At 39.6% G+C, this 121896-nt stretch overlaps 2 protein-coding genes and 1 long non-coding RNA gene across 3 annotated transcripts; 2 read left to right on the top strand and 1 right to left on the bottom strand.

The window, feature by feature from the left end:
- The first annotated feature begins 215 nt into the window (after nt 1–215).
- LOC143845351 (protein SEMI-ROLLED LEAF 2-like) lies at nt 216–39862 on the top strand. The gene is made up of 19 exons (XM_077353660.1): nt 216–990; nt 9082–9156; nt 12012–12127; nt 14290–14404; nt 14682–14810; nt 17476–17523; nt 19568–19764; nt 19857–20053; nt 20200–20492; nt 21406–21555; nt 21658–22083; nt 22213–22362; nt 25014–25089; nt 30638–30765; nt 36508–36708; nt 36822–36962; nt 37041–37166; nt 38395–38619; nt 39170–39862. The coding sequence occupies exons 1-19, from the start codon at nt 856–858 to the stop codon at nt 39332–39334; spliced, it is 3093 nt and encodes a 1030-aa protein (XP_077209775.1). The 5' UTR covers nt 216–855; the 3' UTR covers nt 39335–39862.
- Nucleotides 39863–42195: 2333 nt separating this feature from the next.
- Nucleotides 42196–73527, top strand: LOC143845551 (peptidyl-prolyl cis-trans isomerase FKBP42-like). The gene is made up of 9 exons (XM_077353930.1): nt 42196–42279; nt 47388–47461; nt 56247–56429; nt 64076–64165; nt 64327–64511; nt 64886–65008; nt 65116–65268; nt 69189–69531; nt 73268–73527. Exons 2-8 carry the CDS (start codon nt 47428–47430, stop codon nt 69507–69509), a joined length of 1089 nt encoding a protein of 362 aa, XP_077210045.1. The 5' UTR covers nt 42196–42279; nt 47388–47427; the 3' UTR covers nt 69510–69531; nt 73268–73527.
- A 2717-nt stretch (nt 73528–76244) lies between these two features.
- On the bottom strand, nt 76245–85409 carry LOC143845461 (uncharacterized). Its single transcript, XR_013234417.1, has 3 exons — nt 85251–85409; nt 76675–76787; nt 76245–76585 (listed from the first exon to the last, which is right to left on the bottom strand). It is a non-coding gene; the product is annotated as an uncharacterized LOC143845461 (long non-coding RNA).
- Between the last annotated feature and the right edge of the window lie 36487 nt (nt 85410–121896).

Below are 121896 nucleotides of genomic sequence, written 5' to 3'. Positions count from 1 at the left end.
CCATCTTATAGACGGTTTGGATCATCCTACGGTGTGGGCCATGGAGTTTTGAAGGGTATAATAGTCATTACAGACACGGCCAACCGTTTCTACAGAACAAGAAAAAATTGATGGCAGCAGTCGTAATTACTTACCAAATCCAATGCTAATCTAATAACAACAAAAAAAAAAACATTCCAAAAATGGGTATTTTCTACCTTTAGGTGGGAGAGCATAAACAGGGAGAAAGAGGGAGAAAAAATAAACAGGGGAGGGCATCCTCAAAACATTTTCGCGGAGGAGGATGTCGGAGATCTGGTGCCTTCCTGTCTAGCCTTTTTCCACTCTCCTTTCTACTCCTCCAAAACAACAAAATTCCAATTCTAATTCGCTCTCGATTTTTTCTATTCACGTTATAATTTGTTCATCACGATCGTAACATTCTCGTGTGATTTAAATCCTGATTTGTGGAATTAGGGTTCTAAGGTTTACTATTTTAGGTTTTGATCGTTGGCTGATTTGTCCCCTGATATTATGAGCTACTTGCTCAATTTATTCTATTGCTGATTTTGAGATTCCGATCTGAATTTGTGGAATTAGGGTTTGAAGATCGATGTATTTGGGGGTTTATTATTTAGGTTTTGATCTTTGGATATTAAAAGCTACTGATCGAAACCTCTTTCTATCTTTCCTCTTTCGTCTCGTTCCATTTGGATAATTGAGTTTTATCGAGAGGGAGAGGGAAGAAAATTTTTAAAAAGGGAATTAGGGTATTGTATTTTGGATAATTGAGTTTGATCGAGAGGAAGAGGGAAGAAAAAAAAGGGGGAATTTGGGTATTGTATAGTTTGAATTTATTTTATTTTTCGGGTAAAGATGGGGGTAATGTCGAGGAAGGTTTTACCTGTTTGCGGGAGCCTTTGTTTCTTTTGCCCTTCAATGCGAGCCAGATCTAGGCAGCCCGTGAAGCGGTACAAGAAGCTGCTTGCAGAGATTTTCCCTCGATCACAGGTTAGCTATTTCAAAATTTTGTTTCCTTTTATGGATTTTTATTCTTATATTTTTCCTTTGATTCATTTTTGTTTTTTGAAATTGTTATCATAAGTTCTATAACTCTCCAGTATTTGTTTTTATGGTTGATCCGTTAATAAAAGTGGTATGAAAAAATTGCTCATCATTTCTACCACATTCTAGTCTTTTTGCGGATTAAACGAAAATGTAGAAACCCAAATTTTTTAGTGAAGCATAAAATCCCATGGACCGTGTTCTCTTGTATAACCTTAGCACCTACATACATCTTTTGGGAGGGAACCATTAGAATCTAGCTCCATAGGCAGCAAAGCATAAAAAATCCATGGACCTAGTTCTTGTGAAGAATTTGAAGATCTGCATACGAAAACAGGAGCTCATAAACCTACTAATTTCATGCTTGATGCACTTTCTGTTAGTCTGCTATTTAATTGAGAGTTAGCATTTCCTTAAAAGTTTAAAGTGCTTGGCTATAATAGATTTTCAGTTGTCATTGCATTCAGTTGATGCAATAGTGCAATACAAACCAATAGAGGGGAGAGTGGTTATGGAGGTGCTACAACCAAACCCGGAAAAAGAAGAAGTGCTGCAACCAAATTGTTGAAGGCTAGTGCTCCTTGTAGAACTAATTAATGGATTTCACATTCACTGTTTGATTTGAACCTCTAAGTAAACGGAGATTACTATGAGACAAATTGCTTCTGTCTTCGGGGTGTCACCTTGTCACTACTTCCTTAGTATGTCAACCTTGACCGAGGGAAAGTTCTTTCTTAATTGGATCCCAGTTCTCATTTATACTATGATTCGAGTTTGTGAAATTGTCCAGAGAGTAGTAGGTGATTGAATTTGCATCGCCAATTGTCATGCATAATCTACTTAGAGAGTAGCTTATTTGTGGACAATTGCCTATCCATTTGTTGACTGATCTTGTAATGGCCAATAAATCATCATTGACTCATTGAGTCACTGACTGACTTGGTATCAGGTGCTTTTATTGTGCTAATTGGGCAAGTCCTCTTTGGGGATGATTTGACAGCATAACATTTGCCAAATTCATTAATGATATTTGTCCACGTAACATGTCGATAAAGGCTGTTATCACCAAAATAGTTTTCCATTTAGCCAAATTGACAGCAGAAGGGATTCTTTATAGAGGACTGAGGGTGACCCAAGTTCTTCCTTTCTTCCCACCTTAATGACAGAGTTGCTAAGAAGATTTGTGCAAAAGCTTATTAGGCTGGGCTTATTTAATTCTATAGGGCGAATCAACATAATATCTTGGCCCCGTTTAAAGAAAAGGGATGGGTGACAAGACAAAGAAATCCCCGACCACATCCATCACAACTACCATGATGGCCACCAAAATTTTAAGAGCTTCTCACACTGTATGATGGTGTATTTAACTTTCAATAGATGCTGTACTTGTAAAAAGAGAGCGCTTGACATACCTGTGGGAAGAGGTAAGTTAAGTATTTATTAATTTATCTGTTGAGAAATCTGCGAGGCAAATTCGGTTCGATTGTGTACAAACAAACGGGAAAGTAGAAATAAAAGCAAACCACAAGATAAACACCGAGATGTACATGGTTTGGCCAAGATGCCTACGTCCATGGGTGAGACCACGATCTTCACTATGGGAAAGCAAAATTACAAGGATTACAATTGGATTAACTTGCATACCCGTAAACCGCATCCCTCTTCCTTTGTCCTCTCAAAGCAACCCAAGAAACAACTCAATAGAAAAACACGAATAACCCGAGAAAAAGCTCGAGAGAAAAAACTAAAAAACTCTCTCTTTCTCTCTCTCTTTTTCTCACTCTCTTGTTCTCATGCCCCACCAAGAGAAAACTCTCCGGTTTGCCTCCATCACTTTGATTGTGTGATGAATAATGGTTTTTATACCTATTTTTTGTAAAACCTAAAAAAGAGCCTTCGCCATTTTGGTTTCCCACTTATTGCGAGAAACAAGACACTTTCGCAACAATCTCCAGCTTGGCTTTTTTCCTAGCCATGTATAGTTTTTCTATTGGTGTTACCATCGGTTTGCTGTCGCCTGCAAACCACTATTGGTCTTCTGAAGTACCAGTTACACACCATCAATCGTCCTAGTTCCGACTACACTTGACTCGAGAAACATTGCTAATGCACATGTTTAGCTGTCAACCAGTTGACTCATTCAGTCAACCCTAGAGAAGGATCCCAATTCATCATCTCTACCGCAGGAGCTGTCATCTCCTCACCATCGTCTGCAACCTGGAAACCCATCCCGCACCAACTACAAAAGAGACCTTATGCGTGCACACACCGTTCTGCTTCCAACTATCCATTGAGATCTGCGGAACACTAGTCACAGTGTCCCCAACCAAACGATATAATCCGCCATAGTTTGTATTGGTCATCTTCTCATGCTTTCCATCATTTCCCTTCAACGTCTTAGCGAGGCCCTGTTGTACAAGGATGTCCGTCACCTTCATCTGCCATAGTGTGAAACTACACTTTCCGTCAAACCTATCAATGTTGAATTGGGTAGAATCCAATTTTACCATCATATGAGATCACCCTTGGTGCGGAGTTCCACTTTAAATGAGAATCTATCGAACAATCTTTCTACCCTCGATGATCGCTCTAACCGCGATCCAACCACACCACCGAGGATTGCTCCAATCGAGGTTCAACCAATGATTTCTCCAATTACAGCCCCGATACCACTTGTTGTGAAATCCGCCGGGCAAATCGTCTCTTTCTCTCTTTCTCACTCTCTCGTTCTCTTACACCACCCAGGATCGCTCTAACCGCGATCCAACCACACCACCCAGGATTGCTCCAATCGAGGTTCAACCAATGATTTCTCCAATTACAGCCCCGATACCACTTGTTGTGAAATCCGCCGGGCAAACCGTCTCTTTCTCACTCTCTCGTTCTCTTGCCCCACCAAGAAAAAACCCTCTCTTGTTTGCTGCCACACTTAGATCATGTGATGAAGAGTGCTTTTTTGTGCATATGTCTTGTATTCTTGCATTTATACAAGACCCTGGGGACTAATGTGTGCGATGCATGTTAGGGTTGCGTTGATATATAAGCCACATGTTAGGGTTGCGGGAGTATGTTTTTATTTTTTTGTGTATTCTTGGCCAAGAAGAAGAGATAACCCTAGACTTGAAATCAAGGTTGCCAAAGCGGGAATCGAAGGATCCCGGGATGGTCGGAAGCGGGAATCGTGAAGTCGCCGGAGAGTCACTAGAGAGTCGTCGAGGAATTGTTGGGGAATCACTGGGGAGTTGGGCATTGCCAGGGAATCTTCGGGGAATCGCCGGGAAATCGCATTTCACATAACATTAAACCGCGGTTCCCAAAAGTAGGAATCGAGTTTCCGGGGAATCATAAACTGTGATTTCCAAAAGTGGGAATCGGGTTTCCGGCGAATCCGAACCAGGATTCCCAGTTTTTGGGAGTTCGAGAAGATTCCCGTTTCGGATTCGAGAACCTGGGAATCGAGGTTCCCCACTCCCAGTGAAGAATCCTTTTTCCTTGCTTGAAATAGTGAAAATCTTCCCCAGTAGACGTAGTCAGTGCCGAACCACATAATATCTTGTGTTTCTTGCGTGATTGTGTTTCTCTGCATCGTTCTTTTGGTATTTTGTTGCACATCGTGTTCGATCCGTGTTGAGAAGTATTTCTCGGATTTTCTACAAACTGGTATCAGAGCGATCAGGTTTTTTTGGGCGATTGCAGCGATGACGAGCGCCAAGTTTGAGGTGGAGAAATTCAATGGGGCAGGCAACTTCAGTCTGTGGCAAACATGAGTGAGAGATCTCTTGGTTCAACAAGGTCTCGTGAAGGCCTTGTCAGTCAAAACTCAAAAGCAAGAAACCAGAAAAGATGAGCGCCGACGATTGGGAAGAGTTGGATATGAAGGCGGTTAGCGTGATTCGTCTGTGTTTGGCGGATGAAGTCGTTTATAATGTAATCGTCGAAGAGACTGCAACCGGAATTTGGAACAAACTCGAGGGTCTCTACAGGAAGAAATCGCTAACCAACAAGTTGTTTCTCAAAAAGCAACTATATGCTCTTAGGATGGAAGAAAACTCAAGTCTGTTGGGGCATCTCAATACTTTCAATATGATGGTCTCGGAACTGTTGGACGTTGGAGGCAAGTTGGAAGAGGAGGATAAGGCCCTACTTCTATTGGCGTCCTTTCCTGGATCTTACGACCACTTAGTTACCACTCTTCTCTTTGGGAAGGAAACCTTGGTCACAACAGAGGTAACGTCAGCCCTCCTTGCAAATGAAAAGCTAAAGAAGACTATTGGGGAAGAACCCAAGGCAGATGGCCTTGTGGTGAATGCTAACAATAGGCGGGGGCATGGTCGATCACGTGAGAAGAAGCCAGAAGGGAGTAAATTTTGATCCAAATCAAGAGGAGGAAGCACGATTGAATGTTACTGGTGCCATAAAAAGGGGCACATTAGAAGAGATTGTAAGAAGCGCTAGCAAGATTTGGAATAGAAGAAACAAAGAAGTTCAAATCAAGCTAGTACTGCAGCGGAAAGTTCTAGCGAAGCTGAAGTAGATGTTTTATCAGTTTCTTCAGATAAGGGCTATTTCCGACACATGATGTAGATGCGGATGAAAAACATGATGCAACACAGTTTGATATAGATGACTCAGGAGTATTTGATAATGCTAAGGACATGATACAGCCTTCTAGGACAGAACCATCAGGTAACAGTCATGATGAGCAGCAAGAAGAGCCATAGAACATAGCAATGTTAAAGCCAAAGCAGAATACAAAGCAACCAATCAAGTATGGGTTTGATGATTTTGTTTCTTTTGCATTGATTGCTACCAGTGGAGAACCTATGGGTTTGAGGGTTTCCAGGATGCTGAGTGGTGGGGAAAGCCATAAATGAGTTATGGCTATGGTAGATAAGTTGGAGTCATTCCACCAAAATCAAACTTGGGATCTTGTGAAGCTCCCCAAGGGAAAGAAAGCAATTGGCTGCAAGTGGATATACATGAAGAATGAGGCATCTTTCGATACAGGTGGAGAAAGGTACAAAGCCCGTCTAGTTGCAAAGGGGTACGCCCAGAAAGAGGGCGTGGATTACAACGAGATATTCTCACCTGTGTTAAAACATACCTCAATCCGTGTGTTGTTGAGTCTGGTCACATGGCATAATCTAAAGCTAGACCAGATGGATGTTAAAACAGTGTTCCTTCATGGTGACTTGGAGGAACAAATTTACACGGAGCAGCCAGAGGGATTTGTTGAAAAGGGTAAAGAGGATCATGTATGCTTGCTGAAACGGCCTCTCTACGGTTTGAAACAGTCACCTAGGACCTCTGCGGTTCGATTCATTCACGACGAGGAATGGGTACACATGTAGTAGCTATGATTGTTGTGTTTATTATCTTGTTATTGATGATAATTAATATGTATATTTGTTACTGTATGTTGATGATACGGTAGTTGCTGCTAACACCAGGCAGGAAGTCGATAGGCTGAAATTGATGTTAAGCCAGGAATTCGACATGAAGGATCTAAGCGCTGCTAAGAAGATCCTTGTGATGGAAATTAGACGGGAAAGGAAAAGGGGAGTACTTTGGCTTTCATAGGCCAAGTACATTGAATAGGTGTTGCAAAGGTTCAACATGGAAAATGCAAAACCAGTTAGCACTCCTTTGGCAGGCCACTTCAAACTGGGTAAGCACTTATGCCCGTCCACTGATGAGGAACGAGCAAGTATGCCTAACATCCCTTATGCTAGTGCCATTGATTGTCTCATGTATGCGATGGTCTGTACGAGATCAGATATGGCTCATGCAGTGAGCATGGTAAGTAGATACATGGCGAATCCAAAAAAAGAGCATTGGAATGCAGTGAAGTGAATTCTCAGGTACTTACGAGGCACTACAAATTTGGGCTTGATGTATGGCATGGGCAAAATTAAAGATGGGTTAATAGGATATCTGGACTCAGACTTTGTAGGAGACTTGATGAGAGGAGATCCACCACAGGTTATGTGTTCACACTAGCAGGTGGGCCTGTCTCTTGGAAGGCTTCTCTTCAGTCGACGATCGCCTTGTCTACAACAGAGGCAGAATATATGGCAGCATGTGAGGCTGGTAAGGAGGCCATTTGGATGGCTGGATTGGTTCGTGATATGGGGCTGAAGCAGGAAGAAGTCTTGTTGCACTGTGTGTGACAGTCAAAGTGCAATTTATTTGGCGAAGAATCAAGTATATAATGCCAGGACTAAACATACACATTTGAGACATCATAAGATAAGAGAATGGTTAGCGGATAGAAGCATCAACTTGAAGAAAATGCATACAGATGACAATGTAGCAGATATGTTGACAAAGTCAGTTGCAGCGACCAAGTTCAAGCATTGCTCGGACTTGGCCAGTATCAGCCGTTGTTGATGATTGGCGATGCACCCCATGGAGTGGGGTGCAGAGCTGTGTTTCAGAGAACACATTGATGAGTATGATCTTCAAGTGGTTGCAGAATCCAAGCCAAGGTGGAGATTGTTGTGCAAATGTCTTGTATTCCGGCATCTATATAGGACCCTGACGGAGTAATGTGCACAATGCACACACGGGTATTTCGGTAAATTTCTCCATGTAGTGGCGTTGATATATAAGCCACATGTTAGGGTTGCGGGATTAGGTTTTTATTCTTTTGTGTATTCTTGGCCAAGAAGAATAGACTTTGTAACCCTAGACCTAAATAGTGAAAATCTCCCCTCGTGGACGTAGGCAGTGCTGAACCATGTAAAATCTTGTGTTTCTTGTGTGATTGTGTTTCTCTGCATCGTTCTTTTGGTATTTTGTTGCACATCGTGTTCTCTCCGTGTTGAGAAGTATTTCTCGGATTTTCTACACTTTTCATGCCTAGTGTTAAAGTCTCGAGTTTAAACCTGATAGCAAAAATCCACATGCAATGGCCAAACCCAAAAAAGAGGCCACATGCACACGGGGAGGCCAACCCAAAGAAAGAGGGGCCACACGGGAGGGGGAGTGTTAAAGTATAAAAGATTAATTAACGCCATTCTCCAATAGCTTAAGCTTTTGGAGTAACTGGTTGTTTTCACACCTAGGTTTTTCTGAAACCTAAAGAAGAGCCCTTTCCATTTTGGTTTCCCACTTGCTGTGAGAAACAAGACACTTTCCCAACAATATCTTCATCTTTTATTATTTCTAAAGGCCAGTTTAATTCTTTTTTACATTATTTATGTACTTATAGAGGATTTTTTTATTCAGTCATCACTAATTTGAAATATATTTCTTAAGTTTGTACCTCATGGCTCTCATTACATGGATTCTTCTGAATGGGCGGAGAATCCGTGTTGGACACTTCTCGGATTCCAATACTTTAGGATTCACGAAGACACTTCTAGGCCTTTTTTAATTGTTTTTTTTTTTCTGAATATATATTATTTATTATAATTAAAATTTCAAAGTTAATTAAAATATTTTGGCGAATCCACGAATCTTTCTTTTTGAGGTTTTGCCGAATCCAGCACTCGATAACGTATCTGTACTGATGCCACGTAGCTCATGGCGAATTTCTCTCTTATTTGTCCTCTCCTAGATCTTTTTGTGCCAATGCATGTACTAGTATCGCTGTTCCAATGCCATTATTAGGCCATGAGAATTATGCTCGAGACTTGTAGTTTCAAGAACCAGCATGGGTTTCCACTTCTGTTCCTTTCTTTTTGAAAACTTGCCATTATTAGGAAAGGTGGGACTTCTGATACGTATTCGTGTGGTGTTACTTATTATAGGTTGATATATCAGCTTATGTGGTAATCTGTATCCCAGCATTACATCTTTTAGACCCTTTTTTCAAGCATTATGAGTACTGAGAAATGATTGATTATTTTCTTGAATAAGCATGATTAACTTGTGTCTATAAATGCCATTCAGAAAAAAAAAACTTGTGTCTATAAATAAAAGTCTATTTTTTTGAATAATCATGATTAACATGTGTCTATGCATAAAATCCTTGGATCCTAGTTGTTCTCATGATTATCCGATGACTAATAGTTATATCTTATCTCTTGGTAGGATGAAGAGCCAAATGACCGGAAGATTAGCAAGCTGTGTGAATATGCTTCAAGAAACCCTTTGCGCATCCCAAAGGTATCCTTATCTTCTTTGAATGCAAAATTGAAAGAAATTTAAACGGTACCGTGTATGCATCTTGTCTTATCATTTGTTTTGGTTGAGGCAGCTTTAGACTTTTACAGGCTGGTTGAGGCATCAGTTGTGTCATGAAGTTAATTTGTGTCACCTTCATTTAATTTGTTTTGATTTTTTTTTTCCCAACATCTTAGAGCTAAATTGTGATTTTATATTCAGTGTTTTTGTTTCTTAATTTATTCACTCACTGATCCTAGTTAACCATAGAATAAGAGCAGGTTGGTTGAAGTGAAAGCTTGCCTCATGAGTTCTGTGCGACAGTAAAATTCCTACCAAGTTGAAGGGAAAGTTTTATAAAACAGCTGCGAGGCCAGCCATGCTGTACGGCTCAGAATGTTGGGCCACCAAGAAGCAGCATGTGCATAAGATGAGTGTAGCGGAGATGCGAATGCTTAGATGGATGTGCTGCCACACAAGGTTAGATAGAATTAAAAATGAAGACATTCGTAAAAAGGTGGGGATGGCACCAATTGAGGAGAAGATATGAGAGCACCGCTTAAGATGGTTTGGACATATCCAATGTAGGCCTTTGGATGCTCCGGTGAGAAGAGGCGACTTGTGCCAAATTGATGGAGTAAGAAGAGGTAGGGGCAGCCTGAAAACAACTTGCGTAGAAACAGTGAGGAAAGACTTGATAGCTAGAAACATAACAGAGAACATGACCCTGGATATGATTGAATGGAAGAAAATGATCCACATAGAAGAACCGAACTAGAACCAGGATTAGAGTTGGGTAGATTCCTTTTAGCCGACCCCAACTAGTTTGGGACAAAGGCTTCGTTGAGTTGAGTTGAGTATTCACTCACTAATCCTACTGTTAGACAACAAGTAATAATTCTGCATGCAATTGGGAGGGAGGGAGAGTGGGACAAGAACTGTCTTATGCATACTGTCCTGTAGATTTCGAGAGCCACTTCTAGTGAAGCGGTGCTATGGAAAGGACATGGATCCATGCTCTGCAAAATGATTTTGTGGGTAAGAAAAATTGGTCAATATAAAGTAACATGAATGAAGTGGGTGCGCAGCACCTAGGGCTTAAAGAATTAGAGTGATGGGATCGGCATTGACAGGAACTGTAATTGGCAGTAGTTTGAATTGATCATGGTCTGCATGTTTGTGTGAGCGATTATTATTGAGCTAACTAACTATACACTTGACCTTGTTCAATTTTCTTGAATTTTTTTCAACATCTTATGTCCATTATGCAATTTCATGTTTCACTTTTTATTTGTTAACTAATTTTATCCAATTGTCAATCATGCTTCTTATCCTCAAGGTTGTTTACATGCACTGCAAGTTAAAGGTCTCCAATGCATATGGAGACCATCCTAATTATTCTTTCCTCGTGGAGTGGTGGATTCCTTGTTGGGCATCTACATATTCTTCGAATTTTGATATCATTAACCATGCACATATCGTATTTAATATATATAATTTTCTTTGATTAAATCTTTTTATCAATTGGCACTGGATCCAGATTCCTTAAGTCCAATGCATATGGAGACCATCTTAATTATTCTCTCTTATTGGAATGTTTGGTATCTACATATTCTATGCTCTGTTCATATAACCCAACTGATTTGTATATAGCCTCTTATTAGGGGTCATTGTTTGGTATAATCAAACTTATGTAATCATTACATAAAATATGACACGAACCCCCTCAGGTCTGGGGGGCTAAACAAAACTGCCCAACAACAGAAAATGATTTCATCCTTTGGCTGTTCTAGAAATCAATGATGTACGGAGTGAGTCTCGGGCATGAGTAGCACGCATTTGGTTTTACGGAGCGGGCCCCCCCGGGACCAGACCCACAAGGGACCGAAACAAGCAATTCCGTGGTTAGAGTTGTCAACGATCTTTTCCCTTGATTGAACTTACAGCCAAGAAAAGGGACCACACCAACCAACTCTGAAAAGTAGAGCACCAACGCTCATCCGAGACAAGAGAGAGATCTCGCTTTTATTGCTTCCTACTTCTTGTGCTTAAGGCGATACTAAATCAACAGAAATGGAGTGGTTCGCAGCTCTAGTGTTGAAGTCGTTAAATGTAACTCAGCCTTCGCGTAGACTTCAATCGGCCGGGTAGGGAACTGAAGTCACAGTAGTTGTTGTTCTCCAGAGTGGAACTGGCATTCAAGATAGGGCCAAAGCCAAGTAGTAGCTGTTGTTAGAGAGCTGTAGTTTCGGGTTTCCCTACCTGGCTAGTTAATCTTTTAAACGATACATTACTTGATAAAGGTCATTTATTAATTTATTATTTCAGTTCTACGCGAAATGATGAGTATTGTAGGATTTCCCATAAAATATGTTTGTATAGATTAATTTTATACACTTACATGTCTTTTCTGTATAAAAGGGATGATTGAGAATAGAAAAATTGCAGATTATTGTATTAAAATTGCAGAATATTGTATTGAAGCAATGCAGGGTTACCATTAATTTGTAGATGCTTAAATCTGAAGTGATACATGTCGGGCTAAGATCTGTTTCTGCTTCCAACTATTGATTGGGGCTGTCTTGTTGTGTCTACTTGTATTTTATACTCATAGTCAAGTAAATGGATTTTTGGGCTCATCCAGAAACCGACAGACTACCTCTTATGTTGATTTTTTGAGTCATTTCATTATATTGATTATATCCATGTGTCTACTGATATTTTATACTCGTAGTCAAGTAAATGTATTTTTTTGAGCTCATCCAGAAATCGACAGACTAGCTCTTCTGCTGAGTTTCTGAGTTATTTCATTATATTGATTATATCCATGCTAATGAAGTTCCCATCATGATTAACAGATAACAAATTATCTCGAGCAAAGATGTTACAAGGAATTGAGAAGCGAGCACTTTGGGTTAGCAAAAGTCGTCATGTGTATTTACGGGAAATTATTAATTTCGTGTAAGGAGCAAATGTGAGTTCTTTCTTCATAAGGCTGCTCTTATTTGTGCTCTTTGATTTTGAGTTTTTATACGCATCTTGGATTATTTGACTTATGCGACATGCGTGCTCGCAGGGGTTTTGTAAGTTGCTGAAAGGCATGTGCTAAAATATTAATGCTTTAGTATTTATTTGGCTTTTCTAATGGATATCCTCCAAAGACATCATACTTTCTAAGCCGAAAGGCATGTGCTTTATCAATCCTTTGTACTTGTTTGGATTTGCTAATGGAGATTTCTCCAAGGCAATGCTTTCCAAGCTATCACAGTTTCAATCTACGGCTTTAAACTTTCTGTACGTGTCTTGGTTATTAGGAATTGGATTTATGCATGTGCAACTGGGTTATTAAGTTGATGATAGGTATGCAATATTGATGCTTTTGTATTTATCTGGATTTTCTTATGGAGATTTCTTCTCGAAGTACTAGTTTCCATACTACCACGGTTTCAATGGATTTATTTTTGTCTTTCTTTTTCTTTTTATAAATTTATAGTCTCGAACATGCACGTAGTTCAGTTTCTGGCTGTAACATTAACCGATTTTGTCATTGTGAATTAATGGCATAGTTCTGAGCACAATAAATATATTAGGTGATATTGGCAAGATGAGTCAACAAGAAGGATTGCTGGATTTGTTCAGCATTCAAAATGCTGGCAGTGCTGGTTCTTGCAATGTAACTGATGCTGATCCTAACTTGGTCCCACTATAGTGAGATTAGTCTTGCTCTTGCTTTTAGTTTTTTCTGTTTGTATATTAGGGTAGCATGGGGTGGGGTATAATTGGAGGATCTCTGGGCACTAAATCTAATGTTACTTTGGCATCCCCACATCTATCCGAACTAAAACATTTAGGCCCTGTTTGTTTTAGATTATGACAGCCAATTGTGGAGTCCCCAACCGATTGTTGGACCGAAAATTGCACTAAATTTGAGTCCAATAATCGGTTGGGGACTCCACAATCAGTTGTCATAATCTAAAACAAACAGGCCCTTAATGCATTATGCAAGTGGCATTCAAAAGGATGTTTGGACAAGGTGATTGGCTGTTTCTTGGGCAGAGTACAGAACTTCTGATCGAAATTTGGACATTAAGTAGTTGGGCTGGTCCTTGTCTAGTATGTTGACCGCAAGAAAGAATGTCAGAGACCTATTTATACAGGTTTGCGACGAAAATTTTGTTGTTTGAAAATTTATTCCTCTTTTTTAATTAGTACCTCTTTTATGGTATCCCATACATGGATATCCTTCATTGAACGAATATAGGTGTCCTTTGATTAATAAAGTTTAATGTATTGTTTTACTCCTTCGAAGATACTTTACCATTCTGCTGTTTCTTGATAGGAGAATAGTGAGAAATTCATTTCTTAAACACATAATTCTGAAAATTGAAAATCAGAAACAATGTTATAACCATTCAAAAAAAAAAAAATGTTAAAACTTCTAACTAAATGATATTTTATGATTGACACAGCGACGGAATTATCTTCAGGTCACATAGCTGAATGATTAGTTTGAAGTAGCTTCTCATTGAGTAAATAAGTAGGCCTTTTAATATACTTCCTGAGACTTTCAGATTTGTGTTTTGCAAGAAATGTTTTTAAGGACTTGTTAGCTCATTCTGGAATTTGATGATCTCTGTTTGATGGCTTATCAATGGCATATAATTCTAAACATCCATTTCTATTTAAGATTTCTTATTCTTATAATTGAAGTATTTTTTGGATCAAATTTTGTTGGTATAATCCCTTTTAATTATTTTTGAATCACATGTACCTTAATTTTTCCGTGACTAATTCATTCCTGTGACAATGACATGATATTTTTTGGTGGTTGCTTCTAGGTTGTGATCGTTTTTTTTTTCAACTTGTATCATTGTTTCTCAATTGTAGTCGAGAATTGATTGTTTTTTATTTTGAAAGGTGAAAATTGATTGTTTTCTCACTAAATACTCATCATTCCTGCCATTGATTAGGATTTTTTTCTAGTGAACTAATCCTTGTTCTCGTGAATCACCAATAATATCTTATCATGTTTGCATGCTTTGCTTACTAAGCCCTTTCTTATAAATATTTAAATTTTTGAATTTTGTTTTTTTTTAATGGAAGATTCTTGAATTTTGTTGTAAACATATAATACAGGCCGCTGTTCGCAAGTAGCTTACTGAGCATTATATACACTCTGCTGGATCAAACACGGCAGGATGAAATGCGCATTATAGGTTGCCAAACTCTTTTTGACTTCGTCAATAGTCAGGTGGGTGTTATTGGTTTATTCGCTTGGGTTATTATTTCTTATTGTGGAACTTCTATAACGGTTTTGAGAATTAAACACTAGGAACACCTGCATGCCTTTACCATTTCAAAAAAAAATAAAAATTGCTTGCCTGCCTTTTTATTGGTTTATGCCAGTCTTGAGAATTAAACACTAGGAACACTTGCATGCCTTTTTATTGGTTGCAAATCTCAACCAGCTTGCTACTTTTTTTCCTCAAGAAACATTAGATCCATGTCTTGTTTCTGAATTATGCCAGATGGATGGTACTTACATGTTCAACCTAGAAGGCTTGATTCCAAAACTCTGTCAGCTAGCTCAAGAAATGGGTGAGGATGAGAGTACACACCATCTGCGGGCAGCGGGCCTGCAAGCACTTTCTTCAATGGTATCTTCTATCTAGTCATTCTAAATGTATCATTCATGCATCAATGTCACAAATGCCTTTTCATGCGTATATCATTGTAATCTCTAGAAGCTGAGTGGTAAAGTCTCGGTAAGATGATGCAATATTTATTTTTAAATCAACTATTTCTATTAAATAATTCCATTCATTCCCTCTTCTCGGTAAGGTGGTGCGATATTTTTTTAAAATCAACTGTTTCTATTTAATAATTCCATTCATTGCCTTTCTGAATAGTAAGTTACTTCCCCCCTCAATGATTGTAGTTACAGTTTGAGATGTTAGGCATAGTGTATGATGCCATTTTATCATTCATGTTACATGACATTATAATTTCCAATGCCATTTTGAGTTGCTTAGAAAAGTGATTACATGCTGAGCATGTAAAATCTATTGTAAATATGATATATAGAGAGGAAGACACTAGATTTCGATTCTGTCTACCACCGTAGACCACAAGGAGGTAGTTGGAGCCCCAATCCCTAACGGAAGGCCCAAATATGTAATCAGAAGAGAATCCATCCTTCATCTAAAATCTTCAACCATAGGCCCATAGCACAAGATCTGTGTTACATCCAAGGGAAGAAGAAGAAGAAGAAGAAGAAGAAGAATAGAGTCCCTCTTGGGGAGCTCTCATGTAATAGGAACTATATATATATATATATATATATATATATATAGGGTTACATGTTCAATGTCCAAAATACCCTTCTAGCACTTCCCCTCTAAGCTGGAGTGTATATGTCATACATTCCCAGCTTGTTACAAATATCGGTCAACTTTGCTTGCCCCAATGGTTTAGTAAACATATCCACTAGCTGATCTCATGATCGTGTAAACACAACGCATATCTCACCCTTCTGAATCCTTCGACGAATGAAGTGACAGTCCACTTCGATGTGTTTAGTCTGGTCATGAAAGACTGGGTTAGTAGCGATTTGGATTGCATCTTTATTGTCACAATATAATTGTGCCGGAGACGAAGATGAAATACCCATTTCCGATAAAAGAGAGCGCAACCAAATCAGCTCTCAACATGTTTCACCTTTAGCACTTGACCTAGCCACGGCATCTTGTTTCTTGCTTCGCCATGGCACCAAGTTACTTCCAACAAATGTGCAATATCTAATACTTGATCTCAAATCTCCTGGAAATCCTGCCCAATCTGCGTCAAAGAACTCTTCTAGTCTTACGTGACTATGTTTCTTGAACAACAGACCTTTCCCTAGAGAGCTATTCAAGTACCTAATAATCTGAGTCACAGTTGCCCAATGGGAAGTGTGTGACGAGCTCATGAACTGGCTGATCACTCCTGCAAACAAAATGTCAGGACGAGTGACAGTCAGATAGATCAACTTCCCAACCAACCTCCTGTACTTGCCAGGGTTGTCTAATAAGTCTCCCTGATCTGGAAGAAGCTTTACATTTGGGTCCATAGGCGTGGTAGCATGTTTCACTCCCATGGAACCCGTCTCCTCTAATATATCCAACACATATTTCCTTTGAGACAACGAGAGTCCACCACAAGAATAGGCTACCTCAATTCCAAGAAAGTATTTAAGACGACCAAGATCTTTAGTGCAAAATTCTTTTTGAAGGAATGCCTTTGGATTTTGAATACCTTCCTTCTTATCACTTTCAGTGATGACAATATCATCAACATAGACAATCAAGAAGTTGCACCCAATAGTTGACTGAGAGCTAAGCACCGAATGATCAACTGCACACTGCCTCATGCCAAATATTAGCACAGCCTCACCGAATCTCCCAAACCATGCTATAGGTGACTGTTTTAGCCCATAGATGGCTCTGTGCAGTGGACACAACAATAGCCGGTCCTCCCTCCGAGCAACATACCATGGAGTTTGCTCCATATAAACTTCCTCGTCTAGATCACCATGCAGGAAGGCTTTTTTAACATTGAGCTGATAAAGTGGCCAGCCCTTATTCACAGCGAGTGAGATGAGAACCCGCATAGAAGGAATCTTAGCAATGGGAGAAAATGTCTAACTATAATCAATTCCAAAGGTTTGAGCGTAACACTTGGCAATCAACTGTGCCTTTAATCTTTCAACGGTACCATTGAGCAAGTATTTGATAGTATACGCCCATTGGCAACTAACTGTCTGAGCACCAGATGGTAAGGAAACCAAGTCCCAAGTAGGAAGTTTGTTTTAGGTTTACATATATGATGCAGCTGCAATATAGGATCCTTGAAATTGATGGTGGAACTTTCCACATGACTAATATCTTGTTTCAAAGATCTTTTTGAGGTCTTAAACGACTACTTCTGTAGATCAGAGTTCAATGTTGAGAGTGGGAGTCTTGTTGGTGGTTTTATACTTCTTTTAATGGAGGATATATGTATGTTATTATTTCCATTTTCTTCTATTTAGTGAATTATTGAGGTTTGTCTCTTGTTTCATTTTGCTTCTTTCCTTTTTTTTGGAGCTCCAATTGTTAAAATATCTAATAAAACTGTTAGTGTTTAAAGAATTATCGGGGCCCTGTTTCATCTATTTCAAGAAACTTATTGATCAATTTGCTTGGTTTGCAGGTTAACATTGTGTTTTGCACCATTTTATGCATATTGAGACTATGATACCAATTACCCACTTGATATTGTCTCATGCTTTAATTTCATTTGCAGGTTTGGTTCATGGGCGAATACTCCCATATTTCAGCAGAATTTGATAATGTAAGCCAACATAAATATTTTTTGTTCTTCTTATTGGAGTCAATTGCTAATATAATTTATTCTTATCCCTGCAATCTTTTAGTGTCGTTCCTTCTTCATGTATCTTTGTATCTCTATTGTGACAGTCATCTATTGCCCCATTTAATGGCAACTGAAATGTCCTGCAATCACAATTATGATATATTTGATGGACTGGCAATTTAAAATGTGAACTTTAAAAAATACTCGACAATTCAAGTTCCTTTTTACAATTTGGGCACTATTTCTCATTATTTAATGAGCTTTGCAGGTCTTTTTTCTGGTATAAACTTTTTTTTTTGGTCAAGTTTCCATCTTTTTAGTGAGCAACCACCACAGGAAGAGGCATCATTGACTGCCACGATATATTTTTCTTTTTATAAGAATAGTATTTGGATATGGAAGTCTCACAATTCTCCTGCGTATGGCCTTCTTTTCAATTATGGTTTTAAATCTCCACCAAAACTGACACAAAACGATCAAAATGTTTCGATTTCCATCCCCACCAAAATCGAAACTGAAACGGCCGAAATGCATAAACCAAATCGTTAGTGTAATAGTGGGACACTATATCATTATGTGTTACACAATTATATTTCTATGAATTGTATGTGAAATGCAGTGCATGTATTATCTATCTATCTAGCTATCTATAATATATACTAAGCATGTTTCTTTCCATTGTCATTCGCTTTTTTTTCAAGAAATTATTTTATTGGAAAACCTATTTCTTTATACCACATGTTTGATTTGATAGGGTGGGGCCCAACATTTTATACGCAGGCAATAGCATGGGTGCGGGCTACCATTTTACACTTGATCTGGTGGGCCCACCATCTCTCTCAAAACACATGCATATGGTGGGTGAGGCCCACTATTTTACACCTCATGTTATGCTAGGTGGGGCCCAAGGTTTGAAATTTCGGTTTCGGTTTCGGCCTCAGCTGGAAATTTCCGAAATTTCGGTTGCAATTTAGGTTTTGGTGGAAATTTCGGCTGAAAATTTTAAATTCCGGTTTTGGTTTTAAATTCGGTCCCTGCCGAATTCCGAGATTTCGGATGAAATTTTGGTATTTCGGCCGAAATTTAAAACCATGGTGGGGCCCACCATTTTACCCCTCATTTTTTAATAGGATGGGGCCTACCATTTAACACCTAAGCTTAGTGGGCCCCACCATTTTACACCTCATGTTATTAATGGAATGGGGCCAAATTTACACCTCATGTTTTTTTTTATAGGATGAGGCCTACCATTTTACAACTAAGCTTTTGATGGCGGTGGGGCCCACCGTTTATAAATTATACCCAAACCTATGCTTAGGATGGGACATACCATTTTACTCCTAATGTTATTATGAGATGGGGTCCACCTTCTCTACCCGAACCTATGAATTAGTGTGGGCCCCATCATTTTACACCTCATGTTTGGTGCTCTGGGTCACACCATTTTACACCCATGCATAGCATGGGACCAGAAATACTAGTCTATAAATATTTATTTGAATTACATGTGAAATTTGGTATGTGCTAAATTATCAGACATGTGGGGCATTGCATGTCACTGGGGCATTGCATGTCACTAGGTGTTCGATGTTTTTAAACCATATAGATTGGTTGTCTTGCTTATATGATGGTTTCTAAGTGTGTATTTGTTCTTATTCTACCATTTCTTGAAGTTATGTCTTTAAATTCTATCATATGTATGTGTTTCCTTAAATTTACAGGATTTCCAAAAATTTCTAACTGGAATCGAAACGTTTCTGTTTCCACGGTGACCGAAATCGAAATTTAAAAACTTGTTTTCAATAATTGACCCATCTAAAAGGTAACCACTCTCGATTGTAAAGTAGCAAATTTTATCTCCCTTCACTCTTTTTTGTGATTGAAACTCTGAACTAAAAATATTCTTGAATTCTGTTTCGTAGTATAGATATCTACCATCAATGACACCATTTTATTGTCGCTTATGTAAACTGCTAATGCTTGTCATCATCCTTCCACATTATATCTTTCTTCATATGAATAGGTTGTCTCAATAGTCTTGGAAAATTATGGAGGCCCTAACAAGTGCTCAGAGGATCTTAACCATGAAAAACAAGTCCCTCAAAACCGATGGGTGCAAGAAGTTCTTAAAGTTGAGGGGCATGTCCCTCCTCCTCCCCATGTCATGACAAAGGTCCCTTCTTGGAAAAGCATTGTGAATGACAAACAAGTTTTGACTGCGTAAGACATCATGGTCCATTATTCTCTGAACGAAGTTTACGATTTTCTTCCACTTAATCATGTCTTCAATATCTGTTGTTATCTTTTAACAGGGAAGATGGCAAAAACCCCAACTTTTGGGCTAGGGTTTGTGTGCATAACATGGCCAAGCTAGCCAAGGAGGCTACAACTGTACGTCGTGTCTTGGAATCTTTGTTCCGCTATTTTGATGATGGCAAGCTTTGGTCACCTCAACACGGGCTTGCTCTTTCTGTCTTGTTGGATATGCAGACGTTAATGGACAAATCTGGTATTTTTTCCCTATTTACTTACGTTTATAATCTATTATTTGGTTTAACCATTTCCTGGGAACTGACAGATCTTTCATGCACAGTTTTCTTGTTATTCAATTGTGTTTTGTATCTTCATTTGATTGGTTTTTTGTATAACTTGCAGGGCAAAACACACACTTATTGTTATCTATCTTAGTCAAGCATCTTGATCACAAGAATGTTGTTAAGCAACCCGAGATGCAGCTCAACATTGTTGAAGTGACCACACGCATTGCTCAACACTCAAAAGTTCAGCCTTCTGTAGCAATAATTGGGGCAATAAGTGACCTAATGAGGCATTTGCGGAAAAGCATACATTGCTCACTTGATAGTGCAAATCTGGGAGCTGACATAATCAATTGGAACACAAAATTTCAAACATCAGTAGATGATTGCCTTGTGCAGTTATCAAATAAGGTAGCATTTTGTGGCTATTAGAGACTTCTAGGAACTACTACTACTGCTGTTTATGTATGGCTTCAGTCTATGATTTGTGGACATGGACACTGAGTGTCAGACATGGCAAACCCCGAAAATTTAGAAATAGGGACATGGCTAAAATAGAAAGTATATAATCATAATTTTTGGATGCGGATTCGTATGCCTAGTTTCGACATGGATACGAGTTGTTTGACGTGGCAACATCTAAAAGTCTAGAAATGGTGACACGTACATACATATAAAATTACTAATTACTATCATAATTTGTAACACTATAAATATGATATTCATTTAACAAACAAATAAATCTTAGAATTAATCAGCTGTAATCTAAAAAAAAAACATGAGATAATCAAATAACAATGCATTCATCAATTTAATCTAGTTCTCTTCGGTCTCCAATATACAACGAAAAAGGGAGACCAATATAATACAATGAATATAGCATTGGAATAAAAGTTTGTTTAACGTTTTAAGTTTAGGGGAAGGGATATAACAGCAAATATCAGTTAAACAAGAGTTTATAATAAAAGAAGAGTAAATACTAAATAATAAAAGAGGTGAACACAATATTCTATAATAAAATAGAATGTCATACTTGACACGGTAAAAAAGAGAGTTCACACGCCCACATTAAGTCTAACAATTATAGCAGTATATTTAAAAGTGCCCAAAGGAATGTCGACTCGGGTCGACACACGTGTCGTGTCGTACAATAAATTCAAAGTGTTGGCTAAATCATAGGTTTCAGTTTTAGGTAACATGTGTTTCAAGTAATTGAACAGGCACATTTAAAATACATTTAAGCTAGGATTCTGCAGACTGAGTAGGTGCTTTCTATCTTTGACAACTACAAAAGAATGTAATATACAGTGCCTTTTGAAAACAGGTTGGAGATGCAGGTCCTGTTCTTGACATGATGGCTGTTATGTTGGAGAACATCTCAAGTGTTACAGTTATAGCTAGAGCAACCATTTCTGCTGTTTATCGTACTGCACAAATAGTTGCATCAATACCAAATTTGTCTTATCAAAACAAGGCAAGTTAATTAGTTACAATTTTTTACTGTTTTTTAAAACTTCGATTTGGTTTTTCGTACTATGTTTCCACAGTAGCATGTGATATCCATTTTGTCTGGCAGACATTCCCCGAGGCACTATTTCACCAGCTACTCCTAGCAATGGTCTACCCAGACCATGAAACACGGGTTGGTGCTCACCGCATCTTTTCTGTTGTTCTTGTGCCATCGTCTGTTTGTCCCTATCCTACTCCAGACTCGCCAAAGGCATTTGATCTCCGAAGGACACTCTCAAGAACTGTCTCTGTCTTTTCATCCTCAGCTGCTCTCTTTGAGAAGCTAAGAAGGGAGAAAAGTTCCGTACGAGAAAGTGTTTGTCAAGACAGTGTGGACAAAATTGTCATTAAGCATGATGAACAACAAAAGAGCAACAGTGATGTGAAGGTCTTTACTCTGCCATCATCTAACAGTCGAGTTTATAGCTCGAGAATTTCTTCTTTTTCTTCAACTGCAGATGGGAAATCTATGAGAAATTCATATAAGGAATTGGTATGTATTAATGTGATCTATTCTATTTAAGTGTGTATTACACTAGTCAAACTAAACATGTTTCAATTCCTTAAAAGTTTTTTCAATTATCACAGTCACTTAACTTTTCTTTCATGTACTAAACTTCAGGACCCAATTTCCCTTAGGTTGAGCAGCCGTCAGATTACACTTATTCTTTCAACCATATGGGCTGAGGCCATCTCCCCTGAAAATCGTCCTGAAAATTATGAAGCGATTGCTCATACTTACAGTTTGGTATTGTTGTTCTCTCGAATAAAGGTAAGACTTGGTAATTTCGTGCTGCATGGATTTGTTTAGTATGGCATATTATTTAAGAGTTTTTATATGGTGGCCGACCGTCTGACATAAATGGCAGAGAGAGAAAAAACTCTCTCCCTTGATTTTTGATCCAGTCAAACTCCCCTTTTTTGACTTTCCCCTTGATAAAAAATAAAGGGGGCTGATATTTTCTCTCTCCGCCCTTTATGTCAGACAGTCGGCCATCATATAATTTCTCGATTATTTAATATGACATTATTGTTTTCCTTTACTGAGCTTCATCTTCGAGCATGCTTATGTTGTAATTGTTTCTTTTTTCAGTTTTGTTCTCATATTTATGTGCTTCTGTTGTTTCTGTAAGCTTCCTATGGCTTATGACTTAAATGTCAGGGAAGCATATTAGTGGTGTATTTATTGGCCTGAAACATGTGATAAGCCAATTGGATCTCGACTTCTCTTTTATATTGGATTAACCATCAACATTAGTATGACTTATTCGGCGTAAAGGAGAATACATGCAGGAGATTGGTAAGCATGAGGGCATGGCCGGGCCGTATTTTTGCCCCCAGTCAACTACTTGATGCAGTGTACTGCATCCACACATTTTTTTTCTAGTTGAAATCTTATGAGGCACTCACGAGAACTGGTTCACCGCTTGAAGCCCCATAAGATCTAGTTATGGTAGTTCAGGTTTTATGTTGATGGCTGCAACCCTTGCATTACTTAATATATTAGTTTTATCAAAAGTCTGTGTCCAGGAAGGGATGATATATGTCCATCTAAGATTGTGAAGAGATGATCAAGTTCCCATGGAGGTTTCAATCCTTTTTGAGCCCTTGCCACAGCCTTCTGCAACTTATATCAAATTTTCCTACTACTGATGTAACTGTGCCACATAATAAAGCTTCAAGCTATGCCTCGACACCTTCCTTGGTAGCTTCTGGAGTCCTTACAAAGAAAATTGTTGAAATTGACACGCATAGCTAGTCTCTTATCTTTAGGACCCTTCTGTGGATCCAGCCATGTTGCCTCAAATATCGGCATTAAAATTGAGCCTCAAGTTGTTGGTTGGCTGTCAGTGGGTGCTCTTTGAAGAGTGCAAGGTTGGACTTAAGTCTGGGATTGCCTCATGCCAATTTAGCATAGAATTTGAAAGTCCTATCATTTTGAAAGGGAAACAAATGTGGAAATTTTTACCTATGTTTTTAAAGGCGGGGACCTGATGCGAGGTCTTGAACCCTCTTTCGAGGCTAGAACACTGTTTGGTTTCTTGTTTAATGGAAGGCCTGCTATTGATAGCGCTTGGGTGACAGAGGAGGAAACACATCATAAGGACATTTAGTTGTTCAACGAGTAGGAAGAAGACAACAATTTGTGGGAGAATTCTTTCCAACCTAGTGAGAATGATGCATAAAACGACACCCGAAAACCATCATAACATTTTACATGAGGAAAATAAAGTGAATAAAGGCCCAAATGCACCCATTTTGATGACATCAACACGTCCTCATCCTGTATCATGCTGTTGCCTACAGAGGATATACATGAGGCCAAAAGTATTCAAGACCCTCCCAAATTCATCTGTTTTTGTCTGGAGAAAATTTTGAGTATTTTTAAAATTTGAAAATATTTTTGATAGATTTTAGAGGTTTCCTATTTGTTTTTTGAAATGAATTTTGGAGGCTTCTTATTTGGGAAGAAATCCTACTTCTGTGCCTTTATATACAACCAAGATGTGGAAATGACCAACCCTTCATTTACTATTTTTAAAATTTGGTATTTTAAGGTTACTTGTTTAGTACCTGGTATTTAGTATACTTGGTCATTACCACCAAAAGCCACCATGAGGCAACACCGCCTAAAACCTCAGTGTCACTAAAATGAACATGTTAAACATATGTACATATTTGTTTGCCACTAATTTCGAATAGCTGAACCATTGTACAATAATTCTTTGTGCTTGTACCCTTGGTGACTTGGACACAACTAAACATGCAAAAATGAAGTATTTGGCCTGTCACTTTTCTTAAAATTCCAGGCTTGCCCCATGGGCTTTCACGCTCGGTGCCTAGGCGATTTACCTTGTTAGGTTGGGTGATCCCCTGAGCTTTTTAAAGCACCTTAGATCACGGTGCTACAAAGTTAGTTATTTCCACAAAACAAAAAGAATCTTTAAATTTTGTTTGGTTTTTTTTTCTTAGGGAATCATATACTCATGTTAGTTTGAATATGATTTATTCCTCCTTTATGGGATTAACTTCATCCCTCTCTTCAATGGTGATGGGAAGTTACATTTTATAGGAGCCAGTAGGCTTTATTTTACCACCTCTATTTTCCAGGGAATACTCGTTTCTGGAAAGATTGTGTATTCTTAGTGCTTAGTGATCCTTGTATAGCAGGCTTAGTATCTTTTCTTTATCTTTCTTGCGTGCTTATCTATTCCTGTTCTCAATCTCTTAGTTCCCTTCCTGTGTACTTCCTAAACTGCTTCACTTTGTTAGGATTTCACTTATATGTGTGCATGGATGAAATGCTTTTGTTTGTTATATATTCTAACCAGTTAATTCCATTCTTGTTGTGTGGCTATGTTTTGATAAGTTTCTTCTACACTTGTCTGGAATCTCTATCTCATAGTTCTCTGTATCTTGCAGACCTCAAGTCATGAGGCTCTAATTCGGAGTTTTCAGCTGGCATTTTCTGTAAGGAGCATTTCTCTGAGGGAAGGAGGTGAGTTGTTGAAATTTTGAATTTAATTCCAGATCATATTTCTGGGTAAGGACTCATTAAATTCTATTAATGTGTTATTGGCTTTTATCTTGTTGCTCATTCTGTGAAATCATCAAATATATCTTGATTGAAAACCTTACATGCTAGTACTTCACCCAGTTTGTTACGAAGAAAATTAATCTAAAATGTGAAAGGAATTAGAGGAAGGAGGAAGATGGTTGGAGACCATCCTTGATCTGTGTTCAGAATATGACTGCACTTTTTTGAAGTACAACTTAAATAGGTGGAAAATTGTTAGACGAAGCTGGATCCCTAGAGCTCCTGTGATTCATCTTTCCTGGTCAGTCTAATGGATTTAACTTCTTGTTATCCAAAAAGTACCGCTGCTCATGGTTCTTCTGCGAGAAACACGATTCACTGTAATGTGCATGCACTTTGTAACCAGAGGACATGATTAGAGGCTTATTTGAGAGAAAAATCAGATAGTTCCCAATTGAAATAGAAAGAAAATTACCATCCAAAAAAATAAAAAAATAAAAAAATAAAAAGAAAGAAAATGAAGAATGGCCCGTGTCCCAAAATAGAACATTTGTTGGATGAGTTGGTTGGCATTGTGGAAAGAGAAGTGGTTGGTTCCATGCCCCATGCTTGCCTGCTCTTGATATTTCATCGTTACCTAAAAATGTACAGTGATCAGTGGACACTAGTGGACACTTTTTTGTCAGTTTTGAAGCCTGCCATAGTCGATGACTGCATGGCCTGTTACTTGAAAGGGTCCTGTTGAATAATGTACAAGGGTAGTTTAGTCATTAGTCTTAGGATAGAGGGTATTGTAGTCATTGTACATCACTTGCGCTATTTGGGCCTATATATACATCATATTCATGATGAACTCCCTAGTGGAGACTCTCCAACCGTCACTCCTCTTCTTCTTCCTCTCTATCTCTAACCCTAGTTCATTCTAACATGGTATCAGAGCAAAGATCCTACGGAAGGTTTAAAGAAGAAGAAGAGTGACTCTATCATTCACGCCATCTCATTCTCGCGCTTCTATTTCTCTCCCTCCTTTTTTAGTTTGGGTTTCTCGGCAAGCCCTTCTCTTCTTTTGTCAAAATCCCTAAAATCTCTCCCTTCTCTCTCAGTGATCTTCTCTCTCCCCTATTTATTGTGTGGAAAACCCATTTGGGTTTGCCGTAAACCCCAAACCTCCTTGGAATCTCTCCCTATCACTCACTCTCTCTCTTTTGGGTTGCCGTATGGAGTGTTTTCTTGTTGTCCTTCATCCTTATCTTTGTTTTTCTCCTTCTATATTGTTGAATTTCATGTCTTTTGTGTTCCTCTTCTAGGTGCCCACCAAGTGTTCGATGAAATGTCCGAAAGAGATTTGGTGCCTTGGACGTCTTCTTTTCATTTCAAGTTGAAAGCCTTCTGCTTTAACTTGAGGGGGAGTGTTGTCATCTCTTTCTTTTCATTGTTTTCTACGTCTTTTGTGTTGATTTCATCTCTTTCTTTACATTGTCTAGTTATGTCTTCTATGTCATCTATGTCTTTTGTGTTGATGTCAAAGGTGCCTACCAAGTGTTTGATAAAATGTTTGAGAGAGGTGTGGTGCCTTGTTTATCCTCGTTCCTTTGTCTTCTTCTCCATGGTGCACACCAAGTGTTTGATCAAATGTCTGAAAGAGGTATAGTGCCATGTTTGTCTTCGTTTTTCGTTGCAAGTTGAAGGTATTCGGAACTTCAACTTGAGGGGGAGTGTTGTCATTGTTTTTTCCTTCGTATTGTCTTGGGGTTGCCCTTTTCGTGGTGTATCATCTTTATGCTGTCTTTTCTTTAAGGAGTGTTGCTTTCTTGCCTTCTTGTTTTCTTTTCTTCTCATGTCTTGTTGTTATCTCCTGGCTCATGGATCTCACCCGAGGGGGAGTGTTGTTGTGCTTCCTTTATATTCTTGTTTGGTGTTCTCCCTAGTCAGTCTTGATGTCTTCTCGGCTTTATACCTTATCCTCTCTTTTCCGGACAATGGTTTCCATATCCATCGTTGGTCGGCTCTCTTATAAGCGACGGTTTTTTCCTGTTGACCTCTCTTTTCCTGGCGATGGTTTCCATATCCATCGTTGGTCGGCTCTTTTTCAGACGACGATATTCATGCCGTCAATCTTCTCTCCAGACGATGATTTTCCCATCTTTGGTTGGTTATCTTCTCCCTCATTTTCCGGGCGATGGCTTTCATATCTATCGTTGGTCAGCTCTCTTACAAGCGACAGTCTTTTCCCGTTGACTTCTCTTTTTCCGGGCGATGGTGTCCCCATCGTTGGTCGGCTCCTTTTCAGGCGACGATGTTCATGCCGTCGACCTTATCTCCAGACGATGGTGTCCCCATCGTTTGTTGGTTATCTTCTCATTCCTTTTCTTCCTATCTTCAAGCGACGATGTTCATGCCGTCGACTTTGTCACCAGACGATGGTTTCCCCATCGTTGGTTGGTTCTCTTCTTCTTATCTTCAGGCGACGGTTTCCTCGTCGACCTTGTCTCCTATGGTTTCCCCATCAGTGGTTCTCTTCTATTGGCGTGGTGTTGCTTAGGTAGTGTTCTTGCTCGTGGTTCTACGCCATTGCTCATATGCACACCTTGGGTGTGCCTTTTTGCTCGATGGATCGTTGCTATTCCCCTGCCGAGGTGCACAGTTTGATCCTTCGTGGTTCTGGACTTATTTGCCGGGTTCTCATTTAGGGGGAGTTCCGGTTGTGACTGCTCTCGCCGTAGTGCTACTTCAGAGGGAGTTGTTTCTTTTTGGTGGCTGCTGATCTCGACAACCATACTATCATGGTGGCCGTTATCTTTAGTTATGCTTTCCTTATGTATTCACCACACCAGCTTGAGGATGAGTGTTATACCAAGCTGGATGTGTGTATGAGCTTCTTGTACCTTTTGTTATGTGGTCCCTTTTTGTTGTATTTTTTAGTGTTTGTTGTAGTTCTTTGTAGCAAGCTGGAGTTTCATAGTATATACACTCTAACTTGAGGGGGAGTGTTGAATAATGTACAAGGGTCGTTTAGTCATTAGTTTTAGGATAGAGGGTATTGTAGTCACTGTAAATCACTTGCGCTATTTGGGCCTATATATATATCATATTCATGAGGGGCTCCATAGTGGAGACTCTCCAACCTTCACTCCTCTTCTTCTTCCTCTCTATCTCTAACCCTAGCTCATTCTAACAGGTTCCTTAGAAGATACCTCTATTGACTTCCTGAACAAGATATCACATGTCTTAAACATCACTTGTGCCCATCCAGGTGTTGTTTATGTGGTTTCTGCATGAACCTGCTGTGATCTCTTTCAATTGCATTGTTCGTTGATGTTCTTATATTTGGGGTAGTCCTTTGCATTATGCAAAGGTGCAGGGTGCTCAAATTTCTTGGAAAATTGTTGTAGATCTTTTTTTTTTCATGATTTACATATTTGTTGTTTTTTTTTAATGTTAAATATTTGATTTTTTATTTTATTTAATAAAAATTGTTGAATCCACGAACCTACCTTTTAAGGTTTGCCGAATTCGATACCTTGAAAGCCTTGTCAGATGCCGACACATGAATCTGATTCCATGCAACACAGACACAACCATTTTGGAAGCAAACTTGGCATGCTTATGCCTCTAAATAGAAATAGATGCCATGTGCATTCAATTGAAGATAAACCCTCAGCCGTAACAGCTGTATGCTATGAGTGAAAACACCCCACCTTTTTTTTTGGTTACCCCCACTTTCTTCACAAAAAAGAAAGAATAAAGGGGGCGAAAAATGAGAAGAAAAGGAAATAAGTTGAGAAAGAGAAGATATGCCTGGATTCACCGTAATACACAAACCGCATGACATTCATGTCTAATTGTAGATGGCCATAGTTCATGGCATTATACAACGAGGATTTTCAATCACATGGGGTGTTCAGTCGCAAAGGGGATAAATTGAGGATAGATTGGGTTTGTTTTGTTTTTAACTTTAATTGTAACATCCAGGGAATACGTTTCCAAACTTCAGAAATGTGGTTCCCAAAAACTATAAACCACTTTTTCTGTAAATCCAGAAACCTGTTTCCTTCCCTGTTTCTCGTTTCCCCTTTTATTTTTTTAACCACGTCTATCGCTTTTTTTTTATCATGTTTCACTTTCCGAAATCATTTCCCGACTTGGTAACTATGATATGAGTGTAAGTTTTCAACATCAATAACTTGTAGTCATGGATAGGATGAATATATCTATATACTATATAGCATAAGAGAAATTGGAGAATTATTGTTCATTTAACACGTCAGTGTGAATGATTTTTACCGTTTTTTGCCTTCCCCAAATATCTAACATCTATCTCTATGAGAAATTATTTGAGGGTAAAATCGTAATCTACATACGAAAAGTACCGACACAGGGTATCTGTCTATGACAATTACGGGAAAAAACTACCAAGAAGAGGTAAAGACATATGACAATGATGAAAGAACTACTTTATATTACTCATGCAGAATACTTGCAAAATATTGACGGATTCCGGGCACCTGAAGAGGAACAACAATTATGGAAACCTCTATCGATTGGAGGGCTAGGATCAACCTATGGAAATGATTTTACGGGCACAACCGATTGATGTTGTGTTCCATCCATAGTTGTAAATTTCGTTTCGGTGGAGATTTCGTTTTGGCCACTGAAATGAAATTTCGGAAAATTTCGGACAATTTCGTTCGAAACTTTTCGGTAAATTTCGTCAAATTTCTTTAAATTTCAGTCAATTCCGGTCAATTTCGGCCGAAACGAAATTTTCGTCATTTCGTTCCGGTTTTCGGCCAAAACCGAAATGTTTCGTCCTTTCGGATGAAACGAAACGAAATTTACAACTGTGGTTCCATCACATGGACGGTTTGGAGCAACCTATAACCCTCTATAGATCGGAGGGTATGGATCAACCGATGAAAATTATTTTTGGGGCACAACCTATGTAGGCAGTGGCCCATCTAATGGACGGTTTGGATCATCCTATGGTACGGGCCTTACCGTACATTTTAATAAAGTGAGGAGTGTGATCATCAAAATACGGTGAGTAGTGCCATTATAAAATATGGTAGTGAGGACATTAGCACTATATATAATTTGAAACCAACGTTGTTACTTGGATGTTCCCGCGTGGGTCGGGTTAAACCCGAACCCGACGGGTTCAACCCTAATTTGGGTTGGGTCGGGTTAAGCTTTTTCGCAAATCGGGTTGGGTTGGGTTGGGAAAAATCAACCCAAATTGGAAATCGGGTCGGGTCGGGTTGGGCTTTCGGGCAACCCGACCCAACCCGAAACCCGAATTTGGGTTCCATCACATGGACGGTTTGGATCAACCTATGATGTGGTCCGTTTAGTTCTTTGTCGGCTCGTGCATCGCACGGGGTTTTTTACTAGTATATATATATATATGCATCAACCTGCCAAGGACAAACCTGCTGTAGCATGCTTTCTTTGGAGGATTTTGTTGGACACCAGCTATTCCAATCTCTGATCACATTCCTGTTTTCTACAGGTCAATTGCAGCCATCACGTCGTCGCTCCCTCTTTACATTGGCAACATCTATGATTGTCTTTTCATCAAAAGCCTACAATATTCTACCTCTTATCTACTGTGTTAAGGCATCTCTCACAGAAAAAACGGTATACACTTCACTGTTGGTTGATAGAGTTACCATATTTCAAGTAGTTCCATTGTTCTATTATTGCCAGTTAGATGTGTTTGTCCCTTTTTTTTTTTTTGGATGGCTAGATATGTTTGTTCCTGACACTCTGCTTATGCATGTTCAACTGAGAACATGTCAAAATTTGGCAATATTTTATGTCGGTATATTTGTCTCTCTCTCTCTCTCTCTCTCTCTCTCTCTCTCTCTCTCTCGTGCAATATCTTATCTGCGCTCAAGTGCAAAAAAAAATTGTGGGCCCACTGTTTTGAGGTGATCCAAAGCATTCATTTGGAAGGCCCTTCCATAGATAGGGAGTGTATCAAAAATCAGATCCATAGGATCATCCTAACCCATCCAAAAGTGGAGGGAGAATGGGCAGATTTGTGGACAAACAGTGTTTGTCCATTTTTCCCTCCACTGTTGGATGGGTTAGGATCATCCTATGGGTCTGACTTTTTGTGGACACCCTATCTAGGTAAGGGACTTTCAAATGAATGGTTTGGATCACCCAAACAATGTGGGCCCCCTCTGTTTTTAACCCGACTGAGTAGATAAGCTTAGCTACAAGACCGAGTAGAAACACTTTTCCCATATATATCTATATACTATATAGCAGAAGAGAAAATGAATGATTATTTTGAATTATTTCGTAAAATCCCACATTTTGACGCGTGTGTTTTCAAGCCTTATTGCCCGTCGACACTAGGTTTAAATTCCTAAATTCCTCCGTTATCCCTCCCTCTTTATCTCTCTACGTGTACACATCTCTTTCTCTCTTACACGCTTTCTTCGGCGTGTCCTCTCTAAACGTGCTCTCTCTCTCTCTCTCTCTCTCTCTCTCTCTCTCTCTCTACGTGTACGCAGCACCACCACATCCCCACTCTATGAAAAGGCTTATTTGTTTTCTTTTTTCCCTCTCTCTGTAAAAGTATGTGAGAACGAAGCTTCCCTCTCTCTCTCTGTAGATGTCTTTGCAACATCCGCCAGCACCACCCACAAAGAGGTCGCCAAAGTTCTCAAGGTTTTCCGGCACCAAACTCCTCTCGCTTTCCCATTGAGAAAATTCTCTGTAAGATCTTCACCTTTCCCTTCCCTGCATTCCCTTTTGGCTTTGTTTTCTATGGGTTTCAGCCTGGAAACCCTTAAAATATCATCAGGGTTTTGTTTGGATTTCAGCCTGGAAAGCCTAAAAATATTATTACGGTTTGAATCATTCATCTTCTAAAATCAATTCTAGGGTTCCACACATGAAACATTTGTGCCTCTTTTGATTTTAGGGTTTCTTTTGTTGGGCATTCATGTGATCTTTACACAGAGCAGGTATCTTTGTTACTTATCCCAACAGTAATAACAATCTATATATCGATAATAGCTTCGGAAGCTAGCCCTAAAACTAAAATTCCCATTGACGGAAATGGAACTGAAGGAAGAGCCTAAAGAGGGAAAAGAGAAAATAAAAACAGATGCATTCAAATCCCTAGCTGTTGGAAGCCCATAATATAAGTACATAACAGAGTATGTTTTGTATAATCTGAGGAGCCAGACAATTCCAAGCTGTCCATGTGGTCGGCGGGCTTCATCTTCTTCTACATTGGAGCCACCTCTGCTTCTAAGTTGCTCTGTTTTCTCTTCATCCGTTTTGGTCATTTTGTTAAAATGTCATTTTCCATGTCCTATTGTCCTATGCATTACAAGGCCTAATAGATAAATGGTTTAGATTGAACAAGTGGGCTGTATTTATACTTTTAGCTGGTCATATATTTTCATATTTTCAGATAAATATATGAGTATGCATCATATAACAACTCATATTTACAAGTTTCTAGAAGCTTTTACTTATTATTTTCTCTGTTTTCATTTATCAAAACATTTGTATGATCATATTATCTCCCCCAAAAAATTCACATAAGAGTACACTTCCTGCTTTCAACAATATGTATGCATATACCAACAGTGACAACAAATAGACATTTGCTTAAAAATGAATGGTGCTGAGATTAAAAAGAGTTGCCATCAACCATAAAGTCATAAACATCGCTGCCCGTTTAGATGCATACGGCCATCATTACCCAGTCCATTGACAGGCCTACAAAGTTGTGGCTCATTTGCAAATAAAATTACTTTTATTTAATCATAGTTACAAATGAGATTTTATCTCTTTGGAAACCATTTACTATATCATTTCTAGGACTATAATAATCAGTGTTGGCAAATAATCATATATAGGCCCTGTTCGTTTGCTTACTAGATCTGAGAATCTGGAGAGAATGACATTCATGGATTTTAGGTTTTACAGTTCTTGATTGGTTCTCAAGGGACATACAATTTTGTAAGAGAAATGAAAGATATATTGGGTACTTTCTCTCATGTTTCTTGCTTTACATTCAGTGTTTTCCCTCTCTTCAAGACTTATATTTCCAGTATTTGAACTTCTGATATCTTTGCCAACAATTTTTATGGATTACAAAATCAGGTGTGTGCACCGAAGGAACATCTTCAATTATTCTCATTATTTTTTCTAAAAGAGTGGTCTCTTCATACAATTGGTGTCCAAGTAGTTCGTTTTATTGAGTTAGGGAAGTTCTGCTGGCAGTTATGTGGCATATTGTTCTTATTGTATTATTTAGTTATTACGAATTAGAAATTTTAAATGCCTATTTCGAGAGCAAAAATTCTAATGATTAAATCCCGACCAATTTTGAGTTTTAGTGCCTCATTGGATACCACAAAAATAAGTCTTTATTTGCAAATGTTTGTAATAGAAATTTTGAAAAACAGCCTCATCAAATCTATCTAGCACCAAAGATTTGTAGGTTAAATTGTTTTAATTTGATGATTTGAGATGATTGCTTTAAATCTATTTGTCGCTCCCGTGCATTGCACGGGAATGCACGGGTTTTTTTACTAGTGTGTGTGTCTATATATATATATATATATATATATAGAGAGAGAGAGAGAGAGAGAGAGAGAGAGAGAGAGAGAGAGAGAGAGAGAGAGAGAGAGAGAGAATTGTTCCTCCACGATTGTGTAGATAAGTTATCTACTCCTTCGGCTTAAAACACAGTGGGCCACTTTGTTTGGGTGATCCAAACCATTCATTTGATAGGTCCTCACATAGATAGGGTGTGCCCAAAAATCAGCTCCATAGGATCATCCTAACCCTTCAAACTGTGGAGGTAAAAAATGGACAGATTTGTGAAGGTTTTATACCCGTCCATTTTAACATCAACAAATTGAAGGGTTGAGATGATCCTATGGAGCTGATTTTTTGGTTACACCCTATCTATGTGAGGGCCCAACAAATGAATGGTTTGCATCACCCAAACAATGTGGGCCCCACTGTATTTTAAGCCGACAGAGTAGATAACTTATCTACACGTCTCTCTCTCTCTCTCTATATATATATATATATATATATATATATATATATATATATATAGAGAGAGAGAGAGAGAGAGAGAGAGAGAGAGAGAGAGAGAGAGAGGGCGTACGGGGGGAGATACAGAATACCTTCTGATTCGGAGGGACGCTATTGAAAGTCATAAGTTAAGGAAGTCAGTCAAGCGATCTATCTCTTCTCCTTTAAAGCGAGAAGTACTAAAGGTAAACTCGGACCTTAAACTAGAGCCAGGAGAGAGATCCGAATACTGAATACCCACACTCGAGGAAGAGACCAACGTAGGTTACGGGGAAGGGGATCAGAAAGACTAAACCGGGAGTGCAGTATCTATTTAGTGATCAGTCTGCTAGTTTCGTGAGGAAAGGTTCTTAGGCCACTTGCAGGTTCCGTCTTGAAAGTGAAAGCGGGAAGATAGGGGATAAATAAAAGAAGTGAGTCTTTCAAGCAAGCTTTCGATTGTGACGAGTACAGCGGTTTCAGTAAGCTGTTCCCTCGGATAGTTGAGGAGGGAGGGGCGTACTGGGCTCGCAACTTGATTAGCTAGGGCAGTTTTTTAGTTCCGCTTATTGATTACGGCCAACTATATATATGGCTTTGTTGTCGCTTTGAACTCCGGTTATATGGGGGGGGGGGGCGGGGGCGCAAGTGCTAGTGGTTTTGCTCAGTCCCTCAACTAAACAACTAAACTCCTGATCTTCAGCTTCAATTACAGAACAGAGTATTCTGCTTTATTTTATGAAAAACTTGCACAAAGCCACTTTTGGATCTGTTTCGGGCAGATGATCTGAAGGTTCAACGCCGGCTCCGTGAGAAGGGCGGTGGAGATCAAAACTTAGATTACGGTTAGCGATGAAATTCCATCTTCGCCCTGAAGGTTGCTTCGAATAAAAAGATCGATAGCATTTCACAGACCTCAGTTGAATTAAATGAACAAGACAAAATCTGTTGAAAAGTGCTAGTGGTTTTGCTCAGTCCCGCAACTAAACTCCTGATCTTCAGCTTCAATTACAGAACAGAGTATTCTGCTTTATTTTATGAGAAACTTGCACAAAGCCACTTTTGGATATGTTTCGGGCAGATGATCTGAAGGTTCAATGCCGGCTCCGTGAGAAGGGCGGTGGAGATCAAAACTTAGATTACGGTTAGCGGTGAAATTCCATCTTCGCCCTGAAGGTTGCTTCGAATAAAAAGATCGATATGGCCTTCTTATGCCTCTTCCCCCTTCTATATTGTTGGCTTGCTTGTGATGTACTGGTTTCGGTTGCTACACCTGCTCCTACACCAGCTGCTATTCCTTTTTCAAACCTTTGACTTATGTCCATATTAGTGCTTAAAAAAGCAAAAAAAAAAAAGGTCTTTCAACCAATTAAACTAGTGGGGGCCTCGCTCCGCTCAATGCTTCCATCGCAGAAAGCATTTCACGGACCGGCTGTTGCATGAGAGCAGCCACCTCAGTTGAATTAAATGAACAAGACAAAATCTGTTGAAAAGTGAGTCTATGTGATTGCTCTCTCATGCAACGGCCGGCCCATGAAATGCCTTCTTCAATAGTCCCTAGCAAATCCTTATATATATATATATATATATATATATATATATATATATATATATATATATATAGAGAGAGAGAGAGAGAGAGAGAGAGAGAGAGAGAGAGAGAGAGAGAGAGGAAAATGATTGTGAGCTTGAAGCTCATATTGCTTATATGAGCTTGAGGGCCCAAACACATGTGGGCCCACATTGTTAGGATGATCTAAAGCATTCATTTGAAAGGTCTTTACATAGATAGCATGTGCACAAAAAAATCAGCTCCATAGGATCATCATAACCCATCCAAAAGTGGAGGGCAAAATGGACAGACACTGTTTGCCACAAATCTGCCCATTTTTGCCCTCTGCTTTTGACGGGTTAGGATGATCCAATGGAGCTGATTTTTGGTACACTCCCTATCTATGATGGGGCCTTGCAAATGAATGGCTTGGATGACCACAAAAAATGTGGGACCCATGTGTTTGAGCCCTCAAGCTCACAATCATTTTCCTCATATATATATATATATATATATATATATATATATATATATATATATATATATATATATATATGAGAAAAGTGTTTTTTGGTGCGCTTAAGTTGTTATAACGCCTCCCATTGGTGCGCTTTAGCGGGACCCAAACATTTAAATGAATGGGAGGCGTTATAACAACTTAAGCGCACCAAAAAAATGGTGCCCTACGTGTGTTGAGACATATGCTGTATAATAATTGAACAGCTTCATATTTCAAACATAATATTAACCCTTTTTCATGCTTTTATCAGGTCGACCCATTTCTTAATTTGGTAGAGGACTGCAGGCTACAGGCTGTGAATATTTCATCAGACCATCGAATGAAAGTATATGGATCAAAAGAAGATGATAATGCTGCTTGGAAGTCCCTTACAGGAATAGTTATAACAGAGAACCAGTCGATTGAATCCATGGCTTCCATTATTGTGAAGAACTTGAGAAAGTTATCAGATGTATACCTCAGTTGGATTTCCAAAGCATCTTAGAGAGTTGTCTATTGTTTAATAATGCTTAAATAATTCATTGTTTTCATTGGGATGCACTTATTTGACTCTTCTTTCTACAGCTGGAGTCATCTATGATAAGGCAGCAGCTGTTAAATGACTTTTTGCCCGATGATGTATGTCCATTGGGAGCTCAGTTGTTCACGGATGCGCAGGGACAAATTCCCCTGTTTGGTTCAAAAGACTATCAATCTTTTGACGAGGTTATTACACGGCACTTCTCCCAAAATTAACCATAGTAAATTTTATGACCTAATCATGTCCATTGTTTTGTTGCGCAGTCCATGCCGACTTTCTCAATAGATGATGATGGTTTTCCTGAAGCATTTGAAAGTCAAGCTGATCATAAATCAGAGTTTTCCATGCACTCCCCCAATCTTTTGAGTGTCAATCAGCTTCTAGAATCAGTATGTAGTCGTTTCACTGATCTCTTATGTACTTGGTTTTACTCAAATTGCATCAAATGAGACTTAAAATTTGGCAAAACCATCTATACCAACGCGGTAAATAATCTTTATATTGATGTTTAGTTTCTAGTTGGCTAGGCGCAGTGGCAACTATGTGACAACTGCCATTCAAAAAAAAAAAAAACAAGGTGACAGCTAAAAGAAACTGCATTTAACAGCTTGCCTTTCTTCATCTCCACTTAATTGTTCCTGTGACAAGTCATATTCTGCTTTATAATGGCAATTTATTTATTTAGAACAATAACTAGCAAAAAATGTAATGGATGTTGTTATCAGACCTAGTGTGTATGCATACACTGTTGGCTGTCACAACGTGCTTTTCTCTGGTTCATGATCTTTGAAGTAACTTCTCTACATTACCATAGAGTTCTATATTTCTATTTATGTATGGAAAACTAAGCCACTTATTGCTAGAATATATTACCGACTTTAACCTGACTTTCTTAACCACAACAAATTCAAGTTAATTTCTTTAGCATCATCACACCCATTTCAAATAAGCCTAGTTGCCTGAATAAATAAATAAATAAGAACAGAGTTCATGAGGTGAGCATTGGCAATGGGTTGCCAATTTCAGGATCATAGTACACAAGAATAGCCTGATAACTATTTGATTTGCATCTAGTATGCACGAATATCTATTTTTAATGGACACTCTGCCCTTCTTCCACGTAGGGCCCAGCATCAGCACTGAAGCATGCTTGCAAACTGGATCCCTTTTTTATGTAGTTATTGATTGTATATATGTTATATTTTTTATTAGAGAAATGATAGAATGAAGGGTGCCCTTGCAAAAATCAGCTTCAAGGGCGCCCCTATTTGTTAATTTCTGCAAAGTGTGGCGCCAAAAAAAAGTGGAAGGCGCCTAAAAAGGTAGAAACTGTGTTGACTTTGCATAAATCAACCAATAAGGGGCCCTTGAAGCTGATTTTTGCAAGGGTGCCCTTCATTCTATCATTCCTCTTTTTATTAATTTCAGTATTGATTTCCTCTTTATCCATCTGTTTATTGGTCATTGACTCCAAAGCTTAAGCCATGTAAGAGTACTTTGTAGTGCACAACCTATATGTTAGGTGTGCAACTACTTCCATGCTCCCTACCTAACTGCTAGAGCTAAATTTACCTATCTGGGTGCATCACATTATTTTAAGGAGGTAAATATGTGCAGGTTTTGGAGACGGCACGGCAAGTTGGAAGATTTTCAGTATCAACCACTCCAGATGTCCCATATAAAGAAATGGCCAGTCATTGTGAAGCCCTTCTTGTTGGAAAGCAGCAGAAAATGTCTGCTTTTATGACTGCTCAACAAAAACAGGAAAATTTTCTGGGTCTCTCAGATCACAATGAAGAGCTGCAGCCGTCTTATTCTCTTATGGACCAGGGTTACCAAATGGTACGAGACTATTAATTTATACATAAATGCATGCATTCATGGTCGAACACACAAATACATTACATGTGTATGACCGACATGGTCACAAATATCTCTGATTTTTTTCAAGATATCGTGATATTTTGATAAAATGAGGAAACCCCAATATTTTTATTAAATATCATGATATTTATGAAATTTTATTTTTTATTCTCCTTAAATTATACATTTTCATATATTTTTAAATAGTGAAATGATATCAGCACAACCGTGCTCTAATATTTCTACAAACACAGCTTGTCTTTTCATTTTTAATTGGTTTGTAAGAGCTTTTTCGGAAACTGTAATAACCCTTGACAGCTCTTTAAATAATAAAAGACAAGATAGGTCAGTTAAATTATCAAAACATGGCTGTGCTGATATCATTTCCCCTTTTAAATATTCTATTTTTTCCAGTTTTTCCCTATATACCAAAAAAATAAATAAATTTAAAACCTCGCATATATTTGTGACTATGATGACTGACATTTCAACCTCTGCTAGCCATCTAATATCTTGCTTGATACTGCAGACGGGTAATCCTTTCCTTGACAAGGATTTCAATTCAGAACCACTCCAATCATCTAATGGTCCTCCTTCATTGGTGTGTGCAACTGAATACCAACATCAGCCACAGTTGTTCAGGTTACCGGCGTCGAGTCCATTCGATAATTTCTTGAAGGCTGCTGGCTGTTGACACAGATATAACAGACCAATAGAGCTATCAAAGAGCACGGGTCCCAATTCTTGTGGGACCCACACTGCCACCCGTTGGTTGTCTTGATACCTGTGTTGCTGCTTGCCATTATCATTGTCACTGTTGAAGGCAGCAGGAAGAAAAGTTGGGACTTTTGTGTTAAGGCTTGAGGAAGTGTACAATATTCAGGGCATATTCCTTCATTCTTTTATCTTGTATTTTGCTTGAGAGTTCCCAAAGCAAAATGGAAGATGTGGTTCAAGTTTTGTTTGCTTCTTGGGTGAATGAGATATGCAATGTTTCAAAGTGGCCAAGGTGCTTTGAATCATTGGATGCAGAACCTTACATATTCTTATATTTTTTTTCTCCACCATTATAATGGAGATGTTTGTAAACTTCAGGTCTGTCATAAATAATATGTATTGAAAAGACCATTCGAAAAAAAAAAAAAAATGTATTGAAATGTTGGGCAAATGAGACCCTTTAATAATATTTCGCAACTTGGAAGGTGTATCACCTTTTTTTTTATTAAGGTGTTCTTCCGGGGTTGGGCCTCTAGCTCAATGGTTGAGCTTTTGTATTTCAACCTTGAAGTCGTAGGTTTAATCCCAGTTTACCTACAAAAAAAAAGGTGTTCTTCTTAAATAGCTTAAATTTTAATAATTAATCCATCCAAGTCGCTATTTGCCGATCTCTTGACATACTGGAAGTACACTAGGAAATCTGTTAGGGCCCGTTTGGATACCTCAGATTTTGTATTTGGATTTCGAATTTAGTTTTCAGTACAAAATGAATAGATCTGCCAGTTCATGTTGAGGGAGACAGAGAGGGAAGGGTAAGGTTGACGAGCCAAGAGGGTGAAGGGAAACTGCCAGATTTATGGATTTCCAATTTCTTATTTCCATAGCTTATTTGAAAATCTGATATTTTCACTGTCAGTCGCTGAATTGAAAATTCAAGGATTTTATCAAGATCCAAATGTCAACACAAAAAGTTCTCTGCAAATGTGAGAATTCTAAATCAAAATCTTCTTGGCATCCAAATGGGCCCTTAATGTATCATGAATCTCATCAGTTAAATGAAGAAATCTCTAATAGAAAACGGTGTGGCTATCCATCCACATGATAACAGCGAATCTACCTCAACTACCAAATTGCCTAGGACACTTAAGTCTGAAATCTTATTTTTTTGTTTGAAAGGTAACAAAATTTTTATTAGATCACCAAAGAGCATTACAAAGAGGGGACAAGAAGTCCCAAATGGTAAGCCCAGCACATGGTTACATGCCCATTAAATGAAAGGAGAAGAAGCAAAAGATGATACGGTGAGGATTGTGCAGATGCAAAGATCTCTGAAACTCTTAACTCTTATTTAAGTCTGAAATCTTGGTGCCCAGTAAAATTGTCCTGCACTTTGCTTTATTGAAATCCCTGATCCCAATGACACCAGAGAAAGCCCATGCCCATCCCCTAAGACCTCTCTTGTCCATGAGATCTCCAACTCCAGCAGGAGAGACTCAGCCCACCAAAGTTAAGCTTCCACAAATGAACCTGAAGTATGAATATAGATAGATCTTTTACCCAAGTTTCTAAAAATCAGGTCTAACAATCCCTTTTGTAAAACCGATTATGATTTTAAGGCTGAACAATAAGGTCACTATTCTTGACTTAGGGATTGAGCCTCTAGCTCAATGGTCTTCGACGTCCCCCACCAAAAAAAAAACACTAGAAAGATCTCGTCACAGTCACGTTTGTCACTATTATCCCTGTTGAAGTATGAAAGATTAAATAACACCAAACTGTAACTACTTTAGCTTTTGGAGTAGGAAAATGTAGTTTCACATTGTATCATTCAGAGCTAGTCCCAAGGCAGGTATTGGGTTCAAAACTAAGGGGTCACACGTGAGGGGGAGTGTTGAAGTATCCATGAACACGCTCATCTACGTGAAACAGAGTCTTAAGAGGAAGTCTCTCTTTACTCTCTCTTCTAATAAGAAAGACAAATATAAAGAATAAAAAATAACAGAAAAAAAAGGTTACTCTCTTTTTGGTTGCTGGTAGTTGGGTGGGGGACTAGGAGAAGATGTCAAAGGGGAGAAGACAAGAAGATTAGGTTGGGAGAAGAATAGTGGGAAGATTGAGGTGGATGTGTTTGGTTGTGCGGAAATTGATGAGAAGATGTAGGGGTGCCATTACCAAAATGGAGGGTGGAAGAGAGAGAAAGGGAAGAGAGAGAAAGAGAGAAGATAATAGGACAAAAACTTCTTAAGATCTTCTCCTCAAATTTCACCAAAAATTTGGGGAGAAGATTAGGGGGAGAAACATCTCCGCCGAGTAGGATAAAATGTAATAATGATGTCTAGAAGTTGTCTGGTGGTCAAAGTTTTAAACGGCAACCAAATATGCTTTTGGGAGATCTTTGGAAGAACTCAAGCATTTGACACTCCAACAATTAGGGGTGGCAAAATTGGCCGAACCGAGCTGAAACCGAACCGAAAATTCGGTTCGATTTGGTTTGGGAGTCAAACTGAACCAACCCGATTTCCAATGAATATGAGTAAGGGTAGCGAAATTGGCCGAAACCGAACCGAAAATTCGGTTTCAGTTTGGTTAAACCAACTTATTCAAATTTCAGTTCGGTTTCGGTTTCGTTCTACCAAACCGATTCAACTTTCGGTTCGGTTTGCGGGTCAAACCGAACCGAAACCCAACCATTGCCAGCCCTACTTACCCCCAAAATGGGCGACCAAACAAAGGTAAGTAGGTAACCGGTTTTTTTCGCTCGTGTAAGCATTAATTTTGACAACGAGGCGTCTCTTTCCGTTGTCTACACATACAAATAGTCAAAACCATCTTCATCTCTCAGTTTCTTGCCGTCCTTTTGCACCCTCTTTTCTCCTGCTTCTTCTACAGAATTCAAACCATATCTCCCTATTCCTCCTCTATGTGAGTAATTTTTCCTTTTCCAATTACATTTTCGTGTCACATCTTAAAAATCTCAAACTTTTCTATGCTACATCTGCTCCTGCATCTTTCACTTTTTTCCCTCTTTGATGGATGAGATGCATATTTCTAAGCCGTGGATCTCATATGTATGAAAATTTTGTGTTTACCTGAAAGTTTTGGATCCTAGTTTGGAATCTGAACTCCTAGTGGAACTGATTTTAGCTTAAATTTTGTTCTGTTGATTTGTTGTTACACACTGATTGGATGATGTAGCTCCAACTGAAATACTTTGTGATATGGTGACCTTATTGGGAAATTCTCATTTATTTAGGTTTATTATTTAGCAATAGCAAAGAACAAACAAATCAGAAAAAATAAAAGAAAATGAAAATGTAAAAAAAAAAAAAATTATCTCCAAAGAGTTAGGAATCCATCACTCTCTTTTTTCTTTTGCTTCCCATCCAACTGAAAATTAGTTCCTTCAATTTGCTAAGAAGGTCTTGAATGGATATCTCTAATCTAATAACATGATATCCCTAATACTCTTCCCAGCTGAGGCCCACTTCTACCCAAAGATTTTTTTTTTTTTTTTGTGTCATTCCAAATACCCAAAGAAAAAGAATAGTGAAAAGAGTAATTAACCATAAGTTATTTCTTCTCTCGAAGATGACAGTCAATTGATTGAAGAGTCTCATCAATGTACTACAGAACTAGGAGCAATCCGTCAATTATTAAACCATTTCAGAGCTGATTTCTAAACCTTTTGTATCATTTTACGATAGATGAAGAGGTGATTGCCTATTTTAAGGGTTTCTCTATACACAATACACATTTGCAGGATGTTTTCTTTTTCCTCCTCAAAACCTTATTTAAAACCATGGTCCAACAAAAGAGCTTAGATCCTTGGGGGGATGGGAGCAATCAATAACTTCAGAAAATGATACAAAGTGGTCTTCTTATTCACCATGAGGAAGCTGAAAAAGGAATTAGTTGGAAAGCATCCTCGAGCATAAAAAAAACCACACATATATTGGGCTACATAATTGACGAAAAAACCTTGAAGCAAGGAAGAACCTTCACCCAACAGATGATGAGCAAAATAACTTTTGTATAAATAGGGAGCTGGATAGAGTGGTTAATTTTTTAACAGTCCTGGATTCAATATACATTAGGAATGATTGCAGCAACAAGAGGGTTTGAATCTTCACCTCATCGGGGGAATTCTATGTCAAGTGCTTCTACCTTGGGAATTCAGTGCCAAGTCTTTCTATTATCGCATCTTCCAAAGTATGGAATATCCCTTCATCTCCAAGAGTACATGCCTTTGGGTAGATAGCAGTACAGGATAAGATCTTGGCGGTTGATCATCTGCTCAGCCGGAATACGCTGATCATTGACCATTGCTCTCTGTGTGTCGAAGTGGGAGAAACTTTCAGTCATGCATTGCAGCGATCTGGAGTCTTGGTATGCTGTGCGATGGCCCAAAAAAGGGAGAATTTTGTGCAGGCTTACATTACTAGCTTCCTCATGGGCCCTTTGGAAAGAGAGGAATGCTCAACTATTCTAGAATGTGACCAAAAGTGCCATCGTCGCTTGTGTGAAAATCGTCACTCTTGTTATTTCTTGGGTGAGAACCATTCCATGCTTCAGCATGTACTCTAGTTCAGATATCAGGCGTTGCTGGACGGAGGTGTTCTGTAGCACCGAAAGGGAGATACATAATGCCCCTAGATGGTCACCCTCGGATCCGGGCTGGGTCAAGCTCAACTTCGACGGATCCATAATTGGCGATGAGGAAGGTGGCATTTTATATGGGCTTTCTCTTGGCCCATTGGTTCAAAGGACTCAAATGAGGCGGAAGTGAGGGCTCTTCTATAAGGAGTTGTATTATTGCTAGGGCGGACCTAGATCATCCTTGTATTGAGGGAGACTCTTTCAATGCCATCAGATGAATGGATGGCTCTCACCCCTCCCCTGTCGCGGTTTGCGGAGTTTTTTTATGAGATTCATGTCCAGCTTGCCGGGTTCCCAGTTAGATTCTGGCCTGCCAGAAGATCGGCTAATAGTGATGCTTATCACTTGTCTCAATCAGGGGTCACCCAATATAGCTTGGAGATTTTTGACTTTCTCCCCCTGACTCTGCTTTCCTCGTGTACCCCTATCAAAGGTGTCAATAGAGGTGTGCGGAGTGTCTAGAGGATTATCTTCTCTATGGTTGTCCAATGAGCAACAAACCTTCCTATTGTTAGAGATATTCTGGTGACTTCTTTCCATAGGTCTTGAGAGGAGATTCGGTTGAGCAGATGTAGTAAGAAGTGTCCTCGCCCCAGGTGGCACTCCTCCTGGCATTTTGAAGCTGAACTTCGATAGCTCGATTCTTGGCAACCAGGCTCGGTTGGCATGGGGGGTCTTCTTAGGAGCGTAGATAGAGAGGTTTTATAGGTATATTGGTGGGAACAATTCTAATGAGTTGATGGTTAAGGTGCGCTTCTTTATGGAATCCTCCGTGTGGATCGGACATAGTTATATCATATTATCATTGAGGGTGACTCTCAATGTCGTCAGATGAGTGAGTGATGGGTCAAGATATCGTTGGTGACTCAAATATTATCGAGGAGATTCTTGATGTAATTTAGGGCCATGACATGGAATTTCGGTATGTTTGGTGATCTACCAATAGTGATGTTGATCTGCTTGCTCGTTCGGGTGTTGACAAAGATATGATTTTGACGTTTGACCACCTCCTTCCTCGAGGATCTTCTATTTGTTCTAGTGTTACTTCTTGTTCGATGTGTTTTCTTTGTTTGGTTTTCTCCTTTGCATATTTTGTTTTGGTATTTTTTGACCATCTCTGATGCAGTCATAGGGCTGATTTGTTTCTATTTTCCTACATGCCAATTAGATATAATTATTTCCATTTTCTTTCATGCCCATCAGGATAGATTTAATTATATTTCCATGCATGGCCAAATAAGGAATTTGTCCATTCCATGCATAGCTAAATAAGGTCATTTAGGATTGTGTTTACTTTTTTATATTTAGGTTGCCATTAATATGAAGATGGCTATTTTAGATGTTTTTTTACTTGTATGAGATTCCATTTTTAGAATTCCTCCTAATCTATAGAAGGAGGTGGATGAGACATGTAATGGGACTTTGATTATTGAATGAAATTTGCCTTTAGGCTTTTGAGTTCTTTTGAGAACTTTTGATTGCTTGGATTAGCACCTGCAGGAGTATTATCTAGTTTCACTCCAAGAAACTCGACTTCGACGGGATCGAAGTAAATCACATCTCCTTTGACGGTGATCGAAGTATCCTATTCCCTACGACGGTGTTCGAATGGCTCATTTTTCATTTATTTTATCAATCTTGCATCCGCTGCTGCGCCACGAAGAGCATCCAGATTTTTGGACTGCATCAGTTGGTATCAGAGCTGACTCCTTCCTTGGGTTGAAGAAAAAGTTTGGTAGCGAAGTTTGCGTGGATTCGTGATGGCTATAGATTATCTTCGATCATTTCAAAGAAGAGTTGCCGAATGCTAAGATTGGGAGGTAACATTACATTTGAGATCATTTTATTATTATTTAGAGGAAGAAATCATAAATTGGGAGTCACCGTCAATTTATGATGAATATTCAGAGGATGGTATCCAAAACAAAGTGACCAACAATTCACTGGAAGAGGTAATCGATGAGTCTTATGATATCCAAAACGAAGCAAAAAATAAATAAATTAGATTGGATATCTCATTTGGTGAACCTATGAAGATTGAAGAGATATGTGAATGGAAAAATTGTGCATTGATCTCTTTATCAGTTTATCTTGACCAATTTTTATTAGATCTTATATTGAAGCCTATGCCGGTTACTCATGGCTTTAAGCTCATTTCAGATCAAGAAATAATATATTTTTATCTTGGGAATTATATAATTTGATTGGGTAAATTTCTGATCTTTCTTCGTTACTTCAAAACTAGAGGACGGGTATTTTTAAACCATGGAAGAATGATGGAGGCGAAGATGACCGCAAGCATGTGTTGTTGAAAGATTCAAATCCGAGGACGGATTTTCTCCATTCCGGGGAGGCTGATGTAGCCCAAATCATAGGGCTGATTTGTTTCTATTTTCCTACATGCCAATTAAATATAATTATTTCCATTTTCTTTCATGCCAATTAGGATAGATTTAATTCTATTTCCATGCATGACCAAATAAGGAATTTGTCCATTCCATGCATAGCTAAATAAGGTCATTTAGGATTGAGTTTACTTTTTTATATTTAGGTTGCCATAATATGAAGATGGCTATTTTAGATGTTTCTTTTTACTTGTATGAGATTCTATTTTTAGAATTCCTCCTAATCTATAGAAGGAGGTGAATGAGACATGTAATGGGACTTTGATTATTGAATGAAAATTGCCTTCAGGCTTTTGATTTCTTTAGAGAACTTTTGGTTGCTTGGATTAGCACCTGCAGGAGTATTATCTAGTTTCACTCCGAGAAACTCGACTTCGACGGGATCGAAGTAAATTACATCTGCTTTGATGGTGATCGAAGTATCTTATTCCCTACGACGGTGTTCGAAGGGCTCATTTTTCATTTATTTTATCAATCTTGCATCTGCTGCCGCGCCACGAAGAGTCCAGATTTTTGGACTGCATCAATCTTGATATTGGGCTTTTGCCTCCCTTTTTAAATAGATCTTCACCATTAAAAAGTGTTAAAATTTGAATAGCCTACTGTAAACAAAATTGAAGAAATTGTAACTTCTAAAATTTGTACATCTTTTTGTTAATCCATAAACATGAAAATCAAAAGGAAGGGGAGGGCTAACTGGTTTAAATATTTTGATCATAGCGTTTGTTTGGTAATATTTTGAGTTAACACACGACTTCATACTTGAAAGGAAAATGTTTGTTTTATCTTTTTTGAAATAAATGAAAATGGATGATAAATGGAATATTGGTATAAGATCTATTAATTTTGTTTGAAATGGTGGTATAAGATCTATAATTTAAAAGTGATTCAAGCAATATGATTGCCACTTGTATTTGCTATTCAATTTAGGGACTACTGTTATTTGCTCAAGTAAGAAATCTTGTGCAGAACTTCAACAAGGTCATTGGAGAGGGGTTCCATTTTGAGCATGGAGGACAGTCAAGATTATAGTCAACCAAATGGTGATTCATCTTACTCGTAACCCCTTCTTGAAGAAATAGATCCAGTTTCAAATCTTTTATTATTGTAACTAGCATGCGCAACACAAGTACTCATTCTCACTTATTTCTTGAATACTTTTTGTTACCCAAGAAATTGTCTGCAGGTTGTGTGCTATATATGCCTTGTTCACCTGATTTCATAGGTCTAACCATTTCACTTTTTTTACTAATATATTCTCATTCATTATCTTCCAAGAATACCCATGCTGACATTAATATTTTTTCCATTATATTGATATAAATTCGAACGCGTATGTTGAGTTTAGAGCCCTCGTTATTTGGATAAGTCAGCTTCTGCAAATACCAGAAAAAAAATTCAGTTTATCGCAGATACCGTTTGATAGTCTTATGACTTTTTTTTGTTCGTTCGAAGGGTGAATGATATTCTTAAGACTTAGTGTTCACAGTAATATTGTGTCATGGTCTCGACTTGTTGATATCAGGGTCCGCCTGCCAAGTCCAGATCGAGTGACATGTAGTATTTCTGATTGTGACAGGAAGAGGTCGTAGGTTTCCCCGAAATAGATGCAAATATGTATCTTTCTGACCCTGTGGATCTGCCATAAGGCTTTAAGGGATGAAACACACACACACACACACACACACACACACACACATAACAGCTATAGAAGAAGCTGGCATCTTAGATCTAACTTGGCATATGCTTATGGTTTTGGCACTGTATGCTGCTTTCTCTTTGAGCACTCAAAGTGAAACAGCTATAGAAGCTGGCATCGTAGATCTAACTTGGCATATGCTTATGGTTTAGACCCTGTATGCTGCTTTCTCTTTGAGCACTCAAAGGTGAAACTTCACAAGCCTTTTTCGTTTTATTCAACTTTTAAATCTCTCTTAGATGAATGGGAACATGTGAAGTATTTTGAGCATCCTAAGATCATCAAAATCTGCACGAGAGGGAGAATTAGAACTGTTTGTGGCCTGAGGATTTGGTTTTGGAGCACATCTGGCATATTTAGTGTTAAGTCCCACTCAATTTTATTTTTTGAAAAGCGACAGATATATATATATATATATATATATATATATATATATATATATATATATATATATATATATAGAGAGAGAGAGAGAGAGAGAGAGAGAGAGAGAGAGAGAGAGAGAGAGAGAGAGAGAGAAAACGGTTCCTACACATATGTGTAGATAAGTTATCTACACACTAGCTTAAAATACAGTGGGGGCCACATTATTTGGGTGATCCAAACCATTCATTTTTAAGGCCCTCACATAGATAGGGTGTCCACAAAAAATCAGATCCATAGGATCATCCTAACCATTCGAACTGTGGAGACAAAAAATGGACTAATTTGTGAAGGTTTAAAGACATCCATTTTACCTCCACAAATCGTAGGGTTGGGATGATCCTATGGATCTGATTTTTTGTAGACACCCTATCTATGTGAGGGCCTTTAAAATGGATGGCTTGGATCACCCAAACAATGTGGGCCCACACTGTATTTTAAGCTAGTGTGTAGAGAACTCTCTACACATATGTGTAGGAACCGTTTTCTCATATATATATATATATATATATATATATATATATATTATATGAGGAAAGTGTTGGTGAGCTTAAGCGCCCAATCACATGGGGGCCTACTTTGTTAGGATGATCCAAAGCATTCATTTGAAAGGTCCTTACATAGATGGGGAAAAATCAGCTCCATAGAATCATCCTAACCCATCCATTTGTGGAGGTCAAAATGGATAGACATTGTTTGTCCACAAATCTGCCCATTTTTGTCCTCCACAAATGGAGGGGTTAGGATGATCCTATGGAGCTGATTTTTGGTACACACCCTATCTATGATAGGGCCTTGCAAATGAATGGTTTGGATCACCATAGAAAATGTGGGACCCATGTGATTGGGGCGCTTAAGCGCATCATAAGTTTGGTGAGCTTAAGCTCACCAACACTTTCCTCTCTCTCTCTCTCTCTATATATATATATATATATATATATATATATATATATATATATATATATATATATATATATATATATATATATATATATATATATATATATATAGATGAAGTCGAAAGTTACAGAAGATAGGGACCAACGGTCCCCTGCATATTTAGTCATCAAGGATACCAGCAGACTAAAAAACAAAACCATCGTTGCTCCGTCAGAGACCACCTTACCAAAACTCAAAAGTTTCTAAAAGCACTATGCACCAGAATGCTGAGATTATCATTCTTAAAGGCTCTGTTCACTTGTTTTCTTGCTGCAGGAAAGGAAAAGAAAGGAAAAGGAATCTGATGTGGCAAAATGGAAAGGAAAGGAAAAGAAACTGTGATTTACCCTTGCTTTCTCGCTGTTCACTTGCCCAGAAAGTGAGGGAAAATATGCAGGAAAGAAGAATTACCCCATTTTTGCAAAAAAACATATGATCTAACCCATTTAAGCAGTAGATCTAACCCATTATTTAGGTACTTTATTTTTTAGAAATGGATATTTTGAGAAAAAGGATGGATCTGTTTGAAACTCACAGAGCCCAACAAACCCCATTTTTGCTGGATTTTGTGATTTTTAAAATGCTCAAGTTTTTGCAGAAAAAAAAATACCTGAAACAAACACAGACCCCATTTCTGCCATATTAGGTTCAACCCTTCCAACAGATCCAACCCATTTTCGAGTTTCAAAAAAATGGAGTTTCAAAAAATGGGTTCGATCCTTCCAACAGATCCAACCAATTTTCAACGGAAAAAATGGAGTTTCAAAACACCATTTTTGGCCAAGAGAGAGAGAGAGGGGGAGAAGGAGATTCCCAACAGATCCAACCTTTTTTCTCACTTTATTTCAACAGATCCAACCCCTTTTTTTCACACAGAGAGGGGGTTTAAAAAAAATACCGAAAATAGAAGACAGAGAGAGAGGGAGGGAGAGGGAGAGGGAGACGAGATCGTACCTGGAATTGTTCGTCGGAGGGAAGATCTCGCCGGAGGGAAGATTTAACGGCGTGATTTGGATGGGAGGAGAGGCACTCGTGCAGAAAAGGGAGGAAATGAGAAACCCTTGCCCGACTAATTTTCGCTTGAGAAAGGAAAGTGATTTTCCCATGGTTTACGCGATAAAGTTTCGACGGAATCTGCTAGAAAATCCCTTTTCCATGTATTAAAAAGTTATTTCCACATCCGTAAATAAACTTTCCCGAGAAAACTACTGAACGGCGAGAAAACCAAATTCCCGAGAAAATTTTGTTTATTTTCGTTTCTTTTCATTTCTCAGGAAGGCAAGTGAATAGAGCCAAATAGACTCCCCTTAAGATGAGCACTTCTGTAACTCCAGTAGTAGTCCAGCAATCTCAGATGCGAAAATCTCCTCGTCAAGGCTGATGGCCGAGAGTTCCTCGTTAGATGGTTTTTTCTCTTCTGATGCTCTCTTCCTGGTAATCATGGCCTCTAACTTTTGGATCCCTACCCCTTTATCTTCCTCCCACCGAAGATGTCTTGAGGTCTTTTCTTCCACCAATACCTTGATAAAGAAAGGATGCTTGTGCATAGGGGAGTGAGTTTCTTTCACGTTACGCGATCTAGTCAGACTAAAAAACACTTCCGGCCTCCTGTTAGCAGCCTCTTTAAATAACTTCCACTGCCGTTTTAAGAAGTCCCTATTGACTTCTCTATATGTGGGCGATTTGTTAGAGGCTGACTCCTCATTATATACCAATTCTTTCATCTATTTTAGAGAGTCCTCCATTTCTGATAAGTCCACCATCCGTTTTCTCTTTAGGCCTCGAACCAAGGGGCCCAAAAAAGCAGGGTAAGATGAGGAGGAAGCGTTCTGGTTTTCCATCTTGTACTGAGAGACCCTCGACTCAGATATATTAGAAGGAAAACGAAGGGGTAAGAAGGGGCTATTTTACGATAAATTGCCTCGGGATGTTTACTGATTATAAGCCAGGTATCCGAACTCGCATTTAATGTGGCGTGCAAAGATCTCCCATTATCATAAATGAGCATTAATTGTGCCGTAGTAGCCATTTCCAATCCTCCCATCACAAGTAACCTTTACGACTTCCAAAAAACATTAAGGTCTCGATAGAAGAGTACTGTAATCCTGTATCATTGATTGCATTGGGGTTTTCGTCCGAAGCAAGTATTTCAATCAACTCTCTTATTAAATGAAGGTAATCATTCCTCCAAATGCCGTCGTCGCTGTAGTAAGATACCTTTTCCAATCATTATCCCCCAAACTCAAACCAAGACCTGGGAAACCCCCTCATCCACAAGCGATGGATACTTTGGGTAACGAGGGGGTTCCAACAAAGCTTGAATTCTGAACCTTTAAAATTCCAACCACTTCTGATGTGAGTTTCAGGAGTGATCTTCCGCAGGAAGGCCCCCTAGCAGGATTAGATTTGTCCAATCTGCCACCTTGTTTCCTTGGGCGAACATTTTTTGGCTTACGAGGCTCCGGGCGGGCTCCTTGAATAGGTAAGCGAGAAATCCCTGACCTGAAGGTTTCCAGATCTTTCCTTGGCTTCACCAGTCCACTCTTCCATATCTTTTGGCGCAAGGATCTGACAAGCCTAGGAGGATATTTATGACGAAACACCTTCATGCTGGCACCTCCCATAATAGGATCCGATAGCGTGTGTAGGGGGGAGACTAAACTAGGGGGGTTTGAAACTTCCGAGGCCCTGACATCTTTGATAGGAAGGGACAGGAAGTAGGGCTGTGCATTATCCGGTTAAATCGAAATAACCGACCGAACCGAATTCGGTCAGTTATTTCGGTTCGGCTATGAGATTTTTCGATTCGGTTTTGGTTTCGTAATTTAGCAGATTTTGGTTTTCGGTTTTCGGTTCGGTTTGTGAGAAAAAAACTTCGGTTTAACCGAACAACCGAAGTAAGGGTTTAAAGTATTCTCTACGATTTCCCGCAATAGCCGCCTTAGCCGGTTACTTGTTTATGTTTACCTACGTAAGATTCTTAGAATATAATATTATATTAAGAGAGATGATATCGTTTGAATATAATATTATATTGTATAAGAATGCGAGCCTTTTAATAAAATAGTGAAGAGTGGCAGCCTTTAAATATAATATTATATAAGTGAAAGCTTTGGATATGATATTATACTAAGAGAAAGCTTTGGATATAATATTATAATAAGAGAATGAACAGCTAGTCCTTAATGCCATTCTGTAAAGTTGTCCTATAAATTTGCACCTATTAATCTCCCCATGGGCCCCTCTTAAGGCCCACTAGAGTAAAAGAGTAGTCAGGCAGGGGTTGTCCAGAGTTAAAAAAGGGGTGAATATATAACCCTTTACTTAAAAAAAAAACTTTTATGAGAATCCAGAGAAGAGCTTTATTTTCTAATTTCTCTATCTCTTCTTTACTCTTTTCTCTTTAGGGTTTCATTAGGGTTTGGTTTTGGGTTTTGTTGCCGCTTCTCCAACTCCGGCAACAGCGACCGGTGACCCCATCACTGGTGACCGAGACCACGGCTCCGGCGACCGCGACCCCATCATGTGAACTTTCTAACTAGAGAAAAACTCCTTTTGTCAAAATCCCTTTTGATTTTTGAATAGACAAAAACAGAATAAAAGAAGGTGGCTTTCTTTGAAGAGTTCTAAGTTCTTTTTGGTCTAAATCTGATTTCTTCTATTTTTTTTCAGTAATGGTATGAATCTATTCCATTTTTTTTATAGTGATATTTCCCCTCCATAAAAAACCCCCTCTTAACGTTATTTGTTAGCTTTTTTAAAGCAAAGAAACAACGTTAAAGGGGGTGATCTTATCCTCACAGTTGAACGATTCTCAATGAAATCATTCAAAGTGGGGATTTTATCTGTCAAGTGGGCTGGAATGCCCTTTTTTTTGCTAGTAATGGCATGAATCTATTTTCATTTCCATCTCAACTTATTATGATTTCTTACACTCTGTTCATAATTCGGTTTTAACCAAACTAACCGATCAACCGAAATTCTTATTCGGTTCGGTTAGGTTCGGTTCTAATGCATTTCGGTTTCGGTTGTGAGATTTAGCTAATCGAAATTTGTTCGGTTAGTTCAAATCGGTTCATTCGGTTCGGTTATTACCGAATGAACAGCCCTAATAGGAAGGAGGGAGACAACAGACCCTTCAAATGACCTGATGCATCTGTAAGATTCAAATTTGAATTCGAGGGCCCCAAATGGTCAACGGTCTCCTTACACTAGATTTCCGAGGAAAGTGACAACGACATCCCCCTCATCGCCAGTTGGTGCTCCGAATTCTGATTTTTCCGAATTGCAACTCCCACAGTGTAAAACTGGCCCAAAGCTCGAATCTAAATAGAGGGCGGAGGTGGCTTCCACCACGGAACAAAATTTTTAGCAGATACGAATGCCATATAATTATTATGGTCCCCCTTCATGTTTACTTCTAGGACTCGTCCAAATAAATTACCTAATGCTTCAACTGTTGACAGGGCCCAGACATAAAGGAGGATGCCATAGAAATTAACCCATAGCGCCTCCGCACCTTGAGCATACTCTGTGCTCCAGGTGGAGAGAGAAATCAAATGACTGTCCCACGCCTCCAATCCTTTGGCCAGGATCGTGGCGGCTTCCTCCTCCGATTTGAACATAAACAAAACTTCATTACTTGATAAATCACAAGGACACGAAAGGGAGGGGATATTCCAGGATCTCTTAGCCCACTGCAAAAGGTCATCGAGGGAACCAAACATATTCTGCTTCCTCCTGATGAGGCAGCTTTTGAGAGTATCCAATCTCGTTTCTACCTCCTCGCCCGAGATGATTAATGATGAGGTACCCCCCTCAACCAGAGAGGAGATCGTCCCTGAGTCAGGCGGTCGGTCTGCTTCATTACTAGCATTATCCGACGAGATTTCCGGGTTTTTCTTTTGCTTCCCATAGATAGTACTCTCCAATCTTAGCACCTACGACATTTGTTCCTCCATCTGAAATTGAGATAATGACAGGGTGGGCAACTCCAATCCCCGGATCTCCATAGTAATTCCTTCTTGCTTTCATTCCTTGACCCCCTTTGAGGATGTGGTGTTGAATCTCTAGGCAGGAAATCGCGATGATTTTGCTTACACCATCGACAACATCGTCACCATTTGAAATTCCAGTAGGTACAAGCTAAGCAAAACCAATCCGCCATTCGCCGTTGTCCCTTCAAGATTGAGAAAAGTTAAGTCCTACTCTCGTATTGCATCTTCTCCGCAGTCCTCTCATTTGTCTAAAGTTTGGAGTATTCTAGTTCCTCTTAGAGTTCATGCATTTAGATAGACAACCTTCCAGGATAAGATCTTTATGGTGGACCATCTTCACAAACGCCATATGTGGATAAAAGATCATTTTGCTTTATGTGCGATCGATGGTGAAACAATGGACCACCTATTCATTCATTTCCCTTGTGCAAGGGAGGTATGGTGCTGCATCCTGGATAAATTTGGGATGTCATGGGTTTTCTCTCGTCGTTTGGTGGAGCTTTTGGACAGTTGGTTCTCAGTGCCTTGACCTTCTAAAGGAAGAATCTTATGGAGAGCGGCGATGCTAGCTACGGTTTGAGTTCTATGGAAGGGGAGAAATGCTAGGGTATTCATGAAATCAATGATATATCACTTCCGGTGGTATTTTTGTCAAATGCCACATATATAAGTGCACAGGCATGAAGGGTATTTTTGTCAAATGCCGCATATATAAGTGCACAGGCATGAAGAATGTTCGATAACTCTGCCTCCTGGACTTTGTATACATATTATGAACCTTTTATTCTTTTCGTATCCATTAGCTAAGTCAATAGTTTCCATTTCAAAAAAAAGCTAAGTCAATAGTTTCTATCTGTACCATATATGTATCTTATATAACCATACAATCGGGGTTCAAAATTGATCTCATGTAGTGTGCACCATGTGCCCTACGAAGACCCGTGGCTTTCTTGGCTCCCTACATTTGTTCCCCAAATTCTGTACATTTCACTAGGCTGTCCAAATCATTAGATATAGATGCAGTTCTTAAATTCTCCGAGTGCTTCTATGATGGTGAATTGACCAGAATATTCATTTTATTCTTCTTATTTTCTTATTCTTATATATCATTCATCCATGTAAAGTGCCCATTTTGCACATGGTTTTATTTTTTCTTATATCTTTTGTCAATTGATGTTGTTGGTTGTGGTTGTTTCATCACTTTGTACCATTGCAACTACACTAACAATTGCCTGTTTTTTCTTTTCATCTCTGCTTAGATTTTAGATCAGCACATGAAATAATCAGTTGCAAATGATAGGGAGGTCACTTCGGTCATGTTTTCTGAGTTTGGGCCATTTCAAGTGGACCTTGAAGTTACAAACATCTATTTGACTTTGGTCATGTATTTTGACTCGAGATCCTTTTTTTAAAAAAAAACTTCTGGCCTTCTAAAGTTTGGATATATGGAATGATTGAGATGAAAACAGAGTTTCTCTAGCTACTTAAAACACTTTCTTTGGGTAGGTGGTACTTTGACCCATTTAGCATGTTAAGTTGTTTCATTTCTTTATAATTTCGTATTGAGTAGCTCTGTCTCGATCTCTGTTTTTCTTGTTTGGTTGGATGCAGTTTTTATCCAATGATTTCTTAACCTGTAGAATTTTTTAATAATACTCATTTGGAAAAATCTTTCAGCATTCAACAGTAAACTGTTCTTATTTCGGACACATATAGCCTTCTTCTCATGTTACACAGTGTTAAAGTGATGATATTCTGTGTATTTCACAGGCCCAGATGATGATAACGAGGTTGTTGCTGAGCATGCTGCCTTTGTGCATGGTGAACCCCCGCAAGATACTGAAGGTACCCCAAAGGTTGACTCAGAAGTGGAAGTTCTCCATGAGAAAGTTACAAAGCAAATCATTAAGGAAGGTCATGGTCAGAAACCAGCAAAGTTCTCAACATGCTTCTGTAAGAACATATAACTTATCACATGTATTTCTCTTCCATGCAAAGGCGGAGGAGCCTGTAGGCTATTTCTAATTCCTCGGGAGTTACTTTTTCTTGTTTTTTTTTCCCGTTCTTGTGAAGTGAAATTGGGAATCCTGGTTCTATCAGTAGACACTACTGTGTTCATTATGGCATCCAATGACTTCATATAGTTTTTGATGTCTTTTTTGAGGATCTTATTCCCTTTGAATGCAAAACTCCAATATGCTATTAAGATGATCTTTTTAACTGTGAATTGGCAGTCTGTTCCATTGTAGTTAGTTGTTGTTGGATTGGACTGGCTGGTTCATAACTTTTTGTGTTAGATATTTAAGTGAGAATTTTGATTTGTGTTCGGGCTAGTGAGGAATGATCGAAACCTTTAGAGGTTTATAAATTTATAAACATAGGCTTTAAATGACACTTTTAAGTGGCTAAGTCTCACAGGCAAAATTCTTAGTATATTTGGTATGACATGGGTATTCCCATCTAGACTCTATGATGTTCTAGATAGTTGGCCCCATGCTTCATGGCGTAAAAAGGAAAGATCCTATGGAATGTGGTATTATTGGCCACTATCTGGGTATTATGGGAAAAGAGGAATGCCAGGGTATTTAGAGGGTTAGTAAAAATCCCTCATTGCATCTTCATGAAGGTGATTGCACTAACCATATGTTGGGTTAGGGCTCTACCCAGTTTCAGGTTCGTCTCAGCTTATGAACTTTGGAACGGATGGAGAGGTTTGTAATAGTGTCGAGCTCCGGGAGCCTGTTTCCTAAGGTTGGGAGCTGCCTAGCCAAGGCAAACTAAAGCTAAACTTTGGCGTTTAAAGCTTGGGGAATCCTAGCCTGTTGGAGTAGGCGGGCTTTTAAGAGCTTATGACAGAGCAACGAAATGGGCCTTCTTAGGCCCTGCTGGGATAGCAGACTCTGATGAGGCTGAAATTAGAACTTTTCTCCAAGGCATATGGCTAATTGAGCCCAACACCCTTGATCAAGTCATTGTGGGCGGGGATTCACACAATGTAATAAACTGGCTAAAGGGAAGCCTCTCCCATCCTTGGTGGTTTGTTTATTGGATGGACGAGATTATGGACCGAGTATCAGTTTCTTCTACAGTCAGGGCTCCTATAATTAATATCTTCAGTGGCTTATTTTATATAAAATATTATAACCCATAAAGTATTAGAAAAAAATTCTATCACCTTAATCTTCTCAAAGCTTCACCACACTTTACATTTATTTTGTCTAATGCTGAGAGAGAGAGAGAGAGAGAGAGAGAGAGAGAGAGAGAGAGAGAGAGAGAGAGAGATGAGGCTCACATTTGTCGTTTAAAAGAGAAGGAGATGAGGCTTACACTTGTCATTTCAAAGAGAGATGACTGATGACTACCCTAGCATTTAATGCTCTTACAGTTACACTTGAGAGAGAGATGAGTTGAGAGAGATGAGAATGCTCTTTCACCACCATCTTTTGTTTTCCTTCTCCTATTTTGTACCAACATATAGCAAAATACATGTACTTTGAACAACATTTTCTAGGAAGGTACTCTCTTATATCTAATATCACTTGGATTTTTCTATTTTTCTTTATTAAGTATTTGAAATGAGAGATTATAAATTACCAATGTAGGAACATTGTCAATTCCTAGTCTAGCAATAGGATATAAGAGATTAAAAATTTATGGAGCATTCATTATGAGAGCCCCAACTGTATATCCTTCCACCGTGTAAGAAAAATTGTGAATAATGAGGCTGGTAGACTAGCTAGGGAAGGAGTTGCCAGGGAGGCTTTAGAGATTTTTCGACTTTCTTCCCTCTTTAAGAGTCCATCGCTTTGTATTTCCCCATTCTTTTGTTTTTTGTCTTCCTTGTATTGACAGTTTGACACTCCTCGGTTGCAGGGTCCTGCCCTTGTCTTGTCTCTTATTTATATTAATGCAATTTGGCTACGGAGGCTTTAGAGATTTTTACTTTCTTTCTTCTTTAAGAGTCCATCGCTTTGTATTTTCCCTTTCTTTTGTTTTTTGTCTTCCTTGTATTGACACTCCTTAGTTGCCGGATCCCGCCCTTGTCTTGTTTCTTACTTATACTAATGCAATTCTTTACCATTTAAAAAAAAAAAGGTTAGTTCCATGATCATCTGAGAATAAGTGATACCTAGGTCACATTGGGGGCCACCTTAGCTTAGTGTTATTTTTCTTAGATTTTATTTGTAATTCTTAGTTGTTATTAGCATGGTTTGAAATTTCGGTTTCGGCATATATTTTGGACCTAGCCGAAACCGAAATTTCGGCCGAAATTCGTTAAAGACGCACAAAATGTTGTTTTTTGGGTAATTTCGGTAATTTCAGATGAAATTTGGAAAGGACGAAATTTCGGCCGAAATTTGGTACGTTTTGCCAATTTCAGTTTCGGAACGTTTCGGTTTCGGTCTTGACCGGATTTCGGACGAAATTTAAAACCATGGTTATTAGTAGCGTACTAGCGTGAGTTAGTAATGAGGCTCACATGGACCACAACTTGTTTTGCTGTCAGTTTATTTTTATGAGTTTTAAGTTACTTGTAGTCTTGGAGAAGTCTATATATGTAAAACCTAGGGCCATCAAATGACAAACTTTATGAATGAAAACGTTTTTGCAACCTTTTTGCAGATGTGGGGGTGAGGTGCTTTGAACCCAGATGAGACACTTAGGGCATGCAAGTGAGACTCTAGCATGCCTAACGTTCTTGTTTATTTGTTTATTTACAGGCAACGTTTTAGGTTTCAGATTTGGTATGCATTTCAATCGTGATGGAAATAGAAACATGTCAAATCAACGAAACTTATGGAATGTATGCAAATGATGGACATTTAAGATGGAACTTCATTAGGTGCTAGAATAAGCACAATACACACTAAAAAACCATCACTTAAGCAAAAAAACACACACTCATATTGGTTCTCTTAGAGGATTTTTTTAAAATCTTCTAGAGGGTTAGGACAAGGCGATCCTCTCTCCCCCTTTCTCTTTGTCATAGTGGCTGAAACTTTGAGCAGGCTGTTGGGTAGAGGCAGTACAAGTGGCCTAATTGAAGGATTCAAGGTTGGGCGAGATGGTACAGATGTCTCATTTACGGTTTGCATATGATACTCTTCCATTTTGTCCCCCTGAGCCGCTCAAGTTTCTAATCTTAAATCTGTCCTTAGATGTTACGAGTTGATCACGGGCCAACACTCAAATTTGCTTAAGTCTAGAATTTTTGGCATTAACATTGATTTGGTGACAACCCAAGGTCTGGCAGGTTTATTGGGTTGCAAGGTGGACTTTCTTCCTTCTTCTTATCTTGGTTTGCCTCTTGGGGTTGGTAGGCCTAACAAATTAAATATGGATCTTATTGTTGAAAGGGTTGAAAGAAGATTGGATAGTTGGAAGTAGAACCTTGTATCCAAGGGTGGAAGGGTGACTCTCGTCAAAGCAGTTTTGGCTAATATTCCTATATATTTCTTGTTTGTCTTTAGATGTCCCATGAGCATTATTAATAGATTGGAGCAAATCCAAAGAAGCTTCCTATGGAGGGTGCAAGAGAGAGAAAAGGTATTTAGTAAGTTGGGAGGAAATCTGCAAACCTATCAAGGGCGGCAATCTTAGGATAAGAAAGATCAAAGAGGTTAATCAAGCTTTGTTAGGAAGTGATTGTGGAGATTTAGGGAAGAAGTCTCTCACCTATGGGTCAGAGTAATTGACAGTAAGTATGGATATTCTATTGGGAACTGGGCAATAGAAGACGGATTTAGTCATTAGGGGTTGACTGTATGGCGTGATATTTTGCGAGTTAAACGTAAATTTCTAAATGGGGTGCAATTCAAAGTTACCTCAGGGGACTGAGTCAGATTCTGGCATGATAGTTGGAGTACACCGCTTCCTTTAAAAGATTCATTCCAAGAGTTGTTTGCCATGGCCTCGTCCAAAGAAGCTCTAGTCCGAGATTGCTTTCTTAGAAGAGATGGCTAGGTGGTTTGGGTGCCTTCTTTTATCAGAAATTTCTTCGATTGGGAGCTTGACACGGTGAGTTGATTTTTGAGTGTCTTGGAAGGTTGCTGCATCAAATTGTCGGGCTCAGATAAAAGGGTTTGGACTTGGAACTCCACCATTATTTTCACTATCAAATCTTTCTACCTACACCTTGTACTTGATTCTGGGGCCTCCAGAGTCGCCAAAGTGTGGTCGATCCTAGCCCCCTAAGCATGGCTATTTTCGGTTGGGCGGGGCGTGCCTTGGAAGAATTCAAATGATGGATTTCCTTCGAGAGCGGAAGATGCTCATCATTGATCATTGTGCTCTTTGCATCGAGGCGGGGGAGTCAGCAGACCATATTTCCATTCATTGCAAGTTGGCCAGAGAAGTATGAAGTTGTATTTTGGTTAGATTCGAGATTGCTTGGGTTTTCCTGGCCTCCCTAGTAGATTTATTGGACAATTGGTCCCTTGTTCCTTGGACAAAGAAGGGGAAGTTCTATGGAAAATTTCCCTCCTCACGACTATTTGGGTGCTTTGGAAAGAGAGGAATAATTGGGTGTTTAAAGGACATTCCAAGAGACCCCTCTTTCTCGCTAATAAAGCTGTTGCCATAGTTATAGCTTGGGCAAAGGCTTCTCCTCACTTTATGTTTGTGTCTGCCCATGATTTATGGTACAGATGGAAGGAAATATGCAATAGCTCAGAGTTGAGATCTAAGATAGCACATGTTTGGATACCTTCCGATTTGGGTTTCCTAAAATTAAATTTTGATGGGTCCAATGTTTGAAATCCGGGGCTGTTGGGCATTGGAGGTGTTCTTAGAGACGAGAATGGTTCTGTAACGTGGTCTTTCTTGGGACCAGCAGGGATAGTACTCTAGCGAAACAGAAGTGCAAGCGGCCTGTCAAGGAATCAAACTTCTTGAAGAGTTGAGTTTGGATAAAATAATTGTGCAAGGAGATTCTCTTAATGTCAATTGATGGCTTTCTGGTGCCCATTCCTATCCATGGAGGTTAGCTAAATTTCTTGAAGAGTTGAGTTTGGATAAAGTAATTGTGCAAGGAGATTCTCTTAATGCCAATAGATGGCTTTCTGGTGCCCAGTCCTATCCATGGTGGGTAGCTAAATTATTTGAGGAGATTATAGATAGGGTGGGCGAATCCTCTCCTTCCTTCGTTCATGTGAGAAAGATAGGTTAACGAGATAGCCGATAGGCTAGCCAGGGAAGGGGCGTTGAAAGAGGCGTTTGAGCTTGACGGTTTTCTCCCTCCGATGTCTTTGTTCTCCCCTTCTCTTTGGGGATTTTTCTCCAGAAAGGGTGGGCGAATCCCCTCCTTTCTTCGTTCATGTGAGAAGATTGGCCAACGACGTAGCCGATACGTTAACCAGGGAAGGGGTGTCAAAAGAGGCGTTGGAGCTTTATGATTTTCTTCCCCCTTGATGTCTTTGTTCTCCCCTCCTCCTTGGGCATCTCTCGTCTCCTTTCTTATGTTCTTTATTTCTTGATTTGTATTGACCCTCTAGGTCTCTTTCTTTTTAATACAGTCTTTACCATTAAAAAAAAAGGTTTAACAACATCGAATACCTAGTGATCTGCACTGGCGCGAATGCTAGATAATTCAGTACATGCCACATTTTTACATGTAATTTATATAAATATATAATCCATACACCAAACTTTGCATGCAATTCATATAAATATAGCACATAATGTTATAACATACCACTAATCTACAAAATAGCAAAGAAAGATATTTTTTCTTCTCTAAAATAATTTTTTAGCCAACCCCAACTAGTTTGGGACAAAGGCTTTGTTGAGTTGAGAAAATAATTTTTTAATATTTTATAAAAATATAACAAAGATAGAAAATCGATTTTAATTAGCCCCGCCTGTAATGTAGAAGTGGCTTCGCTTTATGTATACACACAATGTATATACCTACATACATATAGATATATACATACATATACATAAATGAGGAAACAGTTCCTGCGCTCGAGCACAAATAAGCTTATCTGTGCTCGAGTGCCGGAAACATGGTGGGCCCACATTTTTTGGGTGATCCTAAGCATTCATTTGAAAGGCCCCATCATGTATGGGGTGTGTACCAAAAATCAGCTCCATTGGATCAACCTAACCCTTCCATTTGTGGGGTGAAAAAATGGGCAGGTTTGTGGACAAACAGTATCTTCCCATTTTCTCACCCACAAATGGACATCCTAAGATGATCCAATAAAGCTGAGTTTTGGTACACACCCCATCCATGATGGGGCCTTTCAAATGAACACATTCCTTTTGGCAGGACGGATTGTGGGATTTATTGTTAGGGAGCAATATGTATTAGTTGCCATATACATACACTGATCATATTTATTATTGTACTTATCGATGTTTTAAAACTGTCTCTGATGAGAACTCGGCCAAGGTAAAAGGGAGTTGACTTGGTCGTGTCGATGTTTGGCTTGGGGAGTTTTTAAGAAGTGATGCTTATTGAAGAATAACATGACAATTTAAACAAGGGACATTATCACAGACCTACATCCTTTTGATTGCGCAAGAGAACAATTTTCCTCCCTCTCCAGTTTCTAAAATGAAGGTACCGGATCTAGATTGTAGTTACTAGTTAGTTTATCTTGTGTGCAGAAGGAAATCATTTTTCTTTTTTTTTGAAAATGGTGTGTAGAAGGAAATCATACCCCTACTTTTTTGTTCTTCTGGATTATGGATTCCACTTTTTAGTCTTTTGTCTATTTACTCAACTCAACAAAGCCTTTGTCTCAAACTTGTTGGAGTCGGTCTTTTGTCTATTTACTATGCAAGAAACTTGGTCTGGTTGTTGACTTCTGATAATGTTATAGATTCAAACTGAAAACTGTTTTCATGCTCATACAGCTTAGGGTTATTAGTAAGTGAATTATTTTTGTTGCACTTCTTGCATCGATTTTTTTAATGTATCAGATTGCTTTATTGGATTATCTAGGAGTAACAACATACTTTTTTATCTTTTTTTTTTTTACGAGAAAGACAATGATTTATTAAAAAAAGAAGAAAAATTACATAATTACATTAATGTCAGAGGGTACCTTATTTTTTGAAATGGTCAGAGGGTACCTTATATAAGGTACCTTATTTAATGTCAGAGGGTACCTTATATACAGAGAATTCCTGCAAACCCCAGACTTAGCCAATCTATCTGCTACATCATTAGAGCTCTTAGGAATGAAAAGGAAGAAAAGTTGTTTTCCCTAGCACTGTCACCGATCCCATCAATGATACTAGTCAACCTTTTCCCCTTAGTCAACAAAATTACATTCCTGGAGCCAGGAAATTACACTTGGGGGGGCCGGACTTATTTACAGTTGGCTCCATTGGTCATTGGTGGTGGTGGGATGTTGGGGGGTGGGGTGCATGGCCACTAAACTAGCTAAGCATGCATGCAACATAAAAGAGAATTTGCAAGTCATTGGGGGGGCCATGGCCCCCCTTGTGCTATATGTGCCTAGCCTTCTTCAACTTGCAACTACATGGGGGCTTAACCTTTTACTGTGCGATTTTGTGAAGAATTTCCAAACCAGCTTGTAATTTGTAAGACTTGGTTGTATTTGAGAAACTCTCTTTATTTGTTGCAGTGCACTACAGAGCATGGGCTGAAAGCACCATGCACAAGTTTGAAGACACATGGAATGAACAACGACCTATCGAATTGATTTTAGGAAAAGGTAATTCTTATTAACTTGGTTTTTGAATTTTTGTCACTAAATATAGTTTCTGCAAGGCAGTCATGATAGGCACCCTCAAAAGAATTACTAGTTTAAATTGAAATTTGTTTGTATTAAATCTGAATTTGAAATATTAGTAACTTTAGCTTGTCTCTCAACAGAGAAAACAGAGATGGCAGGATTGGGTATTGGTGTGTCAAACATGAAAGCTGGTGAACGTGCACTATTGCATGTGGGTTGGGAATTAGGCTACGGTAAAGAGGGGAGCTTTTCCTTCCCCAATGTTCCACCAATGGCGGACCTCCTATACGAAGTTGAGCTTATTGGTTTTGACGAAGCCAATGAAGTAAGCTAACCACAATCCATAATGATTTGAGGATCTAATCATGGTTTTAAATTTCGTCCAAAATCCGAAATTTCGGTTGGGACCGAAATTTTGAAATTTCGGATTTCGGCATAGATTTCGACCGAAATTGGATCATTTCAGCCGAAAATTTTAAAATTTCGGTTTCAGTAGGGACTGAAACCCGAACCGAAATTTGAATCCTTGGATCTAATATGGAATTATGGATTCCTTGTTAATGTATTCCTTGAGCAGTTTGAACTATGATTAGGACACTTTATTCCTGCACATCTGTATGCGTATGTTTTGAACTATTGGGGCTTCTCATTTCTCAGTATAATGCTTTAGTTTGACTGTTCTAAGATACATTTTTCTAGGGAAAAGCTCGCAGTGATATGACAGTTGAGGAAAGGATTGGAGTGGCGGATAAAAGGAAGATGGAAGGCAACTCTTATTTCAAGGATGAAAAATTGGAGGAGGCTATGCAACAGTATGAAATGGTTACTGACTTTTTGATATCCTTTGGATTTCTAAATTTGGAATCACATATGGTTTCTTTTCTGAGTTGTACAGGACTTTGTTTTGATGGTTATCTTTTTCCTGTCAGGCCATAGCGTACATGGGAGATGACTTCATGTTCCAGTTATTTGGGAAATACAGGGATATGGCCCTGTCTGTGAAGAACCCATGCCATCTCAACATGGCAGCATGCTTAATGAAGCTGAAGCGTTATGAAGAAGCCATTGGACAGTGCAGCATTGTATGTATATAAAATTCTTCATATGTTATTCTTGATTCATAAAAATGTAAATCACTAGTAAATGGAAGATTGGAACAATACGTACTAGGCGTTGTTTTGGTTATAATGGAATAAATATGTTTTGGCTTTTGACCATAGATTACATCCAAATTGTTTTTTTTCTCTCTAAAAAAAAAAGTAGCATTTGAATTGACAGTATTGCTGCTCTTTTTCTGAGTTTGCATCCTTTTTTTGTTTTGTTTTTTCAAATGGTATCTGAGATTGGATCCCACTGTATACTTTTGTTACTGATGTAATCGTGGTCCTTTTCCCTTTGGGAAAATGACCAAATAGAAGGGGTTTCTACTGACTATGACATTTCAAGAGGGGTGTTTTCTAAATCACCAATCAAGAGTGCATATGACTAAAATGCCCTTGACTCTCTCTCTCTCTCTCTCTCTCTCTCTCTCCCCCTATCAAATCACCTTTTTGAAATGATTACATTTAGAGAAAAACAAATCCCAAAACCCACCTTTTTCCCTCTTCTTCTTCTTCCTCCCACCTACCAAAAAAACGTACGTATGAAAAACCCAAAAACCCCCATTTTTGAAACCCAAAAACCTCCATTGTTAGATGCCAAAAGCTCCATTCTATTGCTGAAAACCTCATTTTTAGATGTAAAAGCCTTCCTAACCATTCATTGCATTGCACAACGCCTCCATTTTCAACAAATATTGGAAAAAAACGTTATTGGATTTGGAAATCTTAAAAATCTTCACTAGAAACCACCATTCCATTGCAGAAAGCTTCCATTTAATGGAAAGGTGTGTATTTTTACCCCTCTCCCCTCTCTTTCCATTATAAGGCATGTTTATAAACTTGAATGAAACTTTTCCATGTTAAACTATTGTCTTCCATTGCAGAAAGCCTTCAATCACTATTTAATCTTATTTAAATTACTTTAAACACTTTATAATCATTGTTATTTTTCTGTAAACCACTAATTTCTTAAGTTTAACTAGTATTTCACTACCATAAACCGGTACTGAAGTGGGTGTTTATAAGTGGTTTATATAGCTTCTTTGGTTAAGAAACCTCCGTAGTGGTTTATAATCGTAATTAATGGTTTATTAAGGCTTACCAGTGGTTTAGAGTGTTTATAATTGGTTTATAATGATTTATAAATGATTTATACAGGGTGAGCAGTAGTTTATAGTGTTTATAAGTGGTTTATATAGGCTTATAAGTGGTTTAGAGTGTTTACAACTGGTTTATATAGGGTAAACAGTGGTTTATATAAGCATATCAGTGATTTAGAGTGTTTATAAGTGGTTTATGTAGGTTTATCAGTGGTTTATAGTGTTTATCATTGGTTTATACAGGGTAAGAAGTAGTTTATAGTGTTTATAAGTGGTTTATATAAGCTTATCAGTGGTTTAGAGTGTTTACAACTGGTTTATATAGGGTAAACAGTGGCTTATATAAGCCTATCACTGGTTTAGACTGTTTATAAGTGGTTTATGTAAGCTTATCAGTGGTTTAGAGTGTTTATACATGGTTTATACAGGGTAAGAAGTAGTTTATAGTGTTTGTAAGTGGTTTATATAGGTTTATCAGTGGTTTAGAGTTTTTACAACTGGTTTATATAGGGTAAACAGTGGTTTATATAAGCCTATCAGTGGTTTAGACTGTTTATAAGTGGTTTATGTAGGCTTATCAGTGGTTTAGAGTGTTTATACATGGTTTATACAGGGTAAGAAGTGGTTTATATAGACTTACCAGTAGTTTTAGAGTGGCTTATCAGTGGTTTATAGTGTTTATAAGTGGTTTATATAACCCTATCAGTGGTTTAGAGTGTTTATAAGTGGTTTATATAGACTTACCAGTGGTTTTAGAGTGTTTATAAGTTGTTTATTTAGGATTACCAATGGTTTAGAGTGTTTATAAGTGGTTTATATTGGCTTAACAGTGGTTTATAGAATTTATAAGTGGTTTATATAGGGTAAGCAGTGGTTCATATTTCCTTGTCATGACTTAGTAGTGGTCTAGAGTGTTTAAAAGTGGCCCGAATTGTCTTAGTAGTGGTTTATGTTGTTTTATGGAGATTTAGTAGTGGTTGAAGTTGTGCATAATTCTTAAATGGTTGCTTTACTTGTTAATTGGAATGATTTTTTTTCAATTGGTTATTTTGACAATGGTTTAATTTTGTGTAAACAGAAGAACGGTAGAACGAAGAGCTTCTTTTATCTTACACGTCGACGGCTTTGTAAAGGATGCAGTATCATTTGAATACATCGGCGGGAAGAAGTTGCCCGTAATTGTGGGTCGAAAAAAAATTGTGAAAAAATTGGAAGCAATTAGGGGTTTAAACCAAACTTTAGGGCTCTAAACCATACAATTCTAAGAAATTAGGGGTTCAAACAAAACTTTACGACTTTAAACCATATATTTCTAAAAAACATAACCAAACTTTAGGGCTTTAAACCATAGATTTCTAAAAAAAAATTAGGGTTTTAGTTGCTGATTTTCCAAACTGAAAGAAAGAGAGTACCAACCCTAACTTATTGGTTTGAGTCTAAACTGATTTGGGAAAATTATAGAGTTTTCTAAACTGATTTTCCAAAATATACGGTTTTCTCAACTAATTTGGGAAAATATAGGGTTTTCTAAACTAAATTTCTAAACCAAACTTGGAGGTTTAAACCAATAATCTGTGAAAAATTTGGGGAAAATTAGGGGTTTAAACCAAACTTTAAGGCTTTAAACCATAGATTTCTAAAAAACTTAGGGGTTTAAACAACTGAAAGGGAGAGACTACCAACCTGTGAGAGGAGGTTCACTCAGAATAAGAGGATACTGGAGAGAGGTGCACGAACCTGAGGGGCATTGTGACCCTCTAATGGACGGTTGGGATCATCCCATGAGAGAAAGAGGGCATTGTGGCCCTCTAATGGACGGTTGGGATCATCCCATGAGAGAGAGGGGCATTGTGACCCTCTAATAGACGGTTGGGATCATCCCATGAGAGAGAGGGGGCATTGTGGCCCTTTAATGGACGGTTGGGATCATCCCATGAGAGAGAGGGGGGCATTGGGGCCCTCTAATGGACGGTTGGGATAATCCCACGAGAGAGAGAGGGGGGGGGGGGGGGCATTGTGGCCCTCTAATGGACTGTTGGGATCATCCCATGAGAGAGAAAGAGAGAGGAATTGTGGCCCTCTAATAGACGGTTGGGATCATCCCATGAGAGAGAGGGGGGCATTGTGGCCCTTTAATGGACGGTTGGGATCATCCCATGAGAGAGAGGGGGGCATTGGGGCCCTCTAATGGACGGTTGGGATCATCCCACGAGAGAGAGAGAGAGAGAGGTGACGGTATTTTAAAAATGAGGGTATTTTTGTCCTAAACCCTTGCAAACCAGTCACCATCACTATAGATTGGTTATTTCCAAGTCTCCCCTCTTCATATGTCATAGTGAGTAGAAAGTCCTTTCATTTGGTCATTTTCCCTTTCCCTTTCTATTCAAGTATGTATAATTATCCTACTTAATTAGGGAAGCTTTTTTTTTTTTTGGGGATTTCCTAGCATCCATCGCAGAAGGCATTTCATGGATGGTCTGTTGCATGTGAGCGCAGCCACCTCATGAATAAAGACAAAATCTACTTAAAAGTGAGCTTATGTAGCGGTTCCCACATGAAACAGATCATCCGTGAAATGCCTTCTGCGATGGACGCTAGCAAATCCCTTATTTTTAATAGTTTTCTAAATTAGGTAATCTTGTGTTCTAGCAGTAAGTGGGAGGTTTCAGACATACCTAATAGGTGTTTTTGTTATTATGAAAGAAATGTAGCTTGTTTAGGCCAGAAATTACATCAGAAAATTTTAGTTACTGGAAGTTATGTTTCTTTCGTTTAATTGAGTTGGGTAATGGGCTATATCAGGTGTTATCAGAGGATGAAAACAATGTTAAAGCATTATTTCGGCGAGGAAAAGCTAGAGCAGAACTCGGCCAGACAGATGCTGCACGAGAAGACTTTCAGAAAGCCAAAAAATATGCACCAGAAGACAAGGCAATTGTGAAGGAGCTGCGTTCGCTTGCCGAACATGACCGAGCTGTTTATCTTAAACAGAAGGAGATCTACAAAGGGATTTTTGGACCGAGGCCCGAACCTAAACCTCAGCGACTAACTTGGCTCATTCTCATTTGGAAATGGCTGATATCTCTATTCTCTGGCCTCTTCAAAAGGCGCAAGGCTGACTGATTGAACCGACCTTTTCTATGTGGTAAGTTTTGACTAAGCTATTTTTAATTTCAATAGATTGTTCACGATAATACTTGGTTTTATTGTTTTTCTTATCTTGATCAAACAAATATCCTCTTAAAGAAAGGAAGTTTGAAAATATAACATAACTCCGCCCTTAGACTCGTGACGCTTACCGACTGAACTTGAAAAGAGCCCCCTATCACGCCTTTCTCTCAAATAATACCCTTTAGAGTATTTGTCGTCATCTGGTTGATAATGAAATATTTCTTTTTGTTCTTTTGATTGAAATAGTATGTACCTTATATGTTCCAACCTCTGACTTTGACACTAGAGGCATAATGCTCTATTTTTTTCCATCAAAAGCACACTCAGTTCACTTGGAAATCAGAAATTTTTGGCGAAAAACAGTTCTTACCCTCAATATTTTGCCACCTTACTGGATAAGGCTCTGAAAATAACTGTTGCAAATTAATGGTGGGCAGCATATGTGGGTATAATGATTATGTATTCCTTGATGCTCAAGTTGAGGAGTGTCACAAAGCCTTAGGGATATGAACAAGTTTACATCCCTACATAAAAAGCACAAATAGTCAAATTCATGCACATCACATGCCATTGGTCATCAAAACTCAAATGAAAGTTGTGAAACAACCAGTCAGTTACTTCAAAAGCTTAAGCTGATGGAGATGGCGTTATTTAATCTTTTATACTTTAACACTCCCCCTCATGTGTGGCCACTCTTTCTCGGGTTCGCCTACACATGGAACATGTGCCCTAGGGGTGCAACTTGGGTCGGGCTCAACCCAAACCCGACGGGATCCACCCAATTTTGGCTCGGGTTGGGTTGGCATTTCCCGAGTTGGGTTGGGTTAGGGTTGGAAAAGCCATCCTGATTTAATTTCGGGTTGGGTTAGGGTTGAGGCATTGGCAACCCGACCCGACCTCAGTCCTCTAATTTTATCATGATTTTCTTAGGCTTATGTTTCTTTCGTGTATTTTTCTGTTTGGCCCTAGATGAACCCGAAACCAACGACCCGATTTGGAGGCGGGTTGGGTTAGGGTTCACAATTCTCAACCCGAGGATCGGGTTGGGTTGGGTTAGGGTTGAGGGAATGCTATCTTGGGTTGGGTTAGGGTTGGCCTCAACCCGACCCAACCTGACCTGAGTTGCACCCTATTGTGGCCCCACTTTTGGGTTTTGGCCATTGCATGTGGATTTTTGCTATCAAGGAGGTTTGGAGTTTGAAGTTTGAACTCAGGACCTTTGGCTCTAATACCATGTGAAAAACCAGTTGGTCCAAAAGCTTAAGCTGATGGAGATGGCGTTATTTAATCTTTTATACTTTAGCAAAAGTAAATACGCAAATATAAAACAGGACTAGGACACATCAATGATGATAATTTTTGTCTTCATCTTCAATGTCATTATCATCTTCATCATCATAGCAAATGCCCTCCCCCTCATGATCATTCTCATCTATTAGTACATGATGATGCACTATAGCTTTTTCTTTAGCTTTACTTGCATCAATATGCGATAGTATTATTTATTGTGACTTGAAGTATAAGTAGATTATGTTTTTCACAAACCTAGCAGTAGAAACTAGAAAGTAAACACACTCTGAGGAGCACTCTTTCTCCTCTCACTTGCCTGAACCTAGGGCTGAGAAGAAGCTGATACAAAACTGCTCCCAATCCCAATCTCATTTTAGTTTGGGTGGAAGATCATCTTAACCAGTAGGATTTGTCTGTATAGCAGTGACATCAAACATCATGTCACTGTAATCCATCCAACTAGGATTAGCAAGAAGAACATGGTTTCTTTCTCAGTGATCTACTCCCCGGAATCTATGTGATCCACCATTGCAACTTGGTAGTATACATAACATCGACTAGAGCAATGCTTCAAAATGAATCGTTCTCTTTATTCATTATCTATAGCTATTCCATAGCAGATATTTCCTTCATAATACAAAAAATACAGATACTCTGTTTTGTATGGACCTATAATAAAAGCTATTTTAAAATAAAAAATCTTATTCAAAAATCAAAAGTTCCCACGAATGATTAGCTGACAACTAAAAAATACTCCATCAAATGTCCTCCAGTTCCTCTCACATCACAAAGCAGTGAAACACTAGATGTTACGCTTAGGCTCTGTTTGGATGCCAATTGCAAGAAGATTCCAGGTAATCCTCAAGCCAAAAAAAACCACTTGTCCGATACTTTATGGTGCTGGGTTGCCAATGTAGCATCAAAATCCCTAACAACTACCAGACAAGAAATGACAGTAATATTGACATGTCTGGTGATGTGGCATCGCTAGGATTTCCGTATGAAATAACTCAAAAAAGAAGAAACTTCTTAGGTAATCCTCCCCTCCTCTCTCACTCTCTCTCTAACTCTCCCTCTCCCTGTTAAGTTGCATCCAAACAGAATAAAGCACTTGTCTTTACATGGATTTACCAGGTGTTTAATTGCATGTAAAATCCTGCCCCCCCTCCAGGGACATTAAAATAAATTCACCAATTAACTACCATAAGTACTAAACATTTTATTAGATATCAAATAGTAAAGAAAGCAATCAATTCAAGGCATGACATCAAATTAATTTAAAACTAAATAAGTAAAAACTAAAAACTAAAAAGTACTTGGATCCACGTTGCTTCAATTGCCGATTGTCATAGTTATGCCCAAAGGGACCTAAGGCTTTGCGATACTCCTCAACCTGAGCAATGATGATATTTTGCTTTCCTTCATTAGGTATCAATCTCCTAATGCAGTCCTGACTTTTCTGTCCTCTTATGCCCAGAGAAGATGAGACTAAAAAATAAAGTTAGGTTAAGTAAACCAATTTGGTAACTTCATTAGGTATCGATCTACTAATGCAATCTACGAAGCCTTTGGTGATCTCATTATGCCTGGAGCAGGTGGGGCTGAAGAATAAAGCCAAGTTAAGGAAGTAACCTGCTCCATGAAGGTGGATGTGTAGATGGTTATCCCATCTTCTGTCAATAACTCTTCGGGTCGAAATATACTATGACCTCTTATTCTTCAATATCCCTCTTATATGGCTTCCTTGGACTTATTCATGCTCTCAGATAGCTACCAAGCAAAATACTTATTTTTTTTTTGAATTGGAACTACCAAGCAAAATACTCTGACCAAAGTCACACAAACATTGAGAATAAATCTATAGTTCGTGCAGAAAGTCCAATAGTGCACTTGAACGTTCTACCTAAACGGATGTCTAGTATACCTGCTAAAAGAAGTCACTACACACAATTATCTATTGTAGAACTTTCTTATTCACCATGAGGCTCTATATGGTCACTAATCTTTATTATAACCTTACTCTTTAGATTTTTCCTTTTTGTAATCCCATGAAATCTGTCCAACTCTCCATTTTATATTTGATGTAACCTTCTTACATTTTATTTGGAACACCTGCTAGATGTTTCCTCTAATCGGGTAATATCTCTACGCGATATAAGCTTATTGCAAACATTTTTTTTTTTGAATGGCAAGCTTATTGGAAACACAAGGAAATGATATCCCTGCTTGTTTAGAAAAAGCTATGAATATAATTATGTATGTGTATGTATGTATGCATGCATGCATGTGCGTGTGTGTATGTATGTATGTATGCATGTATGCACACACATACATGTATATAAATTGATATAGATATATGGATGTTATAACCAGTTCAACCATTTGGTGGTGGAATAACACAATGCCATGCATTTTACCAGGGTGCTGAGAAGTAGATAATTGAAGTCACCCCTGCGAGCAATACTAGCACTACAAGTTCGTTCTATTTGAAAGGAAGATATCAAAAGGCAAATCTGTTCCCATTTGCATTGCTCTTGTAATGGAATCATTTGCTACTCCTGTGGAGGCTATTTAATATAAATTAGTAATATTGAAACTTCTTTTGATTATGATAATATTTACAAGAATTACAAACCTATCAAACTGTATTTATTCCTGTTATGGAGATGTTTGTTTCTCATTTCTAGTCTCTGTTACTCTCTGTTTTTTTTGGCTCTGCTGTTCTATCAATCTGCACTGATGAGTGAAGCATGAATAATTGCTGTCGTTATATTTAGATCATCAATCTTAACTTTGAGTAGTGGGATATTGCATAACAATTTTTTTTTTCTTTTCCTTCTCAATTATGATTTGATCGTTTTAAATAATTAGGTACAACATTTGAGATTGTTTCACCTCCGTCGCCTAGAAAGCCTTTCATTTTTTTGGAGGGCTGAGTAAAAAAACATGTTTTTTGAGTGAGATTAACCTCATCCCTTCACAAGAAAATGAAAGGCTGATTTAGTGATTTCGGGCGACCCACGTAGCCGTGATGGAGGGGGGAAAAACTTAATAGCTTTTTATGCTTGTCTTATTGTTTTTCATTTCATTCAGAAGCAAAAATGGTGTGAAGGAAATATGAATAACTGAAATTCCAGTTCATAAAATGTCACAAATTTTAGTCAACAGGGAATCAAATTATTCACTAATGCTCCTTTATGTATCGGAGCATCCATGGTCATGTCGGTTAACGATTCTGTGAAGGTTGAGAACTCGACGTATATGACAACAGAACAGTGCCTTGTTTTGTGAGTTAGATTGAACTGAATAAGAATCTCCTTGATGTTTTCTATTGTAACTTTCTTGGATGAGTGTGAAATGAAATTTTCTTGGATGTTTGGAGTATTTATACATTTTTTTGGATGTAAACTAAAGTGATACAATCAGTTGAGCAGTAAATCTAAGTAAACTATAGCTTACTGAATGAAAAATACAAACTATCATTGAAACTCCCTCCCCCTCTCCCTGATATGAGATTGGCCCTTAGAATCTATGAAGATAAAAACCGAGCATTTCACGCTCATTTCTATGACCTGGGCTCCATTGCTCTCCACAGTCTCGTCTTTCTCGTTGGCAATCAGGATTCCCCTTATCTTCTTTCATGGTTTTTTCATTTTGGGTCTTCTTGAAATCTGTCTCTACTGAGAAATTCTTGCTTTTCCCACATGTTTTAGTCAGAACTTGATCCCTTCCTTCCTGCTGTTTATCATTTTCCATCTTTTTCCACTCAGATCTCTGCTTTTTTAATAAGCAGAGATTGGGAGGATTGTGAAGTGGAATTTAAAGGAGTGTTCTTGCTGTGGATAAGAGTGCTGATTATGAGCCTTTGTTTGAATGCCCTTTATCTTTGTCTAGAATATAGAACTGTCACGTCCTTGTATAATTTTTTGTGGGTGGGTAGAGATATGAGGGTTCCAAGATTGGAAGGATTTGAGTGGCTTTGTTTTCTTTGGAAATTGTTTGGTGGATAATAGGATTTGCTTTCATCTGTCATGATCAATTGGATTGCTATTCTATGAAGAACATGCCAATCTTTTCATACTAGGGTACGTTTGGTTATCATGAATATCTTTTCATGATAAACTAGTGTGTCCAAGTAGTGAGAGGGGCAGGGCAGGTGGTGTCTAAAATGGCTAAAATCGGGAAACTAAGGTCTCCAAGTGGCGAGAAATTAGGAAACAAAAAACTCTACTCAAAGCTCATATTTAGCCACTTCTTACCCTCATCTCAATTTTGCCTTCTCAAATCTCTCCTCCCCCACGCAAAACTCATCCCTCACCACTTGAAGACACTGATTTAGCATGAAGAAAAATTCCCGGCACCAGACATCGCCTTAGGGCATGATGCTTGGCAACCATGAAAAAAATATTCCATGGAATATTAGTGGGGCCAGTTGTGAGAGATGGGTGAATAGGGAAAGACTTGAGGGGGCAAGAGTCATGGGAGAATGATAACGGAAAAGCCCCTGCAAAATATAAGAAAAAAACAATCTAAATTAGCGTATTATTTATGATTGCTTTATGGGGATTTCTCACTCTCTAATTGTCTCTCCCCCTCCACACCACCTCTTTTCCAGTTGGGTGCACGAATTTTTAATAGAATAAATTTTCATAGTTGGTTGAAAAATTAGTAGAAATAAAATGTTTGAGATGATTATATCATTCTCAAAAGGAAATATTATTCTAAGGGTAACCATCTAATGACTTGATTTATGTGTCTTAACCAAGCTTATGTATCCATGGCATCCCTATAGTAAAAATTTCAAGTTACTGCAGTATTAGTGGCTATTTATCACCACGGCAACGATGAAATGCTCAGGACCAACAAGCTGAGTGTCTAAAACCGATACAAAGATTTTTCTTTTGTTTTTATTAATTTTTCAATTCAAAGGTTCTCTCATCCATTTCATAGTTTAGTAAGCCCAGAATTTAAGTTATCCTGGGATAGTATAGCTATTTTTTGTTCATGTCTACCTTTGTTCTAGGAAGAAATATTACCCAAACAAAATTGGTGAACGGGGGACAAGATAATTTCTATCCAAACAGGATAGCCAATCCCGAGAACTTCTTATCCAAGGATTTCTATCCAGTGGTAAACAGTCCCAATGGGCTTGTTCAGGGATAGCTCTATCATGGATATCTATTCCCATTGAGCAACCGGTTGTAGCAGGTAGGTCTTCCTACCCTGCTAATGGGAGGTCTCATCCTGTGCTGCAAAGCCACCAAGTCTCCCCTTCAAAATAGCTAGATCTACTAGTTCCCTTTCAGATGCAAAACCGGTAAATGTGTTCACAAACCAGAGATTGTAACATTTGAGCAAACCAAATGGCACACAGTTATTCAGATTCCAAACAGCGAATAAAGAACCAAGTCCTTTTTACTGTGAATGTGTTCACAAACCAGGTCCAGAACAGAATGTGGGAAGACAAGTTCCATTCAGCAGACCACCAAAGAAGTCCTTGAAGCTACAAAAAGAGTACTAAAAAAGCATAAAGTTGATCAAACCCATCAAATTCAACCTCATACCTTATTGGCCAAAAAAAATATATTTTCAAGATTCAGTGTGAGACTTGACTATAAAATTTTGGCGGCTGATGGGGTTCATTACAACCGGAGGTCCAGCTGTGCGAGGCCACGCCTGAAACTTCTTATCTGTTTCTTCCCACCATCCTCCATTAGCAATAGTTTTTGGGGTGGTCCCTGGGGTTTCAGTCCCCACAATGTGAGATAAACAAGAAAAGCTAAAAGTCATGAGTAATGTTTCAATTAAATTAATTAAACCAACTGACCTCCGAATAGCTTCTTATCAGCAATCAGCAAATCTGAAAAGTATGCAATTCCAGAGGCTAGGACCAGAGAACCGATGATGTACTTGGTTGTCATGATGTACACACTGCACTAACTAAAAATTACAAAACCTTCAATATAACATAAGAACCATTAAAGACTTTAGAGCAAAAATAATTACCCAAGTCCATGAAACGATAAGTGGGGAGGAAACCTTACTGGAAAACACCCATTTGGACAGCACATCAAGATTACAGGAAACGAAACCAACATAAACAATAGATGAGGATCCAATTTTTCCGTAGAAACTGGCACCCAATCATCTTATAAATCTCGAAAGAATTGGGAACACTGTTCTACTCAATAAAACTGAGCACATTTTCCATAGTCTTATATTTTCGTACTACTGAAACCTCTAACCACTAATGAATAAAATGGATAGTAAAAATCATCAGTCAGATAGCCAAATTGCAACCTCAAACATGAAACCTGACAGATAGCAGCCACAACGTAGCTCTGTATTACGAGTCAAAATGGAATGATAACAAGCAATTAGGTAGCACCACATGGAAGCAAATAATTTTTGAGAATGAACATGAAAGTGGCAGACCACACCCTCAGCTCCAAGCATATAATGGGTAAGCATTTTCAAGGTTAGAAATCATAATAATGCACATTGATCTCTAATTGCAATCTTCATCCTTAAAATATAACATACAGTATTGTTCATCCATTTCATTCAGCCTTGCACAAATGGACAGATTGTTGAACTCCGCGCTGCAGTCTTGCAGGCTCATCTCATGTTGTCGCATCCCATGAAATTTATCATATAATGACATCATATAATCAGCCCGCATAAATTGTTTGTGTAATTTCTGCTTCATATGCTCCCAATGTGTATATCTTCACCTTCCCTTGTCTAGATCGTTGTTCCTCCAATCGTTTCTAACATTGAAGGGCAACCCTTTATAGATTCATCTTTATGAACAGCACCTTCCTCTCTTCAGCTATTGCCTTCCATTCAAAACAATTATCCAAGCTTGCCTCCCAATCAAGGAACTCTTTTGTGTGTTTCCTTGCATACATTTATTAAAGTCTGACATTCAAGCGATGATTGGTTATTTGGGGTCCATAGAGAGTCCGTTTTATGAAATATCTCAGAGACCAAAAGATGTACGGGCAGTTTATTTATCACCAAATAGAGATGAATATTATACGGTAGCAGCAAGAAATTCTTTGGCGCTGAGTCACACAGATAAATTATTTTGTTGCGAATGAACAAGATATTGAGGAATTGCATTTAAAAAAAAAAAAAAAAGACATTGAGGAATTGTCAATATACAAGATCATAATTATTGATACGGGTCTTTTCCACATAAAAAGGGAATCTTTTGTTACAATAGAACCAGAAGTGATGAGGAATATTAAAAAATCGAAGTCGATTTCTCGATTCCTTCCCCACCTGAATTTAATTCCAATACATAAGCTATGAAAAGGATTTTCCATCTCTTCATTACTATCTTCCCTGATAATTCCTTTAGGCTCTGTTCACTTGCGTTCCCGGGAAAGCAAATCCCTGGAAAACAGCCTCTTTTTTCCTTGACAAGACAGAATTCTCGTGTTCACTTGCTTTCCCGGGAAAATAGAATTACACATGTGGAATTTTTACAATAAGTCAAAAAATGACATGGAAAAGCCCATTCTCCCCCCCCCCTTCCCTTTATGCTTTGTTTGGTTGCCGGATTTTTTTTGTTCCTGGGAGTTATGTGGGAGAGTTAGTTAAATTTTGGTCCCATCCCATGTTTGGTTGCCTTTTAGCACTAGGTTTATTCTAATCCCACTCTTGTAATGATTACTTGTGGGGTGAATTTTTTAATCCCACTTTTGTAACGATTGCCTTTTCATCCCATCCCAAGATAACCCCAGGAACAAAAATAAACTCAGGAACCAAAAATAAGCTTGAGAAGAATTTTTTTCTACCCAACAGTTCAAGCAACCAAACAAAGGTTTTTTTTTTTCCCACCATAATCCGGTCAACCAAACATGGGATTTTTATTTTGCCAGGATACTTCTAGGACTTTTTTTTTCCCACCTATCTCCCAGGGTATTTTTTTCTCCCACATAACTCCCAGGAACAAAAAAAACTCGGCAACCAAACAGAGCATTAGGGATTTCATTTCCCGGGAAAACTAGTGCAAAAAGAAGGGCAAGCAGTTTCTCTGGAAACCTTTTCCTGCGCAAGTGAACAGTCCAGAAACAGTCCAGGGAAACCTTTTCCTGCACAGATTCCCTGGATTTCTTTTCCTAATGCCACGTCAGATTCCCAGGAAACATTTTCTTTTCCTTTCCCGGGAAAACAAGTGAACGGAGCCTTAGGATGCTCAACGAGTTCATTATTTTGGTTGCCTTTCGGTACCACCTTCATTAGAATTCTGCTTGCTCTTGATTTTGTATGTTCTGAAACTCACATGTCAAATGCTCTATTTCTCTCCTCAATTCCAGCATCTCCTCATATTGTGCTTGATTCACACGAGCACCACATTCTCTACCACATGCAGCCCCGAGAATTGAGTTGGCTCTATACTAATTATACTGCTTACCCCCTGAAGAGCACTGGTAATCCTTCCTTATCTAATAAAATTGTTATCTTTATCAAACAAAAAAAAGAGTTCTATGCTAATTTGACGTAGCACAAACATAAGTACAAATCTAAACAGATTCGATCTACAAGAAATAAAGAGTGGAAGATCCAAGAGAAATAGTGTGAAGTGAGAATTAACAGCACAAAGATCGTGCTTCTATCATACTACTTGATCTACAAGAGTACATCAAAGCATAGGGATTGTAAATAAGGAGGTATGTTGGACTCCCTCTTTGGCCAACTCATCTATTGTCCCGTTCATAGAATGCCGCCATGATGAAATGACACGAAATGTCTGAAAAAGCAGTCCATCACCTCGTTTATGAAATCAAAAGATCACCACAAGAGCCTACTTAGATCTTTTAGTCACAGAATAACACTTTGAGAATCCCTTCAATGATTAGAGGATAAAAAATGGGAAGAGCTAAATTAGACTCCATATCTGAGGACCTTGATCTCTGATACCTTAGAATTAATGATCCTTACAGACCCAAATAACCCACTCTAGCCACCCCATCATGATCACGGATGATTCCCCCAATGCCAGCTCTTAGGTGCCATAGCTAAAATCGTCAAAGTTCAGTTAGAAGGAACCCCCAGAGGAGAGCGCACCACCTAGGAGCCGGAGTATCAACGAATAAAGAGTTCCAGCAGTAGATATCTCAGGTGTGCCTATGATTAAAGCTGAACTCCCAACAAAAAACATAAACAAGGATGCCCAGAATAGAATGAAAATGAAAAAAACAGCAAGAATCACTTTAATTGATATAGATACTCCCTGAAAAACTTTATTATTTCGATCCTACCTTATCGCTCCAAAGGGCAATGGGGTGGCAAAGGTTCTACAAGATCTGACCGTTGACGACCTTGGGAAGAAGGTCCAAGAATCAATAACCTGAGATACTGATCTTGGGAAGACCCAGTGAATACCAAGATGGGAGAGCACGAACCTCGAAACATGGTTAGCAACCACAAAGTAAATCTAAAGGTGGTCCACCAACTTTGCGTTTGCCTGGCATGCCAAACATCGGTTAATGATGAACTATCTACGGTGGATGAGGTGATCCACAATCAGGATCTTATCCAAGCATGCTTTATTGGTAGGTAGAATCGAGGAAAATGGTATTATCCAAGCATGCTATCCAACAAAAAACTAGCGCATGAGAAGGAGCAAGGCTAGGCCAGAGCAGAGGATGGCTGAGGATAACAAGACTCGCAATTTTGATTGCATCTTGACCTGATCTATATTCTATAACCTATCCTACAGTTTTTAACCCAAAATAAAATCTTGCTAAGAAGACTTACATATTACATAACATGGGTGATAAGAAAGTGAGAAAAACAGTCGATCACATCTGTCTTCTGTAATCATAGGTGTGCAGGACCTGCCAACTATATCAATTCTAAGGTCCAAATGCTCAATTTGGCTATTTTTCTAAATTTTTTATTATCAAATGTGACTAAATAGTTTTGATATGGTAACTATGAATTTTCATGCATATCTAAAATACATTTCCAAAATTTGTGTAACTTTAATTGAAGGCTGACTTGGAATATCTGCTACCCAAATCCATATCAGACCATGAAAATGCTAAACGAATACTTTTTGGAAAAGAATTGTAAAACCACCATTAATCAATGAAATTGGTAGATTCCAATATAGAATATCCTCTAGCAACAAGATCGAAATCGCTAACATGTGTAACGTAATATTCAATCATCATGCTGCATCGTACTGCATCAACTAACATAATCTAGTTCTTAAAACAATGATAAATATAATTTTCGTAATTCAGGGAATAAGTCTGTTTGATAAAAAAAATCAACAGTAAATCTGGTCATGAAAAAAATCACAACATAAACAGGTCTTTTGTACATCACAAAAATATGACCATTCACAAATTTTTTGATTTTTTATCTTTCATTTCCGATAAACCAGACTAGTATTATCCAATCGGGAAGAGTCAAAATGCGAACCAGCACCCAATCCTAAATTGTATAAATCTTCGAATACAAAAATTGGAACCTCTTGGCCATATTAATAATACCACCAGCCAAGGAGTTCACATCTTAAAGTGTCCAAGGACTTGACTTCATTTGATCTAATATAAAAGGTATATCTTTTTTTACAGACGAGTCAGAGACAACAGAAAATGAAACAAAGGAGCACTTTCAAACTAGCCTTGGAAATTAAACGATAATTACAGGATATTAGAAATTACATGTTACATGCCTAATTGGCCGTAACACAAATGAACAAGGAAAAAGATAGAAAAAGAGAGATAGAAAGGTTGATTCGAGGCAAATGGACCTCCTAACGGTTCAATTCGAGAGGAACCATGACTCTCCTAGAAACAAAGTTTATTTCTTTGCTGTAAAATTGATGTGATCCAACCGTTGGATCATCATTTATTTGCTTTATGGACCATTAGATTGCTATATTTTAGTCTTATTGGACTCATTTATTAGTTTTCTTATTTCTCATAGATGTGAGGGGATGTCCACATCACTAGTGCCCACTCACATGCACACATACACTAGCCTCACCCCTACCCTTTTATTTCATTTGTTGAGACCCTTTTACCCTTAAAGGCTTATTTTCATAAGTAGTGGGAGAGGGGTAGAATGGACTTTGGTGCACTTAAGTTCTTTATGCACATGGGGAAAATAAGGAGGGATTTGGGTCCACCACCACATAACTCACGTATATGACAGAGACTTGGGAGGGAAAACCCTAGTTTTTTTTTGAGTTTTGGAAAATAGAGTGCAAAGCACCCCAAGAGAGCCGATGGCTCTTCTTCTTCTTCTTCTTCTTCACACGCCATGGGCGTTTTCTCCCCTCAAAACTCACATCCAAGGTGAGTTTTCTCCCTCTTTCTTCTTCCCTTCTCATCTCTCTCATCTATAATCTTGTCTTCTCATCTCATCTTCTTCAAACATCTCCTTCTACCCTCATATTTCACCTCTCTTCTAGAAACCTCTACTACTTCTCTTCTTCTCTACCATTTTTACCACTTTAATCTCCTTTTCTACTTGTGGGTCACCATCTCACTCTTCTTGCACCCATTCTTCAATATTTTCACCATTCCCTTGCACATTCCGAAGGTTCTCTTGGAGGATGTTGCTGCCCGCACAAGATTCAGGCCCCGGACTTCTCCACCATCTTCATTTGGGACCCGTTGTGAGTATTTTTTTTCGCGGAAGTGCTGCTGCGTTTTCGGAAGGTATTTTAGAACCCTAAACCCTTCATTTCTTGGCCTTTTAGCCCTCGTTTCATAGTAGGTTTAACCCTTGTCCCTCACTAGTGTCATAGGAGGCTTTTCACCCTTGAATAGTGTTTGTGGGCCCTAGTTTTAACCATTCAAAATTTCTGGACAGCAAGCTATTATTCTCAGTTTTTTTTTTGTTTTAGACTCCATTTGGTTCATTTAAATGCAATGAAGAATTGATTATTTGGATTACGTATGACCTTCTAGTTTTTATACTTGATATGCCATGGTTGGTTTTGGTATTGCTTTTGTAATGCTTTGTTAGCGTTGTATACTTGTAGGGTTCTCTTTGCAGATATACGACGTTGTCATGCCCCAATTAAGCTGTGTGTGAGTGGTTTGGGGCCGTAACAATGATAAAAAGGGGCGGATAAATTTGCCCTCTTTACCTGTTGTGAAGCCACTACAAGTACAACTAGTACACACACTGTGCCTCTCTACTTTCGCTCTTACCATCACGAAATTGTCATTTCAGATCTTTGAGCCATAGGCATCTCTCTCTCTCTCTCTCTCTTCTCTTTTTGAACAAGAACCGTTGGTGGGGCCCAACAAGAAATGATTTAGATCTTTGAAGAAGGTGGACACGATAAAAAGTGTATTTTTTTTAGGAAAACACTTTTATAACAGGATTCCTTGTTGAAAATAAAAACGGGCTGGATGCGACCATTGATTTGACCAAGGTTGCCAGAGCGGGAATCGAAAGCGGGAATCGAAGGCTCCCAGGGAAGAATCCTACTCAAGGTTGCCAGAGCGGGAATCAAAAGCGGGAATCGAAGCGGGAATCGAAGGCTTCCAGGGAAGAATCCTGCTTCCTTGGATTTGACCTTTTCAAGATGGGGATTTGAGCTCCCTTCTTTTGTATTTTAGTGGACGTGGCCCCACTGAATGATGCCCTTTTTTTTACCAAAACGGATTCCCATTTTCCTAGCTGTGCTCTTTTTTTTTTTTTTTAAAAAATTCACTTGGGTCCACCTGGTTCGAAGATCCAAACCGTTCATTTATAGGGCCACGGTTTAGTAACATTATGACGTAGAGTGGCAGCGGAAGGGATTACGAGTTCTTCGAATTGGGTCAAGTGTGCTAGATTAAAATGGAAAAGGGGACTGATTTTGCAGGAAATTAGGGATTCGTACCAAAATCAGATATAGGGTTCTATTTCTCAACAAACTAGAAATGGAAAAACGATATCTACGAGCAGAATTTAAAGATTCAAATAGAAATTCATATGATCTAAGAACAATAACGAAGGATAATGCAGCAAAAATGGATAGAATTCCCAAGATAGGAAAAGGAAAGTTATAACTCTTCAAGCGATCTTGCACTTGACAAGATTTACTTACCATGAAGGTGTCGGATCTTGCACTCGACAAGAAGAACCGACAATCCGAAGAGAATATGCAAATCAATTCATGACAGTGCAAATCTCTAATGGATGAAACCTCCTCCTCCATTGGAACACTTTCAAGATCCCTCCAAACTCCAAGTCTCCAAAAATCACATTGTCAAAAACTAACAGTAACTCTACGTCTCTACGCCAACCCCTATTTATAGGCATTGTAGCCCCTTTAAGTGGATGACAACACATCATTATAATGATGTGACACTCCACTTAAGCACAAATCCTTGCACTTTTCACTTGTACATACAATTGCATAGACAATTGCGTTACTAACAAGCCACATAGTAGCCTTCTTGCATTTAATCCATGTCTACCCAAATATTGGCTGTTAAACCACGTCCACACCTCTCCAAGTCTTGCCGATCTACATCACATTAGGGGCCCAACAAATGACTGGTTTGGAACTTCTAATAAGGCGGGCCTCATTGTATCTTTGAAAATATATAGTCACCTACGCATTACACAATATAAAGTGGGTCCACATATCATATGGCACCTACTTGTAGACCCGGCAAACGGGTAACCCGGGCGGGTACGGGTAGTTTTTACCCGTGATTCTACGGGTAGCCATTTTATGTACCCAGACCCCACCCGGGCGGGTACGGGTATACCCGGCAACTGAAACAAGTAGAGTGTAACAATGATCAGTGTTTTCTGAGAATGGAAGAACCGAACTTTTCTCAAGACCGAAATAGCTTACAATGCTTGCTATAATAGCTTTGCGGGCAAATTAAAAATAATAGATTCTTTTTTTCGCAAATGGCCCAGTCTACTAATGTAAAATCCAACAGATGGTGACCTCAAACATCATAGCCTTGCTTAATATCAGTATAGTTAAATGGCAAAAACGAATTCCTCCAATCGGATTAGAAGGATTCCTTAAATTCCATCTGAAAAGCCATCCAACATTTGATGAGTTGCCTACATTAACTTGGGGTTTCTACTTTCACATCAATTTTAAATTTCACAATTTCACAAAGCATAACCTAACAGACAATTTCACAATTTCAAAAAGCTTTATAATACCCTTCTCCTTCAAAATCCTAACCCTAACCCTAACACTAACAGACAAAAAATCGAAACCCTAACCCAAACAGGGATTACCCTACCCCAAAGTTCAAACCCTACCCCAAAAATCTAGTGATCTGCAGACTACAGAGAGAGGGCGAGAGAGACATAGAGTTAGGGTTAGGATCATACCCCCTAACCCTGTTAAAATCAAAACAAAATCAAAACAGATGAGAAAGAGAGAGAGGTAGAGAGAGAAACCTGGGCGAAGGTAGGAGGCCGTCGGACACCGGAAACAGAACGGACGGTCGGAGACGGCCGGAGAGAAGGCGGTTAGGGTTTCAAGCTTTCCTATTTGCTCTGTTGAGAGAAGTTCTCTGTTGACACTTGACAAAATGAGGAGAGCCACACACGCACGATATTTAGGTTTTAATTTTTCAAGTTTTACGGGTACCCGCAGCTCAACCCGCTTCCGATCAGCAATTTCACGACACGAAAGGGTCGGGTAAAAATTGATGAAGGGTTCTAATTTGCGATACCCGGACGGTCCGGGTCACATTTTGCCGGGTCTACCTACTTGCATACATCATATAATGCATTTTTTTTTTAAAAGAAGAGTCACTGGGGCCACTTTGGTCAAAGATCCAAACTATTCATTTGTTGAGACTCAACATAAATAGGACGTGCCCCAAAAACTCATCTCCATCTCAGGTCCTTTCGGAGGAGTCAAAAAATACTATGATGGTTCCGTTGCTTTATATATTTATCTCGTCTGTGATTCAGCAATCCCAAAGTTTCTTTATGATCCGATCAAATAAGGAAAAAATGATCTTTTTTTTTTTTCATTTTCGTACTCTTTCATAACATAAATACGGTGACCCTAACCTAACCCTCCGAACTAATACACATCATATATAAATTTCTACAGATGGATTTTTGGAGCAAGGCCTATTTACATTCATGGTTTTAAATTTCGGCCGAAATCGTGGGGACCGAAACTGAAATTTGGCGAAATTTCGGATTTCGCCCTTTACCAAATTTAGAACCGAAATTCCGAAATTTTGATTTAATGTCATTTTATTTAAAAGAAAATTGTTACAAAATTTCGGTCCGAAATTTCGAACTGAAATACCAAATTTCGCTGGGGTCCAAAATTGGTACCGAAACCAAAATTTATAACCTTGCTTACATTGGGTCGCAAGAAGTGAACAGTTTGGATAATTCAAACAAAGTGCGCCCAAGTGATTTTTTAAAATAATACACTATTGTGTTGTCCACCTTTTTCAAAGATCTTATCTATTCATTGTTGGGCCCCAATAGGGTTGCAAGTTTGGCCTTGTCAGCCCTAACCCGCCCTGAGCCCGAACAGGGTCTGGGCTGATTTTCCAACCCTGAGGGCGGGTCAAGGTTCATTTTTTAGGCCCTGACTCAGGGTCGGGTCGGGTCAGGTTCAGGATTAATACCTCAGGTTAGCCCGACCCGGCCAGACCCTAAGTTTTCTATTATAGAACTGAACCATCTGTGCATGTTTCTTTTGCTAATGTTTTCAATTATCTTGGATTGATGTTTATTTAGATTATTATTATTAATTGTCTCTGCTGCCCGTCATGTTGTTGAATTCATATTGTCTTATTTTTGTTCCCTTTCTCTGTTTATTGATCATTTTGTTCTATATGATATGTGGTTGCTTTATTTTTGGCACTTGCACTAGGGTCAATTAGGGCCAGCTCGGCCCGGCCTGGCCCAATTAGGGCAAATCAGGGTGGGCCAGGGTCGAGTTGAGCCCTGTAGGGCGGGCAATGGGTTGAGGTTTTTCGGCCCTGACTCAGGGTCAGGGCGGGTCAGGGCCGAGATAATGGGATCCAGGCTTGAGCTAGGGTTTTGAAAAACCCAACTCAACCCGACCCTGTTGCAGCCCTGGCCCCACCATGGGTTCATGTCCAAAGAGAGAAGAGAGAGTAAGTGGAGGTAGGGCTTACCTTGTTCAGAGAGAGAGAGAGAGAGAGAGAGAGAGAGAGAGAGAGAGAGAGAGAGAGAGAGAGAGAGAGAGATTCCTTTCCTTTGTCATTAGTTTTCGTTCAATGAAAATTTTATTTGAAAACTTCTTCAATTGAAAATATTCCGTTGGCATTTTTTCTATGGTTAGATTTTTGGGAAAAATACACTTAGACCCCTGTGGTTTCTGACATTCAACTTAACCCCTAATGTTTAAAAAGTTACAAGTAGACCCCATGTGGTTTCAATTTGTATAAGGTAGGCCACCTCAGTTGACGGTTCGTCCACAGATTAAAGGGTTAGGATGATCTGATGGAGCTGATTTTCTGGGCACACCCTATCTATGTCAGGGCCCATCAAATGAATGCTTTGGATCATCCAAACAATGTGGGCCCATACCCGAATCCAAACACTACCAAAAACAAAGTAGGCCCTCATTGTTTGGATGACCCAAAGTGTTCATTTGATGGGCCCTGACATAGATAGGGGTCAACCTTACACAAATTGAAACCACAGGGGGTCTACTTATAACTTTTTAAACATTAGGGGTTAAGTTGAATGTGTCAGAAACCACAGGGGGTCTAAGTGTATTTTTCCGTAAATTTTTTACAGCTCATGCATAGTATGGGTGCGGCCATCGTTTTACAATAAATTGATAAGGTGGGGCCAATCATTTTGCACCCATGCATTAGTATGGTTGGGGACCACCATTTTACACCTCATGTTTTGATATGGTAGTACTTTCTTCATGAAATTTTTCTAAAGGATTCATTTAGCTGACCCCAACTAGTTTGGGACAAAGGCTTTGTTGAGTTGAGTTGAGTTTTGGTATGGTAGTAGGGCCCATCATCTCTAACCAATAACATGCATAAGGTAGGGCCCACGACCTCCTCCCAAATCCATGCACAGGTTGGGACCCACTATTTACACCATGTTTTGATATGGTTGGGCCATCAAATTTACACGTCATATTTGAGAAATGATATATTGAACCCTTTTTTCTTCCTTACGCCACCCTTTGGAGAGTGAAGGGGTATAATAAATACAGTAGAGGGGGCTGATATAGGGAAGAAAAGGGGGCAAAAATATTACTTCCCCTCATGTTTTTATGGGGTAGGGCTATAATTTTATTCCGAGGCGTCACCACATTTCCAACTTATAAAAAAATTTCTTAGAAAAAAAACGAATGACAGTTGATAAAAAAACATGGTTAGTCTATGTACTAGCATTCTTGGCCAATGCTATGGGGCGTCCATGGAGACAGAAGGTCCGATGGACCATCCGTATCCGAATTTTAACAAACAAGATATAAACAAATTGGGAATTGCTAGGGTCCATCGCAAAAGGCATTTCGTGGCTGGTCTGTCGCATGTCAGACCAGCCACCACATGAATGGAGACAAAACTGATGGACCCTAGCAAATCCCAAACAAATTACAGGATCTATATGGAAACATTTCAGGACACTATTATAGGATCAGAAATTACTACCAATTGGATCTAGAGAACTATACTAAAGCCCGCGGGACAGGCCTAAATCTGATTTTATATACTCTTTTAAAAAATACCATCTAACTTTTTATAACTTGTGTTATTTTAGGGGTATTTTAGTAAAACTAAATCATATGCATTTTTTGAACTATTCTTATGTTTAGTATTTTTTTTTCATTCATCTCTCTCAAGTTGGAGTCACCCTCTTATATATGTTCCTTCTCTAACCATTGACCCTAAGTCCCTAGCCCATTCACCCTTGCACCTATGGGCCATGTTCATGCATGCTCGCCCTCTTCTGAGAATTTTAGTTGTGTAAAATGCAAGTAGGACCTGTTAGGACACTCCGATGTACGGTTCGATTTGAAATGGATCGTGACCGAGACACAAGAATCAGATCCAAAGAAGACGCCGAATCCGATCCGACGATAAGAGATTTAAGTGGATCCGTTGACTGCCTTATGCATGGGTGTAAAATTGTAGGCCCCACCCACTCAAAACATAGTTTTAAAAATGGCAGGCCCCACCCGAATGCATGGGTTGGGTGGAGATCTTGCGAAACATGAAGTAAAAGGGTGGACCCCACTAGATGTATGAGTTTGAGTGAAGTTGGTGGGACCCAAAACATTGAAGAAAATGGTGGGCCCTGCCATTTTATTGGAAAAAAATTTCCAATAAAAATTTCCCAATCTGAGGAACCGAATGACAAAAGAAAAGCCCCTTTTGTCGTTGGTACAGACACAAGCTGGAAGGAGCGGATATTTGGGCTGAGAACCTTCCACTTGTCTTTCTGAACAGGTAAATAAATAATTACCCTGAGTTATATATATATTTTTATCTCTCGGTTCTCAAAATCCAAAACGAAAAAAATAAAACCTTAAAATATAAGAAAAGTTATTAAAAAAATGCAAAGTTTTGTCGAAATTGTGAATCAAGGGTAGTGATTTGAAATTTATAAAAATGGTGCTGTCAGGTGAGAGAAGATGACTTTTAGGACAAATATACCCCTCCTACCTCTTTTTTCCCTCCACCTTTTTGCACCTATCCCTATGCACTTTGAAAATCCAAGGGTGGTCCCGAGTACGGCAACTTATGAGGAGTGCGAAATTAGGTTGATAACAAGTTTTAATTCTTTTGAAAACTCAAACCCAATTTTAGAAATTAAGAGATCAACAATAAAATTCAAGTACGCAAGTTAAATCTAAAGTGCAAATGCAAAATAAAGAGCAAGAGTAAGAGAGATTGCACCTGAGATTTAAAGTGGTTCGGTCCTCCAAACGTGAGGCCTACTCCACTCCACCAACCAAACCCGTTGATGGCTTCACTATGTGATCTTCTTAACTTCGGCGAAGATCGGTGCCGATTACAAATTCCAACCGCCTTTAACCTTGGTGGCGATCTTCACCACGGAGAGTGGGCTACGCTTCTCCGAACACTCACCCAATACAAGTTCTTGAAACGAAAGAAAGAACAAAAACAATCCCTCACAAGGGTTTACAAGATGGTAGAAGATGTACAAATTGAGCCTATGATCCAAATCCTAATCTTTAGATGATGAGAGGCATAAACAAGTTTGATTCACTCTATTGATGTTCAAGAAGGTTTTTAGAGTGTTAGGACTGATTGTCTTGAAGTTTAGAATGCCCATATATATAGGAAAACCAAAATATGACCGTTCAATGGCATTGTGGTAATTCCAGCAAAATTCCCAACGGCTCAAAATATGACCGTTACAGTGTTCTCGGAGTTCCGAGAATATTTCTCGGAGTTCCGAGAAAAAATCTCGAAGTTCTGGGAATTCAAACAGAAGATGAAAAATGTCTACTGGACCATTTCTCGGAGTTCCGAGAATAATTCTCGGAGTTCCGAGAATTCTCGGAGTTCCGAGAAAAACTCTCGGAGTTCGGAGAAGCCTATGTCTGAGCAGATTTTCATTTCTGTTTTTGGGCTTCCAACTTAACACCAAGATGGGATTGCTATGAGGGTTCCAAGGTGTTGGAACTCCACAAATACAATCACTTATATTTTTAGGGTGTGTGTTTATTTACTTAATTATGCCTTTCAAATCTAAAACTAAGATTGGATCTTAATACAATCTAATATAACTTGATCTTCAATGGATTCTTCAAGTCTTCATTTGTCTTGGATTTTGATGTCTTTGGCCTTCCTGAAGTGGTCCAATGAGTGCTTCTTGGCCTCAATCCAAGCAATGTTGTCTTAGCACCAATGTGATCTACAACTTAGACAATCAAACACATTAGTGATCATAAATCACTTGTGTATTGGAATCATCAAAATAAGATGGGAATGCCAAGGTGGAAACCATTGGGCTTACACACTTATTACCTTCTCACCTACCACCTTCTTCTCCCTCAAGACTTTTCTAACGTGGAAAACTCCATGGAAGGGTTTTGAAGGTTGCCATTTACAACAGGGTTTCGTATTCACGAGGGTTTATTCATTATAAACTTATCAAAACAGTGTTACAAAATGCAAAGAAAATGGATTTTGAGCTTAAAACTGAATTTTGTTGTTTTCCCCATTTTCAAGATAAATACATTTTCTTTGCATTTTTGGATTCTAAAACATCAAAACCAAGCTTCAATTTATGGTTGCCTGCATGACACTAAAATCACAATGTACATCCCTATTATCCTTGGAATTATTACTCAATTTGAAGATAAAAATCCTTGGAATTATCCGTATTCTACTGGCTTCCGTCGGAAGTCCGAACAAAACTTCGGACTTCCGAATGGAAGCCAGTATACGTAACCAAATTACTGGTTCCATTTGGAAGTCCGAAGGTTTGTTCGGACTTCCGAGTAGGACTTTGTAATTCGGTAATTGTCATATGTTAGTCCATCCTTTCGGTATTTTTTTTCTTAATTTTACTACTTTGCTTCCATTTTTCCATAATTTTTCGTTTAAAACTTAGAACTTCTGCCACAAATCCGTAATGAATACTATTTTTGCTATTATGTTTTTGCTAGCAACATGTGCACCCATGTTACTTCTGCCAATCTTTGCATCAAAGGATGGGCCACAAGCCGACAAGTGGCCTCGGTGAAGGTGGCTAGCAAATTCCTATACAAAAAAAAATCTTAAAAAATACGACAAAAACCCGGGTGACCCGTGGGTCGACCCGGCCCGTACGGGCCGGGCGCGGGTCCAGGCTCAGTGACACGTAATTGCCAGGTCTAAATAAAACTCAAAAGATAAGATTTGCCCAAGAATTTCACCCATTTTTTCTTCTTTTTAGAGAAATGCGTTGAGGGAGTTTAGAGGGTTCCACGTCAGCAGACAAGAGCCCGACAACCCTAGTGGTCAAACTCCCTATTTTTCCTAAATTCCAAACCAAACAAGTTTAAGCAAATCAGTAGAATAACATTCCCTGGTATTTTTCTCAAAAAGGTAACCAAACAGAGCATAGTGGTTTCGGGGTATAAGATGTGGTTCCCTAGTGGTTCTGGGGTATAAGATGTGGTTCCTAAGATGTGGTTCCCTAGTGGTTCTGGGGTATAAGATGTGGTTCCCTAGTGTTTCCGCGGTATAAGATGTGGTTCCCTAGTGGTTCCGAGGTATAAGATGTGGTTCCCTAGTGGTTCAGGGGTATAAGATGTGGTTCCCTAGTGGTTACAGGGTATAAGATTTGGTTCCCTAGTGGTTCAGGGGTTTAAAATGTGGTTCCCTAGTGGTTCCGAGGTATAAAATGTGGTTCTCTAGTAGTTCCAAATTATAAAATGTGGTTCCCTAGTGGTTTCGGGGTATAAAATGTGGTTCCCTAGTGGTTCCTGGGTATAAAATGTGGTTCCCTAGTGGTTTCGGGGTATAAAATGTGGTTCCCTAATGGTTCCGGGGTATAAAATGTGGTTCCCTAGTGGTTACGAGGTATAAAATGTGGTTCCCTAGTGGTTACGGAGTATAAAATGTGGTTCCTTAGTGGTTACGGAGTATAAAATGTGGTTCCCTAGTGGTTCTGGGGTAGAAAATGTGGTTCCCTAGTGGTTTTAGGTAGAAAATGTGCTTCCCTAGTGGTTCCGGGGTAGAAAATGTGCTTCCCTAGTGGTTCCGGGGTGTAAAATGTGGTTTCCTAGTGGTTCCGGGGTATAAAATGTGGTTCCCTAGTGGTTCCGGGGTTTAAGATGTGGTTCCCTAGTGATTCCGGGGTAGAAAATGTGGTTCCCTAGTGGTTCCGGGGTATAAAATGTGGTTCCCTAGTGGTTCCGGGGTATAAAATGTTGTTTCCTAGTGGTTCCGGGGTATAAAATGTGGTTTCCTAATGGGTCCGGGGTATAAAATGTGGTTCCCTAGTGGTTCCAGGGTAGAAAATGTAATTCCTTAGTGGTTCCGGCGTAAAAAATATTGTTCCCTAGTGGTTCCGGGGTATAAAATGTGGTTCCCTAGTGGTTCTGGGGTATAAAATGTGGTTCCCTAGTGGTTCCAGGGTATAAGATGTGTTTCCCTAGTTGTTCCGAGGTATAAAATGTGGTTCCCTAGTGGTTCCGGGGTATAAGATGTGGTTCCCTAGTGATTTCGGAGTATAAAATTTGGTTTCTTAGTGATTTCGGAGTATAAAATGTGGTTCCCTAGTGGTTCCGGAGTATAAAATGTGGTTCCCTAGTGGTTCCCGGGTATAAAATGTGGTTCTCTAGTGGTTCCGGGGTATAAAATGTGGTTCCCTAGTAGTTCCGGGGTATAAAATGTGATTCACTAGTAATTCCGAGGTATAAAATGTGGTTACGTAGTGGTTCCGGAGTATAAAATGTGGTTTCCTAGTGGTTTCAGGGTATAAAATGTGGTTCCCTAGTTGGTCCGGGGTAGAAAATGTGGTTAGAATGAATGGAACCCATATGATGATCTGAGCCATTAGGATGATCTTAACCATTAGGATTATAGAGGGTTAGAATGAATGGATCCCATAAAAATAGCCTTAACAAATCAGAAGGTTATGATCATCCTGTAGAGAAGATTTTATGCCACTACTTGAAAGAGCCCAGCAAATAAATGTTTAGATCACTCAAATAAGCAGGCCCCACTGTATATTTTCCCTCAGACCCTCCACCGTCTGTCTAACTATTGAAATTCCAAGGGTAGGCCCGAGTACTATTCTAATGGCAACAATGAGGATGGAAAATTAGGTTCCTAACAAGTTTTAAGCTTTTGAAAACTCTAACCCAATTTTGAAGATTAAGAGATCAAAATGAAAATTAAGCACACAAGTTAAATCCTAAGTGCAATAAAAGAAAAGCAAGAGATAAGAGAGAGTGCACCCGAGATTTAAAGTGGTTCGGTCCTCCAACGTGAGGCCTACTCCACTCCACCAACCAACCCGTTGATGGCTTCACTATTTGATCTTCTTAACTTCGGCGAAGATCGGTGCTGATTACAATTCCAATTTCCTTTAACCTTGGTGGCAATTCTCACTATGGAGAGTGGGCTCCGCTTCTCTGAACACTCGCCCGAATACAATCGTCTTGATAAAGAAAGAAAGAAACAAAAAATCCCTCACAAGGGTTTACAAAGTTTGAAGAATATGTACAAATTTGAGCCTATGATCCAAATCCTAATTCTAGAGGATGAGAAGCATAAACAAGCTTGATACACTCTTAGGATATTCCAATAGGTTTCTAGAGTGTTAGGATTGATAGTTGGCAAGTTTAGAATACCCATATATATAGAAAACCCAAAATATGACCGTTTGGGGGTATAGTGGTAATTCTGGCAAAAACCCCAACGGCTATAATTTCTTCCCGAAATAGTGGTCTCGGGTTCCGAGAAATTCTCGGAAGGAGTTCCGGGAATACAAATAGAAGATGGAAGAGCTCGGAGCTCCGAGAAGCCTATATGCAGCTGGTTTTTCAATTCTGTTTCTTATTCATTTGGGCTTCCAACTCTACACCAAGATGGGATTGTTTATGAGGGTTCCAAAGTGTTGGAACACCACAAGAACAATCTCTTAAACATTTATGGCTGTGTTTTACTCTATTTATGCCTCTAAACACCTAAACTAGGATTGGATCTTTACATTCTAAAACGACTTCGATCTTCAATTGCGATGCTTCAAGTCTTCATGCGTCTTGGATCTCCGATGTCTTGGCCTTCCAAATGTGGGCCAATGAGAGCTTCTTGGCCTCAATCCAAACAATCTTGTCTTTATACAATCATGATCTACAACTTAGACAATCAAACACATTAGTGATATAAAATCACTTGTGTATTGGAATCATCAAAAGAAGATGGGAATGCCAAGGTAGGAACCATTGGGCTTACAATCTCCCCCTTTTTGATGATGACAAGCACAAGAGATTTTCTAATAAAAGCACACATATTTTCTTACACTAGATTTTTTCCCCCTTTGGCATCAATAAAAAAGATGGGGTAAAAGAAAATCAAAGGGATGGAATTTACAATTTTAAGCTCCCCATTTTTCAAGGAAAAAGACAAACATAGAACTCCCCCTATTTAAAGTTTTATTCAACACAAGAGGGGATATTTAAACAACCATACAAAGATATTCAATTTTAAGTGCAAGCCCCTACTCTAAACACATATGAAGAGAATCATATGCAGGCTTTAGGAACCCAAGCTTTCTTGGTTCCACCACAATCCCTAATCTTAGATGCACATTGGAATTTGTAGTGACCATTGATTTCACAATAATGGCATATAACATGAGGGTTAGATAGACTAGTCCTTTCATAAAATACATGATTAGGTCTATGACTAGCCTTCTTCATGATTATGTCAATAATTTTATCACCATTTAGGAATCCATGGAGACATAATCTTAACCTTTCATTTTCATTATGAAGATGTGTTATTTGATTTAAAAAATCATTATGTCATCTTCATAAGATTTGGAAGAGCTTGCCACATTATGAAATTGTACTAATTGGCAAGATTTCTCATCCAAAATACCCTTAAGGGTTTTAATCTCAAGTTTAAAATTTTTAATTTGTGCTTGAGATTTAGATATGGAAGAAGATCACTCATTTTTTAAAACATCAAGTTCGTTTTTTAATTTTGAAATAGATTTTTTAAGAACTTTATTTTTTAAAATTTGAGAATGCAAGGTAATGCACAATTCATCATAAGATATGTTTCCACTATCACTACTTGATGAATTACAAGAGGGGTTAGAATTTACCTCATCTTCATGGCTGAGTGCCATGAAGCAAAAATCATCCTTATTAGCTTCCCCTTCACTTGAGCTTTTTTCCGAAGTGCTAGAAGCATCCCAAGCGGCTACAAGACCCTTGTTCTTCTTCCAATCCTTCTTCTTTCCCTTGTACTTCGAGGAAGATGAGTTGAGAAGATGGCACTCTTGTCTTTTGTGTCCCGTCTTCTTACAATTATAACATCTTATACCACCCTCAACTTCACTTTCTTCTTTCTTCTTCTTTTTATCTTTCTTGTGCTTTTTTCTCCATAAGCTTTTGAATTTTCTCAAAGCTTCTTCTTCATCACTATCCGCCTCATTTGAGGAAGATGAGTCCGCTTTCACCTTGAGTGCTAAGGATCTACTCTCTTTTTCTTTCTCTTTTGGCTTCTTCTCCTCTTGTCGGCTAGTGAGGAGCATCTCATGAGTGATAAGAGATCCTACAAGCTCCTCCATAGTTAGCGTCTTGAGATCATTTGATTCTTGTATGGCGGTGATCTTTGGATCCCAATGTAGAGGAAGTGACCTAAGCAACTTACCCACAAGCTCATCAGTAGGATAAGATTTACGAAGATTAGCTAATTCATTTGATATTTAAGAAAATCGGGTATACATTTCGGAAATACTTTCATTTTGACCTATTCTAAACATTTCATATTTGCTCTTTAACAAGTTTATTTTGGAATCCTTGACTTGTGATGTTCCCTCATGGGTGTAGACACCCCATTTTGACCGGACCCTAAAGTCCCCAAAATTGAATAAGAACTTCAAAAATCCAATAAAATTCCCAAATTCAGAGTCCCAAAATATTTCGAAATTAATCTCAAAATTCCTCAAGGACTGGGCCCAAATGAGAAGAAGGCCTGAGTTTTTGAGCATCTTGTTGTGTGTATTCCTGGGTACAAATTCCCCAGGAGGTTGTTAGTATTCTCAGGGATACCCCCGCAAAATTTCATGGCAATCGGGCAAAAAATGTAGAATAAGACAGGCGAAGTGTGTGCGATAATCAAAGTTGGGTTGTGATAGTGTGAATTATCAAAGCTTGGTTGTGTAGATATCGCCCTCCTTTTTTCATAAAAGGCAAGATATTTGAGTTGGGTATAAGGGTGATTTGCCATCCTTAGAGGGGTGATTTTGGAATTCTAATTTTACTTAAGGTGTAAGCAAACCTTAATGGCTCTTGGATCAAATCAAGGGGTTAGGATTATTTGAACAGAAAAGAATTTGTTACCCTATTTTCTACCCGGACCCCACCCCCTTTTGGTTAAAAATTGTCAAAAAATGCACTAGGTGGTGGCTGTCCATGGAGAATGGAGGGGTAAAATTTTCATTTCCCTTCTTATATATGCCATCGAATTAGGTTTCGAGGGGAGGGTTTTTTGATTTTTGCAAAAGAGAAGCCTCATTTTTTTGCAAGAAAACAGAGAGCGAGAGAGAAGCAGAGGGAGCCCATCCTCCGGCCACCCTCCAACCTCCGGCCAAGCCCCCTATCTCCTCCTTCTTCTCCTCTCATCTTCACCATCAGCCACCGAACCCCATCTGCAAACCCCATCTCCATCGATTCCGGCAACTTTGCCGGAATCCGACCCATCGGCCATCTTCTCCGACCCCAACCTTTGCAACTCCGACAATTTTTCCACCATACCCAAACCCTCATTCCCATCTCAGCCACCCTCTATCAAAACCCATTTTCACTCGCACCATTTTCAACCTCTGCAAACCAGCCAAACCCTCTTCATCCATCTTCTTCTCCGGCAAGCCTATTCCACCTCCATCTACCATCCTCCACCTTCATCTCCATCTCTCCGCCGCCACCAACCACCCCAAAACCCACTTCGAAAAACCCAAAATCCGGCCGGCCCATTCTCAGCCACCATCCCCCTCTCATTGTAACAACCCTTAAAAAAAAAAAAAAAAAAAAAAAAAAAAAAAAATTATTTCTCGGAACTCCGAGAAAAATCTCGGAATTCCGAGAAAATGGACAGTAGTTTCGGTTTGCAATTCTCAGAATTTCGAGAAATGACTCGGAACTCCGAGAATGTTACGAAAGGAAGAATCCGAGGGCTTGAAAACACACTTTGTGGGCCCGATTTTTCGTCCTATTGGGTGTGTTTAATGCCAAACAAAATAGATTTATGTCTATATATACTCTATCACAACCTAATTTTCTTCACAAATAAAAAACCCAACCCTAAAACCTAAGGAAACCTAAGGAGAGAGGAGAATCCTAAGGAAAGGAGAAGAAGGAAAGGCTTTCAACTCCAAGATCCATCGAGTTTCGATCAATCAATCAATCAATTAAACCAAGATCCATCAATTCAAGGGCAAAGGCAAGATTTCGGATTATGTTTTGTAATCTACACTATAACTAGAGTTCTTGAAAATTTAGATAAAACCTCTTATGTTTTTGTTTCTTGATTCTTGAATCCAATTCATGGCTTTCATTGAAAACCCACAACCCTATGATGGAGATGATTTAAAGGCCATAGTTTCATATACCCTTGATACCATTTCCCTCGTACCCAAAAAGGGGCGAGAAGGTCAAAAGAACTACGTGAACTCCTCGTACAAAAACAGTGCGAAAGGTATCCTCGTACAAAAACAGTTCGAAGGTTATAATTCTACATGGGTATCATTGTGTATAGAAATTAATGGGGAAGGAAAGGGAAGAGCATAGTCTCTAAACGATTTTAGAACCTTAGATTCTAATGACTAGAGCAATAGTCTCTAATGAACAATCATATTGAACAAAGAGTCCTATTTTGCAAATTCAAAGGTGCTATCAGAAAAACCTCTATATTATTGCTTATTGTTGCACCAAATACCATGTCTTTCTTGATATGCTAAATTTCTTTGATATGCCTCTAATATGAGATGATTATATCTTTACATCTTCAATTGCCTAAGTTAAGTTTTATTACTCTGCATAACCGTTATTCTTGCATCCTGACCTTTAAAACTTTTCAACAGACTTTAATGGCGAAAATCCAGAAAACCAGCAAATCGATCAAAACGAAGGAGCATTTGCTGATGAGATGACCTAGGCAATGGGATGGGGAGAGATGGCATAGTTTAGGCAGTTATTTATTTCTTTTAGTTTTCTTTCCAAAGTCCTTTGGGGCATGGATATTTAATTTGGCAAATTTGTGGAGTTATTATTGAAAGTATTGGAATAAAATTCTCTTCCCTTATTTTTGTCTCTATTTCATTAATAAATGGTTTGCATTTTAAACCAAAGACTTCCGCTGTATTTTAGTTGATTCCAAATAATCATGATTTTCTAAGACTTCCGCTGTATGATTCCAAAAATGAATGAATGTGTTTTGTGCCTCTTTTCTTTTGAGAGGCGTAGCAATCCGGATTTTTCGGGGCTTGTTGGCTCTGTTTTATAAAGAGCTAAGCTCAGAATTGCCTCAAAAATTTAGCCTGGGAATCCGGGTCGTTACAGAGGTGGTATCAAAGCTCCAGGCTAGGTTAGTTAGTGAGAAACCTGGTGCGAGTCTGGGTATATGTCTAAGGATGAGTAGTTGGACCTAATTAACTAAAATAACAAATCTAACCTAATCATACAACTTTCATGATCATAATCTAGATAAATAGAATTTTATGAACTAACAATTGTGTGTTCTTTTGACAGATGGATCAAAGAGAGCTGCGAGGTTATGCTAGGAGAGGTCGTGGTGGTGCCCATGGTGGTGCCCATGATGGTGAAGGAGCAGATCCTTTACTCATGATTGCTGATCTCCTTAGAAGACAAGCTCAGGCACAGGCTGCTACTCAGACAGTTGTAGCCCAGAACCAAGCAGCCAATCAGGCCGCTTTGCAGAACATCGCAGCCACTCTAGCAGCTCGCCAAGCGCCTGCAGCAGATCCGACTAAGCTGCACAGGCAATTCAGGGACTATAGGCCATCGGAGTTTACAGGAGTGGGAGACCCTTTGGTTGCAGACCACTGGATTTTGGAAGTGGAAAGCATATTTGAAGTAATGGAGTGCAGCGATATTCAGATGATTCGTTTGGCTACCTTTCTACTAAAGGACCAAGCAGGAGTGTGGTGGAGATCCTTATTGCAGAACTATCCTAATGCTAAGAATGAGACGTGGACCGAATTCAAAGTGCGGTTCAACAACCAATTCTTTCCTAACCATGTTAAGAGGGAATTGGCATCCCAGTTTGCGTCTCTGAAGCAAGGATCTATGACCGTGGCTCAGTATGGAGCCAAGTTCAGGCAATTGTCGAGGTACGCACCTGGTTATGCCTCTACTGAAGAGGATAAGGTTTCAAAGTTTATTGACAACCTTCGCCCATCTCTTATGGCGAAAGTTGTTCTTCATGAACCTCAGACTTTGGTGGAAGCGTGCGCGAAAGCTGAAATGGCTGAGCGTAGTGAGAAAGTGATTATGGCCGCCAGAATGCCGCCATCTGAGAGCAGGAATCAAGTGCCGCCTCCAAAGAGACAGAGGATGGAAGATGGAGTTCCTGCAAGGGTTCCTTGTGCTATTTGTGGAAAATTTCATGCTGGAAGGTGTTGGAAGACTATGAATGTCTGCCACAACTGTGGAGACCCGAGCCACAAAATTTTGGAGTGTCCTAAGCCTGTATTCAGGGACACGAGGCCTCAAAGGCAGCAGCAAAATTTTCAGCCAGCAATGAATCAGGCGAACCGTAATGTTAATAATCAGCAGCAGCAGAATCAGTGGAAAGGAAATCAGAATCGCCAGCAGAATCCGGGAAAGAGTGCATCACAAGCACCTGTCAACCGAGTGTATGCGCTAAATCAACAAGACGCTGATGCCTCAGACGCAGTTATTGAAGGTCAGCTTTTTGTTAATAATACATCTGCGCATATTCTAGTAGATTCTGGCTCTACTCTATCATTCATATCACCTATTTTTGTGAAAGAACTGAATTTGACCCCTATTACTCTAAATTCCTCTTTGAGAATTATTACTCATATAGGAGATGATGTAATTGCAAATCTTGTATGTAAGGGATGTATTATAAAGATAGGTGGTAGAGAGCTTTTGGCTGATTTAGTGTTACTGGAGATGAACGATTTTAGAGTTATCCTTGGTATGGATTGGCTAGTAGCTTACCATGCTAATGTGGATTGCTTTCATAAAATCGTAAAGTTTTCAATTCCTGGAGAAGAAGAAATTGTTTTTGAGGGAGTGAAGCGCCCTATGAAGGTTAAAATAATTGCAGCTGTGAAAGCCCAGAAGTTGATGAATAGAGGTTGTGAGTGCTTTCTAGCTTATGTGGAGAAGGAAGAAGTCAGTAGTAAGTTGTCTGTTTCAGACATTCCTGTGGTGAGCGAGTTTCTGGATGTCTTTCCAGAAGACTTTGTGGAATTACCTCCCCACAGAGAGATCGACTTTACTATCGATCTTGTGCCAGGGACCGAGCCTATTTCTAAAGCACCTTACAGAATGGCCCCGGCAGAATTGAAAGAATTGAAGGAGCAGTTATCTGATTTGCTGGAGAAGGGATTTATTAGACCCAGTACATCCCCATGGGGAGCTCCTGTGCTATTTGTGAAAAAGAAAGATGGTAGTCTTCGCTTATGCATTGACTACAGGCAGCTGAATAAGGTGACTATCACGAATCGTTATCCTCTTCCTCGGATAGACGATCTCTTTGACCAATTGCAAGGAGCTGCTCATTTCTCGAAGATTGATTTGAGATCTGGATATCATCAGTTGCGTATCAGAGACGAGGACATTTCCAAGTCAGCTTTTCGTACTCGATATGGTCACTATGAATTTGTTGTAATGCCATTTGGGTTGACAAATGCACCAGCCGTATTTATGGACTTGATGAATAGAGTGTTCAAGCCATTTCTGGATCAGTTTGTGGTGGTGTTCATAGATGACATCCTTATTTACTCGAAATCTGAAGAGGAGCATGCAAAGCATTTGAGACTTGCATTGGAGACCTTGAGAAAGAATCAGTTGTATGCAAAATTCTCTAAATGCGAGTTTTGGCTCGAGCGTGTTGCATTTTTGGGTCATGTAATTTCTAAAGATGGAATTGAAGTGGATTATGCTAAGATTCAAGCAATTACTTCCTGGAAGCAACCGACTAATGTTACCGAGGTTAGAAGTTTCTTGGGTCTGGCCGGGTATTATAGAAAGTTTGTTGAAGGCTTTTCAGTTTTAGCTGGACCTTTGACTAAATTGACCAGGAAGAATGTTAAATATATTTGGAACGAAGAATGTGAAAGCAGTTTTCAAGAATTGAAGAGAAGGTTGACATCAGCTCCAGTTTTGATACTTCCTACCGCGGAAGGAGATTTTGTGGTCTATAGTGATGCATCATTTCGAGGTTTGGGTTGTGTGCTCATGCAATCGGGCAAGGTCATTGCCTATGGTTCAAGACAGTTGAAGAAGCACGAAGTGAATTACCCGACTCATGATCTGGAGTTAGCAGCAGTAGTTTTCGCATTGAGGATATGGCGACACTACTTGTATGGTGTCAAGTTCGAGGTTTTTACGGATCACAAGAGCCTCAAGTATCTTTTTGATCAGAAAGAGCTGAATATGAGACAAAGAAGATGGGTTGAATTTCTGAAGGATTATGACTTCACCTTGAGATATCATCCAGGCAAGGCTAATGTAGTGGCTGACGCTCTTAGCCGACAAGAACACCCTATGATGGCCTGTTTGATGATAGAAGAATGGGAATTGCTTGAGCGGTTCAGAGATTTGGATTTGGAATCCTGTGAGATTAGCGATAAGTCCTTTATTGCTAATATTCGAGTTCAGTCGAATATCATTGAAGCCGTTAAAGCAGCTCAGTTAGATGATGAAGGAATTTTGAAGTTAAAAGCCGAAGTTGATTCTAAACCAGAGTTTTCAGCGGGAGAAGATGGATGTTTATTCTTTAAAGGCAGAATTTGTGTGCCAGCTAAGGAAGGAATCAGAAGGGACATTTTGGATGAGGCACATAAGTCTCGTTACACCATTCATCCGGGTAACACCAAGATGTACCAGGACTTGAAGAGGAATTTTTGGTGGAGTGGAATAAAAAGGGATATTGCAGAGTATGTTTCTAAGTGCCTAACTTGTCAGAAAGTGAAGGCAGAGCATCAGAAACCTGGAGGTACATTGGATCCATTGAAGATTCCAATGTGGAAATGGGATAGTTTGTCCATGGATTTTATCATGGGTTTACCCAGATCGAAGAGCAGTTGTGATGGTATTTGGGTGATTGTGGACCGTCTCTCTAAATCGGCTCATTTCATTCCGATTAGGAAAGATTGGAAGTTGGAAAAGCTTGCTGAAACATATGTGGCTCAGATCGTTAGATATCATGGTGTGCCTTCGACCATAATCTCTGATCGAGACTCTCGTTTCACTTCGGGATTTTGGAAGAGCTTACATTCTGCTTTGGGTTCGAAGTTGAGTTTCAGTATAGCATATCATCCTCAGACTGATGGTCAGACTGAAAGAGTAAATCAGATCCTTGAAGATTTATTGAGAGCTTGTGTTCTTGATTTTGGTGGAGATTGGGAGAAGCATTTGCCTCTATGTGAATTTGCTTACAACAATAGCTACCAGCAGAGTATTCAGATGGCTCCATTTGAAGCTCTATATGGCCGTGTTTGCAGATCACCTTTATGCTGGGCTGAAGTTGGTGAGAAGCAATTGCTTGGACCAAAGTTGGTTCGAGAGTCGACTGAAAAAGTTGCTTTGATTAGGGATCGCTTGAAGATCGCGCAGAGTCGACAGAAGAGTTATGCTGATCAGCGTAGGAGAGAATTGGAGTTCGCTGAAGGCGATATGGTTTTTGTGAAGATTTCGCCGTTCAGAGCAGTAATGCGTTTTGGAAAGAAAGGGAAGTTGACTCCTCGTTTTATTGGACCCTATCGAATTGCGAAAAGGATTGGGGCAAGAGCTTATAAATTGGAGTTGCCTCCTAAATTGGAGCGGATGCATGATGTTTTTCATGTGTCAATGCTTCGATTGTATCATCCCGACCCTTCTCATGTTTTGGCCGAGGATGATGTCGAGCTTCAAGAAGATTGGTCTTTTTCTGAAGGACCCGTGAAGATTTTGGATCGAGAGGAGCGAGAATTGCGAAATAAGACGATTTCGTTGGTCAAGGTTCTCTGGCGACATCATGGTGTTGAAGAAGCAACTTGGGAGCGTGAATCGGAAATCTTGAAGAAATATCCACATTTACTCGGAGGTACATTCCTTATTTCTCGTTTTTAATCTGGAGAGAGATCGAATTTCGAGGACGAAATTCCTCTAAGGGGGGTAGAATGTAACAACCCTAAAAAAAAAAAAAAAAAAAAAAAAAAAAAAAAAAAAAAAAAAAATTCTCGGAACTCCGAGAAAAATCTCGGAATTCCGAGAAAATGGACAGTAGTTTCGGTTTGCAATTCTCGGAATTTCGAGAAATGACTCGGAACTCCGAGAATGTTACGAAAGGAAGAATCCGAGGGCTTGAAAACACACTTTGTGGGCCCGATTTTTCGTCCTATTGGGTGTGTTTAATGCCAAACAAACCCTAAATAGATTTATGTCTATATATACTCTATCACAACCTAATTTTCTTCACAAATCAAAAACCCAACCCTAAAACCTAAGGAAACCTAAGGAGAGAGGAGAATCCTAAGGAAAGGAGAAGAAGGAAAGGCTTTCAACTCCAAGATCCATCGAGTTTCGATCAATCAATCAATCAATTAAACCAAGATCCATCAATTCAAGGGCAAAGGCAAGATTTCGGATTATGTTTTGTAATCTACACTATAACTAGAGTTCTTGAAAATTTAGATAAAACCTCTTATGTTTTTGTTTCTTGATTCTTGAATCCAATTCATGGCTTTCATTGAAAACCCACAACCCTATGATGGAGATGATTTAAAGGCCATAGTTTCATATACCCTTGATACCATTTCCCTCGTACCCAAAAAGGGGCGAGAAGGTCAAAAGAACTACGTGAACTCCTCGTACAAAAACAGTGCGAAAGGTATCCTCGTACAAAAACAGTTCGAAGGTTATCATTCTACATGGGTATCATTGTGTATAGAAATTAATGGGGAAGGAAAGGGAAGAGCATAGTCTCTAAACGATTTTAGAACCTTAGATTCTAATGACTAGAGCAATAGTCTCTAATGAACAATCATATTGAACAAAGAGTCCTATTTTGCAAATTCAAAGGTGCTATCAGAAAAACCTCTATATTATTGCTTATTGTTGCACCAAATACCATGTCTTTCTTGATATGCTAAATTTCTTTGATATGCCTCTAATATGAGATGATTATATCTTTACATCTTCAATTGCCTAAGTTAAGTTTTATTACTCTGCATAACCGTTATTCTTGCATCCTGACCTTTAAAACTTTTCAACAGACTTTAATGGCGAAAATCCAGAAAACCAGCAAATCGATCAAAACGAAGGAGCATTTGCTGATGAGATGACCTAGGCAATGGGATGGGGAGAGATGGCATAGTTTAGGCAGTTATTTATTTCTTTTAGTTTTCTTTCCAAAGTCCTTTGGGGCATGGATATTTAATTTGGCAAATTTGTGGAGTTATTATTGAAAGTATTGGAATAAAATTCTCTTCCCTTATTTTTGTCTCTATTTCATTAATAAATGGTTTGCATTTTAAACCAAAGACTTCCGCTGTATTTTAGTTGATTCCAAATAATCATGATTTTCTAAGACTTCCGCTGTATGATTCCAAAAATGAATGAATGTGTTTTGTGCCTCTTTTCTTTTGAGAGGCGTAGCAATCCGGATTTTTCGGGGCTTGTTGGCTCTGTTTTATAAAGAGCTAAGCTCAGAATTGCCTCAAAAATTTAGCCTGGGAATCCGGGTCGTTACACTCCTCCACCGAACCACCACTCCGAAAACCCTCATCTCCATCTCCTCATCCAAACCGCTACCCTCAAAAACCACATCAAAACCCCTTTCTTCAAACTTAAACCCATCTCAGCCCTTTTAATTTCATCAAACCCTCTTTCATTCCACCCCACTTCTATCTTCCACCCCACCTCTGCGACATACCCACCTCCATCTTCTCCGGCAAGCTCGCCGGATTCCGGCCAAGCCACCTCTGCAACTACTTCAGCCACCACTAAATCTGAATCCGACCACTAAAGGCTCTTCTCTGTTTTCGTTTTAAAAATCAAAAGGAAATTCTCTTATTCTTCTATTTTGTTTGGAGTTTTAGCGGAGAAGGGTTGAGAGATCAAGGGAAGGGAAGAAATCATAGCAAGAGAGAAAGGACACAAGCAAGGAGGTAAATCTCTTCTCATTTCTTATTTAAAATGTTAGCTAGATTCCATCTCTTGCCTGTGCTGTTTGATTCTTAGGCAAGTGTGATTTTCTAAAAGAAAATTAGTCTGTGATAGGCTAATTTCCTTTTGGGGTTCATGTCTTCAAATCATTGTTTCAGAAACTTCTATGAAATTCTGCTAAGCCATTTTTATTTGAGGAACAGCCTCTGAATCCAGGTTTTGTTGGGATCTGTCTTAGATTTTGTTGCCCTTATCCATTGGGAAATTCGAAGTGGGCTTGTTTGCATTGGCAAATTGACAGGTGTTTGGATCGTTTAAGTGGATTTAATTTTATTTGAATAATGAAAATCTTGATCAGTTATATGAACAGGTGAATACTGCATACATGAGCTCATTATGTTTAAATGGCTTTCAATTGAAAATACTCTTCATGTGTATTTTTGTGAGATGGTATTTGCCCAGCTATACTTGTCTTTGTTCTGTCATGTGGAGATGATGTTGGTTTAGGCTATGTTTTGATATTTGTATAATTCAGATTATACTGAATTATTGCATATTCCAGCTTAGTCCTTTTTCATGATGATTTTGTGGGAACTTTAGAGCTAAGAAAATAGCAAATATGGGATAATATAACAGATACAATTTGACCCCCGCTCAAGTGACTGGTCTTGAAAAACTTTAATGTGGGTGTTTGGGGTCATATTAGCTCTAAGTTAGGTTTTATTCTAGGGCCTGTTTCAATTGTGTTTGGCCGCTCACCTTTGTTTTCGCCTTGATTTAGTCTCATGCATGGTAAAGTGGCAGATTCAATCCTTAGCTTTAGTTTATTCTCGCAGCCCCTCTCGTGTGTATCCAGACAACCTGGTCTGAGAGTCTAGTGCTCAGTCTCCTTCTCTCCATGATTCATTTTTGGAGTTCTAGGTGTGTATGCCCAAGCAGCAAAGAGGTGGACCTTGGGTTTTCAAATCCATTTTATTGAAATTTAGGTTTTGTCTAGCACCTAAGAGGAGGAAGGGGCTATGATGAGGCTACTCGGAGCCCACATTAATCTTCCTCTTTCCTTCCTTTTCGAGGGTTCTCGTAGTTTTAGGATTTTCCTTAAATCTTAGGGTTCCTATAGATTTTCGAGGGGTTGTTCATCGATTTCAGAGTTTGTCTGTCGGGTCAAGGCTATGACAGAATGCTTCTTGAGCCAACCCCTTCCCTTCCTGCCTTAGAGTCTTCGAAGGTTAAGGGATTTCTTCCTCTTTAGAGTCTGTCATAGAGAGTTTATGAGTCCGTCCTACCATCCTAGGGTTTAGGAGCCTGTCCTACCCTCATATAGTTAAGGAGTCTGTCCAACCTCTATAGAGCATAGGAGTCTGTCCTATCGTATAGGAGTCAGTCCTTCAGTCTTCCAAGAGTCTGTCCTATCATCATAGGGGTTAGGATTCTTTCCAACCTCTCTCGTCAAGTCATGTGATTTTATCCACTCTTGCAAGGTATAGGATATTGTCCAACCCTTGTAGAGTCGTGATTCTGTCATTTTCCCCCGCAAAGCATATGATGCTGTCCAACCTTTGTGGGATATCAAGAGTCTATCCTACCCTTATGAGGATATGATTCTGTCCTCTTGTGTCAAAAATTCAAAAACATTTTAAAAACATCTAAAACATCAAAAATCTCAAAAATCTTGAGTCATTAAGAGTGTAGTTAGGAAAATCCGGTCCGATCTACGGATGGCTTGATCCCTAGCTGAGGGGTACATAGGCAGCTCAGGCGCGCAGCTGGCATCCTGAGTCCAGTCACCCATTTTACACACAATTTTTTACAAATATTTCTCGCTATCTGGTCCGAACTACAGATGGCTTGATCCCTAGCTGAGGGGTACGTAGGCAGCTCAGGCTTGCAGTTGGCATCCTGAGTTCAGTCACAACTTTCACAACTTTCATAACTTTCATAACTTTCATAACTTTCACAACTTCAAAAGCTTCCATAAGCTTCAAAACCTTTAAAATCTTCCCGAAATACAAAAATTCTTCAAAATAACCTTGCAAACCATTTTCAATCAAAAGATCTTCCCATAGAGTTAGGAGTCTGTCCTGGGCGTTTGGGGTGTCTTAGAGTTAGGAGTCTGTCCTGATTTTGTGGATTTGTCATGTCTGGTCGTGTGAGTGTCCCTAGAGTTAGGAGGCCTCGAGTCGTGGTCGGTTAGACACTTAGTCGAGCCGATAGCTAGACTAGAATGTGCATAGATAGCCTATGATTTTCTTTAGGATACACAGCCTAGTCACACATAGGGTGTAGGGTCCACTTACATTAGTTAGGGCATATAGGAAGTCCTAAAAATTACAATTCACTTGAACTTAAGTAATAGCAAGAAACTTTAAAAACTAGTCAGGTCTAGTCGACCGAGTCTAGGATAGCGGTCCTAGAGGGTTAGGCATTGTAGTTTAGCATAGGTCACCGAACTACGTTGACTCTGATTCTTCCCGAGGCAGGGATACGTAGTGCAGCCAGGATGGATGGCCATCCTGGTCTTAGTCAAGTATCCCATTAGAGTCAAGTCTTTGTCATATTGTATGTTTTGCTGTGTTTTCTTACTTTCATGTACTACCTTTAGTTGTAGTGTGCATGTGTTTGCCCACCAGAACTTAGACACCAATTAGGCATAACACTCATAACCTAGTTATTCTTAGGTGACATGTTTTTCATTTTCTTTTATGTGTGCTTCTTATTCATCTCCGAGACATGCATGATTAGATAGACGTTATCTCGGGGATATTTGTTCCCATTTCACGTGATTTTTGCCCAAAACTCTTCAAAGTTAATAATAAATGGCATAAGAGACCTGGTGCTTGCACTTGGGCGAATTGGGGGCGCCTAACCCCTTCCCCATTCGTCATCAGGCACGGACCCTTTGTATCTCTGGTTATCTGTTGCGACAGAGCATAGCATGGGATCTAGGGCCTCCTTCCTTGGATGATAACTCTTTATTTGTTTAAGGTGCGCCTGGAATCCGGGCAAGTCCCCGAATGGAGAGGTATCTCACTTTACATCGCCGCCCATGCTGTGAGGGGCACTCTTTCGAGAGTTCCTTGGTGGAGCTCTCCTTCACGTGGATGATCCTGAGACTCGTCCGGGGGCCCGTCCCCCCGCCTCTCTCGGATCGGGGTCCACAGGATGGCGACTCTGCTGGGGAATATCTTGAAACATTGCCTAACTCTGTAAAAATGCCATTTTAATTAATTTTGAAGAGATTTGGGTCAAAACCAAGTTAAATGGGAACTTTATCGTTAGAAATCCAGGGGCACCAAGTAGGTGCGTAAATAAAAGGAGAGATTCACACACTGCACATTATGCATTGTCATATTCTTTATTTCTTTCATTATTTTCATTATTGGCCTCAGGGAATAGATATGACGCGTACCAGATGGGTAATTATGACCTTGAGGGAACCCTTGTATCTATTTCCGAGCTATGCGCCGGAGCTGCAGCCGTAGACACTGGGTGTGCTGGTGTTATACAGCAGCCGATGAGCAATGAACATACTCTGTATAATGCTGGGTGTGCTGGCATTATACATCAAGGGTATGGTCATAAGCATAGTACCCTGCAGAAATGCCTGGGCCCTACTTTTATTTCATTATATTATGTATATATATATTAGTTGCTCCCTTTAGAACCAAAATTAGGAAACCCTTGCTAGGACAATATATATATATATATATATATATATATATATATATATATATATATATATATATGTACTCATATAGGACGAACATGTGCGACCAGCATATGTGAGCCTGGGATAGAAGTCAGCCTACCCATGTAGTGTAGCAGGGTACATCACACCGTGATTACCCGCCGTATCATCTAGTACTTCACAAACACTTTTGAGTCGAGATTCTCTTGGCTCCGCTAGATCAGGTTAGAGCTGGTGCCCCTGGTTAGGGTATGTATGTATATATGTACGTGCATGTATTATATCTATTCTTAGATTAGGACCTGTCTCCTAGATTAGGTTTCTGTATCTATCGCAGTTGTGCATTCCTTCAGACATGATCGATGACCCTTACTCTTGCTCGGTTGTCAGCTAGATCATGATTTACCCTGTGATCTCTTATCATATGGTCATTCCGGTGTCTTGGGTCCATGTTTGTGAGTTTTTCCGATCTATTGCCATCAGGTGGAGTTTGTTCCTTCTTTCAGTTTTGGGTCTGGCCGATGGTTTTGTTCACCACCTTTCATGGCCATGGTCCAGTCCTTGATTCCTTATTGTCCTGATCGGTCTTTGTGCTAACCTGTTAGACCAGGAACTGTCTGTCAATAGAATTTTCTGGTCTAACTATCAGCTACATAGTTTCATTCTTCAGTCTTCAAAATGGTTAATCATTTTCCCTGGTCTTTATCCTGATCACGGTCTATGTTTTGTCTCCTGGGTGTACAGTGGTGTTGTTCCTTTGTACACGTATTACTCGCTGAGTCGATGTACAGTTTTGCCCTCTTCTTGTACATATCCTATTTGTCGAGTTGGTCGTTCAGATCAGGCCCCCTTTTGCAGTAGGTATTCCAGGTCTGATCCATCCTATTTGCACTCCTTCGATGTAGTCGATGGTATTTCCTTTACCATTGTTGGGACTACATCTGTCATTTTGTCTTCAGATTGTACGAATCTCTTCTGTATATTCAGTTTTGTCGGTTGGTTAGATTAGAACCCTCTTTTCCAGTGAGGGATTCCTGGTTTAATCAATCGTATGTACATTCTTTCAGAGTCACCTGATTAGTGGTCTATACTCCTAACTCTCATGACCACAGTCTATTCATGTCGGGTGCATATATCCTTGCCGTATATGTATATTACCCTTCGACTGTGTACCCATTCTTTTGATGTGTCATAGATTCAGGCTGTGTATATGTATTACTCATTAGGCTAGATTTTGCTTACTCACCTGCTCTGTCTTAGATATGGTTGATGGCTTGTCCGCTGTCTCTGTGACCATGATCTATCATTATCGATCATCTTGATCATACAGTTGTCAATGTCCATAATCAGATTTGAGATCCAGTCTATGACCTACTTTTGTCATTTTGTGGCCGTGGTCTACCTGTCTGATCTATTGATTGTCCTTGATCATTGATGAACGAAATTCAGTGTCACCAGTTGTATCATTTCCATATGATTGGTCAAGTTTATCCCTATTATTTCGTTATTCAAGATTATTTCACTCTCTTCTGATCTTATCCTATCTGTGATTAGGTTAAATCATGTCGAACAAGGTGATGAGGGATTGGATAATTGAGTCAACTAGAGCTCTCCCGCGCGAGCGTGCAGAGTGGAGTATGGCCGACAGGTTCATCAGCATGTTTAATCATTTGAGCGCAGCCGGTGTGAATTGGCAATTTCTTCAAGCAGCTGCAAGACTTTGGGATCCCATTCTTCATGTATTTCAATTTGGTCCCTTTGAAATCTGCCCTATATTCGAGGATTGGTGCGCCCTATTAGAACTCCCACCTGAGGGACTCTGGATCCAACCTTCGAGTGTGGAGTCTCCTCGTTTCCTTTTCTGTAAGCTTTTTGAGAACAAAATTGTTGATGCTATGCCCTATTTCAAGGACGAGTACGTGCAATTCGATGACCTCATTGGGCATTTTTCTAAAAACGTTGACCCTGCCGATTCCCGTTTTCAAAGTTGCCGGCGCAATGCCTTGATCTTTGGTGTCCTTGCACGTCACGTCATCCGTGAAGACTCCAGTATTGCTCTTGTGACCTTACTGAGTGTAGTCGATCAAATTAGCGAAGGAAGGAATCCTGTCCCAATCAGGCTAGCGGAAACCTTCTCAGGGTTGGATCTTATTGCTCAACGAGAGGTTAAGGATAATTTCCATGGGTGTGTCAAAATGCTTTATTTGTGGCTTTGTGAAAAACTCACCATCCTTCGGCCACGGAGCTCCCTTCAGTACACCCTCAAGGATCACCTTTCGTGGCAACCAATGGCCAATAAACCCCAATCTATTGATGAGTGGCATAATTGGTTGCAGCACGTGGAGAAGGATCAATTTCACTGGGTGAGTCATTCATGCTTACACGTTATCACTAGCACTTACCCGCATCCATTTGTGTATCTTATGGGTTTGGAAAAATCAACCTTTCATGCACCCACTCGTTTGCTTTACCAGATCACGGGAAATCCATGTCCTCCCGGATTTGTAACCCCTCCTCCTTGCGAAAAGCTTACTCCCGGTCTCATAAAGTCTATTGTAGCTGCTTGGGGAAACAAGGTTACAAATAAGAGGTTTGCTCTATCATCTAAAGTCCAACAGAAGGAGTTACCAGAAGAGCCTGCAGGAAAGAGAGCTCGGCTCATGGAGCATTGAGGACCTTTTTCATACAATTGTTATACGATTGTCATTTTCATACAATTGTCATTTTAATTTCAAATTTCATTATGCTCACTAGGTTTCATTTACTTGTAATTAAAAGTGACATGTTTTATCAATCGTAACTGCTATTTGACTTGTGATCAATGAAAGTGTGTTCTTTCTATTTCTCTCGTCTTGAAGTTGTGTGAAGTATTCCATCCCAATTATCAAATGTGCAATCTAACTTATTAACTTCCATTCAGGAGTCTTAACTCGCCACAATCGCTCCCAAGAAAGTCAATTCAAAATCGGCCTGGTCCCGTCAGTCTTCAGATTCCAGGCTGAGTAGACTTTCTTTTTCCCCAGAATCCTTTACTTCTCCTGCGCCACTTCTCCTTGGTCTTCCAGAAATACTTTCACCAACTCAGCTTACATCTGAATCAATGGAAGAGACCGGAAACAACAGTCCTGAATGAGATGATGAAGGCTATTCTTCTTCAGCTGAGTGCCATGAAGGATGATATAGCCCTCTTGAAAAATGACCGTCTTTCTACCTCTAAAGAGCCTGCCCATCGGCAGCCTCCAGTTTTCCCTTCCGTCCCTCTTGTTTCTCCCAGGCCAGCTATATTGCCTGAATTCGAGGACTTTGACGAGGACCAGTACGCGGAAGAGAACTGTCTTCCTAACCTGGGAAATCTTGATAAAGCAAAAGAATTGGCTGACCAAATTGAGAAGCTGACTCGAGATATGGAAACCATGAGGTGCCAAGGTCCCCAGAAGTTGGATATGTCTGAATTCATGATAGCTACAGGGGTCGTACTTCCGCCCAAGTTCAAAATGCCAGACTTTGACAAATACGACGGAATGGGGTGCCCTCGTAGCCATCTCAAGTCTGTCATTCCTCTGTTGCAGCAGCATGGTTTGTCCCCAGAACAGATTGCTCTGGTGTTCCCTAGAACCTTGACTGGGACAGCCAAGAAGTGGTTTATGCATATGAAGCCAGAAGATATCAGGACCCTTGAAGGTGTAGCTAACATGTTTGTCCAGCAATTCTCCATGGAAGAGGGGATTGACGTGACAAAGAGGGACCTAAAATCGCTGAAGCAAGGGCCCAATGAGACCTTTACTTCCTTCATTCGGCGATGGAGGAGAAAGGCAGCGCAAATGACCAACAAGTTACCAGATGAAGATTTGATCAAAATTGCTGTCAAGAATCTTTCGCCTTTTTACTTTCCTCATATGTCAATCCAGTACTTCAATGATTTTGATCACCTGATCAAGACCGGGACGAGAATCGAAGATATATTGGCTAAGGGCGGCCTGAGAACTAGGGCCTCCACCTCAGATGTCAGAGAGGGAAAAAGGCCTATGGCGCCTCCGAAGGAAGTTAACAATGTGAATACTGCTCGTCCAGTTAGGAGAGAAGGTCCCGAAGGAGGTCGTCTGGAGAGGAATGTGCGCAGATAATTCACTCCTTTACCCTATTCCCTGTCTGTAGCTCTCAAAAAGCTGTTGAGGGACAAGAAGATCACTTTGCTAGAACCCCGGGAAGCCCCAAATCCTCTCCCGAAATATTAGAGAAAAGATCAGTACTGCGAATATCACCAGAGTGTTGGGCATTTGACTGACAGATGCATGGCACTAAAGCATAAGATCCAGAATAAGATTGAGGCAAAAGAAATTGCGGTGGAAGCTCTTCCTAATGTCACCAGGAATCCATTGCCAACGCATGCTATGCCTCCTCCGAATGTCTATGCCATTCTTACTGAAGAAGTCGTCCTGGATTATTCCCGTATATGTGCCGTTATTTCTGATGAGCCATATATCTTGAGATGGGAATCCGATGATGAGGAAGTTGAATGAGAAAAGCCTTATGTCTTGTCCTCTACGCAAGAAGTTGGGGAATCCTCCGAATGTCCTTATGTCCTCAGATTCGAGGGGGAGGAAGAGAAAGGTGAAGTCCCATATGTCCTTAAGCTTGAGGATGAGGACTTGCTGCTATTGAACGATCCTTGTGATGAGGTTCGCCATTTTACCCGTGGTGGACGTGTCTTTAAGCCTCCTGAGTTGAGAGTAGAGAATCCAGCTGAGATTGCCAGAGCTGTTGAAAACCAGAATCAGAGGTTGAGTCCAGACGAAGATGAAGATATTCTGTTAAAGCAGCTTAGGAAGACTCAGGCTAATGTTTCCATCTGGGGTCTGCTAATGTCATCTCCTAAGCACCGTCAAGTCATACTTTGTGAATTGAATACAGCACAGGTGTCCGTTGATATAACCCCTAATGAGCTGGTTGGACTCGTATCTATGGCCAGAGCAGCTATGACCGTATCTTTTTCTGATGAAGATCTGACTCCAGAAGGTAAGAATCATACAAAATCTCTCAGAATTACCGTCGTGTGCAATAAGAAGAAAGTACCGGAGGTTTTGGTTGACAACGGGTCAGCTCTGAATGTGTGTCCTTTGAGCACCGCTACTGCCTTGGGGTTTGGGCCAAATGACTATATTCCCTCAGAGCAGGGGATACTGGCTTACGATGGGACCAGGAGAGATGTCATCGGAACTCTGGTCACCGAAATTGAGATTGGAGGTGAAATGTTTGACGTAGAATTCCAAGTTCTAGATATCAAGACCTCCTTCTTTCTCCTTCTCGGCCGACCTTGGCTTCACAAAGTCGGAGTGGTTCCTTCCACTGTCCATCAGAAGCTCAAGTTCATCAAGAATAGCAGAATTATCACAGTTAGAGGGGATCCAGAACCAGAGGTTGGACAGATTTCCCAAGAGCAGATCGGTTCAAGTACCATAGATGTCAGTCTGACTGGGTTTTCGCTTGAAGTTTCGACCATTACTATGGAAGAAGCTATGAGCGAAGAAATTCTGTTTATGTCCAGCGCAAATGCGCAGGTAGCACGAATAATGCGCAAATATGGGTATATTCCTGGGACTGGTCTAGGGAGAAATCTGCAAGGTTTAACTGAGTGGCCGGAGCTGAAGGTCGCAAACAATATGTTTGGGTTAGGATATGAACCCACCCAAAAAGAGATCAGGGAAAGGAAGCAGTACATGCTGAAGTGGGTAGAGCTGCGTCGTCGGGGCCTAGAGCTGCCTATGGGACCGTTCAGTCTGATGATGAACGGTAATTACAGGAAAGAGGAGCTGATCGCCCGTTCTATGGTTTTCCCGAGCCGTGGTTTGATGAGTCTGGGAAAGAGCTGCCAGGCTTTGAAATTTTCTTCACTGATGAATTTCCAGATGAGTATTTCTATGGGCAGATTACAGCAGTTGAAAAGCAGGAATCTGATTGGGCTGAGAACTTAGAGCTGCAGCTTCTAGACTCCCTCTTTGAGGTTGAGGCACCGGTCATTGCCGTGATCGGAGAAGATGCGTGCATCCTGAGCCCTAGGGGCCGAATTACCCCAGCTGAGGTACCCCTTGATAACTGGACCTCTCAGGTCGTTCCTCATTTAGTTCTTCAGTATGGTCATGGTCCTCCAAAAGAGTCTAAAGTTTCTAATTATGTGTCTGTTTCCGAGTCGAATATAAAGTCTGTTATTTCTAACAATTCTTTGGATACAGGTACCTTAGGAAGCTTAGACATTCCTGGTGTAGACGGCGAGTCCTCCGGTATAGATGCTGTCCATGGAGATGTATACATAGTCCAGTTGAGTCAGGTGTCAACATTTCAGTTGACAATACAAACATTTCTTTTAAGCATACTGTAGAGCCTGCTGTGGGCCAATTGATCAGCGATGTAATTCTTGATTCTATGAATGAAATAAAGGACTCGTTTCAGTATCTTCCTGTCTCTATTTCTGCTTCTCAAATTGATAAAACTAATAACAATGATCAAAGCTCCCCCCTTATGAGGATGCCGACGAAACTCCCCCTGAGATCAAACACATGATTACTCAGGAGGAGCAGCGTCGAGCTAAACCACTTGAAGAAGAAATTGAAACCGTCAACATAGGTGATGAAACCTTAATCCGGGAAATACGGACTGGCAAAACGTTATCCCCGGAGGAGCGTGACGAATTAATCACTTTGCTTAAGGATTACAAAGAAGTTTTTGCTTGGTCCTATGATGACATGCCGGGATTAAGCGAAGACATCGTCCAACATTGTCTTCCCCTAATCCCAGGTGCCAAGCCCAAAAAGCAAAAACTTCAAAAATTAAAACCAGAATGGGAATTGAAAGTCCATGATGAAATCAAAAAGCTAATAGATGTGGGCTTCATTCAAGTGGTTGAATATCCAGAATGGCTGGCTAACATAGTACCGGTGCCCAAGAAAGACGGAAAAGTCAGAATGTGCGTGGATTTCAGAGATTTGAACAAAGCGAGTCCCAAGGATGACTTTCCTTTGCCGAGCATTGATCTCCTGGTGGATAATACAGCTGGTCATGCTTTGTTATCCTTTATGGATGGGTTTTCCGGATATAATCAGATCAAGATGGCTCCAGAGGACATGATAAAAACTGCGTTCACCACTCCATGGGGAACATATTGTTACAGAGTGATGCCGTTTGGGCTGAAGAATGCTGGGGCAACCTATCAAAGGGAAGCTACCACCTTATTGCATGACATGATTCACAAAGTGGTCGAAGTTTAGGTCGATGACATGATTGTTAAATCTAAGACTCGACCAGAGCATGTCGTAGCCCTGAGGAAGTTTTGTGAAAGGATCCGGAAGTATAAGCTTCGCTTGAACCCAAGCAAGTGTGTATTCGGGGTCACTTCAGGGAAGTTGTTGGGGTTCATGGTTAGCGGAAGAGGAATCGAGGTAGATCCTCAAAAGATCAAAGCAATCCAAGAGATGGAACCGCTGAGGACCGAAAAGCAGATCCGTGGTTTCCTGGGAAAGGTTTAGTACCTAAGAAGGTTCATAAATCAGTTAATAATGACGTGTGAACCCATCTTCAAGCTGCTGAAGAAAAATTCTCCGAAGAAGTGGAATGATGAGTGTTAAGAAGCATTTGAGAAAGTCAAGCAGTGTCTAACTTTGCCTCCTGTCTTGTCACCAGTTATTCCAGACTAGCCACTGTTGTTGTACCTATCTGTCACTGACACAGCTATGGGTTGCATGTTAGCCCAGCAAGACCCTAACTCGAAGAAAGAAAAGCCTATCTACTACATTAGCAAGAAGATGCTAGAGTACGAAATGAAATATTCTGTCTTGGAAAAGACTTGTCTGGCAATGGTTTGGGCAACTCAGAGGCTTAGGCATTACCTGTTATCGAACAAGGTTCTCTTACTATCACGGATGGATCCGTTGAAGTACTTGTTCGAGAAGCCCGCCCTCACTGGGAGAACATCCAGATGGTTGCTTCTATTGTCTGAATTCGACATCACCTATGTGACCCAAAAATCAGTTAAAGGGCGTGTGATAGTTGAGCAGTTGGCTGAAGCGCCTGTAGATGAGAATGCAGTTCTGACGGCAGATTTTCCTGATGAAGAGATCATGGCTGTAGAAGATGAGGTCCAAAACACCAGATGGTTGATGTATTTCGATGGTGCTGTGAACAACCGAGGTCAAGGGGTTGGGGCGGTGTTGATATCTCCGAAGAAAGAGTACATACCCGTATCCATCAAACTGCAGTTCAAGTGTACCAACAATGAGGCCGAATATGAGGCTTGCATTGCTGGTCTCGAAGCAGCCTTGGCTTTGCAAATTCAAGATATAGATGTTTTCGGGGATTCAATCTTGATCATTTGTCAGATCAATGGTCAATGGAAAACAAAAGAAGATAGATTGATCCCGTATCACACATATCTGGATTCTCTGGTCAAGAGATTCAAGAATGTTACATTCACTCATCTGTCGAGGACAAGAAATCATTTCGCGGACGCTTTGGCTACACTAGCCTCAATGTTAGATATCTCTGCATCAGTGGAAGTTCATCCTCTAGCAGTCCGGTTATAATGGGCTCCAGCGCATGTGAACGCTATAGAGATAGCAGCCGATGTCCAGATGGAAAGCCCTGGTACACTGATATAAAGAATCTCATTTTAGGCCAAGGGCACCCCCTTGAAGCGTCAGGAAAAGAGCGGAGGTCTCTCCAGAAGTTGGCGGCTAACTTCATTATCTATGGCAATGAGCTCTTTAGGAGGTCATTTGATGGAATCCAACTTCTTTGTGTAGATGAAGATCAAGCAGCTAATCTCATAGAGCAGACGCATGAAGGAGCCTGTGGGCCTCACATGAACGGAAAGATGCTGTCAAGAAAGATCCTGAGACTTGGGTACTACTGGCCAACCATGGAAGCTGACTGCTTTGCATTTGTGAAAAAGTGTCATAAATGTCAGGTTTACGCCAACCTCATTCATGTGCCGCCTTCGGAGTTACATTCTCTGACTTCGCCGTGGCCGTTTTCAGTCTGGGGAATCGATATTATTGGAAAGGTGTTTCTGAAATCTTCAAGTGGGCATGAGTACATCCTGGTAGCCATCGATTACTTCACTAAGTGGATCGAAGCCGCATCCTTCGCATCGCTGACTTCAGCCTCAGTTACTAAATTCATTCGGACGAATATCATCTGCAGATATGGGGTACCGCATGAGCTGATCTCAGACAATGGATCACACTTCAAGAAAGAAGTGGTACACCTGTGTGAGGAGTTCAAGATCAAGCATCACAAGTCCTCACCATACAGGCTTCAGACAAATGGAGCCGTCGAAGCCGCAAACAAGAACATCAAAACCATCATCAGCAAGATGACAAAGACGTACAGAGACTGGTCAAATAAGTTACCATATGCTTTATGGGCTTACAGAACGTCGATCAGGGCCTCTACTGGAGCTACGCCCTATTCACTAGTGTATGGGATGGAAGCAGTCCTACCAGTTGAGCTGAGAATTCCTTCGTTAAGGGTAATGACGGAAGCTGATTTGCCAGAATCAGAGTGGACAAGGGCCCGGTATCAGGAGTTACAGATGATTGATGAGAAGAGGCTCAGAGCTTTGTATCATGTCCAGGGATTTCAACGTCGAATTGAGAAAGCCTTTAACAAGAAGGTGATGATCAGAGATCTCCAGAAGGGTGACCTCGTTTTGAAATCCTACAGGGCACCTGTCTATGATCCCCGAGGGAAGTTCAGACCAAACTGGTCGGGTCCTTACATTGTCGATGAAGTCCTGCCTGGAAAAGCCATCAGACTCCTTGATCAAAATGGTGAAAAACTAACAGAACCCACAAACCTTGATCAACTTAAAAAGTATTATGCCTAAGACACCAGGAGGCCGTCCTTGGTCGATCTGACCTTCAAATCCAAAAATCCAATTGAAAAAAAAGAAAAGTCAAAGAGCGTTTGCAAACCCTTTGAGCCAATAAGTGAAATCAAAATTTCTTTGTCATCCTCAAACCAGGGGCATCTTTTATGACTTGCGTCATAAAAGATACAAGCCTGAACTACGCCATGACCTGATCCCTTTCCACAGGGTACGTAGGCGACTTGACAAAGTCTGGTTCGGTCAAATCTTTCAAAGCTGTTGAAAAGAAAAGAAAAAAAAGAAATCAAATCTTTCAAAGCTGTTGAAAAGAAAAGAAAAAAAAAAGAAAGCAAATCCTTCAAATCTATGGAGGAGAGAAAAAGTCAAATCAAAACAATCTCAACCCAAAGTCCCCAATGGGCGAACTACGCGGACCTGATCCTCACTCTTTGGAGGTACGTAGGCTATCTGGAAGGGTCCAGATTCGGTACATTCAATGCAAACACCCTAATCCAATTCTTTCAAACCCTAACCCACCTAGCAGTCCTCCTGGTGTGATAAGGCAAAGGTTAGTGGAGAAACAGAAAAAAGAAAAAAATAATGGAGTCTTAGACCTGCTAGACTGAAAACCCGAAAGGGCGGTCTAGGCAAAAGTTAGGGTCATTCACCCACTAAGCTGATAACCCGAAAGGGCGGCTTAGGCAAAAATCAGGGTGCAGAGCCTGCTGGATGGAAAACTTGCAAGGGCAGGCAGTCCAGGCAAAAATTAAGGCAAGCGGTCAGCCAGATTGAAAACCCAAAAGGGCAATCTGGTCATGGGAGTGATGTCTCTCGAAGGACTGAATTTTAGAAGCTAGCAAGCATTTCATACATGTATCGGCATCACTTCCAAGGTCTGAATAGTGCCGGCAAGGCTTCCTTCGATATTCCTCTAAGCTAGGGGTTAAAACCGAGCAATCCGAAGGGTATAATAACCAGGACTAAATACCGGAAAGAGGCAGAAACACCTTAAACATGATATTCAAAGAATTCTAAGAGTGGTAAGCTGTACCATCTTAAAACAATTATCAAATTAAGAAGCAGATTCAGTCTTTCCTGAAAGTCAGTCTTGTAACTCGGTTGTGTACTCACCAAAAGTCCTTTGTCAAGCAGTCGTCAAGGTCATTCTTTGTCAAGTGAAAGTCATGTACTCAGTCGAGTCAGGTGTGTCCCAAAATGACCTGTTTGGTCCAGTATCCTTTCAAAAGCTGGGGTAACAGGTACCAGAAAATGAAGTCACATCTCCAGAAGGCGAAATGACCTATACATGGTCTAGAAGCGCGGCAAGCTCTCAGGCCCAGTTGAAATTCCTGCAGCGGTGTGGGACCCGATCCCGCGAGAGGGGTGGGGCGGGAGCCGCCATGCCTTCTCTTGGTCTCTCGTACCCACGCGATTGACGTGTGTTCTTTTTTATTATTGATTTTAATTCATCTTTTATGTGAACTTGGGATCACTAAGGCAATCCGAATTCCACACAAAAGAGACTGACAGAGTCGCCACCTAGATGTGGGATTTAGGACCCGAAATTAACCAGAAATCTAGACTCGCTACCTGGTTACGAGAATGGAAGGAATGGGAAGTTATCCACTGTAGACACCCCATTTTGACAGGGCCCTAAAACCGCGTATTCGAATGAAATCCCAAGGTCAGGCGGAAAATGAATAGAATGAATCCGAGCAAGAGAGAATTTGGATCCGTTTGGTGGGCCCCATTTGTTTAGATTTGGATCAAACAGGGGGGCCCGCACATTGTAAAGGCATTTTTTGTGGGTCCCACCAAGAAAAAGACAAGTAAAAGAAAGCTTATTAGAATTATTTGTGAAACGGCTAAATGAGCAAAGTCTTTGAGCTCTCTTTCTTTATTAGAAAAATTATTTTGAGGGGATCCAATGAGAAAAGGAGGGCACTTTTGAAAAGACAACCGTCATCCTTATAATATAAAAAGAAACATTGTTGGACTTTTGCTTCTCCTCTCATTTGAAATATGGCAATGAAAGAAGGGATATTTGGGGGAGGCTTCTCTCTTTTCTATTTTTAACAAAAAAAAAAAGAAGATATACGTGCATGGAATAAATGGGTCCTACCAAAGCTATATTTTCAACAATAGTTTCTATTCACGGGTTTTGGACGGTTATATGGAACAAAGACTTCTTACTGTTTTGATGGGGTGTTTTTCTTTCTTTTCTTTTTTTTTTATATATATGGTATGATTACAAGCCATGTGTGAAAAAATAAAATAAAAATCAAAAGTCTGGTCTCGGTCTTCCTGCTGAGCAGCTCAATGACGTCTCCCAACAACCCTCTCAAAAGCCGAAAAATCCGCCCTCTTCCGAGGACGGCTCACCTTCTCCACAGGATCCCATCTCTACCTCTATATGGGGATCCTCTCCTCTCACTCTGGGGGACTCTGCTCCTGACCTCTCTCT

The sequence above is a fragment of the Tasmannia lanceolata genome, unplaced genomic scaffold (genome assembly GCF_043159265.1).
Source record: "Tasmannia lanceolata isolate RefF3 unplaced genomic scaffold, GAP_Taslan_0.1 ptg000015l, whole genome shotgun sequence".
NCBI lineage: Eukaryota > Viridiplantae > Streptophyta > Magnoliopsida > Canellales > Winteraceae > Tasmannia > Tasmannia lanceolata.
This window is presented reverse-complemented; position numbering and strand designations above follow the sequence as displayed.

Coding starts and splice junctions, on each gene's coding strand:
- LOC143845351 (XM_077353660.1), top strand. CDS start 856: ATGGGGGTAATGTCGAGGAAGGTTTTACCTGTTTGCGGGAGCCTTTGT. Junction 17,524..19,567: donor TTTCAGCAGAATTTGATAAT/GTAAGCCAACAT, acceptor TCATATGAATAG/GTTGTCTCAATAGTCTTGGA. Junction 21,556..21,657: donor ATTTGTCTTATCAAAACAAG/GCAAGTTAATTA, acceptor TTTGTCTGGCAG/ACATTCCCCGAGGCACTATT.
- LOC143845551 (XM_077353930.1), top strand. CDS start 47,428: ATGGAGGACAGTCAAGATTATAGTCAACCAAATG. Junction 65,009..65,115: donor CTATGCAACAGTATGAAATG/GTTACTGACTTT, acceptor TTTTCCTGTCAG/GCCATAGCGTACATGGGAGA. Junction 65,269..69,188: donor CCATTGGACAGTGCAGCATT/GTATGTATATAA, acceptor GGGCTATATCAG/GTGTTATCAGAGGATGAAAA.